Source organism: Erinaceus europaeus, chromosome 9 (assembly GCF_950295315.1).
Source record: "Erinaceus europaeus chromosome 9, mEriEur2.1, whole genome shotgun sequence".
Lineage (NCBI taxonomy): Eukaryota > Metazoa > Chordata > Mammalia > Eulipotyphla > Erinaceidae > Erinaceus > Erinaceus europaeus.
Window position 1 is genome coordinate 104,360,134 of NC_080170.1, and position 144,179 is coordinate 104,504,312.

At 40.0% G+C, this 144,179-nt stretch overlaps 2 protein-coding genes across 6 annotated transcripts; both read left to right on the top strand.

The window, feature by feature from the left end:
- The first annotated feature begins 33,535 nt into the window (after positions 1-33,535).
- On the top strand, positions 33,536-107,325 carry ATP13A3 (ATPase 13A3). Of its 5 annotated transcripts, none has more exons than XM_060198490.1 (34): positions 33,536-34,020; positions 34,631-34,679; positions 59,642-59,740; positions 61,070-61,243; positions 62,494-62,676; positions 63,229-63,299; positions 65,033-65,113; positions 66,415-66,484; positions 68,076-68,210; positions 68,828-68,900; positions 70,401-70,532; positions 71,677-71,856; positions 71,993-72,150; positions 72,946-73,134; positions 74,743-74,804; positions 78,105-78,255; positions 79,848-79,964; positions 81,359-81,376; positions 81,466-81,619; positions 81,729-81,849; positions 85,570-85,694; positions 86,558-86,733; positions 87,584-87,706; positions 87,793-87,872; positions 88,827-88,869; positions 88,956-89,065; positions 90,288-90,384; positions 91,124-91,196; positions 93,191-93,368; positions 94,304-94,491; positions 95,193-95,281; positions 97,315-97,395; positions 98,665-98,754; positions 103,967-107,325. In XM_060198490.1, exons 3-34 carry the CDS (start codon positions 59,690-59,692, stop codon positions 104,162-104,164), a joined length of 3,771 nt encoding a protein of 1,256 aa, XP_060054473.1. In that variant the 5' UTR covers positions 33,536-34,020; positions 34,631-34,679; positions 59,642-59,689; the 3' UTR covers positions 104,165-107,325. The 5 variants fall into 5 exon arrangements, with proteins under 5 accessions (XP_060054473.1, XP_060054472.1, XP_060054474.1 ...); XM_060198489.1 differs by having other exon boundaries at positions 34,634-34,679; XM_060198491.1 differs by having other exon boundaries at positions 34,634-34,679; positions 62,551-62,676.
- Positions 107,326-119,518: 12,193 nt separating this feature from the next.
- Positions 119,519-122,041, top strand: GP5 (glycoprotein V platelet). Its single transcript, XM_007517445.2, is given in 2 exon segments — positions 119,519-121,501; positions 121,503-122,041. Coding segments are annotated over 2 exon segments (1,749 nt in total). The 5' UTR covers positions 119,519-119,788; the 3' UTR covers positions 121,539-122,041.
- Positions 122,042-144,179: the final 22,138 nt, after the last annotated feature.

Here is a 144,179-nt window from a genome sequence, read left to right on the forward strand (position 1 = left end):
GTTACGGATATGGTGACATTTTATCAGAAATGAATTCCACATGTATCAATTAATAATAAGAACAACTTTCTACTATACTAAACACTATTATCACGCCTAAGAAAACAAACACTGACTTCACCATGTTATATCCAGTCCAAATTCAAAATTCCCTTCATTCTAAGAATTGCTTTTATGCATCACCAGGATTCCAATCCAAAGTTAACACATTGCATTTGACTATTACATTCTTGTGTGGTTTTCTTTTTCATTATTTATTTTTAAAATATGCTTTCCCTTATTTATTTATTTATACAGATTCAGACCACCTGTTGTAAATGATGTGTCCAGTTTTGAATTTGGTTGTTTCCTATTAGTCTCACTTCACTATTTCTTCCAAACAGTCTAAGTTAGCTCTAACGGAAAATTGTGGTTTTTAAAAAATATTTGCTTATGATCTTATTTTATTTAATAGGACAGAGAAATTGAGAGGAAAAGGGAAGGAGGAGAAGGAGAGAGACACCTGCAGCACTGCTTCACTACTCGTAAAGCTTTACTTCTACAAAGGAAATTGTGTGGTTTTTTTTGGATTTTTTTTTCTTTGCCTCCAGGGTTATTGCTGGGGCTTGGTGCTTGCAAGCCTCCTCCTGGAGGCTATTCCCCCCCCCCCTTTTTTGCCCTTGTTGTTCCATCGTTGTTGTGGTTATTATTATTGTTGTTATTAATGTCATTGTTGTTGGATAGGGCAGAAAGAAATGGAGAGAGGAGGGAAAGACAGAGAGAAGAAGAGAAAGACAGACACCTGCAGACCTGTTTCACCATTTGTAAAGCAACCCCCTGCAGGTGGGGAGCCAGGGGCTGGGATCCTTAAGCTGGTCTTTGCACTTTGCACCATGTGTGCTTAACCTGCTGCGCTACCGCCCAGCCCTCTAAATGTGATTTTTAAAAAAAAACAAAAACTAGGCTTAAATACAGTGTAGGGAGCCAGGCGGTGGCACAACTGGTAGACTGAACAGGTTACAATGTGCAAGGCTCCAGGTTCAGGCCCCTGGTCCCCATCTGTGGTGAAAAAACTTCACAAGTGGGTTGCAGGTGTGTCTGTCTCTTTCCCCTCTCTATCCACCCCCCCATCAATTACTCGCTGTCTCTATCCAATAAGTAAATAAGTAATTTTAATAAATATTTTTAAATATTTATTTATTTCCTTTTTGTTGCCCTTTTTATTGTTGTTATTGATATCGTAGTTGTTGGATAAGACAGACAGAAATGGAGAGAGAAGGGGAAGACTGAGGGGGAGAGAAAGATTGACACCCTCTCCTCTCCTCTCCCAGATCAACTAAGAATGCCAAAGGAGATCACCGGGACCGAAACAAGACAGGACTAGAATGACCACAGGAACCCAGTAAATCACTGGTGAGTACAAACATGTGTGGCTGGTGACAGGAGACAGGGGCCTAAGGAGAGATTACGTGACTGCTAACAGTTCAGCAGTTTATCAGTTGAGACACCACCTCCAGTCTGCTCCACCAACAAGGGGACAGTTTAAGGGAGGAGAGGACTCTCCAGAGACTCACCAAGTGCAACTCTGAGTCTCCATTGCTACTACCCTCAGAATCTGGAGCAGCGACAGGAAGGGACACCAGGGGACGGAGATCTAACCAGGAAACTCAGAAGACCTATACCTCGGTGGCATAGCTGAGGGGCTGTGAAAGTCTCTTTGCATAACCACTGGATTATCTCTGCCACACCCTGACTCTGTCAGGAGTCAGTGATTAACCTAAGAAGCCTACTGATAGTTTAAAAGCCCTCAGGCTCCCATAGCCTACAGGGAAGGATACAAAAAAAAAAAAAGAAAGAAAGAAAGAGGCTTTTAAACCACTGAGCTCCAACTCAGGGATTGAAATAACAGTTAACATCCACCACTATGAACCCTTTAATTAACTTACTTAGACACAAGTCAATCCAGGCAATAGTGATCAATAATTTGAAAAGTACTGATAAAGGGAACTCATAACATAATATATAAAATGGTTAAAACAACAAGAAAAAATATTGAAGAATCAAACCAGGACAAGAGTCCAGCTAAAAGTCCTCCAGAGGGTGAAGCACAAAATAACGAGTTCAACATCCAAACATTAGCTAAGGACATAATAACAGGAGTGGGTAAAGAATTTGAAAAAATTGTAATCAGAAATGCAGGAACAACAAATGAGAATATGGAAGAAAATACTAATTATCTCATGGTTATTAGAGAGCTGAAAGCTGAAATCACTGAGCTAAGAATGCAACTAGCTGAACAAGCTAAAACAGGATCAGAGCAGGGCAACAGAAGAGATGAACTCCAGAAAACAGTAGAGGGCAGAGAGAATAGAATCTATGAGGCTGAAGACAGAATTAGCAAGATTGAGGATGAATTAGAGACAACTAAAAAAGAAGTAAGAGATCTCAAAAAGAGATTAAGAGATGCTGAAAACAACAACAGAGTCCTATGGGATGACTTCAAAAGAAACAATATACGCATTATTGGCATACCAGAGGAAGAAAGAGAAGGAGAGGAAGAAAGCATTTTCCAGGCCATAGTAGCTGAAAACTTCTCTAGTCTAGACAACATCAAAGACATAAAAATTCAAGAAGCCCAGAGGGTCCCAAACAGAATTAACCCAGACCTAAAGAAACCAAGACATATCATACTTAGAATGGAAAGGAATAAGGATAAAGAAAGGATCCTGAAGGCTGCAAGAGAAAAACAAAGAGTCACCTACAAAGGAAAACCCATAAGATTAGCAGCAGACTTCTCCATACAAACACTACAGGCCAGAAGAGAATGGCAAGATATCTGTCGAGTGCTCAATGAGAAAGGCTTTCAGCCAAGAATACTATATCCTGCTAGACTGTCATTCAGACTAGATGGAGGCATCAAAACCTTCTCAGACGAGCAACAGTTGAAGGAAGCAACCATCACCAAGCCTGCCCTGAAAGAACTTCTGAAAGTTCTCCTATAAACATACAGACCACCACATATAGGACATATATCAAAATACTCTAAAACACTACAAGAATGGCTTTAAAATATCTTCAATCTTTGATATCAATAAATGTCAATGGCCTGAATTCACCTATTAAAAGACACAGAGTAAGAAGATGGATCAGAAAACACAACCCAACAATATGCTGTCTACAGGAAGCCCACCTAACCCAACAAAACAAACACAGACTTAAAGTGCAAGGATGGAAAACTATCATACAAGCCAATGGCCCACAAAAAAGGGCAGGAGCAGCTATTCTCATATCTGACATGATAGACTTTAAAATAGATAAGATTAAAAAAGATAGGAATAGACACTACTTAATGCTCAGAGGATCAGTCAATCAAGAGGACTTAACAATTATTAACATCTATGCACCCAATGAGAAGCCATCTAAATACATCAAACTTCTACTGAAAGAGCTACAGCAATATATTAACAGTAACACAATCATAGTAAGGGACTTCAACACCCCACCCTCTCAAGTTGACAGATCATCCAGGCAGAAAATCAATAAAGACATAAGGGAGCTAAATGAAGAGATAGATAAACTAGAACTATTGGACATTTTGAGAGTTATTCACCCCAAGAAACTGTAATGTACATTCTACTCAAGTCCACATAGGTCATTCTCAAGGATAGACCATATGCTAGGCCACAAAGACAGCATCAGCCAATTCAAGAGCATTGAAATCATCCCAAGCATCTTCTCAGACCACAGTGGAATGAAACTAACACTTAACAATCAACAAAAGATTAGTAACAGTGCCAAAATGTGGAAGCTCAACAGTACACTTCTTAACAACTTCTGGGTCAAAGAGGAAATCAAGGAAGAAATCAAAATGTTTCGAGAGTTCAATGAAAATGAAGACACAAGCTATCAAAATATTTGGGACACAGCTAAAGCAGTCCTAAGAGGGAAGTTCATAGCTATACAAGCACACATTAGGAAACAAGAAAAAGCACAAATAAACAGCCTGATTGCACATCTTAAAGACCTAGAAGAAGAACAACAAAGGAACCCTAAAGCAACCAGAAGGACAGAAATCACTAAAGTTAGGGCAGAAATAAATAACATTGAGAATAGGAAAACCATACAAAAGATCAATGAAAGTAAATGTTGGTTCTTCGAAAGAGTAAACAAAATCCACAAACCTTTAGCCAGACTCACAAAACAAAAAAGGGAGAAGACCCAAATAAATCGGATAGTAAATGAAAGAGGAGATATCACAACAGACACTGCAGAAATTGAACATATCATGCGAGGCTTCTATGAACAACTATATGCCACCAAGCTAGAGAACCTGGAAGAAATGGACGATTTCCTAGATACCTACCAACTTCCAAAACTAAGTAAAGAGCAAGTGGATAACATGAACAGGCCCATCACAGCTAGTGAAATTGAAACAGTTATCAAAAATCTCCCCAAAAATAAAAGTCCTGGACCAGATGGTTTTACAAATGAATTCTACAAAACCTTCAAAGAAGAACTAATACCTCTACTTTTAAAAAGTCTTCTAGAAGATTGAAGACACTGGAATACTCCCTGCCAGCTTCCATGAAGCCAACATCACCCTGATACCAAAAGCAGACAGGGACACAACCAAAAAAGAAAACTACAGACCAATATCTCTGATGAACATAGATGTGAAAATATTGAACAAAATTCTAGCCAACCAGGTACAGCAGTATATCAAAAAGATTGTTCATCATGACTAAGTGGGGTTTATCCCAGGCGTGCAAGGTTGGTTTAATATACGTAAGTCAATCAATGTGATCCACCACATCAACAAAAGCAAGACCAAAAACCACATGGTCATATCAATAGATGCAGAGAAAGCCTTTGACAAAATACAACATCCCTTTATGATCAAAACACTACAAAAAATGGGAATAGATGCAAAATTCCTGAAGATAGTGGAGTCTATATATAGCAAACCTACAGCCAACATCATACTCAATGGTGAAAAACTGGAAGCATTTCCACTCAGATCAGGTACTAGACAGGGCTGCCCGCTATCACCATTACTATTCAACACAGTGTTGGAAGTTCTTGCCATAGCAATCAGGCAGGAGCAAGGAACTCAAGGGATACAGATTGGAAGAGAAGAAGTCAAACTCTCCTTATTTGCAGATGACATGATAGTATACATGGAAAAACCTAAGGAATCCAGCAAGAAGCTTTTGGAAATCATCAGGCAATACAGTAAGGTGTCAGGCTACAAAATTCACATTCAAAAGTCAGTGGCATTCCTCTATGCAAACACTAAGAAGAAATTGAAATCCAGAAATCAATTCCTTTTACTATAGCAACAAAAACAATAAAATATCTAGGAAAGAAGTGAAAGACTTATATACTGAAAATTATGAGTCCCTACTCAAAGAAATTGAAAAAGACACAAAGATGTGGAAAGATATTCCATGTTCATGGGTTGGAAGAATTAACATCATCAAAATGAATATATTACCGAGAGCCATCTACAAAGTTAATGCTGTCCCCATCAAGATCCCAAGCACATTTTTTCGGAGATTAGAAAAAATGCTAAAAATGTTTATCTGGAACCAGAAAAGACCTAGAATTGGCAAAACAATCTTGAGAAAAAAGAACAGAACTGGAGGCATCACACTCTCAGATGTCAAACTGTATTATAGGGCCATTGTCATCAAAACTGCTTGGTACTGGCACATGAATAGACACACTGACCAGTGGAATAGAATTGATATCCCAGAAATGAGGCCCCACACCTATGGACATCTAATCTTTGACAAAGGGGCCCAAACTATTACATGGGGAAAGCAGAGTCTCTTCAACAAATGGTGTTGGAAACAATGGGTTGAAACATGCAGAAGAATGAAACTGAATCACTGTATTTCACTGAATACAAAAATAAATTCCAAGTGGATCAAGGACTTGGATGTTAGACCACAAACTATCAAATACTTAGAGGAAAATATTGGCATAACTCTTTTCTGCATAAATTTTAAAGACATTTTCAGTGAAATGAATCCAATTACAAAGAAGACTAAGGCAAGTATAAACCTATGGGACTACAGCAAATTAAAAAGCTTCTTCACAGCAAAAGAAACCACTACCCAAACCAAGAGACCCCTCACAGAATGGGAGAAGATCTTTACATGCCATATGTCAGATAAGAATTTAATAACCAACATATATAAATAGCTTGCCAGACTCAACAACAAGACAACAAATAACCCCATCCAAAAATGGGGGGAGGACTTGGACAGAATATTCACCACAGAAGAGATCCAAAAGGCCGAGAAACACATGAAAAAATGTCCCAAGTCTCTGATTGTCAGAGAAATGCAAATAAAGACAACAATGAGATACCACTTCACTCCTGTGAGAATGTCATACATCAGAAAAGGTAACAGCAGCAAGTGCTGGAGAGGGTGTGGGGTCAAAGGAACCCTCCTGCACTGCTGGTGGGAATGTCAATTGGTCCAGCCTCTGTGCAGAACAGTCTGGAGAACTCTCAGAAGGCTAGAAATGGACCTACCCTATGACCCTGCAATTCCTCTTCTGGGGATATATCCAAAGGAACTCAACACATCCATCCAAAAAGATCTGTGTACACATATGTTCTTGGCAGCACAATTTGTAATAGCCAAAACCTGGAAGCAACCCAGGTGTCCAACAACAGATGAGTGGCTGAGCAAGTGGTGGTATATATACACAATGGAATACTACTCAGCTGTAAAAAAATGGTGACTTCACCGTTTTCAGCCGATCTTGGATGGACCTTGAAAAAATCATGTTGAGTGAAATAAGTCAGAAACAGAAGGATGAATATGGGATAATCTCACTCTCAGGCAGAAGTTGAAAAACAAGATCAGAAAAGAAAACACAAGTAGAACCTGAAATGGAATCGGCATATTGCACCCAAGTAAAAGACTCTGGGGTGTGTGGGTGGGGAGAATACAGGTCCATGAAGGATGATAAATGACATAGTGGGGGTTGTATTGTTAAATGGGAAACTGGGGAATGTTATGCATGTACAAACTATTGTATTTACTGTTGAATGTAAAACATTAATTCCCCAATAAAGAAATAATTAAAAAGAAAGAAAGAAAGAAAGGAAGAAAGAAAGAAAGAAAGAAAGAAAGAAAGAAAGAAAGAAAGAAAGAAAGAAAGAAAGAAAGACTGACACCTGCAGACCTGCTTTACCGCTTGTGAAGTGACTTCCCTGCAGGTGGGGACCCGGGGCTGAACCGGGAATCCGCACACCAGTCCCTGTGCTTTGCGCCACATGCGCTTAACCTGCTGCACTGCCGCCCGTCTCCCATAGATAATTTTTAAAAACACAACTTTGTATAATTCACTCTTCTGTGTTAGCTGCCTGATTAATTTACAGTAGCTCTATATGTAGACCTTTATCTTCTTTTAACTTTATTTGCCATTATCAATAGCAGTAAGATGATTCCCATATTCTCCTTTTTAGAATGTAGCAATCTGTGTTAGTATTTCAAGTAGAAAAGTTTAATTTGAAGTTATTTTGCCACTATATGACTTCACTCTTCCAAGTTTATCTTTTTTTTTTTTATTCTCCCCACCCACCCACACACCCCAGAGTCTTTTACTTTGGTGCCAAGTTTATCTTTTACTAAAAGGTAAATAATTGAATAATGGTAAAGGATGAAGTACTATTGATAAAGTGGGTTAAAATATTTATGAAAAACAGATTTTGTAAGAATTTTCATGGTGTAGAGATCAATGATACATTGTAACTTCTAGTGCATAGTCTGAATATTATCCTATCTTTAAGTCTTATGGCAGTTTCGCCTAGTACACTAAGTACTTTTGCATCATTTAAAAAATAAATTGAAAAAGTTGAAGAAGCCAGACTCCTAGGTATTTAAAATTTGATTTTTTTCCCCAAATGATTGTATTTCTATAGGATTAATTTTTAAAGATATCAAAGTATTATAGAAGAGGGAAAAAAAATCTACCCATCTAGGTTATCTGATTTTGTCCTTCCTGTGTATTGGCCTGACAAAAAAGAGTAGTAAGAGAAAAACAGGAGCTGGGGCCAGTCGGTGGTACACCTGGTTGAATGACATGTTACAATACATAGGGACCCAGGTTCAAGCCCCCATCCCCACAAGCAGGGGGAAAGCTTCATAAGTGGTGAAGCAGGATTGTAGGTGTCTCTCTGTCTCTCTCCCTCTCTGTCTTTCCCCTCCTCTCAATTTCCGACTGTCTCTATCCAATAAATAAATAAAGATAATAATTAAAAAAAAAAAAACAGTGTGCAGGTGGCGCAAAGCGCAAGAACTGGCATATGGATCCCGGTTCGAGCCCCTGGCTCCCCACATGCAGAGGAGATACTTCACAGGTGGTAAAACACGTCTGCAGGTGTCTGTCTATCTTTCTGTCCCCCTCTCTGTCTTCCCCTCCTCTCTCCATTTCTCTCTGTCTTATCCAACAACAACAACATCAATAATAACTACAACAATAAAACAACAAGGACAACAAAAGGGAATACATAAATAAATATTAAAAATGTAAAATATATATTAAAAAGGGTAATCTGAAAGAATAAATCCACAATTTTTTCTCCTTCTCCTTGCCCTCCCCCTCTTCCTTCCCTTCCCTCTTCACACTGCTCAACTCTGGCTTATGGGGGTGCGGAGGACTGAGCCTGGGACTTCAGGTGCCTCAGACATGTGAGTCTCCTCGTTTTACAATTATGCTGTCTCCACCATCCTAACCCACTTTAAAAAATTATATTTATTTATTTTCCCTTTTTTGCCCTTATTTCTTTAATTGTTGTTGTAGTTATTATGGTTGTCAAATATTCACTACAGAAGAGATACAAAAGGCTAACAAACACATGAAAAATTGCTCCAGGTCGCTGATTGTCAGAGAAATGCAAATAAAGACAACATTGAGACACCACCTCACCCCTGTGAGAATGGCATACATCAAAAAGGACAGCAGCAACAAATGCTGGAGAGGCTGTGGGGACAGAGGAAACCTTCTGCACTGCTGGTGGGAATGTAAATTGGTCCAGCCTCTGTGGAGAGCAGTCTGGAGAACTCTTATGTGACTAGACATGGACCTTCCATATGACCCAGTAATTCATCTCTTGGGGATATTCCCCAAGGACTCCATAACACCCAACCAAAAAGATATTTGTACACCTATGTTCATAGCAGCACAATTCATAATAGCTAAAACCTGAAAGCAACCCAGGTGCCCAACAACAGATGAGTGGCTGAGAAAGCTGTGGTATGTATACACAATGGAATACTATGCAGCTATTAAGAACAATGAATCCACCTTCTCTGACCCACCTTGGATGGAGCTAGAAGGAATTATGTTCAGTGAGCTAAGTCAGAAAGTTAAAGACAAGTGTGGGATGATCCCACTCATCAACAGAAGTTGAGAAAGAAGAACAGAAAGGGAAACTAAAAGCAGGACTTGACTAAATCTGGAGTAGGGTACCAAAATAAAAACCCGGGGATAAAGGTGAGGGTGGATATTTGGCTTCCCGGGGCAGCAGGATGTGTGTGTATGTGGGTGGGTGGGTGAGTGGGATGGGACACGGTCTTTTGGTGGTGGGAATGGTGTTTATGTACACTTCTACTAATTTGTAGTTATATAAATCACTATTTAGTTAATATGAGAGGGGGAAAATTTATTGCATGAGTTTTTAAATCACAGACTGAGTCTTTTTAATACATAGGCTGAGTCTTTGATATGTTGACTCTCTCAAAAGCCTAGACCAGGGAGAACAGAAGCAACCGGTGGCACAGCTATATACAAATAATGTCAAAGGACATAAATTATGGTGATGTTGGGTATTATACAGCAAATCCTAGCAAAGGAATTTTTCAATGTTAACCTAATTACCAAATAATGTGATTATAACAATAACTACCTATTGTCTTCTTGAACCCTAAGACAGCAGGAACCTCACATTTCCACTATAGAGCCTATATTTCCCCCAGTCCTGGAACCTCTAGGGTGGGACTCACTTTCCTGCATGCTTCTCTCAATTCATACCAAATAATATTGCATTTGCCGATCCCAACCTAATCAATGCAACAAGTACCACCTCAGCATGCTTCACTTCAGACTGTGTCCAGAGAAGTCAGGCATGGAATGTCAACCCTTCACCCTCATTTCTCGAGTGAGACCTTTCCTTTCATAGTATTCTCTAATTCCATTCCAGGCAGTTCACTTCCTAACAAAGTCCCAAAACCTAGATATAGACCAGGTCCTGTGAGATAGACCATATGTTCACATGTATCCATAAACCAGGGCAAAGTATATACCTGAAAGCAAAAGTACACAATAGTCTGCAGTGAGTCAGTATAAAGTTCCTAATGAAAGAGTATCTAATTAGACTTAGATAACCTCTTCACCTACTTCCTGTTACAGTTCTCTCACTCACTCCAAAACTAACCTTAACAAAGCAAGGACTGCAAAAGCTGAATAAGGGCAAGAGACTGGCATACTTTAACAATGACTCTTTACTCACTATCAGGCCACCCCATCAGCTGGGGCCCTATGCGGGGAGTCTTGAGATTTCCAAACAGACATGATGGGCCTAGATCTCAAATAAATCCCTCTTTCCATTGTTACCAGTCATTTCTGTCAGGAACAACAAAAAAGACCCCTTGTGCCCCCCCCAAAGGACCTTGCCCTCAACTTGGATCAACAACAGTAGAGAATGTTCAATCCTTCGAAAGGAGGATGGACAACATACTCTATGCTACACCTGAGGAAGATGGGTCGATACTGGGGCAGCATGGAATGTTCCTACTCATGACCACAGAATGTGAACTCAGATCTACAGGGATGCAGAGGTCACATAGGCTCCTAAGCTGAATATGGGCCCCAGAACAAATCAAATAGATGGGGTTTACAGTCAACAATATTTATACCCCTTTCCCATATTAGGGAGCTACTCTCTTCCCTGATCCAGCTTTCTGTTCCTTTTCCAGCCATGACATCACCTTCCCAGACAATAACTTGGATCCACCTGCATATCAGATTTCAGGCTCAGAGGAAAAAAAAAAAAAACTAGCATAGCTACAGGCCCTCTGAAATATAACTAAAATATGCCTACTAGCTTTTTACAAAATGGAGGACCCCCCAACACCTTATCTGCACTATTCCAGCCTTTAGGTCCATGATTGGTCAACAATTTGTTTGGCTTTGTATGTTAACTCTCTTTTCAGCCACCAGGTTCCAGATGCTAGCATGATGCCAACCAGACTTCCCTGGACAGACAACCCCACCAATGTGTCCTGGAGCTCCGCTTTCCCAGAGCCCTTCCCCACTAGGGAAAGAAAGAGTCAGGCTGGGAGTATGGATCAACCAGACAATGCCTATGTTCAGCAGGGAAGCAATTACAGAAGTCAGACCTTCCACCTTCTGCATCCCACAATGATCTTGGGTCCATACTCCCAGAGGGATAAAGAATAGGAAAGCTATCAGGGAAGAGGATGGGATACGGAGATCTGGTGGTGGGAATTATGTGGAGTTGTACCCCTCTTATCCTATGGTTTTATTAATGTCTCCTTTTTAAAATAAATTTTATAAAATATTAAAAAAATATATCTTTTTTGGGAAGTGGGAGTAGATAGCATAATGATTATGCAAAGAGACTCTCATGCCTGACTTTCCAAAGTCCCAGGTTCAATCCCCTGCATCACCATAAGCCAGAGCTAAGCAGTGCTTTAGGAGAAGGAAGAGAAGGAGAAGAAGGAGGTAAGAAAGAAATATCTTTTTTTTTTTTTTTTTTTGAGGGGAGAGGGGTTGGGTTGGCTCAAAGGAAGTAACAGAACAGAAAAGGTTTTCTTTATAAAATGAAAAGATTGGTGAGGAAGAAACTGCTTCAGTCACTGACACCAAATGCAGAGGCAAGAGCGATTGTTGATTCAAGTGTCTATTTTGCTATATCTGCTATACATTTGCTATTTTTGCTATATTTGCTATATATTGCTATATTCAATTGTCTATTTACTATATTCAAGTATCTATCTGTCTATCTACCTATCTATCTATCATGATAAATTTCTGACACTGCTTCACGGTTATTGGAAAGAGTAGTGGGTTCCATTTCTCAATGATGGTTTAATGACAATAGCTCTCAGTGGGGAAGTTTTGCCCTCCAGGGACCATCTGAGGAAGGGTGAAGATATTTTTGGTTGTTAAACTGAGGAGCTGCTACTAGCACAGAGTGGATGGAGGCCAGCGGTGCTGCTACTTATCCTACAGTACACAAGACATCACCCTCATTCCCACTCTACGAAGAATTATAGTACTTAAAAATCTCAGTTGTGGTGGTGTATAGAAAATCCCTTCAGGTGGTGCTTTGAGGCAGTGTTAAAGATGGTGGCCAAAAAGATGGATACCTATAAGGCCAAAGACTGTAGTTTATTTTTATTGTATCCACTTATTTTTCTCAGAGCACTGTTCAGCTCTGGTTTACGGTGGTAAACTCTCTGGTAAATAGCTCTGGGGACTGAACCTGGGACTTTGGAGCCTCCTCAGGTATGAAACTCTCATTGCGTACTATTATGCTGTCTCCCTTACTCTTATCCCAGTGGTTCTTAATCTGTTCCATACCCAGAAAATAGATTACCTTTTTCCAGGTTACATCATACTCTAATTGAAACTCAGAAATTTTCATCCCTGTGAAACATTTCTTTTTATTTTATTTATTTATTCCCTTTTGTTGCCCTTGTTTTATTGCTGTAGTTATTGTTGTTATTGATATCGTTGTTGTTGGACCTGCGAACCATTAATCCCCAATAAAGAAATTAAAAAAAAAAAAGAAATGTCCATCCAATTAAGATGAGTTTCATTTGAGATTAATAAAACTCTATTTGAAGTCTTCTGATAGTCTTGTTTGATGAAATAATTGAATTAGGGTACCTAGATGTTGTAAGTTATCATAAAATAAAGATAAGTAAAAGTAACATACATTAAGGTGCCATAAAGTAAAGATACAACTAAATCATGCCCCAGAGTCCTTACTATATTACTTAAAATCCTTTGTAAATATCCTGTTTTTTTAAGCGTCTGGTGATGGCACACCTGATTAAACGCAAGTGTTGCAATATGCTATTTTTAGCTCCATAAATTTTCTCTAGTGCTTCCCTCCCCTTTATTGGGGGATTAATGTTTTACATTTGACAGCGAATACAATAGTTTGCACATGCATCTAGTGCTTTTTTTTTAAGTTTATTTCCTACCTTTGTAAATATACTATTAAATATCTGGACAATATCCTATTGTGTAAATGTGTTATAAATTGTATCCCAAAATTCTGGAAATATCTGAAATTTTACCTTCTCCTTACTTTTCTTTTTCCCCATTGTAAATCATAACTAAGTATTCACCCCTGTGAAAATATCTTCTTTCTTTCCTTTTTTCTTTTTTTTTTTTTTTTTAATCCAGAGCACTGCTCAGCTCTGGCTTATGATGGTGTAGGGGACTGAACCTGGGACTTTGGAGCCTCAGGCATGAGAGTCTCTGCATAACCATTATGCTATCTACCCCTGCTTGCTCCCTTTCTTTCTTTCTTTCTTTCTTTCTTTCTTTCTTTCTTTCTTTCTTTCTTTCTTTCTGTATTTATTGGCTAGAGACAACCAGAAATGAAGGGAGTTGGAGGAGATAGAGAGGGGAAAAGATACCTGCAGCACTGCTTCACCACTTGCAAAGCTTTCCCCCTGTAGGTGGGATGAGGGACCGGAACTCAGGTTCCTGTGCATTGTAACATGTGAGCTCAACCAGGTGTGCTAGCACCTAGCCTCCAAATGTTTTCTTATTTTTTAAAAAACAGAATGCTGCTCAACTCTAACTTAGAGCCTCAGCCATGAAAGTCTCTTTGGTTAACCATTTTGCCTCAGAGATGAGAGTCTCTTTGCATAACCATTATGCTATTTCCTTAAATTTACCCAACAATGAGTCTTCAGGCAAGTCTTTCATGTTTATGTTTCTATGACAATATCTTAACACTTCTGTAGATATGTAAGTTGTGCTATTTTAAAGATAAGTTTCTATAACTAAGGATAGGGAGATAGCTCATTTGAGCACTAGTTGCTTGTCTGAGGCCCCAGAGGTCCCAGGGTTAATCCTTGGCACTACTTTATGCCAGAACTGAGCAGTGCTCTGGTCTCTCTCCCTACTCTCTCTCTCTCCTTCTCTCATCTCTCCCACCTCCAAGCTTGGTCCCCATCTCCAGGGAGGAAACTTTATAATCTGTGAAGCAATGCTGCAGGTGTCTTTCTTTTTCTCTCCTTTTCTTTTCTTTTTCTTTTTCTCTCTCCTTTTCTTTCTCCCCTTTTCCTCTAATTTTTTTTTGTCTCTATAAAATAAATAAATATTTTTTAAGTTTCTATAACTAAAGTGCTGGGGGGATATATAGCACAGTGGTTTATGCAGTAGACTTTTCATCACTAGGATACAGAGATTCAATCCCCAGTACCTCTATATACCAAAGCTGAGAATATGATATCTTTCACTCTGCTCTGGTCAAAAATAAAGATTTCTATAATTGAAATATCTAGAGTTAGAAGTGTGATTTTTTTTTTTTCTTCTTTTTTGCCAGAGCACTGTTCAGCTCTGGTTTATGGAGGTATGGGGATTGAATCTGGGACCTTGAAGCCTCAGGCAGGAGAGTCTGTTTGCATAACCACTATGCTAGCTTCCCTGACCTTGAACATTTCTAAAGAAACAAAATAAATTAGAAAGGGAAATAAGGGGTAGATAGCATAATGGTTACGCAAAGAGAGCCTACAGCTTCAAAAGTCCCAAGTTCAATCCTCTGCACCACCCTAAATCAGAGCTGAGCAGTGCTCTGGTTTAAAAAAAGAAAAAATAGAAAGAGAAAAAAACGCATATATGGGTAGAGTTACTGTTAAAATTCTAAGGCGGGTATGTGTGGGATTTTGTTTATTTGTTTTGATGAGCCAGAGCCTCCTGTGCTCTCAGTATATTTTCTCCTTCAGAGAAAGAAAGAGAGTGAGAGAAAGAGAGAGACAGAGGGAGAGAGAGGGAGGGAGAAAGAGAGAGAGAGACTGAGACTACAGCGCCAGAATTACCTGAGTTGCTAGGGCGCTCCCATGTGGTGTCAGGACTCCAACCTGGGTGGCCTCCAAGGCAAGGCAGACACCCCAACTGATGAGCTATTCCTCCAGTCCTGATGGTGTTTTTTTTGTGTGTGTTAGCTGGGCTAGGCTATATCCACTAATCTAGGAACAGTATTTTGTTGTGATGTGATTAACTTCCATAATCAATTGACTATAAGAAAGCAAAGGTATCCTAACTGCTGTGGGTGGACTGTTTTGCTCAGACCAGAAGCACTGGCAGGCGAAGCAGGTGTCAGGGTTCTCATGCTGCCAGGAAGCTCCACAGTAACTGATAAGATAAAAGATGGTGCAATAAACAGTACACGAAAGCCCATTTGGGCACAGCCCTGAAGGCCAAATTTTTTGGAGGCATTTCCATTCAAAGAGGATTATGGTGGAAAAAGTTGAGGTTGAAGCCAAACAGCTACATTCTTTCATCAGGAAGTGTGTCAGAGTCCAGCTGGCCATGAATGGGGGAGGGGATCACAACAGGATTGGGGCTGGGCAGTGGCACATCTGGCTGAGCTCACATTGTGCCACTCAAGGACTTGGGTTGGAGCCCCCAGTCCCCACCTGTAGGGGGGAAGCTTTACAAGTGGTGAAGCAGTGCTGCAGGTGTCTCTCTCTCTCTCCCTCTCTATCTTCCCTTACCCTCTCTATTTCTAGCTGTCTCTATCGAATAAACAAAGATAATTTTAAAAATAATAAATAATAAATAAATCACAATAGGATTCAAGAGAGAACTCATCCAGAAGAGCACACTCTTTACCATGTGTGAGGATGCAGGTTCAAGCCTCCAGCCACCACATGCAGCATCACACAGAGAGGAAAGTCCACGAGCCAGTGGAGCAGTGGTGCTTCTCTGCTTTCTTTCCCTCCCTCTTTATTTCTCACCTTCTATCTGGGGTGGGGTGTGCTGGGATGGCGGGAGAAGGCTGATGAAATAGCCCACTTGGATAGTGTGATGTTTTGCCATGTGAGTGGCCCACATTTGAGCCTAGCTTCTAGTGCACTAAAGGAAGCTTTGATGCTGTGGTCTTCTTTTACTCTGTCCTGTATCACAATAGCAGTGGCAGTAACAGTAGCAGTAACAATAATGTTCCACTGGGAGTGGTAGAATTGCCTTGTACAGGTGCATGATAGGTCACCAGTAGAATACACAACTTACCAAGTACCAGGACCTAGGTTTGAGTCCAGCCACAACATGGGAACAGCATGCAATGGTGACTGGTTTTTTTTTTTTTAATTTTTAATTTATTTTATTTTATTTGTAGTCAATGCACTGCTCAGTTCTAGCTTATGGTGGCATGGGGCATTGAACCTGGGACCTTGGTGCCTCAGGTTTGAGAGCCTATTTGCATAACCACTCTGCTGTCTCACCTGCCCTATGAAGTTTCACAAGCAGAGGAGCAATGATGCATTGTTTCTCCTTCTCTCTTTATGTCTCTCCCTGTTTACCCTTACATTTAAAAAAAAATTAATTATCTTTATTTATTGAATAGAGACATCCAGAAACTGAGAGGGAAGGGGGAGCCAAAGAGGGAGAGAGAGACAGAGAGAAACCTATAGCCCTGCTTCACTACTTGCAAAGCTTTCCTCCTGCAGATGGACACCAGGGGCTTGCCCCTTACCTTTTAAGGAAAAGAGAGAGAGAACAGTAGGCAGTATTGTGTTGGCATGAAGTCCTATAGGAAAAGAAAACTGTTTAAAAAAAAATAAAAAGAAAGGAGAAATGAAGTGGTCCTGGAGGTGGCCCAGTGGCTAAGGCACTAGACTCTCAAGCATGAATGAGGTCCTGAGTTCAGTCCCTGGCAGCACATGTACCAGAGTAATGTCTGGTTCTTTCTCTCTCTCCTATCTTCTTCATTAATAAATAAATAAATAAATAAATAAATAAATAAATAATCATTTTTAAAAGCATATATTGGGAGTTGGGCTGTAGCGCAGCGGGTTAAGCGCAGGTGGCGCAAAGCACAAGGACTGGCATAAGGATCCCGGTTCGAACCCCGGCTCCCCACCTGCAGGGGAGTCGCTTCACAGGCGGTGAAGCAGGTCTGCAGGTGTCTATCTTTCTCTCCCCCTCTCTGTCTTCCCCTCCTCTCTCCATTTCTCTCTGTCCTATCCAACAACGACAACAACAATAATAACTACAACAATAAAACAACAAGGGCAACAAAAGGGAATAAATAAAAAAAATATTTTTAAAAAAAGGAAAAAAAGCATATATTAAAGTAGAGAAAAGAAAAAACTCCTGCAACAATGAAAAAATAATCAGCCTTTAAACACAATAATGGTTGCTTGGGTTTTATTATGTAAGATGAACAATCTCTAAGGTGCTTGTTTTTGGTTGCAAAACTGTGCTGTTGGTGACAGTCCTGGAGTTGACTTTACTGTGGTCAAAGTAACCAGTATCTCACTTTTGACCTTTATACAAATACAAGAAGGAAAAAACAAAATTACAAATATTGATGGTGAAAACATGGTGTTAATATGTAGGGGGCTGGGCAGTGGTGCACATGGTTAAGCTCATGTGTTACCATACCCCTGCTCCCCATCTGCGGGGGTGGGGAGGGAGTCTTCAAGAGGATTGAGGCAAGTACTGAAGCTGTCTCTGTCTCTCTCCTTCTCTATATCCCCTCTCCTCTCAAATGCTTTCTGTCCTGTAACAGAGAGAGAAGAAAAAGAAGGAAAGAGGAAAGAAAAGAAAAAAAAAAAAAAAACGTGGCTGCCAGGAGCCGTGGATTTGTTGTGTAGGCACCAAGACCCTGGTTGGAGCCTGGACGTCACCACATCTAAGGAAGCTTCATTACTGGGATTTCTCCCTGCCCATCTCTCTCTCTCTCTCTCTTCCTTCATCTTAAAAACAAACAAGCAAACAAATGAAAAAACAATGTAACTGGAAGTAATCCTGTCATTTGAAAGACCACAAGACGTTCTTTGGCTCTTATGCCCTCTTCTTTTAAAAAAAAAAAATTATTATCTTTATTTATTGGATAAGGACAGTCAGAAATTGAGTGGAAGGGAGAGACAGAGAGGAAAAGAGACAGAAAGACACCTGCAACCCTGCTTTACCACTCGCAAAACTTTCCCCCTGACTGGGGGCTTGAGCCTGGGTCCTTGTGCATTGAAACATGTGCACTCAATCAGGTGTGCCACCACCTGGCCCCCATGCCCTCTTAATATCTAGCTTTTTAAAATTATTTATTTATTTATTTATTTATTTTTAATTATTTCTTTATTGGGGAATTAATGTTTTACGTTCAACAGTAAATACAATAGTTTATACATGCATAACATTCCCCAGTTTCTCATTTAACAATACAACCCCCACTATGTCATTTATCATCCTTCATGGACCTGTATTCTCCTCACCCACACACCCCAGAGTCTTTTACTTGGGTGCAATATGCCGATTCCATTTCAGGTTCTACTTGTGTTTTCTTTTCTGATCTTGTTTTTAAACTTCTGCCTGAGAGTGAGATCATCCCATATTCATCCTTCTTTTATTTATTTATTTATTTTTTATTTTTTTTATTTAAGAAAGGATTAATTAACAAAACCATAGGGTAGGAGGGGTACAACTCCACACAATTCCCACCGCCCAATCTCCATATCCCACCCCCTCCCCCGATAGCTTTCCCATTCTCTATCCCTCTGGGAGCATGGACCCAGGGTCATTGAGGGTTGCAGAAGGTAGAATGTCTGGCTTCTGTAATTGCTTCCTCGCTGAACATGGGCGTTGACTGGTCGGTCCATACTCCCAGTCTGCCTCTCTCTTTCCCTAGTAGGATGGGTCTCTGGGGAAGCTGAGCTCCAGGACACATTGGTGGTGTCTTCAATCCAGGGAAGTCTGGCCGGCATCCTGATGACACCTGGAACCTGGTGACTGAAAAGAGAGTTAACATACAAAGCCAAACAAATTGTTGAGCAATCATGGACTCAAAGCTTGGAAAAGTGGAGAGAAGTATTAGGGAGGTACTCACTGCAAACTCTAGTATACTTCTGCTTTCTTACTTTGGTGCCATACTCCAAACTCAGTCAATTTCTGCTTTGCGTTTCTACTTCTTTTTTTTGTTTTACATGCATAACATTCCCCAGATTCCCATTTAGCAATACAACCCCCACTATTTCATTCATCATTTTTCATGGACCTGTATTCTCCCCACCCACCCACCCACCCCAGAGTCTTTTACTTTGGTGTAATACTCCAATTCCATTTCAGGTTCGACTTGTGTTTTCTTTTCTAATCTTGTTTTTCAACTTCGGCCTGAGAGTGAGATCATCCCATATTCATCCTTCTGTTTCTGACTTATTTCACTCAACATGATTTTTTCAAGGTCCATCCAAGATCGGCTGAAAACGGTGAAGTCACCATTTTTTACAGCTGAGTAGTATTCCATTGTGTATATATACCACAACTTGCTCAGCCACTCATCTGTTGTTGGACACCTGGGTTGCTTCCAGGTTTTGGCTATTACAAATTGTGCTGCCAAGAACATATGTGTACACAGATCTTTTTGGATGGATGTGTTGAGTTCCTTAGGATATATCCCCAGGAGAGGAATTGCAGGGTCATAGGGTAGGTCCATTTCTAGCCTTCTGAGAGTTCTCCAGACTGTTCTGCACAGAGGCTGGACCAATTGACATTCCCACCAGCAGTGCAGGAGGGTTCCTTTGACCCCACACCCTCTCCAGCACTTGCTGCTGTTACCTTTTCTGGTGTATGACATTCTCACAGGAGTGAAGTGGTATCTCATTGTTGTCTTGATTTGCATTTCTCTGACAATCAGAGACTTGGGACATTTTTTCATGTGTTTCTCGGCCTTTTGGATCTCTTCTGTGGTGAATATTCTGTCCAAGTCCTCCCCCCATTTTTGGATGGGGTTATTTGTTGCCTTGTTGTTGAGATTTGCAAGTCCTTTTTATTTATTTGGTTATTAAACTCTTCTGATGTATGGCATGTAAAGATCTTCTCCCATTCTGTGAGGGGTCTCTTGGTTTGGGTAGTGGTTTCTTTTGCTGTGAAGAAGCTTTTTAATTTGATGTAGTCCCATAGGTTTATACTTGCCTTACTCTTCTTTGTAATTGGATTCGTTTCACTGAAAATGTCTTTAAAATTTATGCGGAAAAGAGTTATGCCAATATTTTCCTCTAAGTATTTGATAGTTTGTGGTCTAACATCCAAGTCCTTGATCCACTTGGAATTTACTTTTGTATTTGGTGAAATACAGTGATTTAGTTTCATTCTTCTGCATGTTTCAACCCATTGTTTCCAACAACATTTGTTGAAGAGACTCTGCTTTCCCCATGTAATAGTCTGGGCCCCTTTGTCAAAGATTAGATGTCCATACGTGTGGGGCCTCATTTCTGGGATATCAATTCTGTTCCACTGGTCAGTGTGTCTATTCATGTGCCAGTACCAAGCAGTTTTGATGACAATGGCCCTATAATACAGTTTGAGATCTGGCAGTGTGATGCCTCCGGTTCTGTTCTTTTTTCTCAAGATTGTTTTGCCAATTCTAGGTCTTTTCTGGTTCCAGATAAACATTTGTAGCATTTTTTCTATTCTCCTAAAAAATGTGCTTGGGATCTTGATGGGGACAGCATTAACTTTGTAGATGGCTCTCGGTAATATATTCATTTTGATGATGTTAATTCTTCCAACCCATGAACATGGAATATCTTTCCACTTCTTTGTGTCTTTTTCAATTTCTTTGAGTAGGGACTCATAATTTTCAGTATACAAGTCTTTCACTTCTTTGGTTAGGTTTACTCCTAGATATTTTATTGTTTTTGTTGCTATAGTAAAAGGAACTGATTTCTGGATTTCAATTTCTTCTAACTTAGTGTTTGCATAGAGGAATGCCACTGACTTTTGAATGTGAATTTTGTAGTCTGACACCTTACTGTATTTCCTGATAATTTCCAAAAGCTTCTTGCTGGATTCCTTAGGTTTTTCCATGTATACTATCATGTCATCTGCAAATAAGGAGAGTTTGACTTCTTCTCTTCCAATCTGTATCCCTTGAGTTCCTTGCTCCTGCCTGATTGCTATGGCAAGAACTTCCAACACTGTGTTGAATAGTAATGGTGATAGCGGGCAGCCCTGTCTAGTACCTGATCTGAGTGGAAATGCTTCCAGTTTTTCACCATTGAGTATGATGTTGGCTGTAGGTTTGCTATATATAGACTCCACTATCTTCAGGAATTTTGCATCTATTCCCATTTTTTGTAGTGTTTTGATCATAAAGGGATGTTGTATTTTGTCAAAGGCTTTCTCTGCATCTATTGATATGACCATGTGGTTTTTGGTCTTGCTTTTGTTGATGTGGTGGATCACATTGATTGACTTACGTATATTAAACCAACCTTGCACGCCTGGGATAAACCCCACTTAGTCATGATGAACAATCTTTTTGATATACTGCTGTACCTGGTTGGCTAGAATTTTGTTCAATATTTTCACATCTATGTTCATCAGAGATATTGGTCTGTAGTTTTCTTTTTTGGTTGTGTCCCTGTCTGCTTTTGGTATCAGGGTGATGTTGGCTTCATGGAAGGTGGCAGGGAGTATTCCAGTGTCTTCAATCTTCTAGAAGACTTTTTAAAAGTAGAGGTATTAGTTCTTCTTTGAAGGTTTTGTAGAATTCATTTGTAAAACCATCTGGTCCAGGACTTTTATTTTTGGGGAGATTTTTGATAACTGTTTCAATTTTACTAGCTGTGATGGGCCTGTTCATGTTATCCACTTGCTCTTTACTTAGTTTTGGAAGTTGGTAGGTATCTAGGAAATTGTCCATTTCTTCCAGGTTCTCTAGCTTGGTGGCATATAGTTGTTCATAGAAGCCTCGCATGATATGTTGAATTTCTGTGGTGTCTGTTGTGATATCTCCTCTTTCATTTACTATCCGATTTATTTGGGTCTTCTCCCTTTTTTGTTTTGTGAGTCTGGCTAAAGGTTTGTGGATTTTGTTTACTCTTTCGAAGAACCAACATCTACTTTCATTGATCTTTTGTATGGTTTTCCTATTCTCAATGTTATTTATTTCTGCCCTAACTTTAGTGATTTCTGTCCTTCTGGTTGCTTTAGGATTCCTTTGTTGTTCTTCTAGGTCTTTACGATGTGCAATCAGGCTGTTTATTTGTGCCTTTTCTTGTTTCCTAATGTGTGCTTGTATAGCTATGAACTTCCCTCTTAGGACTGCTTTAGCTGTGTCCCAAATATTTTGATAGCTTGTGTCTTCATTTTCATTGAACTCTCGAAACATTTTATTTATTTATTTATTTATTTATTTATTTATTATTTAAGAAAGGATTAATTAACAAAACCATAGGGTAGGAGGGGTACAACTCCACACAATTCCCACCGCCCAATCTCCATATCCCACCCCCTCCCCTGATAGCTTTCCCATTCTCTATCCCTCTGGGAGCATGGACCCAGGGTCATTGTGGTTTGCAGAAGGTAGAAGGTCTGGCTTCTGTAATTGCTTCCCCGTTTTTTTTTTGTTTTTTTTTTTAACTCTCGAAACATTTTGATTTCTTCCTTGATTTCCTCTTTGACCCAGAAGTTGTTAAGAAGTGTACTGTTGAGCTTCCACATTTTGGCACTGTTACTAATCTTTTGTTGATTGTTAAGTGTTAGTTTCATTCCACTGTGGTCTGAGAAGATGCTTGGGATGATTTCAATGCTCTTGAATTGGCTGATGCTGTCTTTGTGGCCTAACATATGGTCTATCCTTGAGAATGACCTATGTTGGCTTGGGTAGAATGTGTATTCCAGTTTCTTGGGGTGAATAACTCTCAAAATGTCCAATAGTTCTAGTTTATCTATCTCTTCATTTAGCTCCCTTATGTCTTTATTGATTTTCTGCCTGGATGATCTGTCAAGTTGAGAGAGTGGGGTGTTGAAGTCTCCTACTATGATTGTGTTACTGTTAATATATTGCTGTAGCTCTTTCAGTAGAAGTTTGATGTATTTAGATGGCTTCTCATTGGGTGCATAGATGTTAATAATTGTTAAGTCCTCTTGATTGGCTGATCCTCTGAGCATTAAGTAGTGTCCATTCCTATCTTTTTTAATCTTATCTATTTTAAAGTCTATCATGTCAGATATGAGAATAGCTGCTCCTGCCCTTTTTTGTGGGCCATTGGCTTGTATGATAGTTTTCCATCCTTTCACTTTAAGTCTGTGTTTGTCTTGTTGAGTTAGGTGGGTTTCCTGTAGACAGCATATTGTTGGGTTGTGTTTTCTGATCCATCTTCCTACTCTGTGTCTTTTAATAGGTGAATTCAGGCCATTGAATTTATTGATATCAAAGATTGAAGATATTTTAACGCCATTCTTGTAGAGTTTTAGAGTATTTTGATATATGTCCTATTTGTGGTGGTCTGGTTGTTTATAGGAGACCTTTCAGAACTTCTTTCAGGGCAGGCTTGGTGATGGTTGCTTCCTTCAACTGTTGATTGTCTGAGAAGGTGTTTTTTTTTTTTATGGTTGTTATTTATTTATTTTTTTAATTTAAGAAAGGATTAATTAACAAAATCTTAGGGTAGGAGGGGTACAACTCCACACAATTCCCACCACCCAATCTCCATATCCCACCCCCTCCGCTGATAGCTTTCCCATTATCCATCCCTCTGGGAGCATGGACCCAGGGTCATTGTGGGTTGCAGAAGGTAGAAGGTCTGGCTTCTGTAATTGCTTCCCCACTGAACATGGGCATTGACTGGTTGGTCCATGCTCCCAGTCTGCCTCTCTCTTTCCCTAGTAGGGTGTGTCTCTGGGGAAGCTGAGCTCCAGGACACATTGGTGGGGTCTTCAATCCAGGGAAGCCTGGCTGCATCCTGATGGCATCTGGAACCTGGTGACTGAAAAGAGAGTTAACATACGAAGGCAAACAAATTGTTGAGCAATCATGGACCCAAAGCTTGGAATAGTGGAGAGGAAGTGTTAGGGAGGTACTCACTGCAAACTCTAGTGTACTTCTGCTTTCAGGTATATATTTTGCAGTAGTTTATGGATACGTGTGAACATATGCTCTCTCTCACAGAAACTGGTGTATATCTAGGTTTTGGGACTTTGTTAGAAAGTGAACCACGTGAGATGAAATTAGAGTATGCTATGAAAGGAAAGGTCTCACCCGAGTAATGAAGCTGAAGGGTTGTCATTCCACAAGTGAAGTCTCTGGACACAGTGAGGGGTAGACATGCAGCTTCCTGGGCCAGTGGGGGGTGGGAGTGGGTGGGAGGGATGGGTCACAGTCTTTTGGTGGTGGGAATGGTGTTTATGTACACTCCTAGAAAAATGTAGACATATAAATCACTAGTTAATTAATATGAGAGGGGGAAAATCAATTGTATGTCTCAAAGTTTTTCAAAACACAAATTGAATCTTTTTAATATATAGGCTGTGTATTTGATATGTGGACTCTCTCAAAAGCCTAGACCAAGTAGATCAGAAGCATCCAATAGCACAGCTATATACAAGATACTGGGTACTGTACAGCAAACCATAACAAAAGAACTTTTCAAAGTTAACCCAATTACCAAATAATGTGATGATAACATTAACTATCGATTGTCTTTTTGAACCCTAAGACAGCAGGAACCTCACATCTACACTATAGAGCCCCTACTTTCCCCAGTCCTGGAACCCTTGGATAGGGCCCACTTTCCCATATGCCTCTCCCAATCCATATCAAATAATATTGCATCCGCCGATCACAGCCTAACCAACGCAACGATTGCCACCTCAACATGCTTCACTTCAGACTGTGTCTGAGAAGGTTTTGATGCCTCCATCTAGTCTGAATGACAGTCTAGCAGGATATAGTATTCTTGGCTGAAAGCCTTTCTCATAAAGCACTCGATAGATATCTTGCCATTCTCTTCTGGCCTGTAGTGTTTGTATGGAGAAGTCTACTGCTAATCTTATGGGTTTTCCTTTGTAGGTGACTCTTTGTTTTTCTCTTGCAGCCTTCAGGATCCTTTCTTTATCCTTATTCCTTTCCATTCTAAGTATGATATGTCTTGGTGTCTTTAGGTCTGGGTTAATTCTGTTTGGGACCCTCTGGGCTTCTTGAATTTTTATGTCTTTGATGTTGTCTAGACTAGAGAAGTTTTCAGCTACTATGGCCTGGAAAATGCTTTCTTCCTCTCCTTCTCTTTCTTCCTCTGGTATGCCAATAATGCGTATATTGTTTCTTTTGAAGTCATCCCATAGGACTCTGTTGTTGCTTTCAGCATCTCTTAATCTCTTTTTGAGATCTCTTACTTCTTTTTTAGTTGTCTCTAATTCATCCTCAATCTTGCTAATTCTGTCTTCAGCCTCATAGATTCTATTCTCTCTGCCCTCTACTGTTTTCTGGAGTTCATCTCTTCTGTTGCCCTGCTCTGATACTATTTTAGCTTGTTCAGCTAGTTGCATTCTTAGCTCAGTGATTTCAGCTTTCAGCTCTCTAATAACCATGAGATAATTAGTATTTTCTTCCATATTCTCATTTGTTGTTCCTGCATTTCTGATTACAATTTTTTCAAATTCTTTACCCACTCCTGTTATTATTTCCTTAGCTAATGTTTGGATGTTGAACTCGCTATTTTGTGCTTCACCCTCTGGAGGACTTTTAGCTGGTCTCTTGTCCTGGTTCGATTCTCCAATATTTTTTCTTGTTGTTTTAACCATTTTATATATTATGTTATGAGTTTCTTTTATCAGTACTTTTCAAATTATTGATCACTATTGCCTGGATTGACTTGTGTCTATGTAAGTTAATTAAAGGGTTCACAGTGGTGGAAGTTAACTGTTATTTCAATCCCTGAGTTGGAGCTCAGTGGTTTAAAAGCCTCTTTCTTTTTTTTTTTTTTTTTTTGTACCCTTCCCTGTAGGCTATGGGATCCTGAGGGCTTTTAAACTATCAGTAGGCTTCTTAGCTTAATCACTGACTCCTGACCAAGAGATAAAGCAGGGTGTGGCAGAGATAATCCAGTGGTTATGCAAAGAGATTTCCACAGCCCCTCAGCTATGCCACGGAGGTATAGGTCTTCTGAGTTTCCTGGTTAGATCTCTGTCCCCTGGTGTCCCTTCCTGTTGCTGCCCCTGATTCGGTGATTTACTGGGTTCCTGTGGTCATTCTAGTCCTGTCTTGTTTTGGTCCCGGGTGGTCTCCTTTGGTATTCCTAGTTGATCAGATAGAAGAGAAGAGAAGAGAGGAGAGGAGAGGAGAGGAGAGGAGAGGAGATGGGAGGGGAGGAGAGGAGAGAAAGTGATCTGCTGCTCGTAGCTCCCAATATCTAGCTTTCTTTATCCAATAAATAAAGATTAAAATATGTATCATTGCGAGCTGGGCTGTGGTGCAGCAGGTTAAGCACACATGGCAGAAAGCACATCAAGATCCCCTGCCCCCTCTCCCCCCCCCTCCCGCCTGCAGGGGTGTCGCTTCACAGGCGGTGTCTGTCTTTCTCTCCCCCTCTCTGTCTTCCCCTCCTCTCTCCATTTCTCTCTGTCCTATCCAACAGCAATAACAACAACAATGACAAACAACAAGGGCAACAAAAGGGAAAACAATGAAAAAATATGTGTATATTATAAAGAAAAAAGAAAACAATACAAGGAGAACTTAGAGTAAAGTTTCGTAAGATCTCACAACAGTTGACTTTGCTGGTCATCTGAGCTATCTGAGTGCATTCAAGCAATGTGGTGACAAAAGAACAAGGTGAAAACTCTTGATTCTTCTGGGCTTTTCAGTCTTGAAGTCTTATTCTCTTTCACTTTGTGTCTGCTGCTGTTGTGGAATTTGTTGAGCCTCAAGCAATTGGTATTAACTTCCTACACTGGCTTAGGTTCTAAGTAACTTCCTAGTGGAGGCGTGTTTTGGATCAGCCCACTTTTGAAACATTTATGAAAGAAATTCTTTGGCAATAAAATGTCCACACAGAAACTCAAATCAGTATTGCCTTAATCTACCAATCATTTGCCAAAACATCTTTGCTTTGAAAAGAAAGAAAAGTTTCACGAGGAGATAGCAAATAAATTATTTTTATTTTTCAATATAAGGAAGCAACTCCTCGGCAAACAAATGTCAATCAACCTCTGGTGACTGAGATTTGACCTATGGTTCAGAGTGTTTGATGAAAACCTACTCTTTCAGTGGGGCAATAAGGTGCCTGTCTGACGTAGGAGCCTTCACTCACCAGTTCCTTATTGGTGCCACTGGCACAAAGAGAATAGTTGACCACCTGGAACTGGACTTGTTCCTCATTTGTTATGGTAGCCAGAACTACCAGCTCTTAAAATAGGTCACAAGTGCCTAGAAGTGGCTGAGAGACTCACAGCAAGTAGCTACAAGGGTCAGGGGAAGTTTTCAGCGACTACCGGAGGCCAGCAAAGGGGACAGATTTTGAGTTGCTTCTCTGCTGGGCATTTGAAACAGTCATCTGAGGGGCCATGCAGTGGTGCACATTTAGAGGGCACATGTTACCACACCCGAGGACCAGGGTTCAAAAAACAAACAAACAAATGCCACATAGAGGACCCTCCTCAGAGATACAGCGACAGATATAGAGATGTCAGCCTGATGCCAGAGCCCATAAAGAGGCATCTTGGTTTTACTGTGCAAAAAGCAGACATCTGTATAAAGGAATCATCTTGTAGGTCACAGAGGATGAGCCTGAGGGATTTCTACCGCTTTAATGTTCACACACCCAATACAACATCTCCAGAATATGATCTGGGATGAGTAATGTCTGGGTTAACTTCCAACTCTGAGATGCTGAGATTCCATGGAGTCAGATACATGTTTTTACTTTGAATATTTTGATTTTTTTTCCAGATGTGTTTCTATTAATAGACATTTTCATGGATCCTTTGTTACCAAATTTCATACTTTAGTGCTAGTTCACTGACAACAATTACTATAGTACAAATGTTAGAACACAGTTAATAATCTTGCAATTATTTTTCACTTGTCTTATTGACTCAATATACAATTTTACAGTTTTAGCACTAATTTTATGCTAGAAAACACCAGTTTCCAAATAATAGTCATTGTTTCATTCCACTTAACAGGCAGCATGCCATGGGGCAGGGGTCAGCAAACTTTTCCTCTACAGAGTCAAACTGTAAATAGATTGGGCTCTTGGGAGTCGGGCAGTAGCGCAGCAGGTTAAACGCACGTGGCGCAGAGCTCAAGGACCTGCGTGAGGACGCGATTTGAGCCCCCGCCTCCCCACCTGCAGGGGAGTCGCTTCACAGGTGGTGAAGTAGGTCTGCAGGTGTCTATCTTTCTCTCCCCCCTCTGTCTTCCCTTCCTCTCTCTCCATTTCTCTCTGTCCTATATAACAACGACGACATCAACAACAACAACAACAATAAAAACAACAAGGGCAACAAAAAGGAAATAAATAAATATTTAAAAAATCTAAAAATTAATTTAAAAGGATTGGGCTCTTGCCATTGTAAAACAAAAGCAAATATAGACAGTATATAAATGAATTAGTATGATGATTTCAATGAAACACATTTATTTTATTTTATTATTATTTTTTCACTATTCTTGCCAGCAAAGTTCTGATAAAACACATTTGTAAATAAATATCAGGCTGGGAAGATGGCACATTGGTTCTGAAAAAGGACTCCCATGCCTGAGACTCTTAGTTTTCAGGTTCAATTCCCAGCACTGCTATAAACTAGAGCTCTCTCAGGGGCCAGGCGGTGGTGCATCTGGTAAAGCATGTGTCATGTGATACACACTATCTCTATAGGTGTTTTTGGAGTACAGTTTTACATATCTTCAAAATGTCTGTACACCATGACTATCTCTACAATGCCAAATACCTCCACCAACTGTCCACTAGACTCACTCTACCCTTCAAGTCCAAAGATTTATTTTCATTTGAGAAATCATCCATGTTTGAGAAATATCTGGCTTTTCTTTCTTCTTCAGACTTGATTTCTTTAGCATGACTCCCTCCAGTTCTATCCAAGTTGCAACAAAAAGCTGAGAAGTATCCCACTGTGTTTATGTATCACATCTTCCTTATCCATTCATCTATCATTGGACGCCTGAGTTGTTTGCATAGCTTGGCTACTGTAACTATTTGCAGTAAATGTAAGTGTGCATATATCAGGAAAGGCATTTAATGGGAGTCAGGAAAGGCACAAAAAGGAGGAGATGAGTTTCAGATTATAAATTCATTCACCAGACACTTAATATTCAAGTAACTATCACATACTAGGTCTTATTTACTACTGGCTACATAGTGGTCAAGCAAACATACTCAGATTCTGCCTACAGCAACACCAAGTTCTATAATTCGAAAAGCGCTCACTTACAAAATAGGAAACTGATACTTCTTGTTTCTTAAATTTATTTTATTTATGCATAGTAAGCTATTATTTTTCACTTGTCTTATTGACTCAGTATTCAATCCTACAGTCTGAGGGAGGGAGGGAGGGAGGGAGAGAGAGAGAGAGAGAGATACCAGAGGGTGAAGCCAGAGGACCACTCTGGTACATGTGATGCTGGAGAACAGTGCAAGTCTTTAGGAATGCAAGTCCTGTGCTCAACCAGCTCAACCATTTCCCTAGCTTGTGGTGGTGCTGGAGAGTGGGGGAGGGGAAGGGGGTTCTTTCAGGTTCTGTTACACAATGATGAACCTTCTGTTACTTCTCAAGATTTGTTCTACTCTCTTTCTTCTTGGCCTAGTCTTTCTTTCTACCAGAGAACTGCTAACCTCTAACTTCTAGTGCAGCTGGGAATTGAACCTGGGACCTTTGGTACTTCAGGCCTTCTCCTTTTCTGACCTATTTCCTCAGCCTATAAACAAGCTCAAGCTCAAGCTTTTTCCAGAGACCCAGCATGTCCGCCCCAGTCAGTATTCTGATACATAATACCTAGAGAATTTGTAGCTGAAAAAAAAAATTTTTTTAAAAAATATTTATTGGGGCTGCACGGTGTCACACCTCGGCGAGCACACATGTTACAATGCATAAGGACCCAGGTTCAAGCCCCCAGTCTCCATCTACAGGGGGAAAGTTTTACAAATGGTGAAGCAGTGCTGCAGGTTTCTCTCTGTCTCTCTCCTTTTTTATCTCCCCTTCCCTCTCAATTTCTCCAATTATTTTTCCAATCAGTATATACAGATAATTTTAAAAAGATTTTTAAAAGTTTTATTATTAATGATAGAATGGGAATAGATAGCATAATGGTTATGCAAAGAGTCATGCCTGAGGCTCCAAAAATCCCAGTTTTAATCACCCAAACCACCATAATAAATAAATAAACAAACAAATAAAAATATTAATTAATGATAGAGAGGAGAGAGAAAGAGAACCAGAGCACCACTCTGGCACAGAGGCTGCCAAGGACCCAACTTGGGATCTTATGCTTATAAGCACAGCACCCTAGCCACTGCTCCACTTCTCAGGCTGTTGTGGAGATTTAAAACAAAAATAAAAACAAAACAACAACAACAAAACAATTGCCTTTTTTAGTCCTGTAGTTGCCCCTTGCCTGCTGTCCATCATCTTATGGAGATATTGACTGCTTCTTGAAGTCTGGAACTTTACATGACCTTTTCAAAGCTTGCTTGCATCGACAGGTTCATGCTGGTACCTTGCGGCACACTGCTGTTAGTGGCCAATGGGAACTCTAGAAAGGCTTTGAATAGATGCTCATGCTAGATTACCAGCTTTGGAGAGCAGATGTCCAAAGGAGATTGCTTAGAGGCTGCAGTAGCAGTTCCGTCTAGAAAGGATAACTGAGACTTGCGCTAACTTGAGAACGGAAATACGGACCTGAGGCTTATTAGAGAGCTGAAATAGGGGAGTCGGGCGGTAGCGCAGCAGGTTAAGCACAGGTGGTGCAAAGTACAAGGACCAGCTTGCAAAGCACAAGGACCTGCGAAAGGATCCTTTGAGCCCCCGGCTCCCCACCTGCAGGGGTGTCGCTTCACAGGTGGTGACGCAGGTCTGCAGGTGTCTGTCTTTCTCTCCCCCTCTGTCTTCCCCTCCTCTCTCCATTTCTCTCTGTCCTACCCAACAACAATGACAACAATAATAACTACAACAATAAGACAAGAAGGGCAACAAATGGGAATAAATAAATAAATAAAAATTGAAGAGTTGAAATAGGATTTGGTGACTGGATAAGGCAGAGGGCTGAGTCACGAATGACTCACTCAAACTCAGAATCAAGAATGATGCCCTTATTCCCATCTTTCCCATTCTGTGATTGATTGGTGGTTGTCTACACCCTAGGGGCTGTTATGATGGCAGAAGATGAACTCAGTTTTGGACAAGCTGAGTCAGGTGCCCCTATGATATTTAGAGCTACCTGCAGGCAGTTGGATATTTGGGTACAGATTTTGGGGAAGAGGTCTGGGTTACTAGCATCCACTGAGACTATGAGGGTGTATGCAGGAGACCCCCCAAGAGTAAATGGAAAAGAATGGTGGAGTCTCTGCATCAAAGCAAAGGGATGGAGGATAGGGAGGGAGTGGGGGGCATGGGCTTACAGGTCCTGGTACAGGATGATGGACTTAATTTTTGAGTGATAACACTTATCTTGGTGAGATGAGAAATTGTACCCATATGCCACCAATTATACTGTAAACCATTAACACCCCCCCAACAAAACAACAAAATGGGGGGGCAGTAGGGATTTGCATTTAAGGTCCACTTAAGGGTGTTATCAAATGGGGCAAAGGTCATTATTTACTAAGTTGTGATGTTTGGAAGAGTTTGCTCTTCTGGAAAGCAAGGTGGTTTGGAGATTCCAGAAGGTGGTGTCATTTAAGGGGTCAATGTAGCAAAGAAATACAGAGTATTAAGGGCTGAGGAATGCCTTCCAGATTTGGGAAAAGGAAGATCATTGGTCACTCCTGACTTAACAGGGTGTTGGAGTGTTGTGTGTGTGTGTGTGTATTGTGTAGGCAGCAGTCAGACTGCTGAGTATTGAGAAATGAGGAAATGGAGACAGCAGAGCTGACTGCTCTTTAAGAGGTTTGTAGGACCTGGAGAGAAGCATTTTGGCAGCTAACTTGGAAGGCACTTCTAGGGGAGAAAGACATGATAGTTTTGGTTTTAGTACCTGAAACAATGTAAGCTTGTGTAAAGAGTGACAGGAAACTAGCCAGGAGTCCCGACTTCGTAGAGGCAGAGGCGGCGGCTTTATGAGCTAAACCAGTGACAAGCTTCGAACAGTTTGCCTAACACTTCTACTAGCTTTCTTATCTCATTCAAGCATTTGGACGACTGGGAGTTTGAAACAACCGTCAATGAGACTCAGCCCAGGCACTGAAAAGCTTCCTAGGTCTAGCGTGCTGTCTATGTCAGCGGTGTAAGGAAATGTGAAGAAACTGGCCAAGGGACTCGGTGGTGGTGGTGGTGGAGGCGTTGGAGAATTCCAGTATGTTTTCCTGGCTGGCTGCAGGTGAAGTGTCATCGTGCTGTGTGGATTTGATGGCGGTGTCATCATGGCAGTCCTCAGAAGTGTGGCCGTGTGCTATGAACCAAAGCCTGAATCTTGCTGGTCCTCCTGGTGAGGTGTTCTCAAGCATGCCAGCCCGCCTTTTTTTTTTTTCCTTTCCTTTTCTTTCTATGCTGGAGAAGCTGAGAGTTGTGCTGGCGGCAAGGTGGAATACCCTGAGCAGTGCCCGCCAGGCCTCTAGGGCGCGCCCGCAGGTAGGCAGGGCGGAAAGATGGCAGGAGCAGGCAACAGCAGGTGGCCGGCCGAGTGCGCTCTCCGCGCCCTTTGCAGAAACTAAGCCTCGAAAACCCAGCATGCGATTTGGATATCCGGCTGGGGGCCAGGCCGGGAGATAAATCTTCCGCGGAGGGAAGTATTTAATTCGCCTCCAGCATTGTCGGAAGAAACTCCTTCCCGCCGGAGCGTGTGGGAGCTTTCACTCGGTTACGCCTCCCTGTTCTCAGCCCGAAGCCCAGCCGGTTGTGAAACATGAATTAGTTTTTTTTTTTTCTTCCTTTTTGTCAGTTTGTTTTTGCAGAGGGTGGGGAAGCTGTTAAGGAATCGAGAGCCAGAATTTGGTTCTCTGTCATTCTAGGACAACCTTCCTCAAGTGACCTGAACTCCGGGCAAGTCGAAGCCCCTCAACTCGACCTCAGTTGCTCAATTCATGACATGGGGATTTGTGCTAGGATCTTGTCACTGCACAGCCGGGGTGGCAAATGCCACCTCCTTTTGCCTACGGAGCCATTCTCCATCAGCAACCCCTTTAACTACCACACGTTTTCTTTTGGCGCTCCTTCTCCTTTCCTTCGCTTGCTCGGGGGTCGCCTAGCGATCAGACGGGCGGAGCTAAACATCGCCCCTCCCACCGCGATCGGGGCCCCCCCTCGCCCCTCCCGGCGTCCCCTCCGCCCTCGGCGCTGAGATGAGGCAATCACGTGACCTCACATCCGGCGCGGGAGTCCCGAGCTGGCCGCGCGCGCTCCTCCGCCAGCCAGCCGGCTCTCCCCGCAGCGTGATCGGGGCGCCGCCGCGGAGGGGAGGGGGGTTCGCTACGTCGCTGGCGGCTGGAGGCTGAATCGGAGTGGAGACCGCCCCCCTCCCCTGCCCACCTCCCTCCTGCCGCCCTCCCTTGTTCTCGCCGTGCCTCGGCTACACGCCGGCGCTCCGAGCAGGGGAGCGCGGACGCCTCTGCGCCGGGCTCGGCCCGGGCCCCGCCGCGGAGCCTCCCTCCCCTCACCCCGAGCCGCAGCGCGCGGCGGCGGCGGCGCCTCGAGCCCGAGCGACCCGCGGCCGCCGGCGCCGGCGGAGGGCGATGGGGCTGGGCTGAGGCGAGGCGGCGGCGGCGGCGGCGACAGCGGCGGCCCGGGCCCAGGCCCCCGGTGGCTCTTCGGCGCTCGGGCCCGGAGGCCGCCGTAGAGACGGCCGGGCGGTGGCGGCCGGTGAGTGGCGCGGGAGGGCAGGCTGCGCTGCGGTGATGGAGGACGGGGTGGCGGGGGACCGGCGGCGCGTACGGTCGGCCTCCTGGGGCCGGGCTGGGGGGCATCTGGGTTTCGGGGGGGGGGAGCGGGGCGCGGGGCCCGAGAGGGGCCGAGTGGACAGGTGGGGCGGGAAGCAGCCCCGCAGTGCGTGTGCGGGCCCCGGGGCGGGGCCGGGGAGGATCCCGAGTTCGCCCTTGGCCTTGGAGCAGTTCACATTCCTCGCCGGTCTCCACCTTTTGACTGTAAACTGCGGACCCCGGGGCGGGGGGAGGTGACTCTGAATTGCCTTAGGCCGTTCTCGCTTTGACGCTGGTTGAGAGAAGTATTGATAGCAACAAACAAACAAACAAACAAACAAAAAGATAAGCCCTGGGGCCATAGCATAAGTTCTTAAGTGGCCACGTTCAGCCCTTCTCTTTCATTTTCCTTCCCAGTTAGGTGCGAGTAGGTGGTATTCTAGCATCTGGAGGGACTGGGAGGGCGAAGAAGCAAGCGCTCAACAGAAATGAGTTTGGGACTTGCGGTGTGGACAGCTTTTCTGACAGGTGATTATCCTTTCGTCTTCTTCCAGTAGATCTGACACGGAAACATCCTTGGATCTTGGTGTCTGGACATAGGAGGTATGAATTATTCCCATGATTAATTGCTTTGAATCGACAAAATACAGTCTTAGAGCTGTATACGGAGTGGTTATATTAGTGCAAAATGAATGGATATGGAAATCGTAAACCTAGAAACAACCCTGTGTCTTCTGCACAGGATTTTGGACTAAATGAGAACTTTTTTTTTAAGCGGTTTAATACTGATTTACAAAATTACATGTCAACAGGGGGTATGATTTCACACCGTTTCCACCACCAGAGTTCTGAATCTCAAGTCCCTCCATTACAAACCACCTAATGAGAACATGGTCATGTATGCAGTGGAGACTGTTTTAGATGGGTTAAGTCAGGAACTTGGAATTAACAATCAACTTTTTTTCCCCCAAAGAAATGCAAGAACATTACAGATTCATTCCCTAATGAATATATCTTGCAAACAGCCTTCGTTGCTAATGTGATGATGTTCCAGTTTGATGGTCTTTTGAAGGGTGATGATGCTTTAGTTAAAAGGGCTTTTTCGGATAGCATTTATCTTCTTTCCCAAAGCATACGTGTTAATTTTGTTTCACTGGAATATCTGTTACAGTATTTTCTCTGGAGCATTGTTGCTTTGCTGAATAGGCTACAGTTACCAAAATGATTGTATGTTGGTGTCTCGCTGTGGTTAAGCACTCTTCCTCCCCTCCTCCCCCCTTTTTTTTAAGACCAGTGGATTCCTGGAAGTTGTTTGAAATAGTAAGCCCCTCATTCAGAACATGGTTTTGATGACTATAAATTTAGTCTCCTGATAGAGCCATTTTGTGGAAGTTTACTTTTGCACCATTCTCTAGTAGATAAGGTTAGGGTGAGAGTTAAGTGAAGGTTTCAGCTTTGTTAGAACAACTGCCTTTTGTTTGTTTTTAGTCAGGGAATTGGCTTGGGAAAGTGATAACTGATTGCCTCAATTTACAAGTAGCAGAGTTATACATAAGTAGAACATAAAGTAGAAGGTTATTTTGAAAATAAAGTTGGCAGGCTTCAACTTGCAGAGTTCAAGTTATGTAGTAGGTGTGCTAATTTCCTAGCTAAGGAGGAAGTTTTATTTGAAATACTACTGGTAATTAAGATGTTAACATTTCATCTGATTTGAGATAAAGAGGATACATTTCTATATCAGTAGAATAGTTTTCTTAGTCATAGAAGAAAGGTCAGTAAACCTGAATATCTAAATGTTATCTTCTGATGAGTTTTCTACTTGTTTCTGCTTACTAGCTGTTATAGCGATCTCATCTAGGTAACTGATCAGTTTTCCTTCTAGATTATCTGTTATGTCTCAAGTATAGAATCTTATGTGGAAACTAGGAGTGACCTGGCAGCTGCAGCCTATTGTAATAGGAATAGATTTGGGATTTTTTTTTAAGTTTTTTAAAATTATTTTTATTTGCTTATTTGATAGAGACAGCCATAAATTGACAGGATGGGGAAGATAGGGAGAGAGACAGACATCTGCAGCACTGCTTCACCACTCATGAAGCATTCTCCATGCAGGTGGGGGCCAGGGGCTCGAACCCAGGTCCTTGCACACTGTAATATGTGTGCTCAACCAGGTGTGCCTACACCTGGCCCCATATTTGGAATTCTTTTTTTTTTTTTTTCCTTTAAAATACAGACATTCCTTGGCTTCATCCCTTGAGACTCTGACTTCAGTCCTAACATTTGAAAAGTCCACAGACATCTCTGAGTGTAAGGAGAGACTATTCTAAAGCACTTGGGTCTTCATATTTGGAATTCTGACCTGACTTTGGTGCCTGCCTTTCTTAACTAGTTGTAAATTGCTTAACTTTCAAGACCTTTTTTATATTAACAAAGAATGGAAATCCTTAATCTCCAGGAGTTTTGTGGATTAGCTGAGGACATGTGAAGATAGGCACACTCTTGGGACATAATAAATCCCATTTCATGTATGGAATAAAGCTGTGCTTGTACAGCATGGTAGTTATGTAACCCTTGAAAACATAAGTTTTTTTTTTTGTGTGTGTGTGTGTTTTAAAAGTCTTTCTTACGGAGAGAGATTCAGAGGAGAGACGGAGGTAGAGTGGGAAAGAGACAGACATCTGAGTTTAACCTGGTGTTCCATTGCCTGGCGCCGAGAGACAGACATCTGTAGCCCAGCTTCACTGTGAAGTTCCCCCACCCGTAGCTGGGACCGGGACCTTGAACTAGGTCCTTGTACGTAATAACACAGGCACTCAACCAGGTGCTTCACTGCCTAGCCTCCAGATTTTAAAATGAAGCTACATTTCATTCCTAAGATTAATAGTAGCTCTAGAAGGTGGGCTATGGTGGCAAACAATAGAACTTTGTTTTTATCTATTTTTTCTGGAGAGTTGTAAAATAAGAATTTTTATACTTGGTTCTTGTTATTTCTAAACTCTTTGGAAGACAGAAATGGAATTACAAAATTATTTTACTTAGTATCAGTTTTACCAGAGCATTGATCAGCTCTGGTTTATGGTGGTACGAGGGATTGAACCTGGTACTTTGGAGTCTAAGGCACAAAAGTCTTTTTGCCTAGCCATTATGTTGTGCTACATGTTTTTTTTTTTTTTTTTCTTTTTTTCCTTTTTTGCCAGAGCACTGCTCAGCTCTGGTTTATGGTTATGTAGGGGATTGAACCTGGGATCTCAGAGCCTTAAGCATGAGAGTTTGTTTGCATAACCATTATGCTCTCTCTCCCACCTCCAGTCATTATATTGTTTCCTCGTTCCTTTGTGGAATTTTAAGATGTTTTCTGATTTAACTAAAGCAGAATTCCATCCACTGGTGCACTTGTTAACATGAATTATATGAGTACTAAGTGGGAGATCTTGAAACTTTAAACAGTTCTTAGAGCTAGGGACTTAGCTTAGTGGTAGAGTGTGGGACTTTTGTTCACCAGGTCCTGAGCTCTGTTTTATGGTGGTATGGGGATTGAACCTAGGACTTTGGAGCCTCCTTCATGAGTCTGTTTGCATAACCATAATGGTTATGCTACCTCCCCAGATATTTATTTTTTGACAGGAATTTGTGAGTTTGGTATCGAAATAAATAAGATTGGAAAGTAATGTTGAGTGCTCATAGATTATTTAGACTAGTTCCTTTTTGTCAAAAAAGAAACTGCTGCCTGGAGTAGTGGCAGTACTGGGGTTAGAAGCATTTTATTTGTTGGTCTTTCACTTTTGTCCTTATCTGTGATACAGGCATGTCTTAAAACTTTTATCCAGTCATTTATCTGTGGACACTTAGGTTGCTTCCTTATATCAGGAGTATTGTGAATAATGCAGCTATGAACATAAGGGTGCAAAATCCTTTTGAGTTAGTGTTTTCCATAGTATACATGCCTAGGAAAGATACAGCTGGATCTAAAGTTAATTCAGTTTCTTAGTTGTATAAGGATTTCACTGCCTTACAGGGGCTGCACTAGTTTACTTTACCACACGCAGTGTAAATAAATGCTGGGTATTTTTATTTATTTACCATCAGGGTTATCACTAGGGGTTGGTGCTTGCACAATGATTCTATCATTCGCAGTTGTCATTCCCCCCCCCCCCCCAGACAGAAACATAGGGTGGGGTGGGGTGGGGTGGTGGTGGTGAGGAGAGACAGAGAGAAAGAGACAGACTAATTTGTAGTTACTACTCCACTGTTAATGAAACTTTCTCCCACAGGTGGGGACTGGGGGTTTGAGCCGGGTCCTTATGTTTGGTAATATGTGTGCTCTACCAGGTGTACCATGACCTGGGCCCTCTGCTGGGTATTTTAAAGATTTATTTCTGAGAGGGATATTAGAGCACCACCTTGGCATATGTGATGTTGGAGATTGAAGCTTGGACTTGACAACTCAAGCCCTGTGTTCTGCCTGTTAGCTGTGGCTGCTATACTGGACTTTTTATACCATACAGAAATAGAACTAAGAGACTAAATGTTAAAGCTGGGAATATTGGGACTGTTCTTTATATGATTCTGAGTCAGTTGTCAGTTAGACAGGGAGAGAGTGTAACAGTTAGGCAAAACGACTGTCATGCCGAAATCTCCAAGGCCCCAGGTTCAGTCTCCAGCATCAGCAATAACCAAAATTGAGCAGTAGTCTAGTAAAAAAAAGGGGGGAGGTTGGGGTGGCTCAGCCATTTTCAGTGCTTTTAAGAGTTAATGTCTACTTGTAATAAGATCTGTGTCACCTTAGTGTTTGTTTTTTTTAAGGTTTATTTTTTGTTTTGGTTTTTTGTTTTGTTTCTACCAGGGCACTGCTCAACTCTGGTTTATGGTGGTGCAGGGGATTGAAACTGGGACTTTGGAGCCTCAGGCATGAATGAGAGTCTCTTTACATAACCATTATGCTGTCTACCCTCCCTCACCTTAATGTTTTCATGAAATGTAAAGTACCTGAACTACAGCATCTCTGGGGATTGATAACACAGTAAGGAAACGCCTGTATTTAAAGCCTTATGGTAGTTAAATGTAACTGGTGAGAGGACATGATTTATTGCTTGAGATGTGGGATTTATATCCATATACAAGTGATTTTGAATTCTAGCTTCATTACTTACTGGTTTTGTAGGCAGTGCTAACTTGCTTGCATCATTTTTCAGTTTCTTTCTTTTTTTTAAAGAATTTATTATTTTTTTTAAAAAAAACTTTTAATTATCTTTATTTATTGGATAGAGACAGCAAGAAATCCAGAGGGAAAGGGGAGATAGGGAGAGGGACAGAGACAGCTGCATCCCTGCCTTGCCACTTGCAAAGCTTTTCCCCTGCAGCTGGGGACCACGGGTTTGAATCCAGGTCCTTGTGTATTGTAACTTCATTTTTGAGTTTCTTCTCTTGTTGAGTGGAAGGAATAAAACCTACTGAAGAATTGTAAGGTTAAATTTTTAATTTTTTTTATAATAGCATTGATCAGCTCTGGCTTGTTGTGAGAGGATTGAATCTGGGACTTTTGGAGCCTCAGGCATGAGAGTCTCTTTGTATAACCATTATGCTGTCTACCACTGCCCAGGATAAGTGGTTTAGTACGTGATTACTTCTTTCTGTGTTTTATTTACTTGTCTTCTCTGGGCCATCACTGCTCTGAACTTAACTTTATAAAAAAGAGAGCGAGGGAAAGATAACCATAGCATCAAAATTCCCTCCAGTGCAGTGGGACTGTGTTACAGTCTGGATTGGGCTCACGGCAAAGCAGGTGAACTATTCACATGAGCTATACTTTTGGCCCTGTGTGTTAGTTTAAATGCTAATTTAACATGTCCAAAACAATTAGTGTGGGGATTGTGACCCCCCCACACCTCCCCCCCCCCCACATTGGAGCTTTAGATGGTAATGGCATGGTATTACATTCAGTCTCAACAAAAATACCATGGTTTTGCATCTTTGGTAAGAACACTTTATAAAGCTCAAGATGTTAGTGTATCTCTGTATATCTCATTTCTTTTTCTCTGTATCTTTGGATGTGTCTGTAGTCTTCCTTCCCCCCTTCATCTCTTGTTACTGTTGTTAATCATTGTCATTCAGTGGCTACATTAGAAACCTTGGTAACATGTTAAAGTGTGTATTTCTGATAAAATCTTCTGTGTCTTGTTTTCATTTAAAAATGTTGTGTAATAAAATGTCTGCATCTTCAATATTTGAAATTTTATTTTATTCTTACGGCTTTGGATTGATTTCTTCGGAATTACCAGGTTTTTGTTTGTTTGTTTGTTTTTTGCCTCTAGGGTTATTGCTGGGGCTCCGGTGCCTGCACCATGAATCCACTGCTCCTGGAGGTCTTTTTTCCCCCCCTTTTGTTGCCCTTGTTGTTGTAGCCTTGTTGTGGTTGTTGTTGTTGATGTCGCTCGTTGTTGGATAGGACAGAGAGACATGGAGAGAGGAGGGGAAGACAGAGAGGAGGAGAGAAAGATAGACACCTGCAGACCTGCTTATGAAGTGACTCCCCTGCAGGTGGGGATCCGGGAGCTCGAACCAGGATTCTTATGCCAGTCTTTGCACTTTGCACCACGTGCACTTAACCCATTGCGCTACTGCCGACCCCTAGGAATTACTAGTGTTTTATAGACTAAATATTTTTTTCATGTATCTCTATATTATGTCTTAACTTCTTTTTTTAATCTTATTTTCTCTTTTGTTGCCCTTGTTGGTTGTTGTAGTTACTATTGTTGTTGTTGCTGATGTCTTTGTTGGATAGGATAGAGAGAAATGGAGAGAGGAGGAGAATACAGAGGGGGAGAGAAAGATAGACACCCGCAAACCTGTTTCACCGCCTGTGAATCAACTCCCCTGCAGTTGGGGAGCCGGGGGCTCGAACCGGGATCCCTACTCCTGGTCCTTGGGCTTTGCGCCCTGTGTGCTTAACCCACTGCGCTACCGCTCAACCCCCATGTCTTAACTTCTTTTTTTTTTTTTTATTCCTTTATTGGGGAATTAATGTTTTACATTCAACAGTAAGTACAATAGTTTGTACATGCATAACATCCCCCAGTTTCCCATATAACAATACAACCCCCACCAGGTCCTCTGTCATCCTTCTTGGACCTGTATTCTCTCCACCCACCCACCCCCAAGTCTTTTACTTTGGTGTAATACGTCAATTCCATTTCAGGTTCTACTTGTATTTTCTCTTCTGATCTTGTGTTTCAACTTCTGCCTGGCAAACGCTAGAAGAAGAAGAACTTCTGCCTGAGAGTGAGATCATCCCATATTCATCCTTCTGTTTCTGACTTATTTCACTCAGCATGAATTTTTCAAGGTCCATCCAAGATCGGCAGAAAACAGTGAAGTCACCATTTTTAATAGCTGAGTAGTATTCCATTGTGTATATAGACCACAACTTGCTCAGCCACTCATCTGCTGTTGGACACTTGGGTTGCTTCCAGGTTTTGGCTATTACAAATTGTGCTGCCAAGAACATATGTGTACACAGATCTTTTTGGATGGTGTGTTGGCTTCCTTAGGATATATCCCCAGGAGAGGAATTGCAGGGTCATAGGGTAGGTCCATTTCTAGCCTTCTGAGAGTTCTCCAGACTGTTCTGCACAGAGGCTGGACCAATTGACATTCATAGTGTAGGAGGGTTCCTTTGACCCCACAACCTCTCCAGCATTTGCTGCTATTACCTTTTCTGATGTATTATATTCTCACAGGAGTGAAGTGGTATCTCATTGTTGTCTTGATTTGCATTTCTCTGACAATCAGAGACTTGGAGCATTTTTTCATGTGTTTCTTGGCCTTTTGGATCTCTTCTGTGGTGAATATTCTGTCCATGTCCTCCCCCCATTTTTGGATGGGTTTATTTGTTGTCTTGTTGTTGAGATTTGCAAGTTCTTTTTATTTATTTGGTTATTAAACTCGTCTGATGTATGGCATGTAAAGGTCTTCTCCCATTCTGTGAGGGGTCTCTTGGTTTGGGTAGTGGTTTTTTTTGATGTGAAGAAGCTTTTTAATTTGATACTGTAGTCCATCGGTTTATACTTGCCTTAATCTTCTTTGTAATTGGATTCATTTCATTGAAGATGTCTTTAAAATTTATGTGGGAAAGAGTTCTGCCAATATTTTCTTCTAAGTATCTGATAGTTTGTGGTCTAACATCCAAGTCCTTGATCCACTTGGAATTTACTTTTGTATTTGGTGAAGTACAGTGGTTCAGTTCCATTCTTCTGCATGTTTCAACCCATTGTTTCCAACACCATTTGTTGAAGAGACTCTGCTTTCCCCATTTAATAGTCTGAGCCCCTTTGTCAAAGATTAGATGTCCATAGGTGTGGGGGCTCATGTCTTATTAACTTCTTAAGCCATGAGTTTTCCAACCTCATTTATGTTTTGTTCATGATTTCTTTTAGTTCCTATTTAAAAGTTTTTCCTATTTCCCCAAACACAAGAGATATACTTCTGATATGTGTTAAATTTAATAATAGTTTACTAAGTTATATGCAAAGTAATACTGCAAGTCTGAAAACAATTATTTAAAGGACTAGACTAACCCAGGAAATTCTTAGTTAAGATAGATTTTACTGGGGACTTTAAAGATTCTTCATAGACTCTCTTGATAAAATATTCTTAGAGTCATCACCATTTCCTAAACATTGGTTGATGAGTACTTTTTTAGCTAACCCATGATTTTTTTCTGTTTAGGTTTTGGTGAGAATAGAGTTAACTGCTTAATTATAAGGTTCAAGATGATCTTAATGGGCTTTTCTGAGATCCTTTCTGGTGCAGCTCATTGTGAATGACTCATAACAACTGTGGCAAGTGTGGCCTAGGAGGTAGCACCGTTGATAAAGCCTTGGAGTCTAGAGCTTGAGGTCTTGAGTTCAGTTCTTGACATCGCTCTGTTCTCTGTCTCATAAATGAATATAGTTTTTCAAAAGCTGTGCCAGCTGCATTACTACAGTGTGTAAATTTGTGATTAAAAAAATAGACTAAGGAAAGAAGTTTGGGTTGGGCTTCTTGATTATGTCTTTAGGAGTGTGTTCAGTCTATAAACATTACCTGTATGTACCAAGCACAGGTTTAAATGTGGGATATACACTAGTGGTCCGGGAGGTGGCGCAGTGATAAAGCTTTGGACTCTCAAGCATGAGGTCCCGAGTTCGATCCCCGGCAGCACATATGCCAGAGTGATGTCTGGTTCTTTCTCTCTCCTCCTATCTTTCTCAGAAATAAATAAAAATCTTTAAAAAAAAAAAAAAAGAAATGTGGGATATACACTGTGGCGTGAGCTCTCCCATCTGCAAGGTAAAAACGCAGCAGGTGAGTGCAGTGTCGCGGCTTTCCGTACACTCCCACCTTATTCTTTTTAAGTTGATAAAAGTTTATAGATTCTCTGTTTCATATTATTAAATCCATATCTTTAAAATGTCAGATTATAGCCTCCTTTTTTTAAAAAAAAATGTTTATTTGATAGAGACAGAGAAATTGAGAGGGGGAGATAGAAAGGGAGAAAAGACACCTGCAGCTCTACTTCACCACTTGTGCAGTTTTTCCCCTGCTGGGAACCAGGGGTTTGAACTCAACCCAGTCCTTGCACACTGTAGTATGTGTGCTTAACTAGGTGCATTGCCACCTGGCCCCGATTATAGCCTCCTTTCATTTCAGCCTCCATTTCCAGCCATTCCCCTGGGCACTCTGCGTCTTCATCAGTTTAAGTTGCCTTGTATTCCTCCCAGCTCCTGTTTCTCACCTTTGTACTTTTTGCATGTGCTCATTTTCTGCTTGGATTCTAGTCAGTTGTTTCCTCCCCTTTTTTACTGCTTGTTCACTTGATAACCTGGTGGCTCAGAAGTCTTTGACTAAGGAATCATTTTCTGAAGTCTCTCCTTTGACCTCCTTATCCGCTCGCTCTCCCTGTTCCCGTTACTCACATGAGATGTACTTTATTGTGCTACTCTTGTTCTGCTTGATAGATGTTTGCTTACTTGTCCAGCCCACTATACTTGGCTCCTTTAGGTTAGAAATTTACTGGGTTGTCAGAAAAGTCATAACACATCTATGCATAGAAAAGTGTAAAAAGATGCATTATGGCTTTTCTGACAGCTCAATAATTGGTGCAGTCTTAGCACAGTACTTAGTACACGTAGACAATATAGTTCTGACAAATGACTTCAGTGTAGTAAAAAAAACCATAGTGGTTCTTGTTAGGGTTCTAATTTAATATTTACAGATTTATTTTGAAATATGAGGGCACTTGGCTTTCTTTATTTGTATTTATTTATTTATTTATTTTTTGATCAGGCAATGGTCTGGGGTTCAGTTTTAAGATACTGCTTAGCCAGGGAGAGATAGTGTTGTGGCCATGTGAAATGTCTTTCATGCCTGACACCTGAGGTCCCATGTTCAGTTCCTAGTACCACCATAAACTGGAGCTTAGAAGTGGTCTGACAAACAAACAAAAACCCTACATAGCTGGACTACAGTACTATTGAAGCACATTGCTAAACACATTAGGGAGAACATGTTTCTGTCTTTAGTGGGAAATTGTCCATACATGGTATTTAGAACAGATAGAGCTTTTTAATCCCAGAAGAATGGGTGATTTATAGAATTATTGTGGCATTAGCTCTCTCTTTGTCATTGCTGTATGCCTCTGCTACTGTGAGAAGTGAATGGAATGAAGAAATGGAAATTACCCCTCCAAAAGTGGGGAGAAGATATGAACAGATTCACCAAAGAAGAGATCCCCAAAAAGGCCAAGAAACGTGAAAAAATGCTCCAAGTTATTGATTGTCAGAAATGCAAATAAAGACAACAGTGAGATATCACTTCACTCTTGTGAGAATGTCATACATCAAAAGGATAGTAGCAACAAATGCTGGAGAGGTTGCAGGGGTAAGGGAATCCTGCATTGCTGGTGGGAATGTAAATTGGTTCAACCCTTGTGGAGATCAGTCTGTAGAACTCTCAAAAGGCTAGAAATGGACCTACGGTATAATTAGGCAATTCCTCTCCTGGGAATATATCCTAAGGAATTAAACATTCATCCAAAAAAATCTGTGTATGCCTAAGTTCATAGTAGCATAAACCTGGAAGCAACCCAGGTATCCAACAACAGATTAGTGCCAAAGGAAGTTATGGTATATTTACTCAGTTGAATTTAGTTATTAAGAACGATGAAGTCCTGGTCTGGGAGGTGGTGCACTAGATAAAGCACTGTACTCTAAGGCATGAGGTCCTGAGTTTGATCCCTGGCAGCACATGTACCAGAGTGATGTCTGGTTCTTTCTCTCTCTCTCCTCATTTCTTTTTTTCTTTTTCCTTTTTCTTTTCTTTCTTTCTGTTGTTTTGCAAATTTACCTATAATTTGGAGGTTTTTTTTTTTTTAATATATTTCCCTTTCAGGAGTTTTTTTTTAATTTATTTATTGGAGGATTAATGTTTTACATTCGACAGTAAATACAATAGTTTGTACATGCATAACATTTCACAGTTTTCCACATAACGATACAACCCCTGCTAGGTCCTCTGTCATCCTTCTTGGACCTGTACTCTTCCCACCCCCCACCCCCACCCTACAGTCTTTTACTTTGGTGCAATACGCCAACTCCAGTTCAGGTTCTACTTGTATTTTCTCTTCTGATCTTGTGTTTCAACTTCTGCCTGAGAGTGAGATCATCCCATATTCATCCTTCTGTTTCTGACTTATTTCACTTAACATGATTTCTTCAAACTCCATCCAAGATTAGCTGAAAATGGTGAAGTCACCATTTTTTACAGCTGAGTAGTGTTCCGTTGTGTATATAGTCCACAACTTGCTCAGCCACTCATCTGCTGTTGGACACCTGGGTTGCTTCCAGGTTTTGGCTATTATAAATTATGCTGCCAAGAACAATTTACTTTTGTGTTTGGTGAAATATAGTGGTTCAGTTTCATTCTTTTGCATGTTTCAACCTATTTTTTCCAACACCATTTGTTGAAGAGACTCTGCTGTTCCCATTTAATAGTCTGGGCCCCTTTGTCAAAGATTAGATTTCCATCGGTGTGGGGGCTTACTTCTGGGCTCTCAATTCTTTTTTTTTTTAACTTCTTAAAAACATATTTATTCCCTTTTGTTGCCCTTGTTTTATTTTTGTAGTTATTATTGTTGTTGGATAGGACAGAGAGAAATGGAGAGAAGAGGGGAAGACGGGGAGAGAAAGACACCTGCAGACCTGCTTCACCGTCTGTAAAGCGACTGCCCTGCAGGTGGGGACTAGGGGTTCAAACCGAGGTACATACACTGGTCTTTGTGCTTTGTGCCACGTATGCTTAACCCGCTGCACTGCCACCCAACTCCCCTGGGCTCTCAATTCTATTCCACTGGTCAGTGTGTCTATTCATGTTCCAGTACCAAGCAGTTTTGATTACAGTGGCCCATGTAATACAATTTGAGATCTGGGAGTATGATGCATCCAGTTCTGTTCTTTCTTCTCAAGTTTTTTTGGCAATTCTAGATATTTTCTGGTTCCAGATAAACATTTGTAGCATTTGTTCTATTCTCCTAAAATATGTGGTTGGGATCTTGATGGGCATAGCATTAAATTTATATATGGCTCTGGGTAGTGTATTCATTTTGATGATGTTAATTCTTCCAACCCATGAACATGGGATATCTTTCCACTTCTTTGTGTCTTTTTCTATTTTTTCCTATCTTATAAATAAATAAATAAAATTTTCAAAAAAGAAAAAAGAATGAAGAGGGAGTCTGGCAGTAATGCAGCAGGTTAAGCGCACATGGCGCAAAGCTCTCGGACCGGTGTGAGGACCCGGATTTGAGCCCCCTGGCTCCCTACCTGCAGGCGAGTCGCTTCACAGGGAGTAGGCCTGCAGGTGTCTATCTCTGTCTTCCCCATCTCTCCCCATTTCTCTCTGTTCTAGCCAACAACGACGACGATACCAATAACTACAATAATAACTACTACAATAAAAACAAGGACAACAAAAGGGAAAAGTAAATAAATAAAAAACAGTAAGAAAGAAAAAAAAATGAAGTCACCTTTGCTTCATTTTGGATCGAGCTTGAAGAAACCATGTTAAGTGAGATGAGCCAGAAAGAAAAGGATGAGTATGGGGTGATCTCACTCATGGACAGAAGTTGAGAAGTAAGAGCACAAAGTAGAACTTGGATTGGGCTTGGTGTATTGCACCAAAGTAAAGGATGCGTGGAGGGGGTGGGGCCTTTGGTGGAGGAGGACCTAGGCTCCAGTGAGTGTTTTGCAGAAAACTGAAATTTTACACCTACCAGTAATTGTATTTACCGTAAACCATTAATTTCTGCAGTAAAATATTAAAAATAAATAAGAAACCATATATTACAAATAAATATGAACCCATATAAAATATTAAAAATAAACTATAAACTATATGACTGGAAATTTGAAACATAGCAGAGAAACTCAGAAAGACACCCAGAGTTTTTGTAACTGTTTTCTCAGTAATAGAATTGTAATGCCCACCCCCCATGTCTCCATCTGTATCTCTGTAACACACACGCACGCACGCTGCTGCGGATCAAACCCAGGACCTCATGCTTAAGAGTCCAGTGCTCAGAGCATAGAGATGGCATATCTAGTAGAACACACGTGCTACAAAGCACTAGGACTGCCCCCCCTTTCAAGTTCCTGGTTCCCATCTGTAGAGGGGAATCTTCACAAGTGGTGAAGCAGTGCTGCAGGTGTCTTTCTCTCTCATTCTCTATCTTGCCCCTGCCCTCTTAATGTCTGTCTATGAAAAAAACAAGATCCAATGCTTTCTTTATCCAGTGTGTTGCTCCCTGGGCTGGACCCTTCCCCATATCCATCAATCTCTCTCTCCCTCCCTTTCCCCTCTCTTTTCTGCCCCCCCCCCCATTTGTATTAGTTTTGCCAGTTTTGAGTAATTAGGTTCTTCTTCTAGCGTTTGCCCTTCTTCCGTAGCCAGTCAACAGCGTCAGGTTGAGCCTGATGTAAAGTTTCGAGACCTCCTTTGAATCTGGAGAGGTGGCAGTCATTGACTATGTGGGTCATAGTCTGTCTGTAGCCGCAGGGGCAATTCGGGTCATCTCTGGCTCCCCCGGCCATGGCCTGTTCGATAGCGATTGAGGAGGGCCCAATCATAACGTGCTAGGTCAAAGCCGGCTTGACGCTTGCAGGGGTCTGTGATGAGGTGTTTGTTCTTGACCTCAGCTGACTGCCAACTCTGTTTCCAAGAGACTGGAACAGAGAAGTTCAGTGTAGGCATAGGGGACCAGATTGGGTGACGAGACGTCAAGCGTTGGACACGGTGGGTGAAGATATCCGTGTATATTGGCAGGTCCGGTCGAGCATAGACGTGGGAAATGAACTTAGATGATGCTGCATCCCGACGAATATCTGGCGGGGCGATGTTGCTGAGAACTGGCAGCCATGGAACCGGGGTGGAACGGATGGTTCCAGAAATTATCCTCATGGAGGAATATAATTTGGAATCGACCAAGTGGACATGGGGGCTACGGAACCATACTGGGGCACAGTATTCTGCAGTGGAATAGCATAATGCCAGAGATGATCGTAGTGTGGAAGCGCTCACGCCCCATGAGGAGCTGGCCAGTCTTGCAATGATGTGATTCCTCACGCCCACCTTTGCTGCAGTTTTTATGAGATGTTCGTGAAATGACAGAGTGCGATCGAGAGTAACGCCAAGATAGACTGGCTGGGCTTCATGCCGGATTCTCGTACTGCCAAGCTGCACATTAAGCTCACGCGAGGCCGAGGCATGGTGTAGATGGAAAACAGATGATACCGTTTTTGCAGTGCTAGGGATTAGTTGCCATTTTTTACAGTAATCAGATATCAGAGACATGTCTTTAGTGAGTGTTTCCTCGAGGATGTCGAACTTGGATGCCTGAGTTGCACAGCAGATGTCATCGGCGTAGATGAACTTCCTTGAAGAAGTTTCTGGGAGGTCATTGATGTAAATATTGAATAGCGTAGGAGCCAGAACAGAGCCCTGGGGGAGGCCACTTGAGACAAGTCTCCATCTGCTAGACTTGTCACCCAGATGTACCCGGAAACTTCTGTTTTGGAGAAGAAACGATATAGTGTTGGCCACCCTTGGAGGCAGGCATCTTGAGATCTTGACCAGGAGACCACGGTGCCAGACCGTGTCATAGGCTGCTGTGAGATCAACAAAGACAGCACCCGTCTTAAATTCTTCTGGAATCCATTTTCTATGTAAGTTGAGAGGGCCAGGGCTTGTTCGCAGGTAGATCTTCCTGGGCGGAAACCAGCCTGGGTGGATGATAGGAATTTCTCTGTAAGATGAGAAATACGTGACAGAAACAGCCTCTCAAGGAGTTTGTAGCACACGGAGAGGAGAGAAATTGGTCTATAGCTGGCGGCCAGTGTTGGGTCTTTCTTTGGTTTCAAAACCGCTATAATCTTTGCACGACGCCAAACTTTGGGCATAGACTCAGATTCCAAGATGTGGGACAGGAATGAAGCGAGCCACTTCTTTGCCGTGGGACCCAGGTTAAGAATGAGTTCTGGGGTGATGTTATCATAGCCAGCAGCTGTTCCTGGTTTAACCCTCTTCAAAGCGTCTTCCAGTTCAGACAGTGTAAAGGGAGAGAGTTTTGGAGATGGACAAGATAAACGGAAGTGGGATGACCACTCATGGGAAATTTCTCTTTTCCAGACTGGGTCGATCTTAGCACGTCCAACTTGAGTTAGGTGACTGGCCACTGAGTTGGAGTTACGGGAGGATGGGAGATGGGAGGGGGTTGGCTACCGGCACCCAGTAATTAGGTATTAGCTAGTAAACAGAATGACTCTTGATTAAAGAGGAAGTAGTAATTGATATTGAAGAACTTAGTGCTGTAGTAGGGGTTCAACAAGGTTACATGAGGTAACTAGAATCTGGGAAATATGGTATTGGGAGAGTGGAGAAAGGGACTTAGGGGTAAATTCTGGGAGCATGGTAACTTGGCAGGTGGTACTAAGTTCCATCTCTGACATCATATGTGCCAGAGTGATGCTCTGGTTCTTTCTCTCTGTGTCTCATAAATAAATCTTAAAAGGTGTGAGAACATGCCACAGAAAAAAAATTTACTTTGTTGTGAGATTTGGTCAGAAAAAGAGGAATGATTTAAGCCTTCCTCATATCCCTGTCTTGGCCTGTGTCATTCAGTCAAGTTCCATTGCTGGGTGCTGGCCTGGCTCCCAACTATTAATTCTTACTTTTTTTTTTTTTTAACAGAGCACTGATCAGCTGTTATGGTAGTGTGGGGGGATTAAACCTGGGATTTTGGAGCTTCAGGCCTGAGAGTCTCTTTGCATAACTATTATGCTATCTACTCCCGCCCTTAAGGTTTCTATCAGTAGTATTTTAGTCTAATATTGAGGGGTAAGTGTGGAAGAAATCTGCTGTGAGGTGGAAGAGGGAACATTGCAAGCTTACTAAAGAAGATACTTCACTAGTTTGGAAGTACTAATAGTTGCGTCAGCCAGGGAAGGGCATTCTTGGCAGAAGGAATGGCATATGAAAAAGGGAATGGAGTCAGTCAATAGCAGGGTTCTTTGTGGAGGTCCAGGTTTTGTTTTGTATAGATAGGATATTAAACTTGTAAAAGGTGAGTGATACTAATATGAATAGCAGGTGACATTGACAACTAGACAGTCCGATCCTGAAGGAGATTAGAGAGGGAAGCTGGGACTTAAATTGGAGACAGTGCCAGTGGAAATAGTTATGGTGAGGTGAATTTGAAAAGTTAAAAATGAAAAAGATGTAGCGCCCAGTCAGATATATAAGGTGTGTGATAGGAGGACCTCTAGCCTTCTTGGCCTATTCTTGCTGTGACTTTTTAGGCATATCTTACTTATTAATGGAGCAGAGGGGATTGGTGGTAGGACAAGTAAATTAAATGATACTTGAATTTTAGCTGTCTACAAATGACTCTCATGCCTGAGGCTCTAAATGTATGTAGTAGATATTTGCATCCGTGGGTCTGGAGCTCAAGAGAGAAAGATCAGTGCTGAAAATGCAGATTGGTAGTTATTGCCATAGATGGACCAGCAGTGTCTTCTTGTGATGTTATATAACAAGATCTGGAGAATACTAAGAAGTGTTTAGGGGAAGTGGTGGCTTGATAACCAGGCTATCTTTCAGCAGAACCTCAAAAGGGGGTGGAGGAGGGAGGCGGGTAAAACAGTCCCTTTATGGTCCAAACTGGAAACCTAGTCATTTCATTCTAATGGATTTTTGAAAATAGTTCCTTGAAAGGTGGTGCTGTTTGCTTGTCATTCCTTCGTTGTTGATGATAAGTTGTTTCTTTTTAAAAATTTTTTAACATTCATTTGTTCCCTTTTGTTGCCCTTTTTAAAAAAATTTTGTTATTGATGTCCTCGTTGTTGGATAGGACAGAGAGAAATGGAGCGACGAGGGGAAGATAGAGAGGGGGAGAGAAAGATAGCTGCATACCTGCCTCACTGCCTGTGAAGCGACTCCCCTGCAGGTGGGGAGCTGGAGGCTTGAACCTGGATCCTTACGCCAGTCCTTGTACTTTGCGCCATGTGCACTTAACCCACTGCGCTACCTCCCGACTCCCCTATTAGGAATTTTTAATCTATATAGAGGGACTAGTAATACTTACCTTCCCCTTTGTGCCCATAATTTTTCTTCTTTGTTTATCACATGCCTCATTTTTCCATGGAGACTCATGAAACAGTAGCTCTATTATATAGACAATAACAACTTTCTTCGTGATATTAAAAAAAAAAATCTTAAACATGTACTATCATTTCATCTTTGCCCACTTTTAACAAGGGCTGCTCTATTAAGGCTTGTGAAAACTTATCCTAGTTCCTTACCAATGTTGAAACGTCCCCTCCTGGTGAAAGAGTGCAACAGCAGGCTGCTAGTAGTACCAGTGAAGGTCAAATTATAGTTGAATGTATTGTGAATTATTGTGAAGGTCAAATTATAGTTGAATGTATTGTGAATTATTCTAACTTAAATTTAGTGAAAAATTTGACCAAGATTAATGAAGATATTAGTGAAATAGTTCGTGTTGAATTAATTATAATTTAAAAATAAGTTAAAACTTATTTTTCTGTGTTCTCTTAATTTTTTCCTTTTTAAAAATGCCTTGCTATGTATCCTGTATCACTGCCTAATGCTTTTTCTCAATATGAATGAGATATAAAAGTGCATATAATAAGCAGTACATTATTCGAAATGTTGTAAAAGAATCTTCAGAATTTCTTCTGTGTTGCTTGGGTTAACATGACTTGGAGAATGAGATCCAGTCAGAGAGAAAGGTTTTATATAACACCATGAAATATTCTTTAGGTTCCTGGAAATTCAGACCCAAGAGTGACTGGATCTAGCAGAAGCTTACATTTATGCTCAAACCATTTTCTGTTGAAAATATTGTATGCATTGGGTTGTCGATGAATTTTGCATAGAAAAACTGACTTTTCTGACAATGGCATAGCAGTTAGAATGTTTTCCTACCTCTTAGCCTTTGGATATGGACTTTTGGGAATTATGTAAGTTTTAAGCTTAAAGCAGGTTTGATAAATGTAAGAAAATCTTATAAAATCAGTTATTTAAAAATACAAACTAGGGGGCGAGGTGGTCACTCACTGAGTAGAGTGTACTCACTGCCATGTGTTAAGGACCCTTGTGAAGCCCCCAGACCTGTGAGGGGTGAAGCTTCACAAACCCTGGGACAGTGCTATGGGTGTTTTTTCCTTTTCTTTGCCTCTTAATACCTCCCTTTTCTCACACCATCTATCCACAAAAGCCCCTGGGAACAGTAGCCATGCAGTCACCAAGCCCTGGTGATAACCCCAGTGACAAAAGTAAACAACATACACACATAGTAGTGGCTCTGAAGGTGGCACAGTGGACAAAGTGTTGGACTGTTCAGTCAGGGATGGAATCCTGCACTTAAATCTCTGACATCAAATGTGCCAGGGATTCCTCGTGCACCTTCCTTCAAATAAATAAAAATTAGAAGCTATTCATTATATTATGTGTAGAAGATTTTGGACATGTTCCTTTGTAAAAAACAAAGTATAGGTATAATTTTTCCATCTAAGGTGACTTCCATTTTTTAAAAATTTACTAGATAATTTACTATTTACTAGATAATTGTTTTTCTTAAGATCAATTATTTTGTCTGATGGTGACGATCTTATGCTATAGACTTGCTCCAAATACAGTTTTTTTTTCTTAAATAGCTTAGTAATGAAATTGCTATAACTATATGTAAGTGTGGTATAGTGCAGGCTAAGTTATAATTCTTGTTTCTCTTAATATTGACAAATCATTACTTAATCTTTCCTAATTAGGATTTACTTTGTTACAGCTTTCACATTGTTTGATAGCGTACAGAAAGGTAGAATTATACAAAGGCTGTGTTTTACAAATGTAAATACAGTTTTAGTTTATATTGGATACAATGGTCTTCCTTAAGCCTAAACACAGAAACAAAAGCCTGTATTATAAGAGAAAGTTCAAGATGGGAAGTGATAAAATGGGTATTGAGTAGAGCTTTGTTAAAATTTCACTGGTATCCTTGTAAAATTTCCATGTATTCATTAAATTATATTATGTCATTCTTATTGTTGGGAGTTGATCTTAAGTATTTGGCCCACAGTAAGAGTTGTCACATTTGCATTTTCTTTTTTTATATATATTTATTTTATTTATTTATTCCCTTTTTGTTGCCCTTGTTGTAGTTATTATTGTTGTTGTTGTTGTTGTTGGATAGGACAGAGAGAAATGGAGAGAGGAGGGGAAGACAGAGAGGAGGAGAGAAAGACAGACACCTGCAGACCTGCTTCACCGCCTGTGAAGCGACTCCCCTGCAGGTGGGGAGCCGGGGTTCGAACCGGGATCCTTATGCCGGTCTTTGTGCTTTGCGCCACCTGCGCTTAACCCGCTGCGCTACAGCCCAACTCCCACATTTGCATTTTCTAAATCATCTTGTGAAGTTCCTTACTAGGCACATACAATAAATTTCCATGTAGGAAGTTCATATATATGTACCATTAAATTACTGTGGCTCCTTAGAAATTCAAGTTTGAAGCAAAGATGGTTTAGGTTTGGGGTGTCTCTGCTTATTGAGACTGACTCTTGTTTTCAGAGGTGAAATCTGACTCTGTTCCTGGATAAAATACTATACTTTCTTCCAATGAATTCTTAGTAGATATTGTGAAAGCAATAGCTAAATTTTCAAAAATCAGCTCTTAAATTTAGTCCTGCTAGTTTCCTTTTGTCCTGTGTTGCAGCTTTCACTCAGAATAAGTCAAGTTCATTGTAAATGCAAGGAAGGGTTTGGCTAAGCACAATAGCCTATAAGCTCTTTGCAACTCAGATAACATCAAGGTTCAGACAGACTCAGTGGAATTGGGACTTAGTGAGCTAGCTACATCTGATTTGGTCAATAGTTCAGCCTGTGACAGTCAGATGCCAGAAGGAAATGTCTTTTGAGAAAACATTTTAACTATAAAACCAGTGAAGTAAAAAATCCTCAATTTTAATGCCTTAATCTGAAAGCAATTAAGAATTAAAATTTTTTTTGACAGAAGAGTTTCATATGAATGGATTATATGCTTAGTTTTATTTTTTAAGAGACAACTTTTGAAAGCTCAGCGGATACTAGCAATTGGGAGGAATGACGATATAGTGTAATTGGTAAGAAAAATTTCTTTAATTTCTACATTATAGAAACTTGAGTTGATTGAAAAGCACATGCAGTGAAGCAAGCTATCAAACTTCTGCAAGTTAAGTGGATTTTAGGAATTTGATATTAGTAATTTAAATGCCTTGTTAGCCATATGTAGAGTAGTACTTAGCATGTGTTCTCACCTTGATAATATATTTTATAATGTGTTTATATTGATTTTTATCTTCATGAGTCAGAGACATACGGCCTTTTATTGTTTACAAGTCATTAAATTTTTACTGTTAATTATAATGTATAGACTTTAAATATAAGCTGTTGAAAGTTGTCTTGGAGGATTTCACTAAAATTTTGAATGAAAATTTTTTTGGTAATTTCCTAAATAGCTTTAAAAGAGTAACAATTGGTGGTTTTCAAAGCAGCTTTTGATTTAAATTGTTTTAAATATTTCAACTTTGTTAAAAATTGATGCAACTGGGGCCTGGTGGTGGCGCACCTGGTTGAGAGACATGTTGCAGTGTGAAAGGACCCCCCGAGTTCAAGCTCCCGACCCCCACCTGCACGGGGAAAGCTTTGCGAGTGGTGAAGCAGGGCTGCAGGTGACTCTGTCTCCTCCTTCCTTCTCAATTTCTGGCTGTTTCTATCCAATAAATAAAGATAATAAAAAAAAATTGATGCAACTTAAGAATTTTACCTTAAAACTTAAGGTAAATTTCAGGTAAATGATTCTTGTAAAGGGAGTGATGCTGTGGTCAAGAACTGGATGTAGAAAACTATGTGAGTAGATTGTTATTGCTCCTTTAGAAATGTGTATCTCTTCATTTGAAAGTTAAATGGACAGCTAGCTGTGTTAGTTTTCAAGTGCAGACAATGAGATGAGATTGTAGTTGTGCTTTGTCTAGAGATACCTGGAGGAAAGGTTTCAAATAGTACATGGACATAATGTAACCACTACATTTTAATGCTTATTCTAAATTTACAAAAGCCTGCTTACTTGTCTGTTTGGTAGGTCCAACACTAAAAAAAATAAAATAAAATAAAATAAAGTCAGGATTTTCAGAAGTGAGGAAGTATATCTCTATTTCTAAGCAATGGATAAAAGAGAGAAGAAGAGTTAGATTCAAAGTCCAGTAGTAAGAGTTTAGAGCTAAATTAAGAGATAATTTCTGAAATTTTAACTTGCTTCCACAATAACTACTAAGGTGTGATTTTATTTTTATACTTTCTTAAGGTGGAAGCTAAAGCTTGAACTTTTCAGATGCTGGGTTTTAGTGGTATAAGTTTTCTGTTGTAGTGGTGAAAAGGCTGGAGAGAGAAATTTTGGTGTCTTGTTCAGTTCAGAATTTTTCTCATTAGTTCTCTTCCTGCTTTTGATTTTTAATCTAATTCTGTTATATTCAGAACATGATTTTACTATCCCACAATATATTTTTTTCTTTTTTGGTATGTGCTCTATGGATATTAAAATATATAGCTGTATTTGAGCAGGGTGTTTAATAAGTATCATGTGAGACTACTTTGATAATGTTGATATTCTACATCCAAACTGGGTTTTAAAATTTATTGTACAGTAACAGGGAATGAACTGAGAATTTTGTGCATGTGTGATACCACCAAGCAGCCTCCTTGAAGCTTTATTTATTGATTTTTCTTCTACATATTTAAAGGAGAGGGATACTGGAAAGGAGGGTATGCTAGGCAGACTCAGGGAGCGGTCCCACCTAAGCACTGTGCCACAATCTTGGTGCTGTCCATGGTGCTCCCACGTAGTGCCCGGAATTTAATTCAGAGGCTCATGATGAACTATCTCTTGGTCCCAAATAAAATGTCACAGTTGCCATGCAAGTGCCTCTGTGTGTGCACACACATACATTGTAAAAATGTGGGGGGATGAACTCTGTCTTGCCTATGTATAATGCCACTGTGCCACTCACTGTGTGGCCTCTTGGACCCAAATTTTTCATTCCTTTTGTTTGGGGAAGGGAAAAAATAGGAGAGAAGAGAAGAGATTCCCCCTCCCTTTATATATAATTGAGTTTATTAGTTGTTTTTATTATTATTTAATGGCGTATACTGTGGTTGTTGACAAGGGCACATATATACCACTTGCCCCTTTCCACTCCCTTCCAACACCTCCCTCCTCAGTGTGTCTGTTTTGCTTTGCTGTAGTATGCCCTGCCCAGTCCAGGGTTTGCTTTGGGTTTTCCTTTTCTGGTTTGTTTCTTAAGTTCCACTTGTGAAACTAACTGATATTTGGCCTTTCCTTTTTGCCTTATCTCACTTAACATAATGCCTTCAAGCTCCATCCAGGATGAAGCAAAGGAGATAACTTCACTTTTGATAGCTGAGTAGTATTTCATTGTGTGTATCTGATATCTGTGTTGCATCTTTCTTAGCCACTTATCTGTTGTTGGACATCTGGGTTGTTTCTAAGAGATGGCTATTACAAATCGTGCCTTTTTCTCCACATCTTCACCAACATTTGTTACTACTGCCTTTTCTAATGTATAACTTTAGCACAAATGTAAAGTGATATTTCATTATTGTCTTTATTTGTATTGCTCTGATGATCTATGACTTTGAGCATTTTTTTCATGTCTGTTGGCCTTTTGGATCTTTTCTTTGGTGAAGATTCTGTCTTTATCGAGAAACATCTTAACACTGCCCAAGTACCCATGGAGTTTTTCTGATGCTGTTCATGGTGCCTAGTGTGGTAGTTGGGCTTGAATCCAAGGCTTTGTTCTTTCCTGTATGAGACTGGCTTGGGTACAGAACTTTTGCCTTGGACTATGTGAGGACTCAGATTTGGTTCCCAGCACAGAGTAACAGACAAAACTCGAACTCCACTAAAAAATGATATAAAAACTGGGCCAGGTGGCCAGCTGGTGGTGAAATACTTATAAAATACTGTCCTTACTATTTATTTATTTATTTATTTATTTACTGCCACTAGGATTCTTGGTGGGGCTTAGTGCCTGCATGACAAATTCACCTCTCCTGGCCATTTTCTTTTCCCCTCCTGTCCCACTTTTTTCTTTCTTGCCCTTTTCCTTTCCTTCTTTCCTTTTTCTATTATGAGAGGCAGGGCAAAGTAGAGTTGGAGAAGGAGAGGGAGAAAGACCCCTGTAGTGTTCTTTACCACTTGTGAAGCTTCCCCCCAGCAGGTGGGGACCGAGGGCTTGAACTGCTCAATCCAGTGTGCCATCACCCAGCCCCTTTTCCCTGTTCAAGGTTGGTACATGCCCTCTTAGTATTTTTCAGAATTTGACTGTACCATTCACTTTTAAGTGATAACAGCTGATGTTTTATCAGGGAAGAACATTGGGCTTACTTATTTTTTACCATGGCCTATTTATAGTAGCACGCTGTAAATTGCTGCCATGTCAGGTTTTATTGATTTGATGAATCAGTCTTAACTTGGCCACTCTGGTAATATATTTCAGCACTGTAATACTATCCGAGCCTGAGAAGTAAGTTTAATATGTTTTAGATAGCAGGTTAATCTGACCTCTTTCAGAATACTTAATAATTTAGTAAAATATAATGGTAATTAACTTGTTCCATATCAAGGAACATTTTCTGAAATACTATTTTCTAAAAACAACACAAGATCACTGATGCATCTTATAAATCTCTTTAATGTGTGGTTGGATATCTAGTATTTGAAATTACTCTCTTAATATAGATATAAACCTTAGTAAGTGGGATTAGTGAATTTTGTTACTCGGTAAGCATCATGTGTAGTCAAAAACCAACCAGAAAATTGCTTGCGGTGTTGGAAATTAGAAGGGGGTGGGGTGGGAGAATGTTGAAGAATGCATGTTGAAGAATCTGCAGTGGAGGGAGGCATGTCTGCCATAGGAGTAGGCTACCTGTTGCTATTCACCTAAAAAAGTGCTCCGAATACTTTGTTACATGATCACTTTGCTAGTTCCTGAGAAGTTTTGGGTTGGTTTCACTCTGGTACTTTGTCTTCAGTAACTTTCAACCATTGAATTCAGTAGTGATCAGTGCTTTGCTTAAGACGGTTTAAATAAAGCAGGCTACATTGTCTGAGCCTCATGAATACAAAAGGAAGATTCAGTTTTTGTAGCAAGTAGTATGAGCTAGATATTTAAAGTATTCATGATTGTTTATTATGTGAAATGTGCCAAGTTGTATGATAGTAAGTAGTAGTAAGTAATTCAGTTTTGAGAATTGTCGATGAAAATGTCACACCAGCTAGCATTTCCATGACTGTTTGGCTGTCAATTAAGTTACAATAACATGTATCACACCAGTTGAGAGTGCAAAAATGAAAGCATCCTTCAGTGCAATGGGGGCTGGGCTTGGAGCTGGGTTGCACATGTGTCAAAGCCCCACACTATCTGAGCGAGCTATCTCACCAGCCCTAGGAGAATTCCATTTCAAACAAGCAATTGCACTATGATTTTTTTTAAAATTGATAAAGACAGAAAGAAAGACACAGCTACATCAAAACTCCCCTCTTTGCAGTGGGGAGCCAGCCAGACTTGAACCTGGGTTCATGCCATGACAAAGCAAGCACACTATTCAAGTGAACTCTGTTCCTAGCCCTACACAAACAGCTTTAAAAGAACACTTTGGTGTAAAAGATGGCTTGATAATATGTCTTTTTTTTTTTTTAAAGAAGTTATTTATTTATTCATTAGAAAGATAGGAGGAGAGAAAGAACCAGCCATCACTCTGGTACATGTGCTGCCAGGGATCGAACTCAGGACCTCATGCTTGACAGTCTAGTGCCTTAGCCACTGCGCCACCTCCTGGACCACAATAATATATCCTTAACATAGTTCACTGAGATACAGAATAATCCATCACATTTGTCCTTTAGCTCTCATCATCTGTTCTGAAGCGCAAGACCTTTCAAACCACTGGAGATATGGACAAAGAAGAAAGGAAAACTATCAACCAGGGTCAGGAAGATGAAATGGTAAACAGTTTTTATAATGACTTGAAAAATATGAAGTTATTTTACAGTTATTCTAGGGGAGCAGAAATATACATTAGACAATAGCTAAATTGTGTTTCTTTGACAGTTTTTTGTAATTGGGATCATGCAACAGTATCTGTTGGTTTTAGTTTAATTCCTTTTTACTGTGAACTGTTAAAATTTAGAATAAGCATGTTTTTGCATTTGGTGATTTAGAAATTATGTTAGCTGTTACCTAAATATAAGCCCAAATACAAGATCTCTAATTTGATTTATAAGAAAAATATTCAAAATCATTTTAACAAGGGACAGGTTTTCAGCTGTTTGTTGTTATATGCATGTGAGGGAACATGGATAGGATTAGCAGGTGAAATATAACAGATCCCATTAGATCTGTATCTCATTAAAAAAAAAATATATATATATATATATATATGTATAGAGCAGGGAGACAGCATAATGGTTATGCAAAAACTTTCATGCATGAGGCCCAAAGTTCCAGGTCCAATCCCCTGTAGCCAGAGCTGAGCAGTGCTTGGGATTAAAAAGAAAAAGAAAGGCAGCACAGTATACAAGTGAGCGATTTTATTGACCCACAATGACATATTCTGGAACAGAAAAATAGATAAGTGGAAATGCTAATGGAGTCCTGTTAAAAGACTATGGTTGATTTATGGTAGTGTACCAGTGTTACTATTATTATTTTTTTCAGTTATCTTTATTTATTAGATAGAGACAGCCAGAAATCAAGAGGGGTGGGGGTGACAGAGAGGAAGTGAGACAGAGAAACACCTGCAGCCCTACTTCACCACTCGCAAAGCTTTTCCCCTGCAAGTGGGGACCAGGGGCTCGAACCTGGGTCCTTGCATATTGTAACTCAACCAGGTACGCCACTGCCTGGCCCCCCAGTGTTAATTTCTTGATTTTGACAAATGTACTAAGACATTAGGGGTAACTGGATAAAGGATATGAGAATTTATAATATAAGAACTCTAGTGTTTTCATGACTTTTCTGTATATCTAAAATTATTTGAGAAATAAAAGAAAATCCATAACCCATGACAATAAATTCTTGAAACATTAAAAAGGTAGAAATTATAAATGTTCTAGGAAAAAAATTACTAAACGGAACGTCAGCAAGGGCAGATGTAAACAGTAACAAGTAAAATATGAATAGACTTAACTAATAAAAGGTAAACTTACCAAGAAATTGTGGGTTGTAAAAATATGTACAGTTTATGTAATAAAACAATGAAAGCTATTTGGAAATTAAAACTTTGGCATTTATTTGTCTGTCATGATACCTAATCATGATCACTGTCCATGCAGGAGGTTTATGGCTACAATTTGAGCCGTTGGAAACTTGCCATAGTTTGTCTAGGAGTGCTCTGCTCCGGCGGCTTTCTCCTGCTTATTCTCTACTGGCTGCCTGAGTGGCGAGTGAAAGCAACCTGTATTAGAGCTGCAGTGAAAGACTGTGAAGTGGTGCTGCTGAGGACAAGTGTAAGTTCACATACTGTGGCTCTACCAGACAGGAACGTGTCTTTGTATGTATGTTGCTCAAAGTAATACATGAAGAGACTATCATTGATAGGATATATGAGGAACACTAGTATTTTGAAAACATCTGAAGTGAATAGCTAGAGTTTAAGAGAATCTTAAGAATGATTAGATCCCCACTCCCTTTTACAACTCATGATACACAGAGAGACTGAATTGTTGTTTAAGGTCACTAGACAACTTGGACTCTTGTTTTAGATAATACTAAACCAATTACACTGCTACATTCCACATTGTTTTCTTAGTGTGAAACATTTTCATTAGTGATTTAATAATGGTTTATAAGACTCTGAATCGCACCTACCACTAAGTTCTGTGACTGCTCTAGCTGTCCCTCAGTCACCACTCCCTTTTCCAATAATGACCATAGTTCTCAGAAAGTCTTCGATAGTTTGGTCACTGCTTTTCTTTTTTGTAACTTCATATGTTTCGATTCCCCATATTCCTTAAGTGAAACCAACTAAGTAGTTGTCTTTTACTTCCTTACTAAGTTCATTAAGAGTATTCACCTCTAATGGGCAGCATTTTATAAGAGATTTTACTATGTAGTCTTGGTATTTAAAAACGTACTCATGATTTTTATAAGGTTTTCCTTTTTTTATTGAGAAATTTTTTCCCCTTTATTGGGGGATTAATGTTTTACATTTGACAATCAATACAATAGTTTGCACATGCATAACATTTCTGTTTTCCACTTAATAATACAACCTAACCCTAACCTCACTATTTTCTTTTTCTTTTTTATTTATTTATCAAAAGGAAACACTGACAAAACCATAGGATAAGAGGGGTACAACTCCACACTGTTCCCACCACCAGAACTCCGTATCCCATCTCCTCCCTTGATAGCTTTCCTATTTTTCAACCCTCTGGGAGTATGGACCCAAGGTCATTGTGGGATGCAGAAGGTGGAAGGTCTGGCTTCTGTAATTGCTTCCCCACTGAACATGGGCCATGACTGGTCGATCCATACTCCCAGCCTGCCTCTCTCTTTCCCAAGTGGGGCAGGATTCTGGGAGTGATGTGAAAATCACTCATTTGAATTTACTTGTCTTCATGAAAATGTTTAAGATTGATCGAGTAGGAAGCGATGCTTTCTCAAGAGATGAGAAAAATAACATGTAAATAATAGTAGTCAAATAAAAACACAGGAAGTTTTATACTGTTTTATGATTGACTCTTATGTCTTTAAGGATGAATTCAGAATGTGGTTCTGTGCAAAAATTCGCTTTCTTTCTCTGGGAGCTCAGCCTATTTCAAGTCTAAAATCAGTGACTAATAAGGTTTCTAATGGCCATGCTGTTCATTTATCTGAAAATCTGGCTGAAGAAAACAAGCATGAAATGAACAAATATTCACACACTCAGTCACAACAGGTACTGTAATCATAGTATCAAAGTTTCTTTAAAAACTAGAATATGGGAGTCGGCCTGTAGCGCAGTGGGTTAAGTGCAGGTGGCGCAAAGCACAAGGACCGGCATAAGGATCCCGGTTCGAACCCCGGCTCCCCACCTGCAGGGGAGTAGCTTCACAGGCAGTGAAGCAGGTCTGCAGGTGTCTGTCTTTCTCTCCTCCTCTGTCTTCCTCTCCTCTCTCCATTTCTCTCTGTCCTATCCAACAACGAAGACAACAACAATAATAACTACAACAATAAAACAACAAGGGCAACAAAAGGAAATAAATAAAATAAAATAAATATTAAAAAAAAACTAGAATATATTTTTTGGCTATCTTACATAGCCTGTAATTTTGTTTTTGTGGTTGTTTGTGAGATAAATTCAGATAGCTATAAAATGTCTTTATCATTATGTAAAAACAGTTTATTACTAGAAGAAATAAATGGCGTGTCATGCCGTCACTGTAATGTTAATGCTGTTTATGATGATTTTGTGGTGGTAAATTTAATACTTTCTATATGTGTTCTACAGATTCGTTATTTTACCCATCACAGTATAAAATACTTCTGGAATGATGCCCTTCACAATTTTGATTTCTTAAAGTAAGTGTTTTTCTTTGTTTAGATTATATTATGAATATTGTGTTGCAGATAAAAAGTAATTCATTCAAGTGTCACATAAAATTGAATAGATTTTTACTGCATAACTTTTGTACACTTATTCATGAACACTTTCTAGGTATTACTTGAGTACTCACTATTTTAGAGTAACTCCTTCCTGTAGCTTGTACTTTGGCAAAATTTATACAAAAGTAAAAAAGCAGTATGACTTCAAAATCCATTCCCAATCTAAGTTATTTTCTTTCTGAGGATTCAAGAGTGAATTTTTAGTATACGTTATAGCCTGTTACTGTAAGTGCTGATGGTTCCATCCACTAGTACTTAAGGGATGGAATGACAAACAGGAAACTTCTCAGTATAGTTAAGGGTGCCACATTGCTAAATGCATCAAGCCTGGAATAGGCCAATTTGAAGTCATTGTTTATTATTTATTTATTTTTTTGGTGGTGACTTCAATTTCTCTAAGTACTAACTTAATTAGAATTTTATTTATTGCTATTGTTATTGCTATTGTTATTGCTTACATATGTAGAATGAATTCTTGTTACTAGCAATAAAAAGAGAATAACCTTATGAACATTTAAAATATTGATGCCTGAATTTTTTTTCTCAGATACACTAAAGAGTTGGAATAGTAGGAATGGACATGCATATCTGTGAAGGTCATTTCTAGTTAAGAATCTTCACCTTACAGAACACTGGCAATGCTACTGTTATTATTTTAATTGATTTGGAATTAATTGTTGCCTCTTTTGGAGAAGTCTTCAACCTTAATGTGGAAAATTATCAATCATATTTGCTATGTTGCCTTTGCCAGCCACATAAATTTGTAGAATTTAAACTCTTACCCCAGTAATCGCAGTTAATTATGGAGTTAACTTTTCCTATCTGAGTAAAGTAGAAAATACTTAAATGACTTGTAGGACTTTTTTTTTTTAGAGAACCTGTGATTATATCTCAGTTAAATAAGGCTAAGATATATATCTTTGGGCAGAAAGTTGACATGTTACCTTAAATACTAGTTAGAATTATTAGCAGAATGAATATCATTTTTATTAATTGTTAGAGGAAGTGTGTGTCTGTGTCTATTCCCCCCCCCCCCCCCCCAATCCATATGTCCATCTGTCTGGTGAGCACTTTACAGTTCTGGCATATGATAGTTTAGGGGACTGAATCTGAGGCAGCTCAGGCATTCAAGTTCTGTGTTCTAACAAAGTGTATTACTGTCTTCCTGCCCCTGAATTTGAGCATTTCCTGTGACTCATAAATTCTCTACTTCTCTCTTGGGTGGTGTATATCATATTTGACCAGGGAACAGTTTGAATTGATGCTCTTGTTGAAAGGAGAAGGAAGTGTGAAAGTTAAAAAAAATTGAAGAGGGAATACTGTAAGATAAAAGCTTCACTTTGGACTTCTCAAGTTAGTCAGACATTGTGAGTTTAATTAAAGGATGATAACATTATAAACACTTTGAGTATTTAGAGCTGTCTTCTCACGTCTTAGCCATATTAGATAACTTAGAAGTTACCATGTTTTTAAGCTGAGATTTTTCTTTATTATTTACTTGGAAATTTGAGGTCTATGTAATTTTTTTTTTGTTAAGGGTTCCTACTTCTAAGGAAGTTAAACTTTAAAGCCAGGAATATAATAAAATGAGGCATGAAGAAATTGGATATTTTAAACTTTGTTAAAGTAAAAACTTTGGATTTATTTAGGGGTCTGGATGAAGGTGTTTCTTGTACGTCAATTTATGAAAAGCATAGTGCAGGACTGACAAAGGGGATGCATGCCTACAGGTAATTTTTATCCAACTAAAGTTAGATCTATTATCAAAATTCCTAAATAATATAGTAAATATAGTTTACAATTTTACCATATAGTTGTACATATTAACAGTTATTTTAATATTATAGATAGTATTTGGCAATTTGATATTTCACTTGGGTAATACTCTTAAGTTTAGAATTATCAGAGTGTTTGAGTTAATATTTTAAAATTGATATCCCTGAGAATATACCATATTTCATCAATTCTAAGATGCATATTTTCCTAGATTTTAACTTCTCTAAAAGGGATGTGTGTCATATACTTGGTGAAGTGTTATTCTTCATCTAGCAACCTTTTTTTTTTTAAATCTTTTTTAGTGTATATAACATAACTATAAATGCTATAACTGAAAACTTAGATTTTCTGAAATATATAATTATAAACTTGAGCCAAGAATGCCACAGTAAAAATTCAAAAATTGACAGACATCTTTTTTTTATAGAGTTAATCTTTGCTAAAGTAGAATATATGTTGCATATTTTAAAGTTAAGTGTCATTTTAAATTAAAACTTTTTCTTTTACTTCTATGCCATGATCTTTCAAAGGATTAGAATATAAAAAGTTCATTCATATTTGTACTTCATCTTTTTTACATTTTTATTTATTCCTATGAAGACAGAAATTGAGAGGGGAAGGGAATAGAGGGAGAGAGCCAGAAAGACACCTGCACCCTTGCTTCACCACTCATAAAACTTCCCCCACTGCAGGTGGGAACCAGGGGCTTAAACACTGTAATGTGAGCACTTAGCCAGGTGCACCACCATCTGGCTTTCTCAGATTTAATGTCATAAAGAACTGCAACTATCTACCATTTGGAACAACAAGAATTTTAGTGTAGGATGTAATCAGTTTTTCTTAAGCTTTTTTTTTTAAAAAGATGAAATGCAAAATGTTTGAAAATAAATATTATCATTATAGTATTGGGTAAATAGTGTGGTACCCCTCAGATTTATTTACCTGTTGTCTTTAAAACATTGCAATTCAAAACTGTAGAGGTGAAAATAATGCCTTTGCTGACTAGGTTATTATAACTGGGAAAAAATTATTGTCACACAAAAAGAGGTCAGATGAAACACGGTGACCATAGTAATCACAGTATAGGTATTGAGCTTTACTTTGTAGTATGTAGGCATTTGACTTGTAGAAATATTTAGAAGCAAATGTTTTAAGTTACACACTTAATAGCACCCTCATCTAATGCAGTGCCTTCCCTAAATGGTAGTTACTGTATAATTTAACACAATACTATTATTATATTTTCCTGTTATAGAAAATTGCTTTATGGAGTAAATGAAATTACTGTGAAAGTGCCTTCTGTTTTTAAGCTTCTAATTAAGGAGGTAAGACATTGGTATATATCTTATTAGTATTTGTCAGTTTGAAAAGAGCTATGATTTAGATAATAAGATAGTCTCAATTTGTTTATTAACTTGACTTTTTCTTTTTCTTTATCCTTTTTGCCTGGAAGATGATTGTAGTAATTCTGGTAGAGGAATAATTTAGAGCATGAATTACTGTTTAATTTTGTCCAATGTTTCTGCTCTTTCTGCATTTTTAAAAAAATATGCTTTCAGAAACTTGCTTGTCTAAGTCTTGCTGGTCTTTTCTTCAAGTGCAATTTTGTACTTAACTATTGAAAGCCAATCATCATACCAAAAGTTTGATATGTGACGCATGCCATAGTGTTGACATTGAGGGAGTTGTGCTCCTCTGTTTCATTTGATAAAAAAGTTATGTGTTTCTATTGCCTCAGAAATTATTGAAAGTAAATATGTTTTTTTAAAGTGCTGTGCCAGAGACTTATATATGTATAATATTACTCCTGAGTGGGCATCTCAATCCAACTTTTTCATTCTTTATATGTTTGTTTATTTTGAGAGGAAGACAGACAAGGTAAGACCAAGGTAGAGGGAAAAGACAGTAGCATTACTTGTGGAGCTGCCCCACCCTGAACCTGTGGTCTATTGTGCCATATATAATGTTGGGGCTTGAGCCTTGGGTGTGATGCCTACTCTAGTAGGTGAGCTATCTCCTGGCCCATTTATACATTCATTTGTGTAGCAGAATGAAGACTAAATAAATTCTGAGAGGGTCAGGCGGTGGCACACCAGGTTAAGTGCATATAGAGTAGGAAGTACAAGAATCCTGGTTCAAGTCTCTGGCTCTCCACCTGCTGGGGGTTTACTTCAAAAGTGGTGATACAGGGCTCCAGTTTTCTATTTTTCATTCTTCCTCTCTATCTCCCCTCCCCTCTCAAATTTCTCTGTCCTATCCAATAAAATGAAAAAAACGTCAGTTATTATTATTTAATAATTTAAGGATAGAGACCATCAGAAATTGAGAGGGAAGGGGGAGATAGAGAGTAAGAGAGACATCTGCTGACCTGCTTCACCACTCATGACGCTTTCACCCTGCAAGTGGAACTAGGGGCTTGAACCCAGGTCCTTGTGCATTATAACATGTACAGTCAACCAGGTTCGTCACCACCTAGCCCCAGTTCACACACCTATAATTACTATAGTTTTTATTCTGTTTATATTTGGACAGAAATGGAGAGGACGATAGACACCTGCAGCACTGTGGAGCTTCCCACCTTGCAGTTGGGGAATGGGGGCTTGTAACATATATGTAACATATGCATACTATTGGGTGTTCCACCTCCTGACCCCATTCACACACTTTAAATGTTTCTAGCTGAGCCTGTATTTGACTTTGGTATTAGAAGGATGCAGGTAATTTAAATGAAGCTTATTTAATCGAATTTTAGTAAACTAATTGTGAACAATGTCACGCTAACATATACTTAGGTTCATAGTACATATTGTCCTGTAGAACTGTAAATATTTTGTTGGTTACTTCTTCAGCAAAAAAGGTGGAAGATGTGTATGGTTAACTGTTTTAATCATTCTGACTTTGAGTCTTGCCTTGTAGGTCCTCAACCCATTTTACATTTTTCAGTTGTTCAGTGTTATATTGTGGAGCACTGATGAATACTATTACTATGCTTTGGCTATTGTGATTATGTCTGTAGTATCAATTGTAACCTCCCTATACTCCATTAGAAAGGTAAGTCCAATTTATTATGACTTCATAACCTTTTTAGGAAATATTTATTTATTTATGAAAAAGATAGGCAGAGAGAGAGAGAGAGAGAACCAGACATCACTCTGGTACATGTGCTGCCAGAGATTGAACTCAGGACCTCATAGTTGAAAGTCCTGTACTATATCCACTGTGCCACCTCCCAGACTACCATAACTATTTTTGAATCACATGAAAGGTGTGTAGAATAGTACTTGGTACAAAATAATCAACTTGGTTCTTCCTCTAGTTAATGTATAAAATATGTATATATATTCCCCATCTCTCCCTTTTTGCAGTGAGGAGGAACACAGGTGTTGTTTAGAGGCTACCACTTGGTTAGTGTCCTTGGGGGAATCTTATCCTTATAGTTGCTTATCTCAGACAGAAATACTGGGTGGCTGATTATGATATTTTTTTTAGAACTATTTCATTAAAGTTCTTCTTAGTTGATCTTAAGCTAAAACATTAGTCCTTGAATTAGTCTTTACATTTAAAAGTTGGTTCTATGTATTGTATTAGTTTACCTTATTTAACAGTGTGATTGCTTTTTAAGTAGTGGGTTTATGCTGGCTAAATTTTAATGTTTTCTCCTATTTCAGCAATATGTAATGTTGCATGACATGGTAGCAGCACACAGTACTGTGAGAGTTTCAGTTTGCAGACTAAATGAAGGTAAGTACTTTAGATGATGTGTAGAAAAGTAAACCAGAATAGATGTTCACTGAGCATTAAATGCAGGAAGCAATGTTCTTACCAAAGGGTAAGAATCATTTCATATACATGCTATTTACTTTATTATTATTATTTTCCATATTATTGATTGTTCTCTTCTGTTTTGCCCAGTTACCTTTCACTTGTGTGTGCACAGCACTCTTAGTGGATAGAGTGGGTGTGAGGAGTAGATGTTTTCACTTTGGGTTGCAGAATATTTTTCAGTTCTATGACAGTGGGGGCTATGGTAACTTTCAAATCTTGGATTTTGACACTTGACATGATCTCTTCCAAATGACTACTTTCGAGTTACAAATAAAAGCGTGTCTGGATTTGTTTACACCTCTGAGTTTGTATCAGATTTCACTCATTCATGTAATAAATTCCTTTTTCTATGGTATGATACAGACTTAATAGTTTTCTAAGGAAATAACTAGATAAAAAGTATCACCATGTTTGTCTTATATATTCATTTAAAGTAATCTGCACATTATGCAGATCTTGGAATTTTGAGGAGGCTTTGAGACTGGGTTATAAAGATTGGCAGTCTTGGTTCTGGGTGGTGGTACACATTACTGTATGCTGGGACATATGTTCAAGCTCCCAGTTTCCACCTGCTGGGGGTGGGGTGGGGAGGGGTAGCTTTATGAGCAGTAAAACATTGCTCCAGGTTTTATCCCTTCCTCCTTCCCTCTCCTTTTCTGTCTCTCTCAATTTCTCTGTCTCTACCAAGAAAACTTTTTTAAAGTCAAGCTGAAGAGTGGTAAAAATGTTAGTGCTTTATTTATTTATTTGAAGGGATTAATATGAGAGGGAACCAGAGCATAACTGTCACATGCAGTGCTGGGGATCAAACTCAGAATCTCCCACATGCACTTCAGCTACTGTGATAACTTCCTAGGCTGCACTCTTCTGTTTCTAAAACCTTATAGAAATCTCTGTTTATGTGTAATAGAGGACTCTCATGTGTGGACTTAGTGATTTTTCTAAGAGTATTGATAAGCCAAAATCACTCATTGACTATCATAAGTGCTGAACTCAGTTTACCTTTTTGGTCAGAGAAGATTTGACATCATTTGTGCCCAATTTGTATTGGGGGTGAGGGCGGCTAGCTGACACATTTAGGCACCATGTATTGTTCGCCTAGGGAATAATATTCTATGGTCTGAAAGGTGACACAGTGGAGGAAGCACTGGACTCCCAAGTATTTGGTCTGAGTTCAGTCCCCAGCAACACATGTACCAAAGTGATGTCCGTTTTTGTTCTACTCTCCTCCTTTCTCATTAATAAATAAAATCCCATGGGGGGGTATCATCTTATTTGTTGATACTGTTTGTTTATTGAGGTTTTCCTTACGAGCTCCCTTATATTTTCATCTTACTGGAATTAGCTAGTCCTTGCATTTTAATTGCAAATTAAAAAATACTGTTATCAGTCTTCTCTTTCTTTCTTTAAATCCAGAAATAGAAGAAATCTTTTCTACAGACCTTGTGCCAGGAGATGTGATGGTGATTCCATTAAATGGAACAGTGATGCCTTGTGATGCAGTACTTATTAGTGGTACTTGCATTGTAAATGAAAGCATGTTAACAGGTAACTAAATCAGTCAAAATCAAATTAATGGCTTATAATTTTAGTAAGGTTAAGCAGTGTTTTAAGCTATCTGAAATGAGCTATACTGTTTATATATTACTCATGACTAAAATATTGAAGTTTTGTTTTGAGGGAACCAAATTGAGTATTACAGTGAAGTATATCTAACTTAACATCATACTATATAAAAATCACTATGTAGCTATTCAGTGTATCTCTTGAGCATTTCTTGTGATGTGAGGAATTAAACAAAATTTTAATTTATTATTAGTATTAGCAGTAGCAATAGCTACTGCTCATTTCTGGTGTGCTTCCACTGTGTTATCTCCCTGGCTAGGGGAATCCTTTATAATAATGAGAGAGAAAATCTCTGTTGCTCATGGAAAAGGCAGCGTATCCTCTTTTGATGTTTTTAAAAAAGAGAAAGGGATAGATTTTTGTCTTTTTAAGCTGGGAAGAAGATAGTAAAATGACATTTGTTTTTTCTTAATTTTTGAAAGCCATAGTCTGAAGGTAGGATTTTTTATTTTTCGTAGATTTTTGTTGTTTTAGTACATTTCCAAAATTGTGTTTGTCTTGTCATAAAAACTCACATACCCTTGTCCTCCCCAGATAACTTGCTGCCAACTTAGAAATATAAATCTTACTGAAAATTAAATTTCATAACTAAAAAGGATTTAGCTATTACTGTGTGAAAGAACTCCCATATTATTCATTGTTCTCTTCTGTTTGGCCCAGTTACCTTTTACTTGTGTGTGCACAGCACTCTTAGTGGATAGAGTGGGTGTGAGGAGTAGATATTTTCACTTTGGTTACAGAATATTTTTCAGTTCCATGACAGGTATTGGGGACTATAGTAACGTCCAAATCTTGGATTTTGACACTTGACATGATCACTTCCAAATGACTACTTTTCAGTCACAAATCACATTTAGGAATGAGTATAGGAGACAAGGCTTTGATATTTTGAGGTAAGGAATTCGATAAATGAAGCTCGAAGCTATTGAGTAAGTTATCCTATACATACATGAGAATCCTTAATAACTTGCAAACAGCATGGTAACTTTTAGGATACTTAACAATTCAAGAACTTTGTAGTTGATACTAATTTTTTTGTGTTAACTTGTGACCATTTCTTTTAAAGGAGAAAGTGTTCCAGTGACAAAGACTAACTTGCCAAATCCTTCAGTGGACATAAAAGGAATGGGAGATGAATTATATAGTCCAGAAATACATAAGCGACACACTTTGTTTTGTGGGACGACTGTGATTCAGACTCGTTTCTATACTGGAGAACTTGTCAAAGCCGTAGTAGTTAGAACAGGTAAAGAAAAAAAAAAAAACTTGAATAGTTTAGTATGATTGATGTCTGCTTATACTAAAAAAAAGATTCTGTTTTGGTGGTACTTCTCATTTGTCTATGAAAAATAAAGCCATTTTCATTAATTTTTTGAAAAAAGGATTTAGTACTTCCAAAGGACAGCTGGTTCGTTCCATATTGTACCCCAAGCCAACTGATTTTAAACTCTACAGAGATGCCTACTTGTTCCTATTATGTCTTGTGGCAGTGGCTGGCATAGGATTTATCTATACTATTGTCAACAGCGTTTTACATCAGGTAGGTACATAGAATTCTTAATAATACTTGATTTTGATTATATGTGATGGCTGAGGATTTAAAATATGGCTAGTGAGGTTAAGCACTAAAATCTTCAGTTTTAACTTTTAAAAGTCACAGGAGGGCAGCAACCATTATATTATCAATAGAAGATCCAGATAAAGAACATTTCCACCATAGTATTAAGTTCTTTAGAGCAGAACTTAAGTCTTTTATTTGCTTTCTTGCTGTTTTAAAAAGAGGACAATCATGTATTCACCAAAAGAATTTTCTCTTTTTAAAAAGTCTGGGATATATGACATTAGACTTATTTGTTAAGTTGCCTTGACAATTTTTAAAAATCTTATTTTATTTAGTAGGACAGAGAGAAATTGAGAGGGAAGGAGAAAGGGGGGGGGGCAGAGGGAGAGAGAAGAGAGAAGTAACATTGCTTTACTGATTGTGAAGCTCTCCCCTAGCAGGTGGGGACCGTGGGCTTGAACCTGGGTCCTTGTACATTTAACCAGGTTTGCTACTACCTGGCCCCTTCCAAATTTCTAGTAGAGACTGGCACAGTATAATTACTTAGAAATAAGTAGTGTCTGAAGTACATACAGCTATTTAAATGAGTTTCCTTTAAAAATAGCTGTCATTCTACAACCTGCTGACAGTTTGTTGACATTTTACTTTTCTTGATATGAAAGAAAAAATTTATAAATTTTTCAATAAACAAAAGCATGCTCAGGTTTGATTAGCATTTAATACCGACTAGCATTTAGTAAAATAATAACATGTATTTTATAAATCTTTTTGTAGGTAGAAGCTGGCTCAATAATTATTGAGTCACTTGATATCATTACAATTACTGTGCCACCTGCACTCCCTGCAGCTATGACTGCTGGCATTGTATATGCCCAAAGAAGACTGAAAAAAGTTGGTATTTTCTGTATTAGTCCCCAAAGGATAAATATCTGTGGACAGCTGAATCTTGTTTGCTTTGACAAGGTTGGTTCAGTTTCATAATTATGCTCAAAGGCTAATCTGTAGCTTTTCAAATATCCCATACTACATTTCAAGTATTCCAATTCATTCATTTATTTATTTTTGATTTTTACCTTTTTTCTTTCATTGGATAGATTGATGGTCCACAGTCAACAGTAAAATGCAGTAGTTAGTACACATGTAACATTTCTCAGTTTTTCACATAGCACACTAACCCCCCACTTAGGTCCTCGTCTACCATCATGGTCCAGGACCTGAACACTCTCCCGACCCCAGAGTCCTTTACTTTGGCGTAAGACACCAATTTTCTTTTTTAAGTAGAGGGAGGGACACCTCAGCATCACCATTTGATATTTTAACACTAAATACTTAACATATTTACTGGATATGTAACATTGTATGTGAATGAAAGCTTTTGTACCTGTATGAAACACCCCTTCTTTTAACAAAGAATGCTTCCTTCTTGAAATCTTGTGTATCTTAATTATGTCTTAAAAGATGTATTTTGTGAAAGAGAGAGACAGACCGACCGACCGACCAGTGCATTGGTTGGTCATGTGCAGTGTTGGGGATTGAACCTGGGACTTTATGTATGCAAAGCAGGTACTCCTTCCACTGACTGACCTAGGGCAATGCACCTTCATTATTATAGAAGAAAAGTACATTGATTTATGCTTGTCTCATTTACAACAATTTTTAAATTTATTTATTTATTTATTGGATAGAAACCAATTGAAAGGGAAGAGGGAGATGAGAGGAAGAGAGACAGACACCGACAGCACTGTTTCACCACTTGCAAAGCTTTCCCCCTGCATGTGGGGACCAGGGCTGGAATCCGGGTCTTTGTGCATTATAATGTGCGCTCAGCCAGGGTGCCACCACCTGGCCCCTGCTTGTCTCATTTTGAAACATTAAAAATTTTAAGTAAGCACAGATGTGGAGAAGAGATAATATAAAAGTACAACAAATTATTAATAACCACACCATTTTGTTTTTCTTAGTCATTTTCTTTATTTTGTAGGTGATCTCTATCAAACATTTTAATTCACCCATATACCTCAGTACCTCAAGAAGATGAAATGTTTTCAAAAAAATTACGCCAGCACTTTTCTTACTACAGTATTATCACAACTTGCTACACTTACCAAAATTCTTAGAATCTTTTTTTTTTTTTTTAAATACACAAGAAGCTGGGCAGTTGAGCATACATATCACTATTCATAAGGTTCCAGGTTCAAGCCCCCAGTCCCCATCTTCAGGAATGCTGCAGTTGTCTCTCTCTCCATTCCCCTCCTCTCTTTCTCTTCCTCCATTTATAAGCTATCAAAATAAATAAAATAAGCCATAAATCCATGGTTCTACCTTTATGGCCACTACCCTTTATATGGTGAAACCACGTTGTAAGGGATGTTCCCCCGCTTTAACCTTTTTGTCTGAAAGTCATTTCAGTATATGATATTTGTTGCCCTTGTCCCACCCCCTTTTTAAACAGATGTATAGTATTCCATTGTGTATATGTAATAGCTTGTTAAGACTTCATTTTTGAAGACATTATTAATGTTTAAGGTGACTTTGTGTGTGTGTGTGTGTGTGTGTGTGTGTGTTTTTTAGACTGGAACTCTTACTGAAGATGGTTTAGATCTCTGGGGAATTCAACGAGTGGAAAATGCACGGTAAATATCACTTAGACTTATTCACTTGGTAATTAATCTTTAATAAAAATTACTATTTGAGTGAGCGGTGATCAAGCAGATGGAGAACCCAATTCCTGACATCATATATTGTCAGATTGCTTATTTGTTTCTTTCTCTCATAAATAAACAATCTTTAAAACATTATTTCTTTATTAAAGACAGAATGGAGAGGAGAGAAAGAGAACCAGAAGATCACTCTGGCCCAGGTTATACAAGGGATTGAACTTGGGAGCTCATGTTTGAGAGACCAGTGCTTTACTGTTCCACTTTCCAGGCCTCAATAAATCTTTTTTTTTTTAATGCTTTAAAAATTAAATCTAATTTATGAATCATTCAAATATAGAAAATAATATAGCAGATAACTCCATTACTAAGATTATACAACTGTTATTTTGCCTTGTTTGCCTCGGGTTTTATATATTTATTTATGAGGGAGAGAGAGAGACAGACAGACACACACACATACACACACACAGCAGAGCAACATTTAAATCTGAAACCTCATGTATATAAGACTCGTGCTCAACTTTCAAAAATTTAAAATACTTAAAATCTTCTTTTACAGATTTACAATATGTACTACAAATGTTATTTCATGTCTCAAACTATTTATTTTAATGAGAGAGATGTAGAGAAAGACACACCAGTGGGGCCGAGCAGCGGCACACCTCATTAAATGCACATAGCACTAAGCAAAAGGACCAGCGCAAGGATCTGGGTTTGAGCCCCTGGCTTCCCACTTGTAGCAGGGATGCTTCGTAAGTGGCAAATCAGGTCTGCAGGTGTCTATCTTTCTCTCTCTCTCTGTCTCCCCCTCCTCTCTCAATTTCTGTCTCTTCTGTCCAATACCCCCAAAATAAAAAAGGCGGGGGGGAAATGGCCTCCAGGAGCAGTGGATTGGGGTAGACACTGAACTCTAGTGACAAGACCAAAGCACTGCGCATCTCTAGCTTAATATGGTGCTGGGGATTGAATCTGGGACATCTTAGAGTTTCAGGCATGAAAGTCATTTATATAACCACTGTTCTGTCTCCCCACCACCCCCCTTTTCAAATTTATTGCCTCACATTTTTTTGCCTTTGTGTTCACAATTATTGTAATTTCAGGTATATTTGAAAATATTTCTACCATATCTCATCCCAATTTATAAACCATGTTAGAATTTTTACTTCCTACTCTTATTACTTGTTTTTAAGTTACTGTTTTTTCCTATTTATTTATTTATTCATGGGTATCTTTATTGGATCCTAAGACCCTGTCCCCCAAAGAAATTTCCCATTGACTCTAGAATACTTTTAATTTAATGATTTTTCTCTCCATATGTATATTGGTCATACACTACTTTAGGATCATTGGTTTGATTTTATACCTTCTGCATACCTAGATTTACCTGTGTTTATGAATATCTTACTGTTTTCTGTGTTTTCTTCTGGACTAAATTGTCATCTTCTGTTAGTACATTCCACTAGTTACACATATTCTTCATTTTGCCATCACTCTTAAGTGGTATTGATTTCCTGATGGACAGTTCTCCTAACTCCTTTGCTATTCACATTAGAGGTCATGGTCATTTTAGTCATCTTTTTTGTTTTGTATTTTTAAAAAATTTCTATTTTTTTTTCTTTTTTTTTTTAAACAGACTTTTTTTATTTCTTTGTTGGGGAATTAATGTTTTACATTCAACAGTAAATACAATAGTTTGTACATGCATAACATTTCTCAGTTTTCCATATAACAATACAACCCCCACTAGGTCCTCTGTCATCCTTCTTGGACATGTATTCTCCCCGCAATATGCCAATTCCAGTTCAGGTTCTGCTTGTGTTTTCTCTTCTGATTACAATCTCTTTATTTCTATAATTTCATCTCAATCTTTTTATTCTTTTTATGCAGAACTCATTTTGTCTCATGATTCCTAGGACTCATTTGTTTTATGACATCTGGAAAAATTTTAGACTCTTTCTATTTCATTATAACTCTTTCCCCTCTACTCTTTGTATTCTTTCTACTGAGGAATCCGAACTATGTATGTTGAACAAGAAATTTCATTTCTTTATTTCCAAATCCCTCCACTTCCTGCCCTGGAACTGTGTCCTATTTCTAAGCTCAAGTCATAACTTAAAAAAAAAAAAAAAAACACCTTTTTGCACTTTTGTATTGCAACTCTATTACTTGAGGTTTGTGGGGTTCTTATTTTGTCTTTGTTGAGTTTGTTAACTTATAAGAATTGTTTCCTTCTGCACTGGATAGGATGTGTGTGTGGTCCGGTCTGATGTTACTCTTTCTGGAGTGGAGTGAAAGAGAGAGGCAGAAAGAGAGAAGGCAAGACAACACAGTACTGAACCTACTTCCAGCATCATGGGGACAAGACTCAAAACTGTCTCATGAGTGTGGCAAATCAGTCAGTCAAGCTGGTGAGCTGGTCTGTCAGCCAAGATTGATTGACTGAGTGTGGCAGAGACATAGAACAACTAACTGATCCACTACCCAGAGCATTGCTTAGTCATACTTGCTGTCAAGGAGCAAGCCAGCAACTTCTTTCATGTAAAGCATGCATTTTAAAGCCAGGCATTTCTGTGAGACTCTCGTACAGAAATTTTCATGGTAACTCCTTTCCAGAAAATTTTGATTTTGCTTGACCAAAAGTAGCATCAGTAGTGTCAGACAAGTTTTTAATGTTGATAGTGGGGATTCCGTTCTTAGATGGTAACATATACTCAAACCTGAGAGCTACTGTAATAGTGTAGTGAGTCAGAATTGGGTAAGGGATTCCTCTGTTCCAACTTCCCACTAATTATGTGACCGGCACTTAGCTTCCTGTTCTGTATAGTTCTCAGTGAGATGATTTTTTCCACTCATCCTTCAGTTCTAGGCTTCGGATCAAAATTACCCTATGAGTTACGCATGCACAAACTATTGTATTTACTGCTGAATGTAAAACATTAATTCCCCGATAAAGAAATAAAAAGTTACCCTAAGAGCTTAATTTTTCATGTAATATGACATATGTCCATAAGCAGAACTTCAATTTACTATTCAATATCAAGTATTCTATTTGTAATATTATGTTTGAGCTAGTTGCTCGGAATCTAAGATGATAAGTTGTATTTTAATTATGTTAATTTTCTTGGAAGAAAATGTTTTTGAGTGACAAAAACCAGTGAAGTTAACAGTGCAGGCATTTTATTTACATTAAAATATTGTAAGACTTGAATATTGTTAGGCTATTCTTTTGAGTTTTGGGGTTTATTAATCTAATGCAGTACATTTTCTATTTAGCTATCTTTTGCCGGAGGAGAGTGTTTGCAATGAGATGTTGGTAAAATCTCAGTTTGTTGCTTGCATGGCGACTTGTCATTCTCTTACAAAAATCGAAGGAGTGCTTTCTGGTGATCCACTTGATTTGAAAATGTTTGAAGCTATAGGATGGGTAAGTTCAATATTTTAAAAGTACAGTTATTGCTGGCAGTAATTGTTTCTGCTTGTTTTAATGACACTATTTTGTTCCAGGGAAGGAAATGCATAGTTAGTAATAATGCACTGGAGAAATATTTATAAATATGTGGGGTGGGGATTGGATTTAGATAAATTGAGTCCCCTGAATACCTTTAGTGGATCAAGACCTGCTTGATGTCTGTAAGAGAAACCAGTAGCAGCAATGTGGGAGCTGTGGGACTTTTTTTTTTATCTAAGTAAATGATGTGTCTTTTTTTTTTTTTTTTTTAAAGCATTTTATATCTTTAATTATAAAGTGGATATTAACATATATAAATATAATAAATAGCCTTATTTAGGTGCTTAGGTGATGGGAATACTATTAGGACGAGCATACTGAGTACTATTACTGTTGTTGCTTCCTAGTTGAACCCCTCCTATGAATATACACTGCTAATTTTTGTGGTGTTATCTCTTCTTGCTAATAATGTATTTTTTTTAGGTAGTTGTTAAGATCTTTTTATTGGATAGACACAGCCAGAAATTGAGAGGGAAGGGGGGTTATAGAGAGGGAGAGAGACGCCTGCAGCCCTACTTCACCACATGTGAAGCTTTCCCCCTGCAGGTGGGGACCGGGGACTCAAACCTGGCTCCTTGAGCACTGTAACACGAGCACTCAACCTGGTGTGCCACCACCCACCCCCCTAATAATGTATTTTTTTAAATTCTCTTAAATGCTAAATTTAATTACAAAAAAAAAGATGTTCATTTCATTACCAAAAAGATGTTAATTTCATAATTTGTAGAGCTAAACAGGGCTGACTTTATCCCTCTTATCTGAAATTGCTCAACTGAATAAATTGTCAGTAGATTTAGTATTCTGCTTATAAACTATTTTTAAAAAATTATTACATAGTGTGTGTTGTTGACACTGCTGCTTTAATGGTGATATTACTAAGGTGGAGTGTTTTCACATAACCAGTCGCTACTACTATGGTTTTGATCAGTGCCATAGAAGATCCATCCCAAAGTTCAAAGATGTTAAAATGCATTTCAGAGTTGTGTAAAATTGACTGGTCACTTGGAAATGGTGCAGTGGATAAGGTGTTGAACACTCAGGCAGCTTGCTCTGAGTTAGATTCTCAGCCCACCATCACTGCTGCCAGAGTAATGCTCTGATTGCTCCTTTTCTCTCCCCCACCCCCATCTTTTCCTTTTAATTGACTAATTGCGTACTAGGTGTTTGTTTAGTTTTTAGTTGCCACCAGGGCTATCTCTGGGGCTTGGCATCAACACTATGAAACCAGCATTCCCTACAACCATCGCCCCCCCCCCATTTTGACAAAACAGAACTTGAGAGAATTAAGATAGACATCTGGAGATGTGCCGACCTGCTCATGAAGTGTCCCCCCTCACACAAAGTTTAATCAACTTTGTTTATGCTTTTTTATATGTATTTTAATCTAGTTGTGCTCATTCCTTTGGAAAATAGTGTGATTTTGCTTCACTGAAAATAGTCATTATGTTTCAGTAAAAGACTGAACTACTGAACTGATTCATATAAAACATTGTGTTAATTCTTTTCAGATTCTGGAAGAAGCAACTGAAGAGGAAACAGCACTTCATAATAGAATAATGCCCACTGTGGTTCGTCCTCCAAAACAACTGCTTCCTGATTCTACACCTGCAGGAAACCAAGAAATGGTACAAGATCAGTTTATGCTACATAATAATATTGCTCACATTAAGTTTTAGTTTGAAATGTTGATAGATGAATTCACACACTCTTTACTTACCTCTTATGCAGATAGGATTTTCTTTTTTTGATACTAGGGTTATAACTGGGGCTTAGAATCTGCATAATGCCATAGTTCCAGCAGAAAGTTCTTGTTTTCTTTTTTTGATAGAGGGTACGAAAAAGAGAAATGAAGAGAGAGAGAGAGAGGGAGGAGAGACACCTGCAGCACTATTCCATTGCTCTTGAAACTACCAAAACCCCCCCCCCCCGCCCCCAGCAGGTGGGGGCTAGGGCTTGAACCTGGGTTCTTACACCATGGTAATTTGTGTACTCAGGAAGGGTCTTTTTCTTTCTTTCTCTTCCTTTTCTTTCCTATTTTTTTCTTAAATGCCACCACACTACACATATTTAGCTTATGGTTGTACCGGGGGATTGAACCTGTGACTTCAGAGCCTTGGGTATGAAGGTCTTTTGCATAAACATCATGTTATCTCCGTTGCCCAGTTAAGAATATGTTGATTGCTTCTTTGTCTATTTTAGTTTGAGCATTGCTTAGTTCTGGCTTGGGGTGGGGATTGAATCTGGGACTTAGAGACTTTGGCATGAAAGTTTTTTTTTGCTTTTACTGTTATACTAAGTCCCTTACCAGATACAAATGTTTTCACTGAATACATTAGAAATAGCCTGGTGTATTATAGGGTAGAAATGTTGTAGGTGAAATGTTGGGACTTAGTTTTTATCATTACATTCTTTTCCTATTTGCAGAGAAACTGGGTGTCTTGTGATTTAGATACATAATAGTTATTCTTCCATAACTGTACCTAAAATTTGTATTTGTAAAATGTAATATAAGGGGTTAGGCAGTGGTACATCAGGTAGATTACCACAGCTACCATGTGCAGAGACCTCGGCTGAAGCACAACCTGGCCCCACCTGCAGAAGTAGGGAGGAGCTTCACTAGTAGTGTCTTGCTCACCCTTGACCCCTCCTTCTCTCTCAGTTTTTCTTGAGAGAGAGAGAGAAAGATCCCTTCAGGAATGTGGACTTGTTTAGTCATTAAGACCCAGTGATAACCCTTGTGGCAGTTAAAAAACAATGATGTAATAAAATATAAGTAAAATGTAATAACAACAGTGCGTGAAAGACTTGCATATGTTATTTTAGTATTTAATATGTTAATTTTTAAGATAGAGTATTTGAAAAATAGTCAAATTTTAAGTGGGAACATGTAAAGAAGTAATCTTCAAGCTTTAAAGTTTTTTGCTATTTTCCAAATAATGTTGTGTGGATTGTTTACTTTTGAACTTTTTTGTGTTACTGGATTTGATCCATACTACTTTATTTTTTGTTTTATTTTTAGGAGCTGTTTGAACTTCCAGTAAGTATGAAAATCAATTCTTTTTATTACATAAGTATATTAGTCCTTAAAGAATAATGAATGCTTTGTGCATCTTCTGGATTATATAGGCTATTTATGAGATTGGAATTGTCCGCCAGTTCCCATTTTCTTCTGCTCTGCAACGAATGAGTGTGGTCGCAAGGGTGCTAGGGGATAAGAAAATGGATGCCTACATGAAGGGAGCACCTGAGATCATTGCCAATCTTTGTAAACCTGAAACAGGTGAGGAGATGACTGGGCTTTGGTTATAATTCTAGTGATTCTGTAAGCTTGTATCAACAAGTCTAAAAAAGATATTTCTTTCCCTTTTTTTTTTTCTCTCCCTCTAAAGTTCCTGTTGATTTTGAAACAGTTTTAGAAGATTATACTAAACAGGGCTTCCGTGTGATTGCTCTTGCACACAGGAAATTGGAGTCAAAACTCACTTGGCATAAAGTACAAAATATCAGCAGGTAAGGTCGATGAATAGGTTTTCTGGGTTTTTTTTCTCCTCATGCATTATTTGTTTTTATTAATCATGTACAGTAATTTATACACATGTTTTCTGTGCTTGAACAGTCATCAGATATTCACTGGATGCATGCCAGTCTACACACACATACATATTTATGGAGTGTCTGCAAATGCACACGCATATGTGTATATATAGCCTCTAGGTGGCATCGTGTATAGGAGCAAAATTATCTTTATTTAGTAAAGATAATTTAAAGAAGTTTACTTTTATCTAATAATATGCACTTTTAGGGCCTCTGTTTGGCACTAAATACTTATTGTTCAGCACTGTGAGTCACAATAACCAATTACCACCTCCACCCCTAAACCCTAGTCCTGTTAAACAACATTGCAAAAGTCACTGTACAGATATGTTCCCTTACAAATATGGGTACCACATCTTAAGGATTATCTTTTTTTAAAAAAAAAATATTTAATTTATTTATTAATGAGAAAAGATAGGAGGAGAGAGAAAAAGAACCAGACATCACTCTGGCACATGTGCTGCCAGGGACTGAACTCAGGACCTCATACTTGAGTCCAGTGCCCATCCACTGTGCCACCTCCCGGACCACAGGATTGTCATTTTTTAAAAAAAATTTTTTTATATTTATTTATTTTTCCCTTTTGTTGCCCTTGTTGTTTCTCATTGTTGTTATTGATCTCCTTGTTGGATAGGACAGAGAGAAACGGAGAGAGGAGGGGAAGACAGAGAGGGGGAGAGAAAGACAGACACTTGCACACCTGCTTCACCGCCTGTGAAGCGACTCCCCTGTAGGTGGGGAGCTGGGGGTTTGAACCGGGATCCTTAAGCCGGTCCTTGTGCTTTGTGCCACCTGCGCTTAACCCACTGCGCTACCACCCAACTCCCAGGATTGTCATTCTTATTGTGACCAGTGAAGACTTTCTTCTTGATGATAACGTTTGTTTAGAAATATTCTGGAGGGGGCTGGATGGTGGTGCATCTGGTTGAGGATGCATGTTACGATGTGCAAGAACCAGGTCCAAGTCCCTGGTCTCCACCTGCAGGGGGAAAGCTTTACAAGTGGTGAAGCAGGCCTGCAGGTGTTTCTCTGTCTCTCTCCTTCTCTGACTTCCCTTCCCTATCGATTTCTCTCTGTAAGGATTTAATAAATAAATAAAGATAATAAAAAATCTCAAAAAATATTTATGGTGTACTCAGCATTTATAAAGAAAAAGGGCTGTTTATTAGCTGCCCTGCTAATTCTCCCTGTCCCTTCTGTATTGACGTAATCCAGAGTCAGCTCTTTGAGCCACCGTCCCATTCTGTAACTATCTTCCACACTGCCTCCCAACAGAGCTCTTTCTTTCTTCATTTCCTTCTTCCCATTACTCGTTTTCTGTTTTTTAACATTCAACTCTAGTAATACCTGTCTCAGAATTCTTGAAATTGGCTCCCCATTACCTACTAGAGTAATTAAAATTAGATTTATCATGAAAAGAAATTAATTTTTATGAATTAGAAAAATGATAGATTATCAGAAAAAGACATACAGGTGACCAATGAAACATGGAAATAATGGGCTACTTTAATTCTTGGCAAGTATTAAATGAATGAGATTTTACACTTCTCCTTGGATTGGCAAGTTTAAAACACTGACAGTACTCAGTGTTAGGGAAGATTTGAGAAAGTATTAACGTATGTATGGCACTATTATACATTTGTAAAGAATTTACTACCCATAATAGTTTAAATTTGCTTATGCATATTGACCCAGCAGATGGAATTCTAAAAATCTAAGTAGGCTGAAGAAATATTTCTATGTGTACTTAGGTTTTAGTGTAAGTAATGTAGCACTCAGCACAGTGAGAAGTTGATTATATCATCACAAACTATGAGCGTTTGTATTAGTTGCTCTAGGTACACTAGATGAAATACGTTGGGCAATGTTTATAGTACAGTCTTGCTTTTAATAAGCTAATGATTTGATAGCCAAGTAAATAAAAGGAAAAACTGTATTAGTAATTCTGCCTACTAAAATTTTATTTGGGGGGAATATGATTCAAATTTAAATGCCACTCCTGGAAAAAAAAGAAAGAAAAAAGAAAGCAATAGCCAATTTGTTGTTGTTGTTGCAGTTGCAGTTATTATTGATGTCATTGTTGTTAGATAGGACAGAGAAATGGAGAGAGGAGGGGGAATACAGAGGGGGAGAGAAGGATATCTGTAGACCTGCTTCACTTCCTGTGAAGTGACTTCCCTGCAGATGGGGAGCCAGGGGCTCAAACTGGGATCCTTACACGGGTCCTTGAGCTTCTCGTCACATGCGCTTAACCTACTGTGATACTGCCCGACTCCCCTAATAGCCAAATATTGTGTTGCATAGTTGGAAGACATTAAATGCAGTGGTCCAGGAAGTGGTATAGTAGATAAAGTGTTGGACTCTCAAGCATGAGGTCCTGAGTTTAATCCCCAGCAACACATGTACCAGAGTGATGTCTGGTTCTTTCTCTCCTCCCCTCCCATCTTCCTCATTAATAAATAAAATCCTACATCTTTCCATGTCCTTAGATACATGGTTCCTTTTGCCCTGTTTACCCTCCCTGTCAACTTTTCTCTCTCCTCTTATTCCTTTCTTCCACCTGAGCTCTCTGCATTTTCTAATATGCTATAGTAATGGATTTATTTCATGAGTTAGAGAAAGAAGTATATTGAGCACTTATCTGTTCTAGCATATATGGTGCCTGGAATTGAATACAGGGTCTCATCCTTACAAGCCCACAGCTGTAATCTCTGAACCACTTCTCAGGCCATACATTTTACTCTGTTTGCTTTTTAATAAAGATACTTGCTTATTTTATGAGAGATGGAGAAAGAGATAGTTCACTGCTCTGTCGTAGTAGGTGCCAGGTACCAAATCTGGGACTTTATACATGCATGAAATGCATTTTACATACTCATCTACTTCCCAGACTGTGAATCATTACTTTGTGAATTGAATATTGTATTGTTCGCTAGAGTTTAAGCTGTCCATGACTTATTCATAGAACTGACTGCACTGTTTCTGACGTAATAATTGTTTCACAGTAGTGCAGCTTTGTCCTCCTTTGAGATAAATTGTAGGCTTTAAGGTCTGTTTTTCTTGTTATCATTAGTAGAAGTACTTAGTATTGACTTTTCCTTACTATTTAATATCCACTGTTGTATATTTCAAAAAATGTTAAGGTTTTACAGTTCTATACCTTGAGCACCTTTTTTGAGTTTTTGTGTAGAAAAATTCCTTGGTTATTTCAAATGTGTAATAATGGTGCCTAACCCCAAACCACTTTCCTCAAATGAAAGTAGAATTTCTGTCATTTTAACTCATTGAGATTTTTAAGAAAGCAGCTATCACTTAGCAGACTTCATTCATAGACAACTGTTCCTTAATACTAGAAATGGTCAGTGTCCTACAAAAGTATATTGTTGAAAATGACCCTGATGTCCCATTTTTCAGTGGGTAAAATTTACTTTCAAGAAATGTATCTCTTGGGAATTGTTTTTCCAGATTCAAAATTATTGAGATACTGAAATTACAAACATATGTTTATACAACATATAAATGGTTCAGCATGTTATGTAACTTATTAGTATTTCAGATTGCTTTATCCATACATAGCAAACAATTACTTATTATTTTGACTAAATAATAACTGTGTTAAATTTTCTTTTCTTGCAGAGATGCCATTGAAAATAATATGGATTTTATGGGACTGATTATAATGCAAAACAAATTAAAGCAAGAAACTCCTGCAGTACTTGAAGATTTGCATAAAGCCAATATTCGCACTGTCATGGTCACAGGTTGGTTTATAAAAGGACACAAAAACATATGAATGTGACTTAGAGTTCAGTTATGTAATATTAAGGAGTAATGGTACTCACAGTTGTTAAAGCATATTCCATAGTGACCCCATTCCAATAAATCTTGGTTCTGATAACTTCTTTCAAAGCTTCATCTCTTCATCATACCGTCGTCTCTTCTGCATTTTTTTTGCCCCCTCCTACTATGACAGAATTTGACTTTTGTTTCCCAAGTTAACTCTGTCAGGTCCTACTAAGTCACCCTGGGAAATAAAGTGTGAGAATGGGGCAAGAAGTAACATGGCCTTTCAGTTCTGGCTAGCAATATCCTTCCCAAACATTGGCATGTATCTCCAGTAAATATGGATTTTCTTCAGTAATGCTTTCTTATAGAGTTTCTTTACTGCTTGTCTTGCTTCATTTTACATCTCAAAGATGGTATTATTAACATTGTTCATCATTTTGTGTAATCTTGCTTTGTGTTTTTTTTTCTGTGATACTGTTGTAGTATTCTTATATACCCCACTAGTTAACTCCTGTGTTATTTCACTAGGTAGTTGTTGAATACATGTCCTTTATTTAGCACTGTGCCACGTATTGAGTACTACTAGTGCATGGCTTGAAAGGAGTGCAAGTTGGTTTTATGAATGAGAGTGACTATTTAGCATCTGTGTGCTTGAGTTACTTAGGGAAGCAGGTACTGATTTTGTTATTTTTAGACTCCAAGAGTACAGACTGCATTTATCTGCATTTGCTCAACCTAGTCAAGGGGACCTTGGTAGAGTCTCAATAAATAGTTGTTATTTTTATCAGTTCATGTTTTTGTTTTGATTTTAATGCACTTTCAATATTTTGAAAATTAGGTGACAACATGCTGACTGCTATCTCTGTGGCCAGAGACTGTGGAATGATACTACCTCATGATAAAGTTATTATTGCTGAAGCATTACCTCCAAAGGATGGGAAAGTTGCCACGATTAACTGGCACTATGCAGACACCCTAACACAGTGTAGTAATTCGTCAGCAATTGGTTCCGAGGTAAAGTGAAGATAAATTTTCCCTTTTGAAATCTGATTAAAAAATAATTTAACATTACAGAACAGGTGAAAACAGATATATACATGATCTCAGGGATTTTGGCTTACGAGGACTGTGCTAGTTCCAGAAATTTCAGCATTCCCATTTTTACTTGTGTATAAAGAGAGTGCAAGAGCAGCCAGAGTACTGCTCTAGCATATGTACTGCTGGGAACTGAACCTGGGGCCTGATACATATGCAAGGCCTGTGCCCTTCCCAACCAGGAACCTGCCTTCCTGGTTGCTGAATTTTACTTTTAGTCAAAAGGGAAAAGGTATTTTTTTAAAAAATATAATATATTCTGGAGTGATAATGCTGTAGGTGCTTCATTCATATTTAGTTAATAGTTAAATAGAAACTGATATTCTTTTGAGGGGGGAGGGAGAGGGGTTTAGGGCTATTGCTAGGGCTTATTGCCAGCACTCTGAATCCTCTACTCCTGGTGGCCATATATATATATTGATTTGATGGGACAGAGAAATTGAGAAGAGAGGAGTCGGAGAGGTAGAAAGGGGAGAGAACACAGCTGCAGGCTTGCTTCACCACTTGTGAAGTATCCCCTCTGCAGATGGGGAGCCAGGGGCTCAACCCAGTTCCTTGTGGATCCTATGTGCTTTTAACTGGGTGTGCCACCACCTGGCAAGTTGTGATTCATTTACCTTAAAATAGATTTCCTTTAATTTTTCAAGAAATGGTATGATTTGTTCTCAACTGTCAAATGAAATAATTCCATTTACAACAAAATATACTTTATAGAATCGTGTTACTTAGTTTGGCTGTCTAAATACTGTTCTGACTATCTCACACTCAGGCTATCCCAATTAAATTGGCTGATGATAGTTTAGAGGATCTTCAGATGAGTCGTTATCATTTTGCAATGAATGGAAAATCATTTTCAGTCATACTGGAACATTTTCAAGACCTTGTTCCTAAGGTTAGTGATTTGGGTTTGTGTATGTATGTGTTCATATGAATACATTGTTTACAACATTTTAAAGAAGTTCCCCCCCCTTCCCCCAGCTGATGCTACATGGCACTGTGTTTGCTCGTATGGCACCAGACCAGAAGACACAGTTAGTAGAAGCATTGCAAAATGTGGAGTAAGTACTGATATGTTATTTGTTTATTCATTATTGGTTAGAATCAGAGAGAAAAGAGGAAGATAGGGAGAATAAGAGATATCTACAGTTGGGGTGGTGGCTCACCTGGCTGAGCGCACATTTACTATATGCAAAGACCCAAATTCAAGCCCTCAACTCTCCTCCTGCCGGGGTAAATCTTTGCGAGTGGTAAAGTAGTGCTGCAAGTGTCTCTGTCCCTCTCCATCTCCCCATTCTTTTCAATTTCTGCCTGTCTCTATCTAATAAAGATTAAAAGAGAGTGAGAGACATCTGCAGAACTGCTTCACCGTGTATGGAACTTCACTGTGTGTGGAACTTTCCCTCTGCTGGTGGGGACCAGGAGTTTGAACATGGGTCCTAGTGTGCAGTAACATCTGCACTGTTACCACCCACTCAGCCCCTGAAATTTTTATGAATTACATTAAACCCAGGAAAATAATATTCATGTATATATAACTGTCACATATAAGGTAGGTGATGTCTGAGGTTTGCTCACTTACTTACCTACAGTAAAGTATTCACTTTCTTTTCCAAGTTGATATGAGGTAGCTTGATAGAAATGGAGACTGTGCATCTTTAGCTTTAGTAAGTAATTATGATTCAGTTTTTAAGGCAAAAGTCTTAGCTGATAATCTAAAAATGTAAGTATACTAAAGAATAGTACTAGTCTAAATCCTTTGCTTTAAAGGTAGTGAAATTGAGATGCTAAAAATGAGTAAGTTTATTAGCTCTTCTTGTAACAAAACAGTAGCAGATCTATTAACTTGCAGGCGTACGCTGTCAATGCTTGCAAATTAGCATGCATGTAGTCATTACAATGAGAAGATTTCTTAGTGCTAACAGACCCAAGCTCTTCAGAATAATGTATTAGAAAAATCTTAAATAGTATATATTTGAAAAATAAAAAAATCTTAATCTATTTTTTTTTCTTAGTTACTTTGTTGGGATGTGCGGTGATGGTGCAAATGATTGTGGTGTAAGTATAGTTTTTGTGATATATAGTTCTTTTAATCCTAATTCACCTGCACAAAATTTAAGTAGTTTTCTTCTTAAAACCATTAGGCTTTGAAGAGGGCACATGGAGGCATTTCCCTATCAGAACTCGAGGCTTCAGTGGCATCTCCCTTTACCTCCAAAACTCCCAGTATTTCCTGTGTGCCAAACCTTATCAGGTAGTACAACTTGGAACATTTTCCTATTATCTTTGTAGCTTGTTTTAACTACATAGAAATGGGGGAGGGGAGGGTTGGGGTCGGGCGGTAGTGGGTTAAGCCGCATGTGGTGTGAAGCACAAGGGCCAGAGTAAGGATCCCAGTTCGAGCCCCTGGTTCCTCACGGGGGGGGGGGGGGGTGCTTCACAGGCGGTGAAGCAGGTCTGCAGGTGTCTTATCTCCCCCGTCTTCCCCTCCTCCATTTCTTTCTGTCCTATCCAACAACGCCGACATCAACAATAATAACTACAACAACTATAAAAAAAAAAAAAGGGCAACAAAAGGGAAAATAAAGGAAAATCATGAATTTGCTTCAACTGTGCATTAGTATATTTGATTTTTACCTTAATCATCAACAGGTAGATTGTTGTTCTTCCTTTCTTGGTAGAATAGTGCTTGTAGGGCCTGCATGTGGCCAGCTAGTAGAGCGCAAACATTGCCAAGCATGAGGGCCTAGGTTTGAGCCCCAGACCACCACATGTGGATGCCTGCAGGGGGGAAAACTTGACAAGCAGTGTTGTGCTGTCTCTCCTTTCTCTCTGTCTCTCTCTGTCCCATATCTTTATTTAGAGGAAAGAAAGGAAAAATGGCCACACGAATTGTTGGAGTGATGCAGACACTGAACCCCAGCAATGACCCTGGTGGGGGGAATGAGAGTCGGGGCCAGGCGTGGTGTATCCAGTTGAGCAGACACATTAATCATCGTACACAAGGGCCTGAGTTAGAGCCCTGGCTCCCCACCTGCAGGAAGGGCCAGGGATATGTGCGGTTTCACAAGTGATTAAACAGACCTGCAGGTGTCTGTCTTTCTCTGTCCCCTATCCCCCCCTCAATTTCTCTCTGTCCTATCAAATAAAATAGAAGTGGAAAAATGCCACTAGGAGTAGTGGATTTGTAATGCTGGCACCGAGCCCCAGTGTTAACCGTGGTAGCAATAAAACTGATTATTTTTGAAAGGGTTGCTTTCTAGTATCTGTTGACTATTGATGTTTATCAGCTGGTAGCTGAGTAGTAGAGCACGGGAGTCCTGAGTTTAATCCTTGGCACCAGATCTACTAAGATAATGCATTCTCTCCCCCTCCCCCCCATTAATAAATCCTTTTTTAAAAGGAAATGATGTAATTGTGGTTTGGAGGAGGAGTCTGAACTGCTTTTAACCACATGCCAACATTTGTTTTCACAGGGAAGGCCGTGCTGCTTTAATGACTTCCTTCTGTGTGTTTAAATTCATGGCCTTGTACAGCATTATACAGTACTTCAGTGTTACTCTGCTGTATTCTGTGAGTAACTGACATTGCTTGTAGAGATAGCACTTTGTGTGTCAAAACTTTTAAACTGAGATATTGAACACTTACGTTGGATTTTGAATACTTGCATTCACTGTGGAATTTGCATATGTGGCACCTCTATAGTTCCCTTTAGCTTACTGTATTTTGAGTAGTAGAAAGAAAACCTCATCAGTGTAAAGTTGCATTTATCTCAAGACTGACAGTTGTGATTGAAGCCTTGTGAATAAAAGATGATTGTAGGGGGCCAGGTAGAGTGAATAAGTGGAGGCCCTGAATTAGAGCCCCAGCAGGCCATGGGACCATCACGAATGGTAGAGCAATACTGTGGTATCTCCCCAACCCCCCCATTTACATATGAGAGAGACAACAGTGCATTACTCTCTTTTTTTCTTCTTTGTTGGGGGATGAATTTTTTTATAGTCGACAGTAAATACAATAGTTTGTACATACATAACATTTCTCAACACTTATGCTATCTATCCCCGCCCCTCAGCTATTTTTTATGATGGTGTCTGGGATTGACTCTGGGTGCTTAGTCCTCAGGCATGAAAGTCTGCTATGTGCTCTCTCCCTGACCCTATGTGTTAAACTTTTAAGCAGTTTGTCATTTGCTGTAGGGAAGGGAACCCTAAAGCATGAAGTAAAACCAGGGAAAATGATAATAAACTATTACTATAAAAATAGTTCCTGCAAACTAATTATATTTTTAAAATCATTTCTCTACCTGTAGATCTTAAGTAACCTAGGAGACTTCCAGTTTCTCTTCATTGATCTGGCAATCATTTTGGTAGTGGTATTTACAAGTGAGTATTGTTACTGATTTCAAACCATATGAAATTCTGGTAGGATCTAATGGAATTTATAAACTTATACCAGCTGTTGTGGCAGTGCATACCATTCCAGGTTCCCTGTAAATATGTCCTTTTATTATTCCCATTGGTTATTTTTTGCCACGTTGGTTTTATTGTTCCTTTTCCCCATGAAATATTTGAGGAAAACTGATTATCATGTTCTTGTGCCTCTGAATATTTCAGTATATTGCCCCAGTAGTATACCACTGAAGAACTGACCCAGATTAAAAAACAAAACAAAACAAAAAACAGAAACAGAATTGTTTTGTTAGATGACCACACACAATTTATAAAGGCCAGGAAATTCATTAGACATATTCTTTCTAATCCACAGCCCATATTCAGCTTCTTTTATTTGTCCCAACAATGTTATTGAAATTTAATATTCCCCCACCCCCATTTCCCAGTCTTGTAAATTTCATCTTGTTATCTTTTTAATTTTCTTGAACCTGAATTTGATCAACTATTTGGGGGGGGAATTGATGGACGGACATTTGTGAAAGACCAATTATGTACGTCTGTTAAATGTGCTGTCTTTAGACTGTGTATTACAGATGTGATACTGTGTTTTTTCTGGCTACTTTGTATAAGGAGAAACGGTATTGATTTGGTTCAGTTTTTATCAAAATAAATGATGATAATGTGATAAGACCCACTTAGTTAGATGGAAATATACTTCATACCGGAAATAAATAGATGCAGGAGACGAGAAAGCTTTTTTTTTTTTCCTCCAGGGTTATTGCTGGGCTCAGTGCCTGCACCATGAATCCACTGCTCCTGGAGGCCATTCCCCCCCCCCCCTTTGTTGCCCTTGTTGTTGTAGCCTTGTGGTTATTATTATTGCCATTGTTGATGTTGTTCATTGTTGGATAGGACAGAGAGAAATGGAGAGAGGAGGGGAAGACAGAGGGGGAGAGAAAGACAGACACCTTCAGACCTGCTTCACCGCCTGTGAAGCGACTCCCCTGCAGTTGGGAAGCCCGGGGCTCGAACTGGGATCCCTACGCCGGTCCTTGTGCTTTGCGCCACATGCGCTTAACCCACTGTGCCATCACCCGACCCCCTGAAAGCTTTTTTTTTTTAAATGCTAAAATTTAACTAATGAATATTGAGGGAATGATGGACTTAGACCTTGTCTTGTTGACATTTTTGACCAGATGGGAGACAAGGGGGACTTTGTGTTCACTATAGGATGTTTATCAGCATTTCTATCCTCTCCCCACTAGATGCCAGTAACTCAACCTTTGTAACATCCAAAATTATTTCCAGACATTAAAAGTTTAGGGGTAGTGAGGCAGAATCAATGGTTAGGAACCCTTGAAATAGGCAGTGCTTACTAGATACTAAAAGTTTGATGAAGATTAATTACAAAGAAAGGAATAGAAACCATCAGGAAGAAAATAAGTGACTAAAATCTTCTTTATGTTACAATCCTGTTTATATTACTTCATACTTTTATTAATATCTTAAGTGGATATGTTTATTTTAACTGCATCTTTGCAATTAAAAATTAGAAGTGAAATATTTTTTTTACTTATACAAATGTAGGGACAGATCTTACAGTTTTTATGCTTAATACTGTTTCTATTCAGTTTTTCCTCTGAATTTTAGTAAGCTAATGTAAAAACAAACAAAAAAACACCAGTGGTTATACAAAGAGACTCTCTTGCCTGAGGCTCCAGAGTCCTGGGTTCAATCCACCACACCACCATAAACTAGAACTGAGAGTGCTCTAGAAAAAGGAAAAACAACAACAACACCTCAGTGGAATAGCTTAAATCGCTTGCTTTTATAGACTATGTATGTCTTAACGTGTATGTGCAACATCTGGTTTGGTTTGTGTGTTCATATTAAAGGTTTATTGGAGGAAGACTTGTTAATTTCTCAAATAAATCCAATCACATTGATTTTGATACATTGTTTTTCTCATTTGCTTCTCAATACAGTGAGTTTAAATCCTGCATGGAAGGAACTTGTGGCTCAAAGACCACCTTCAGGTCTTATATCTGGGGCTCTTCTCTTCTCCGTTTTGTCTCAGATTGTGATCTGCATTGGATTTCAATCTTTTGGGTTTTTTTGGGTCAAGCAGCAACCTTGGTATGAAGTATGGCATCCACATTCAGAGTAAGTTGGTTAAGCCTTTTTTACTGGACAACTTTATAAAGGACTGCAACCATTAGTGCCACCTGCTGGGCATTTCATTAAGGCTTATCAGAAGACACTAGACCTCTGCTGGTTGGAAGCCAGAGCTGCCTGTGTGAACAGGAACAGTAGGTTTTGCACCAGTCCTGGTGGTAGGTCCATCTCAGTCCAGATGAACGCTGTCATAGGAGCCATCAACTTTTGGCTTCTGCTCAGGTTCAAAGTTGAGTAACTCAGTCATTAGTAATATCCCACCATGAACCCTTGAGAAGCTATTTCAAAGGAAGAAAAGGAGGTGGGGTGGGGGAAAGTCTAATTGCATGTGGATTGATGAGGACCATGGATTTTCCATGGCCACTTGTAGATGATTTTGCCCAACTGCATAAGCCAAAATTGGCGTGAAGTGCGTGCGGCTAGTGCTCATTTCTCAGGTCCCCACTCACTAGCCAAGAAGGAGCTGCTTTGCTTCCTCCCCATTGTTCTTCAGTAACACTTTAGTGGCTTCTAAAAAAAAAGAAGTATAAGACGGAGGAAAGAAAATGCAGCCTATATGCACACAACACTAATTCTAACAATACACATAGAAGTTACTGCATTTTTTTCTAGACACTTGCATAATTTGACTCATACTTGACTACTATCCTGATAACATCTGTCTGTAAGAAGATGTTCAGGCAAGGTCCTAGTTAACCCTACCAAGATGGTGGCACATTTGTGGGGAAGAGAAATAGCCCTTAAATTAGCTCCCAGACTTCTCAGTTCTATAAAGATAAACTTATTTATAGCTTGATATTTTGGATTTTTGTACTGAAGTGGTACCTTAGGACAGTGATTCAGGATAGTTAAAGTAAAATGATATTTGGGGGGAAGTGAATATTATGTTTAGTAATACGAAACATTTTCTTTGTGTGTTTCAGTGCTTGTAATACAACAGGAAGTCTGTATTGGAATTCTTCATATTTGTACAATGAAACTGAACTTGATGAACGTAATATACAAAATTATGAAAATACCACAGTGTTTTTTATCTCCTGTTTTCAGTACCTCATAGTGGCAATTGCCTTTTCAAAAGGAAAGCCCTTCAGGCAACCTTGCTACAAGAATTGTAAGTTGACTATTATAATTGCTACTCTGCTTTAAAAGTAATTCAAAAATAGTTTAGTGCGTTTTATAAAATAATTCTTCACAAATCAATGAAGATGGTGAGGTTGATCATTGCTGTCTTGTTTTATTCTCATGGTTGTTGCCACCCTAAGTCTAAAATTAAAAGCCACCAGTTCTAAGCACAAGGACTGGTGTAAGGATCCCGGTTTGAGCCCCTGGCTCCCCACCTGCAGGGGAGTCACTTCACAGGAGGTGAAGCAGGTCTGCAGGTGTCTATCTTTCTCTCGCCTTCCGTCTTCTGCTCCTCTCTCCATTTCTCTCTGTCCTATCCAACAATGATGACAACAACAATAAAAAAAAAACAAGGGCAACAAAAGGGAAAATAAATAAATATTTTTTAAAAAGAATAGACGCCATTTAAGGGGTGAGTTTTGTAATTGACTAATGTATCATAGAATTCAGGGAGAAATACCATCCAAGGTCCATCTCTTTATAAATGCTGATTATTTTCACCTCATAAATTATTCCTTTGAGGAAAGCCTGAATGGGTTTTCTAGGAAATAACTGGAGAATGTATTTTATTTATGCTGTGTCATTAACCTAAGAAGAAGTGTTCAGAACCAAATTTAGGATTGACAGTATACCAGTTGTTATATATACTTTTAGTTGAAGGAACTTACTTTATTTTACTTTATTTTTCAGATTTTTTTGTTGTGTCTGTGATTATTTTGTATGTTTTCACATTATTCATCATGTTGTATCCAGTTGCCTCTGTTGACCAGGTTCTTCAGGTAAGACTTCAAAATATCAATTACTACTGCTTACCTGAGGAGTGTCAAAAGGCAGCAGCAGTGAAAGGTAGTAACAGAAAGTGGCACATTAGTTTTACATGAAACATACACAGCCACCAGGGTTACTCTTCTGCTTTTAATAAATGGCCATGGGCTAGGACTTACAAACAGTGCCACTTATGAAATAAGCTTTCCACTGCCTTGGCATATCAAGAGGGACAAAGGTGTCTTCTGGTGTTTCTTAGTATGAAGTTGAGCATGTTTATTAACATGCCAAGCAGTTTCCAGTTGTTCTGGGTACCCTGGTACTAAGATGCGGTGCCAGAGCTCAAACCTGAGCCATGTGCATGCACAGGCAAGCCCAGTACCCTCTGAGCTATCTCTCTGGCCCCTACTTGTTATATTTAAAGTTGCTAGTGGGATTGAGTAGAAACCAATGTTTATTAACGTACATTTCAAAATACTCTATATAACCTGTTACTCCTGCCCATTTTTTCCCTCCTAAATATTCCCTCTTTTTTGGAGTCCATGTTTTATTTCGTTATATATGTGACAAATACTCTCTCAGATATCTCCTTTGCTTTGTAATATATTTTATTTTTAAATTGTAATAGTTAAGCTTACTTTAAAAACCTTTTTTTTTTTGAACTTTGGAAATCTTTGTTAGACTTGTCTTTGTCAAGGTTATAAACTGTTTCTCTTTAATCTGGAATTAATTTCATGCATAGTTTTTGAGATGGGGATTTAGTTTCTTTTCCTCATGAATACCTATTTATTATCATTTATTGAATTGTCTTACCTTTTCCAACTGATCTTTAGTAATAACCTCTGCCCTGTTTACATATATAGTATATATCTGTATATGACATATATATGATCATCAACCAGACTTAAAATTGTTTTGTTCTCCTTATTTATTTTATTCCATTTTTTTATTGCCACCAGGGTTATTATTGGGGCTCTGTCCCTACATGAAAGAATCCATCACTCCTGCAGCTCCCCCCCCTTTACTTGATGGGACTAAGAGAAATTGATTGTGGGGGAGGGGAGGTAGAGAAGGAAAGAAAATGAGAGGCACAACACTGCATCTCTACATATGAAGCTTCCCCACTGCAGGTGGGGACTGAGGGCTTTAACACAGGTCCGTGTGCACTACAGTGTGTACACCCTACCGGGTAGGCCACCACCTGGCCCCACTCTTATCTTATGTCAATACAGTATTATCTAAGTTACTATAAAACACACTTTTTCTTTCCTCCTCTCTGCTATATATAAATAAATAAATCATTTTTAGACATAATATATACATATGCACATGCATTATTTTTCCTGAATACCTAGTGTAGTGTATTAGGCACTCCTAGATTGCTTTTTTTTTTTTTTTCTATTGACTGTATAAGAGTGTAGAGTTTGCTTCATTGTGAGATCAGTATCTGCCTCATTATAATGTTTTCTTTTTTATATAGGGACTTGTTGAAATTCATGGTCTAAGAGAACATGAAATACAGAGTTTGAGTGAATAGAATCTGATTCTAAGATTGGCACATCTTATTTGTTTTTAAACTAAATCACCTCTCAGCTCTGATTTGTGGTGGTGATAGGGATTGAACCTGGAATTTCAGAGCCTCAGGCACAAGTCTTACATAATTGTCATGCTGTCTCCTGGACTGTGCTTGCATGCATGTTTGTGTGTCTTTCTCAGAAAAAGGCAGAGTTAGATGCTTCCTTCTGTGTGGTGGGGACCAGGCTTGAACCTGAGTTGTACACATGGTAAAGCAGTGCAAGATCACATGATTTATTGTGCCAGTCACTTAATATATATTTTTTAACCTTGAGTTTCTTACACTTTGACTTTTGTCATCTGAAAAGTGGATGCAGTGTCCACTTTGTGGTATTGTTGAGGAGTGAGTAGATAATTATGTGAGAGTATTTGATATATAATAAGAAGGTAATAAATTTGGAAATTATAATGATATGATATCAACTACATAATACATTTTAACTTAATGTTTTTGTTTTGCTTTGTTTTACAGATAGTATGTGTACCATATCAGTGGCGTATAACTATGCTCATTATCATTCTTGTCAATGCCCTTGTAGCTATCATGGTGGAGGTAAGCACTTCATGTCTGTCATACATTGTAAAGTTTTTAGTGATTTAATGAAAAATGGGGAAGAAAGAAAGGTAGCATGGACGCATATACAGAATTTCAGTCTTGTTTTTAAGTTAAACTCACCTAGCATTCTTCTGACCTTTGGTATAGCTATATATATATTCAGTGAAAATAATTCATTTCTAAGATTATAGGGACTTTTAAAAAATTATTTTTGTGAGAGAGATCAGTGAGCCCAAGATTATAAGTAGCACTAATATTAAAAGATTATAGGTGGGGGGGGGACACCACATAATGGCTATGTATAAAGATGTTCATGCCTGAGGCTCCTAAGTCCAAGGTTCAGTGCCTACCATATGCCAGAGCTGAGCAGTGCTCTGGTCTCTCTTGTCTCTGTCTCTCTTATTAAAATAAAAACCTGAGGATGCATATAAAGCCATATTACATGTAAAATTTATAGACCTCATTTTATCAAGAATTTTGTGGACTTTATAACATTTTTTGTTTTCATTATCTTTATTTATTGAATAGAGACAGATTTATCTGTTTATTTATTTATTTTTACCAGAGCACTGCTTGGTTCTGGCTTATGGTGGTGTGGGGGATCAAACCTGAGACTTTGGAACTTCAGGATGAGAATCTGTTTGCCATTATGCTATCTATCCCCTTTGCTTCACCACTGCAGGTGGGAACTGGGGACTTGAACCCGGGTCCTTGCACATTGTAACATGCACTTAACCAGGTCCCAAGACTTTTGTGATTTTTATTATTATTATTATTAATTTGTTTTAATAAAAACTTTTATCCTTTTTTAGTGTTAACTGAAATTCTTTACAGTGTGATGTGCGTGCCCCCCCAATCTGTGGTTTTTGTATTCTGTATTTTTTTTAAACATGTGGTCAATCGTAGTCCAAAAAATATTACTTACAATAAGGTACTTTGAGAGACCATATTCCCATAACTTTTATTCCAGTGTATTTATTTGCTGTTTTGTTTCTTGCTGTGTCTTGTTTATAAATTAAATTCCACCAGAGGTGTGTATGTGGGGAGAAAAAGCAGTATGTATAGTGTTGGGCACTATTGAGTTTTAGGCCTTCAGAGGGTCCTGAACGCACTCCCCACGGATAAGCGAAGCTACTGAATATGAAGACCAGGTCATGTTTTTCAAATCATTAGTGATGCAACATTGTGTGAGCCATTTGAAACGTGCACATTAATAAAGAATGACATAGTCCTTTTCAAATCTTAATCCACTGGCATGTCTCTCAGAACTTCTTCCTTGACATGGTCCTTTGGAAAGTTGTGTTCAATCGAGACAAACAAGGAGAATATCGCTTCACCACCACACAGCCACCACAGGTTGGAAATCAGCACCTTACTCTCAATCCTTCTAGTCTCTCTAGGCTCTCAGTGACTTACTCTGCGTTCTGTGGAGTGGTGTTTTGTTGTGCGCTGCTTCAGTCATCTCCCCTTTGTTTGGCATTTCATTTGTTGTAGAGGATGCTAGAAACTCCAGCACCTGAGTAATGTCATTAGTCTCTTTTCCATTCCAATCCGAATATTCTATGTGAGAAAAGCTATTGTTTTCAGTGGAGAGAGTTAGTTTTTCTACTTCAACATTTTCTTTTTTCAATTTTCTTGACATCCTTAAGAAGGTAGGCAAAGTCAGGAAACACAGATCAAAGTCAAACATTTGAGAAATTATCTCTGATTTCTCAGTTTCTGTGGGTGACTTTTTGGCTTTCTGCAGCATGCCTTAGATTATTTAGGAAAGTCTTCAAAGGCACAGCATTCTTTTTTTTTTTTTTGTACAAGTTATGATGTAGACCTTCGTAATGATTTCAGGTAATATAATTTAAAAAAATATGTAAACTCTCTGGCCCCAAAGGGGGGAAAAGAAAAGAAAAAAACAGATGAATAAGACCCATTTCCTGACTTTAGGATGTTTCAGTAAATTCTTAAGAAAATACAGATTAATTTTATTTCTTAAACCGATATCATTGAGTCTCAGTTAGCATGTGTGTACACTATGTGTACATGTATTTGTAGAGAGAACTTCATAGTACAAAGTGTTGCCCTTCTTCATTCGCTCCCGTTGCTGTTTGTAGGTGAATAATGTTATATATATATGGGTTCTGAAATTTTCAGTCATTCTGAGGTGCAGAGAAGCTTACAGAGTCATGAGGATCCCCCTGGCATCTCTGTTCTGGGTCATTCACTTTTCTTTGGCCTTTAAGTAACAACATCCTGGGCTGTATTTTGATAATGCCGCTGACTAGATGCCTGGTATGCTATCACAGGTCCTCTTTTTAAAAGAGACCTTCTGAGGGTACCATTTCCTTTTCCCTAATGCTTTATGATAAAAAAAAAAAAAGAGGCAATTTCATAATGATGGAATGAGTCTGAAATAGGCTTCTTCCCCTCCAACCCCCTTCTCCCCTCAAAGCATTATGTCCAGTTGTCCCAAGTAATTGAGACCATCTGAGTTGTGTCAGGGGTTCAAGTCCTTTTTAAGTCTCATGTATATCTAAGGTTTAGAGCCTTTTGAAATGTGTACATTAATAAACATGCACATTTAATAAATCCCCCCACACACTTTAGTGATACCAATATATAACTTCATTTTTTTCATAGATATTTCTAACTTCATTTTATGTACAAATATTTGGTTAACTTGCCACAGTTCTATATCTAGTGAATAGCAGAGTTGGGAATTGAAATGAGGGCTTTTGATTTCAATAGGAGTTTTTTCCACTATCTCACAATACTTATAGTACAAGCCATTTTTTAGATCATAGAGATGTGAACTAAACACAACATTCAAATGGCAGGATGGAGACAAGTAATACCATACCTGCTTTCCTGTGGTTGACATTGTATGATGCATTTTGTATAAATTCTGTTATAATTGTTATAAAGATCTTAAAAGGAAGGAATATTTTTAGTCTCCCTAAGCCAATCTAGACCAGTATTCAGAGATGGAAATAGTGCTAGAACTAGGATTCAAATGCAAGGTATCTGAGCCCAGGACCATAGTATTCCTCTGCTGGAAAGCCTCATGTCATGTATTCTTTGAAGACCAAATAAACTGTGAGGTGTTGTTTTGATTTATAATGTATTCTGCTTGACTCACTGAACATGGGCACATGCAACTAACCTAACTTATGTAAAGGATTTTATGTATAACAGTAGTTTCCATAATAATAATTCTTATTATCAGTGTTTAATGCCCACAGTTAATATCAGTTGGGTCAATTAAAAAAGTTTGAGGAAACTGCAGATAATCAGAAGTTTAAAACTTTTATGTGACAGAACTTTTTTTCTCTGTAATTATGTTTAGCAGTTCCAGATTTAATGCTTTCTAACAAAATAAAAAGAATTATTGGCATACTAGTGATTTTTTTTTTCAAGCAAGGATATTCATCCAAGAATGCCTTGAGCTCCCTCCTTAGCCTGCTGATGAAGCTTTTCAGTGTAGAATCCCATCATCTATAGCTTTCTATAAAGATTTACTCCTATCTGTGCTCCACATTTCTCACTAAGAGGTACTTGTACCTAACCTGGGTTTGGTAAGCTAAGACTGTTTAGTGTTAAGCTTGGGATTAGAAAATACTATCTTAGAGTTTGCCCATGCCCAAAGACTTACGCCTAATTATGTTTTCCTTTGTTGAGGGCCTGGGAGATGGAAAATGTTAGCTGTAAGTCTTATTTATTCATTTATTTATTTACTTACTTTGGATAGAACAAAAAATTGAGAGGGGAGAGTGAGATACAGGGAGAGAGAAAGAGATATCTGTAGTGCTGCTTCACAGTTCATGAAGCTTCCCCTCTGCATGTAGGGACTGGGTCCTTAATACACTGTAATGTGCTCAACCAGGTCCACCACCACCTAGTCCCTAAGGCTGTAAGTCTTTATGTGCCACTTTGAATATTATTTGAGCATATTTAAATATTTAAATGCCACTTCTCTTTGTTTTTGGTTTATAATCAGGATTGGTATGGAAGGAGACTTTGTGAAAACCACAGAAACGTTTTTCCCCTTTATAATCACGGCCTTGTAGTGTACATGCTGCCCACCCATGAAAATATTTCCTGAGAAACACTGCAAAGAGTGAACTGGCACTAGGACTCTAGAATGAACATCCTGGAATGGTCTAAGGATCAAGAGAATTTCGCTGTAGCTCTTTTTTGAAAGATCTTTGCGGATTCTCTGTTGGACTTTGGTAGCCTCTTTTCCTTATCTGAGATACATATTGGTGTGTTCAGCCATGCTTTCAGAAGGAAGTCAGAATATTCAGTTACTATCTTTGTTCTGCTTCAAAGGGTTGTCCCCCAGGTATTTGGGGGAGACATGATGTTCATTCTAAGTCCTTGTGATGCTCTGCCTCCTGGCTTTCTTGTTGCACATTGCTTGCTTTTCTCCTGCCACTGCATTCATCTATTCCTTGATTTATTTCTCATTCCAGCATGCTTAAAGCTGCGTATATTTTCCCTGTCAGTGATTACGCTGTGTGCAAACATGTGTGGTATGTTTGTATTTACAAACTAACAAAACTTTGCATGCATATGTTATGTTTTTTATATGTGATATTTGGGGGGGGTGTTGAGTACAAAAACAAAATTACAAGGAAAGGGATCTTAATGTTCCCTTTGTTGTTATCTAAAAAGTTGTAACAGGTGTATCTTATTTACAATAGATCTATAAGTATTTATGGAAAACAACATGCACCTAAGTTTAAAATAAATTTTATATGCCTGCTTTATGTTTGAATACACTTGGTCATAACTTCCCTTAATTCAGCCTGTTGTGCATTGACCTTCAACCTGGCCAGCTCATCTAGACGGATAAGAGTGAGTGGTGTGTGCGTGTGTGTGCGCGTGTGTATGTGTGTGAGTCAGAAGTTATCATGTGCCCTTTATGTGATCCTTCTACTTGCCTAGATATAAAACGTGACAGCTTTCAGATTGATTTAGGAACATTGATATTTTTCACAATTAGACTGAAGAGTTTAATTTCACCTTGGGAAAACAACAGTTTTGTGAACTAAACCATTGTCTCAGCTTAAATATTAAAGTTTGTGTGCATGTGCCTATGCTAGAAAGGAATTATTTTTGAACACTGAAGAATCTTATGTCTAATGTCTCTTGTATCCTAGTGTTAAGTATTTTCTTGTGGGCATTTTAAGTAGGTAACTTTTTAGTTAGAATAATAAGGAAACTACTAGATGAAAAAAATCTTCCAAAATCTCATTTACTCACTAGCCTAGAATCTAATAACTTACTCATGGCCACAAATTTTACTTTAAATTCTTGGTAATAGTGCACCTTAACTTGTCTTTGTTGACAAAATAAACTAGGAGAGCTTTAAACGCACTTAAGTTATTTAATCTATTCTCCATGCTGCCACATCTTCATTCAAGTTTTGGAGAGTAAGGGAAAGAACAGTAAATTTTTAATAATGCTTGTCTCAGTAATTCAGAACATTTACCAAGTTAAAGAATTTTAAAAAGAAATGAAAGAGTTTTTATTTTAAAGTAATTTTGTTTCCCATTTCACTTAGAAATGTGTGTTGTGGAAATTTTCCTTTATTTTGACATTATCATGGGTGTGAATGTTAGAGCACACCTACCTCAGATACATCTCCATTTCATGAGGTTACTATGTGATCAGACTTAGTTGTAGCCTAGGCAACTAAATGGCAAAACAAAACATCCTGTGATTAGATTTTGCTATGGAGAACTACAGCCAAACCCATTAATAATTGACTATTCTGTAGAGGTGAATATAAATACAGGCCTCAGTGTCACCAGTTTTGTTCTGTTTCATTCATTTTGAGTTTCAGTGAATAGTCTTTATTGAGTTTATGTTTCAGTATGGCTGGGGCTCTGCTTTCTTTTGTAAGAAATATTGATATAAGGTAATACTTATTAAAATCATCAGGATAGATTGGGGAGACTTTAATGACAGCAGAGCCTTTTACAATGAAACAGTCTAAGAGATACTATGTACCTCTTTAAAATTATGAAGCAAATGAGCAAAACATCTGTGTTAATATGAAAATACGGTTTTGAAATGTTTAATATTAAGCAAAATCCATGTTGACTTAACTAGATATTAATCATGTCTCATATTTTGAGGTGGTATCAGTTAATGATATTTTAATATGACTTCCAAAAATAAGTTACTAAGGATAGTAACAAAATTTACTTTGGGATAGAATTATGAAGGCTTCTATATATAAAGTTTTAATAATCTCTTGAATAGTTTTGTTATTCTTAGTATATGAGATGTTTGATGTTATAGAATAGATCTACAGTTTATTTTTTTAAAAATCTATAAAGCTAAAAAACAATGATGTACATTATATTGATTAATAAAATAAAAAAATATGTTCCTAAATAATTGAAAGCTGGCTTTCACATGGAATTTTTTCATGTATTCTCAGAAGTCATTTCTTTCCCCTAATGTCCTTTGCTTATTTAATGTGCCTTTTAATTTTTTAACCTGCTGAAAATATATAGCCCTTAATCTATTAAGATATTCTTTCTCTCTTTTTTTCTCCCTTTCATAGGAGTCATTGAATTGGTGGGGGAAATACTGCTTGTCCTGGGCCCAAGGCTGTAGAAAGAAGATACCAAAGGCAAAATATATGTATCTGGCTCAGGAGCTCTTGGTTGATCCAGAATGGCCACCAAAACCTCAGACAACAACAGAAGCTAAAACTTTAGTTAAAGAGAATGGATCATGTCAAATCATCACCATAACATAGCAGTTAGTCAGTCTCAGTGGTATGCTAGTAGCAATATTGAGGAGAAAGGACTCAAAGAACTTCTGGTCCTGTGTCAGATTGGTACCATTTTAATGTAGATCCCTTCTGAGATAGGAGCTAATTTGAGACCCTTTTTTTTTTTAAAGCCCCCAAACAAAGATAACTGGCCACCGTAGTAATCAGTCTGAAGGAACTATTATCTTCATTGAGTAACTCCCAAATATTATATATCTTTCCAGAATTTCCTTACTACGTTTGGTGGTATTCTTTACACTGGATACAGAAGAAAGTTGGTATTCAGTAGATTTTGAAACTTAGTTTGGCCCTTTAAATTTATTTTCATATCACCATTCCCTTACTAGGGAAAAAAAAAATTCTCTTGCACCAGAGACCCCAAATTGTGGTCGATAACATAAATGTTACCTAACCTCCAGTGTAAGAATCCTGTTTACATATGATCACAATATCTTCTCCAAAGAATTCTCAAATATACACATACACACCAGTTCCCTTTGTTAACCTAGAGTTAAGAATGAGTTTTAGGTCGCTTATAGAACAACTCAGGTGATTTCCATTTATGGTTTTATATTTTCTGTACAAACTACCTGGGTTTTACTTTCCTAATAGCAAGGTGCTTCACTGCCTTCATGAGTTGTCCATGAAAAACTATTAAATAATCTTTTGCTATTTTTTGGTGTCATCAGTATAATTTGTCTCAGTTATATGTTGTAGAACCCTTTCCGCTAAGGAGAAGGAAAAAAAAATTTTTTTTTTTAAACAATCATACCACCCTCTCCTCCTCCCCACACCCCACCCTCCCCTCACACACTTTGATCATTTTAAATGTCTATTTTCTTATGTTTTTAATTACCTAAAGATATAGGATAATTTTTTTTGTTTGTTTTACCTCTTAATACTTTTAAGGTTTGATATGTTTCTCCTCTTAATAATGGGACTTAAAAATGGAGTGGTTTGGGATGACTTTTTTCAGAGCAGTATGGACTTGGTGAGGGTTTGTTTTATGCCAGTAGGTGGCACTAGAGATCAGAGCTTACCAATTTGGAATTGGATGCTTATAATTTAAGATACATGGTTGTGGAAATTTCTGGGAGACAAAATAAAGTTAAGTAACAGACATTGTGTCAGAAGAGATATTGAAAATGCTCTTTGGCTTTCAGTTTTGCCCATCTTATGTTTAAATTCTAAGCAAAATTAAAGTGACATTAAAAATGCATTTATAGGTAAGATCCAACTTGGCAGAGCCCACAGTGATGATTGACACAGGAATCTGATAGTGCTATAACATGGACACTAACCTAGTAGAGCTGTGTGGCTTTTATCCTTGTTCTTCCTTAATCAATAGTATGCTTGTGCTTTTCATTACTGATTATTATTTTACTGATATATGTTTACCAATTTATCAGATGTTTCCTAGGACTATACAACCAAATGGTTCTCATGTTTTATGCTGCAGAGACCTGAATGATGTTTGGTAACTGTAGAAAGATAAAAGTTACACTCAGGATCACTGTTATTGCTACCGCCACTATGATTCTTACAAAAGCAATCTAGGTTTTCCATCAGAAACTAAATACGATATTAATACACATTAAGTGATAAGAACAATTGTTTCATGAATGATTCTATGAAGCTATGCATCTTAGACCTCTTGAGCTGTGAATAGCACTGTTTTCTATAGTTATGTATTCTCTGTTTTATGATTTCCACATGCATTTTCAGTACATAGGAGTGTTACTCTTCAGTGAGTTCCTAGAATTGTACATTTTATTCTTGATTTAGACACTGAAGCTTATAAAGGAAATGCTAAGTAGCAGCTTAAAAATCCAATTATCAGATTATATTCAGCATCTTTACGGATATGATCATAAAGAGCTATATTTTTGACACTCTTTCCCTTTTTTTTAACATTTAGATTTTATAAAGGTTTTATATCTCATCTGTCCATATTTTCAAAGGAATGACGTTTTTAAGTAGGTGGGAAGGCATTTGTAGGAGGTTAGATTTGAACATAAACATGGTGGGTTGTTAAGTTGTTATTGATGGCTTCTGGATGTTATTTGAAGAATATTTGTGACTTCAGGTGTAAGCCCTACTCAGTGCCATAGACAGACTGAGTCCTCCTCTGTAGGTTACAATTACATAGTACTTTTGATTTTCACATTAAATTATTTGAGTGTATACAGACCTAAAAATTTTTAAATCTGTACATATATTATTTTGATGTATTAAGATTAATAAATATTGCTGATTTAAATTTTATTTATGCACATTAAAGGACAGAAATGTCTGAGAAAGTAATTGTTAGATAATGATATGTAACTTTTTAACTTTTTAAATAAATAACAAGATTTTTAATGTATGTCTCCCTCAGGGTTGTTTAAAGTTTTCTTTTCTCCCTCATAGTGATAACTATATGTTTTGTATCTATTAGCACCAACTGCTGTAAAGCAATGCTGCAAATAATGCTTGAATAAAAGTGGCTAAGCCAACAACAAAATAAATACCTTTATTAATTGTTTAATTGTTACATCCTAAAGCTTACCAAATCGCACTTGCATTCAGACAAAACTGTTGCAGTCTTTACTCTATTTATTTTATCTCCTTTGTTTATGAAAGTACTGCACAGTTAAAAGGCATGGTAAATAATATATCATTGTTTATTCTTTTCCCCAAATGGCTATAGATACAATATCCAGAGAAGAGCAAAAATTCAAGCTTTAGAAATTTATTCTAACTTTTTTTTTTTGCATGTGATTTTGACATCTGAAAATAGGCTTTTTGTATATATTTATGGTTGGGAGGTGGTTGGGGAACTTTTAACAAAGTGGATGTTAATTTTTGTACAGTTGGCATTTACACATATTTTTAATGTATTAGAATTTGGTAATTATGTGCACATTAAATTAATAAGGCAGTTACTTCCTGTTATGATTTGTGAATTCCCTAAGACTTTGGGTTTTTTAAAGTAACTTTATATCAGAAATGATATTGCATTATTATATTTTTAAAACTGTATTGCTGCTCAGAATGGTACCCTGATGTCAAAAAGGCATACATTCATACATGTACATTTAGCACTGTAAATAACCTTGAGACTTTTTTTGATTGAAGCTATTCAAAATAAAAATTTGAATGAAGTAGCATTTCTCTCATTCTTTACACACAAACGCACACACACACACACACTTTAAATTATATTAATACTGCCCTCTTGGTATTTATTTCCCTTAATAGCTTCCCATTTCCTTTTTTTAACTTTTGGATTTTTGAAAGAAATACATTCAATGTCATGTACTATGGTGTTTTATTCTTTTAATAATTGGGAAGGTGTGACCAGAAGCACGTTAGATACAGTATGTTTTGAAGTGAAGTGGTACCCACAATGTAAACCCCAGAGAAGGCCAAGTTTTTTCCAGTCACCATGACCCCACACCTTATGGATATGGGAATAGCTCTGCATGTCTTTCATCCTCCTTCCCCTGTATCACTCCCAGGTGCTTTATTCTGAGTATATTTGGAAGAAAGGAAGAGGACTTTCTAGGAGTTTTGTTTTTTGTTTTTACCAGAGCACTGCTTAGCTCTGGCTTATGGTGGTGCTGGGGATCGAATCTGAGACCTTTGCTGCCTCAGATAACAAAGTCTTTTTTGCATAACCATTTATCTCCCTAGCCCTCAGAGTTTGACTAAGACTGTCCTAGGTAAGGGCATACCTGGTAGATTATACACAGGGCCTGAATTCAAGGACCCCTGTCTGCCTGCAATGGTGGAGCAGTGATTCAGGCCTGTATCTGTTGATGAAGCGGGGGGGGGGGGGGGGGGATCACCAGAGTAGTGGGGTCAGCGTGTAGGCACCAAGCCCCAGCAATAACTATTCAGGGTGTTAAGCTGTGGTTACTAATTACAGAGAGATCCTGCCTCACAGTTTGAAAAAAAAAAAAACTCTTTGGCCAGCTGATGGTTGCGTTTGAATAGCCCTACCTCAGGAATAAATATATATGTATTACAGAAACAGCTGCTTAGTATATTACCTTTTTCTTAATATTTTAATGAGAGACTTTGCTTATGGTAGCGCTAGGATCTGAACCTGAGATCTTGGAGCCTCAGGAATTAGTCTTTTATATAACCATTATGGTCTCCCCAGCCCTTTTCTGACCTTACATGGATCAAAAATCCAAAGGATTTAATACACTGACTTGTCAGTCTGAACTTCTGCTACTGTGCAACTTTTGTGCCCAGTTTTTCCTTACTGGGCCATGAGAATATTTTGCCTTCTTCAAAGAACACAAATTGGAGATAATTCCACTGGAGCTCTTCCTGGGGTAATAGAATAGCGACTGCAGCAGGATTTTACTTGTTCCTTTGATTACTCCACAGTACTTATAATTTCAGTTGGTACACTATTTACTGGACTTTGGTTGCATTTTGCTATACAAGAGACCGATTGGATTTCAGGGCTTATCCCCACCACCACCACCAATACCTGCCTATGTTTTGGGTAGGATGCTGCTGTATCTCTTATTTAATGATTCTACAAGTGATATTTATTCTTTAAGTATAATAATAATAATAATAAAAAGATCTCTTACACATGAAAGAACCAGAGCACTACTCTGGGACTTGTGATGCTTAGGAATCAAACCTAGGACCTCATGCTTCAAAGTCCAATGTCGTAGTCACTGCACCACCATATAGGCCCCTTGATATTTATTCTTCCTCTTATTACTACCAGGGTTATTGCTGGAACTCGGTGCCTGCAAAATGAATCCACTATCCCTAGACCCCCCCCCCCCCCCACATCTTAATAAGACAAATTGAGAGGAAAGTGGAAGGGAGAGGGAGATACCTGCAGCACTTCACCACTCATGAAACTTCCTATCTGCAGGCGAACCAGAGACTTTACTGGGTGAGCCACCACCTGGCCTATCTTTAAGAGAAAGACCAGAGCACTGCCCAGCTCTGGATTATGGTACGGGGTATTGGAGCTGGGACTTTAGAACCTCAGGCATAAAAGCCTTTTTGTATAACCAATATGCAATCTCTCTGTCCTCTTCAGCATTTTTAAAATTGCATTCATACTTTTGGTTTTGTTTTTGAAGTAATCTTTGTTTATAATACAGTTCACACCTCTTCAAAGTGTGATCCCATACTGCACCTATTACCAATGTACCAATATCCCCTTACCAAAGTCCATTCAACCTCCTCCACCCTTGCACATACCCCTAACCCCCTTTGGTAACCTCAGGTCTCTTCAAGGTTTGTCTTCACTGACTTTGCATGTCACTTTTTACCCTGTATTTTTTTCTGTATTTACCCTGTATGAATTGGGTCATTCAATATTTTTTTCTTTTACATTAGTTGTCTTGAACATTTCTTGTAGAACTGGTATGGTGGTAATAAATCCCTTTAACTTGCTTATCTGAAAAGCTCCTCACCAATCCTTCAGACCTGCCTGAGAATCAACAGGATAGAGTATTCTTGGGTAGAGGGCGTTTTCCAAGCAAAACTTTAAATACATCACATCAACTCTCTTTGGCCTAAATCAGATAGTAAGCTCATAGGAATTCCTTTACAGGTGACTCCTCTTCTGTTGTTTATTTTAAAGGAAACAATAACAAAGCCGTAGGATAAGAGGTATACAACTCCACAAAATTCCCACCACCAGATCTCTATATCCCATCCTCTCCCCTGATAGCTTTCCTATTCTTTATCCCTCTGGAAGTTGGACCCAAGGTCATTGTGGGATGCAGAAGGTGGAAGGTCTGGTTTCTGTAATTGCTTCCCCGCTGAACATGGGCATTGAATGGTCAGTCCATACTCCCAGCCTGCCTCTCTCGTTCCCTAGTAGGGTGGGGCTCTGGGGAAGTGGAGCTCCAGGACACATTGGTGGGGTTGTCTGTCCAAGGAAGTCTGGTCTGCATCCTGCTGGCATCTGGAACCTGGTGGCTGAAAAGAGAGTTAACATACAAAGCCAAACAAATTGTTGAACAATTATGGACCTAAAGGCTGGAATAGTGCAGATGAAGTGTTGGAGGGTACTCACTGCAAACTATTGTGTACTTTTGCTCTTAGGTATATATTTTTTCCCTAGTTTATGGGCACGGGTGAACCTATGCTCTATCTCAGGGGACCTAGTCTATATTTAGGTTTTGGGACTTTGTTAGGAAGTGAACCACCTGGAATGGAATTAGAATATACTATGAAAGGAGGTCTCACCCGAGTAATGAAGCTGAATGGTTGTCATTCCACACCTGAAGTCTCTGGACACAGTCTGAGCTGAAGCATGCTGATGTGGTATTGTTGTGTTGATTAGGTTTTATCTTTGATCTTTACCATTTTAATTGCTATGTGTCCTGGTGTGCTTTGGTTTGCAGTTATTTTGTGAGAAAGTTTTAGAGCTTTTTAGTTGGGGGGGAATTCTCAGTATTTCTTCAAATTGTCCCTTCTCCTCCTCTAGCCCGTTACGTAAATTATGTTCTTGAGGTTGTCCCATAACTCTTGAAATGATCTTCATTTATCTTTTTTCTTAATTGCTGTTTAGCTTATTACTTTTTGATGATTTCTTCTACCTTATATTCCAGCTCATCACTTGAACTTTAATTTCTTTTTGCTGATGGTTCTCTTTACTGTGTTTTCTTTCTTTCTCTTTTTTTCTTTTTTAGAACAATACTTTGTTCTTTCTGAATATTTATTTTAATGAGAGAAACCAGACCACTGCTCATCTCTGGCTTATGGAGGTGCCAGGGATTGAACCTGGGACCTTAGAGCATCAGGGTTTGAAAACAAACTTTTACATAGTTACTGTGTTATCTCCTCAGCCTTCAACGACTATATTATTTACCAAGTGATTTCTTGTGATTTGTCTCATACTTTCTCTTACTTTGTTAAAGTTTTCCCCCTTGTAGAACATATCATTTCATTGAGTATCCTTTAGACCATAGCTTTGAAGTTCTTTTTTTTTTTAATATTTATTTATTTATTTATTCTCTTTTGTTGCCCTTGTTGCTTTGTTGTTGTAGTTATTATTGATGTCGTCAGTCGTTGTTGGATAGGACAGAGAGAAATGGGGAGAGCAGGAGAAGACAGAGAGGGAGAGAGAAAGATAGACACCTGCAGACCTGCTTCACCGCCTGTGAAGCGACTTCTCTGCAGGTGGGGAGCCGGGGGACACCAGTCCTTGTGCTTTGCGCCACCTGCGCTTAACCCACTGTGCTACCGCCTGACTCCCAGCTTTGAAGTTCTTAAATTAACACAGCTCTGTTGAGTTTGGGGTTTCCATCAAATTGCTTTTCTGGTCAAATAGTGCAGATAATTGTTTGTCTTTTCATTGTGTTTGAATACGCCATAAAAAAGAACCAGGGGTCTGTGGTTGACCTCGGTGGCAACTAGAAGTTCAAGGTTTCAAGTGTTCAGCAACCACTAGGTTGCCATAGGTCTGATAGGTTTGTTGGTACCTCGGTCCAGGTTGACAGTGATGCACACACTTTGGGGCTAGCAGAGAACAGAAGCTGGTTGACTGAATCTACCCCCCTGGTCTGGTACAGTAGAGATTGAATTCCATGAGGGCTTTTCTGAACAAACTAATTTCCAATTGGAAAGTAGTAAGCACAGACTTGTGATAAGATTGATGTATCCCCCCCAAACAATTCTGACCCATACTCCCAGTGGAGGAGACGTGGCTGGAGGAAGAGGCTAGCATGCTAGGGCTCTGAACTCCAGCTCCATCAGGACCCGCAGAGAGAGGAGGGAAAGGGGATAGTGGCAGCGGCATTTGGCTGTAGTAATAAGGTTATGTGTGGCTTGGAGGGCGAGAGAGGACTGGACCTGGAAAAAAAAAAGGGGGGAAGATTATATATAAATGCAGACAGTTTTAAAGATAATAGTTAACCCTTGTCTGCAACCTTGGGAGAACTGTGGATTGCAATGGAGGGATTGTGGGTTCAGAACTCTGATGGTGGGAACAATATGGAATTATACCCCTGTTGACATGTAACTTTGTTTATCAATATTAAATCACTAATAAAAGGGGGGAAAAAAAGATTGGTGTGTCCAGAGTTTGGTACAGCCTACCATCTGCCCTTCAGATGAAAAGTTTCATACCTGTGATCTGGGAGGTGGCACAATGGATAAAGCACTGAACTCTCAAGCATGAGGTCCTGAGTTCAACCCCCAGTAGCACATGTACTGGTATGATGTTTGGTTCTCTTTCCTATCATTCTCATTAATAAATAAATTTTTTTTAAAGTTTCAACCTTATATTTCTTCCTGATTGCGGTTTATTGTAGTGTAATGGGACTTTCTTTTTTTCTTTTTTTAAGGGAAGGCATATTTCTGTATCTCTCCCCTAACCCCATACTGAACTTTTGTCTCTTTCTATGGCAGTCTGTTTCTGTGTGCATTTTTTTCATGTGTTAAGATTTTGTGGTTGAAATGGAAGGAAAACACAAACCCTCTATTTTTCATCAGACCCTGCCCTCCCTTTTTAAAAAATGATATTATTTTCTTTCAAAATGACTACATTAAATTTTTTAAAAGTGACATAAGCATGTTTAGGAAAAATTCAAACCTCACAGGAAGAAATTTAAGAAAGTCTGGTATCTTCCCTAGAAAAGTGAATACTAAAGTTTCTGGTAAGACAGGTACAATTCAACATCAGAGCACAAAACTTACAGACTTGAAGTCTCAGAGGCAGAGTTCAGTCCTTAGCACTGCCATGTTCCAGATCTGAGTGGTGCTCTGCCTCTCCCTTTCATTCTCTGTTGCCACCCTCCTGAAAGATAAACAAACAAAAACCAAACAGAATTTATTGGGCATAAATTCAGGGGGGAAATATGTACATAACTTCATGTTTTTTTTTTAAATTATACAAATATAATCTCAGATGTTGCACTAACCTTTTTTTTCAATAGCTTCCCTCATAGAAGCCTTTTCTTTCTTCTTTTTTTTTTTACATTCGACAGTAAATACAATAGTTTGTACATGCGTAACATTTCCCAGTTTTCCACATAACAATACAACCCCCACTAGGTCCTCTGTCATCCTTTTAGGACCTGTATTCTCACCCCCACCCCCCAGAGTCTTTTACTTTGGTGCACTACGCCAACTCCAGTTCAGGTTCTACTTGTGTTTTCTCTTCTGATCTTGTTTCTCAACTTCTGCCTGAGAGTGAGATCATCCCATATTCATCCTTCTGTTTGTGACTCATTTCACTTAACATGATTTTTTCAAACTCCATCCAAGATGGGCTGAAAACGGTGAAGTCACTGTTTTTAATAGCTAAGTAGTATTCCATTGTGTATATTGCTCAGCCACTCATCTGCTGTTGGATGCCTGGGTTGCTTCCAGGTTTTGGCTATTACAAATTGTGCTGCTAAGAACATAGGTATACACAAATCTTTTTGGATGGGTGTGCTGGGTTCCTTAGGATATATCCCCAGGAGAGGAATTGCAGGATCATAGGGTAGGTCCATTTCTAGCCTTCTGAGAGTTCTCCAGACTGCTCTCCACAGAGGTTGGACCAATTGACATTCCCACCAGCAGTGTAGGAGGGTTCCTTTGACCCCACAACCTCTCCAACATTTGTTGCTGTTACCTTTTCTGATGTATGACATTCTCACAGGGGTGAAGTGGTATCACACTGTTGTCTTTATTTGCATTTCTCTGACAGTCAAAGACTTGGTGTGTTTTTTCATGTGTTTCTCAGCCTTTTGGATCTCTTCTGTGGTGAATATTCTGTCCAAGTCCTCCCCCCATTTTTGGATGGGGTCATTTATTTTCTTGTGGTTGAGTTTGGCAAGCTCTTTATATATTTTGGTTATTAAACTCTTGTCTGTTGTATGGCATGTAAAGGTCTTCTCCCATTCTGTGAGGGGTCTCTTGGTTTGGGTAGTGGTTTCTTTTGCTGTGCAGAAGCTTTTTAATTTGATGTAGCCCCATAGGTTTATACTTGCCTTAGTCTTCTTGTAATTGGATTTGTTTCATTGAAGATGTTTTTAAAATTTATATGGAAAAGAGTTTTGCCAATATTTTCCTCTAAGTATCTGATAATTGTGGTCTAACATCCAAGTTCTTGACCCATTTGGAATTTACTTTTGTATATTGTGAAATATAGTGGTTCAGTTTCATTCTTCTGCATGTTTCAACCCATTTTTTCCAACACCATTTGTTGAAGAGACTCTGGTTTCCCCATTGAATAGTCTGAGCCCCTTTGTCAAAGATTAGATGCCTGTAGGTGTGGGGGCTTACTTCTGGGCTCTCAATTCTATTCCACTGGTCAGTGTGTCTACTCATGTTCTAGTACTAAGCAGTTTTGATGACAATGGTCCTATAATACAATTTGAGATCTGGGAATGTGATGCCTCCAATTCTGTTCTTTCTTCTCAAGATTGTTTTGGCAATTCTAGGTTTTTCTCTGATTTCAGATAAACATTTATAGCATTTGTTCTATTCTCCTAAAAAATGTGGTTGGGATCTTGATGGGGATAGCATTAAATTTGTATATGTCTCTGGGTAGTTTATTCATTTTGATGTTAATTCTTCCAACCCATGACTGACCTTGTTTTATAACACTCAATCTATCTTAGAAAATTATGTCAGTACTTGAAGCTTGACTACATTCTTTTTTTTAAAAAAAAGTTATTTATTTATAAAATGGAAACACTGACAAGACCATAAGCTTAACTACATTCTTAAAGTCTGTAAAACACCCTAATGCATGGCTAACTTAAGCAGTTACATGTTGACCCTCATTTATGTGTTCTTTTTTCATTACAAATAACCCTGCAATAAATGTTTTTGTGAACATTCTCTTTTTAGATTAAAAGATGTATATTTCATTTTAGTTTCATGAGAAAGAGTACCACTCTGGCACATGCCACAAGAGGCTCAAAGTAGGAACCTCAAGCATGTGAGTCCCTCACTCTACCAGAATTACTTCCCACATGTGGATGCATGTTTATGTTTATACACGGAGCACTTCATGGAAACTCCTGGACAGAGGATATGTATTTTTAAATTTTTATTCAAAAAGTTCACACCGATTTATATTCTCATGAGTATAGAAGAGAATGTCTACTTCTTCATCCTTCATAAAACACTAGATATTTCCAGAGTTTGAAGATGAAATGGTTATTTCAGTTTAGTGTTGGTGCCGGAATTGTCAGAGTCCAGAGAAAGACCCCACATTCATGAAGTAGGTGATTGGCTTATGACAGTGTAGCTGAGAGGAAGGCGTGTTTGTATTTGTGTGTATGTGTGTGTATGTATGTGTGTATGTGTGTGTGAGTGTGTGTGTATGTCTGAGTGCGTGAGTGTGTGTGTGTGAGTGTGTGTATGTGTGTGTGTGTGAGTGTGTGTATGTGTGTGTGTGTGAGTGTCTGTGTAAGTGTGTATGTGTGTGTGAGAGTGTGTGAGTGTATGTGTGTGTGTGAGTGTGTGTATGTGTGTGTATGTGTGTGTGTGTGAGTGTGTGTGTGTTACAGTTACAGTTACACATAACTGAGATCGCTGATTACCCTACTAGGAAAAAAACCTGAACTTTTACATTATACCAATAAAAAATTTATTTGATTAAATACCTAAGTACAAATTAAAGAAAAAAAACTATAGGGAACAGGAGAAAATTTTCTGACTTGAGGGAAAAGGAGGATTTATTTTAATACATAGAAAACAAAAAACAACTATCCATTGTCTTCTTGAAAGCTAAGACAGCAGGAACCTCACATTTTCACTGTAGAGCCTATATTTCCCCCAGTCCTGGAACCTTAGGGTGGGGCCCACTTTCCTGCATGCTGCTCTCAATTCATATCAAATAATATTGCATCTGCTGATCACAACCTAATCAACACAACGAGTGCCACCTCAGCATGCTTCGCTTCAGACTGTGTCCAGAGACTTCAGGTGTGGAATGACAACCTTTCAGCTTCATTACTCGGGTGAGACCACTCCTTTCATAGTATTCTCTAATTCCATCCCAGGTGGTTCACTTCCTAACAAAGTCCCAAAACCTAGATATAGACCAGGTCCCCTGAGATAAGAGCATATGTTCACACGTATCCATAAACTAGGACAAAATATATACCTAAAAGCAAGTACATAATAGTCTGCAGTGAGTAACCCCCAACACTTCATCTGCACTATTTCAGCCTTTAGGTCCATAATTGTTCAACAATTTGTCTGGCTTTGTATGTTAACTCTCTTTTCAGCCACCAGGTTCCAGATGCCAGCAGGATGCTGACCAGACTTCCTTGGACAGACAACCCCAGCAATGTGTCCTGGAGCTCCACTTCCCCAGAGCTCCCACCCTACTAGGGAACGAGAGAGGCAGACTGGGAGTATGGACTGACCAGTCAACGCCCATGTTCAGCGGGAAAGCAATTACAGAAGCCAGACCTTCCATCTTCTGCAACCCACAATGACCTTGGGTCCATACTCCCAGAGGGATAAAGAATAGGAAAGCTATCAGGGGAGAGGATGGGATATAGAGATCTGGTGGTGGGAATTGTGTGGAGTTGTATCCCTCTTATCCTATGGTTTTGTTAATGTCTCCTTTTTTAAATAAATAAATAAATAAATAAAACACCTTGATTACTCTGCCTATATTAAGATTTCTACTCATCAAAAGACATAATAAAAAAGTGAAAGGGCAAACCACAAATCAGTTGAAGACATTTGAAACACCCTTAATCAACAGCTTTTATGCCCCAAATATATAATGAATATTTACAATTCAGTTTTTAACACAAACATACACACACACACATCATTTCATGTAGAAAAAATGGACAGGAGTCAGGTGATGATGTACCTGGTTGAGCACACGTTACCATGTGCAAGGAGATGGGTCCAATTCTCCACTCTCCAGTTGCAGGGAGAAAGCATCATGAACAGTGAAACAGTGTTGCAGATTCTGTTTCTTTGTGTCTCTCTTTCTCCTTCCCTCCCTCTTCCCTTTCAATTCCTCTCAGTCTCTATCCAATACATAAAATACTAAAAAGGAAGAAGAAACGGACAAAATAACCGAAATTTCTCCAGAGAAGTACAACTGACCCTTGGAAACAGGAAAAGATGGTGGCACACCCAGTAGAGTCTATACATCACCATGTATGAGAGCCTCAGTTCAAACCTCCAGTTCCCACCTGCAGGGGAAGGCTTCCTAAGTGGTAGAGTAGGACTGTGGTGTCTCTATTTCTCTGACTCACTCTATCAAAAGAGAAAATAATGAAAAAATGTCACCAGGAATGGTGGAGTCATAAGTATCAAGCCTGAGTGATAACCCTGGTGACAAAAATTATATCCAAGTTTTGTTACTGAGGAAATGAAAAAAATCGTATCACAGAGAAAAAAAATTTCTGAGTAGCGAAAATGAAAAGGAATCAATCCTGAGTATGGTAATAGCAGTAAAGTACAGAGACTATCATACACAGTAAGGGGTTCAACTACCTTGGAAAGCACTTTGACATTGCAAATTAATTGGGACGTGTCCAACCTAGCAGTGCCACTACTGAATTCTTTCCTTCAACAATGCTATAACATTCTTTCATTTTTTTTCTAAGGGGGTTGGGGGGGGGGGGGGAGAGATTGTTGTAGAGAATTGGAGCAATGGGGAAGACCCAAAGGGAGTGTGGCCCAGCTAGGGTTGTGGCTTCTATAATGACCTCTCACTAATTATCTGGCATTTATGGAAGAGCTAGTCCCATTTATGGAAGAAATTTTCCTCTTGCTACTATTCAGTGTGGTTAGGACTTAGGTTATATATAGTTTCTTTTTCAGTTTGAAGATACTTGTCATGAAAAACCAGAGTATGCCTTCTGAGATAGAGTCCTTCCCATGACTTTCATTATGGCAAAGTCCTTATCCCCAGGATGCAAGGATACCTCCCTCTTCTTTCGGGAAGAACCATATCACAGGCAGAGTTCTGAGCTTTTCCATTTGGGTTGCAGTACCACTCCAGGTAAGATCAAAAACATTAGAAACTAAGATAGACAATGGGAGGGCTCTATTATTTGTGTGTGCATGACAAGTAGCGCAAGAAATAGTCTGTGTAAAATTAAACTTTGGATATACTGGCAGTTATCTTTTTAAATTTTTTTTCATTTTTAAAAATATTTTATTTATTTATATTTATTTGGTAGAGACAGAGTAATTAAGAGGAAAAGGGAAGGTAGAGAGGGGCAGAGAAAGAGAGCCACCTGCAGACCTGCTCCGCTGCTAGTGAAGCTTCCCTCCTGCAGGTGGGGAGTGCGGCGGCTTGAACCTGGGTCCTTGTGCAGGCACTCAACCAGGTGTGCCACCACCCAGTACCTAGGCAGATAGTATTAATGTATGTCAAGGATGATTCAATGGCATGAGTGAATTTTTAATTAAGCATTCTATAAATGATAGCTTCCTGTAGTATGGCTCAATCACAAATACATTCTCAAATGCAAACTGTGAGTTACTTAACCTTTCTATGTCTTGGTTTCTTCACCTTTTAATTGGGAATATTTATAATATCAGCCTCACAGAGTTATTGCAACGACTAATAGTATAGTTTAAATATAGTGCTGAGGCAATGCATGCATAACGTGACAGACATCATTACCTGCTTTTCTTAGTGTGTCTGTTAACACAGGGTGTTCACTATTCTGGGGTGTTCGTTATTTTAGCAGAGTAAGTGGTACTTACATGAATATACCAAGATAGGGATCAAAGAACAGAGGTGGTAGCTGTTGTTTTTAACAAGCTTTGCTGCCTTCTTCAGCACTGTGAATTATGGCAACTCCTGAGCAAGTTTAAAAGTCCAGAGCAGAGCTTTTGTTTTATTTTAAATTTATTTTATTTATTTTTACTCATTTAATAGAGATAGAATGTCATCAAGGGGGAGATGGGGAAAGAGAGAGACAACTGCAGCACTGCTTCACAGCTCCCCAAGTGGGGACTTTGGGCTCGAACTCGGGTCCCTGATCATTGTAACATTTGTGCTCAACTGGGTGGCCACCACCCTGCCTCAGCAGAGCTACTTTTATAATAGGCGCTGCTCTGTGGTAGCTGAGAGCTTGAGTGTGAGAATAGTTAGTCAATTTCCTCTCTGCAAGGATTCTTAGAGCATTCAGCAGCTTGACAATCCTTTCCTTTCAATGCTTTTAACTGCAAGTAGAAAGCTAGTAAAGCAAAAGGAGGAGACCTAGTAGTACAGAATGAATACTTTTTTTAAAGTATATTTTATTTATGCTGGATAGACACAGAATTTGAGAGGAAAGAGGGAGACAGAGAGACACCTGGAGGCACTGCTTTACCACTAATGAAGCTTCCCCTCTGCAGGCGGGGAGCAGAGGTTTGAACCCAGATTCCTATGCACTGTAATGTACACAATCAACCAGGTGCACCTCCACCCGGGCCTGGAATGAATACGTCTTCCTCTCCCAGGAACGTCTGCATTCCCAAGAAAAGAGGGAGACCGGGCTGCTGGGTTCTAAGATCCACTCTGAGCCTTTGACTCTGTGTGTGTGTGTGTGTGTGTGTGTGTGTGTATCCATTCTGGGCCTTTGACTGTGTGTGTGTGTGTGTGTATGCACTCTGGGCCTCTGAGTGTGTGTGTCCACAGGCCGGGGCCACACCTGCTTCACCATGCTGGGGCGCGCGGTGCTGTGCGTGCTGCCCGGGCTCCTGACTGGGCTCTTGCAGGGGCTCGTGCGCGCCCAGACCCTCGGCTGCCCATCCACCTGTGAGTGTTTCTCCCGGGACGCCGTGCGCTGCTCTGGGGGTGACGTGTCCCGCATCGCAGCACTGGGCCTGCCCACCAACCTCACGCACATTCTACTCTTCGAAATGAAGCTGGGCGCCTTGCAGAAGCACAGCTTCCGCGGAATGACCGTGCTGCAGCGCCTCATCCTGTCCGCCAGCCCCATCTCCGCCATCGCGCCGGGCACCTTCGACGACCTGGTGAACTTAAAAACCCTGAGGCTGTCTGGTGACCGGCTCACTCACCTTCCCGGGGGGCTGCTGGATCACTTGGTCCTCCTCGAACAGCTGTTTCTGAACCGCAACGAACTGAAGGGCATTGCGCCAAAGATGTTCGAGAGGGTGGTTCACCTGCAGGAGCTCTTTCTAAACCAGAACCAGCTATCTTTCCTGCCCCCTGACCTCTTCGCCAGCCTGGGGAAGCTGAAACGGCTGGATTTATCGGGAAATAATCTGACCTACCTGCCCAAGGAACTGTTCCAGGCACAGGCTGAACTGGAGAGACTCGAGCTGCACTCGAACCAGCTCGTCTCCCTTGACTCGGGGCTGTTCCGCCACGTGCACGCCCTGCGGGAGCTGCAGCTCCACAGCAATCACCTCGGCTACGTTGCACCCGGGGCCTTCGACTCGCTCCTGCGCTTGAGCCTTTTGACTCTTTCCAGAAACCACCTGAAGTTCCTGCCTCCGGCACTCTTCCTGCACACGCACAACCTGACTCTCCTGACCCTGTTCCAGAACCCGTTCAGGAAGCTCCCGACTGTGCTGTTCGGGGAGATGCCGGCCCTGCAGGAGTTGCGGCTGAACGACACCAACCTGAGCACCCTGCCGGCCTCCATCTTCCGTAACCTGAGCGGCCTGCGGGAGCTGGCCGTGACAGCAAGCCCCCGCCTGAGCGCGCTCCCGGCCGATGCCTTCGGGGGGCTGGGCCAGCTGCGCGCACTCGCGCTGCACGACAACTGCCTGAGCGCGCTCCCCGACCGGCTGCTGCGCGGCCTGGGCGCTCTGCGACGAGTGTGGCTGCACCGCAATCAGCTGCGCAAGCTGCCCCGCGGGCTCTTCCGCAACCTGAGCCTTCTGGAGGAGGTCCGGCTTCACTACAACCAGCTGGAGACTCTGCCCGCAGACGTGTTCGGGGATCTCTCCCAGTCTGCCCAGCTCCTGCTGGGGCACAACCCCTGGCGGTGCGACTGTGACCTGTGGCCGTTCCTAGCGTGGCTGCGCCAGCACCCGGGCCTGGTGGATCGAACCGAATCCCCGCGGTGCCACAGCCCCGGGCAACGAGCCGGCCTGCCGCTCTGGGCTGTGCCGGAGGGCGAGGAGGGATGCTTGGGTACCCAGCACCCCACTTCCCACCCTCCAGCTAACAGCTCCCCCCTATACCCCACCCAGCCGGCCCTGCTGGCAGCTATCCTCCAACCGGGCTCCAAAGACTTAGAGTCCATGGCCTGGACCCAGCGGGTCAGGAGCCCACAGTCAGACCATAGTGTCTTCTGGGGGGTTTATATTCTGTTTTTAGCAACGCAGGCCATCGTGACAGCGTTCATCGTAGTTGCCATGATTAAACTCGCCCGGCTCTTTCGAAAAGTAATCCGAGAGAGAGCTCTTGTTTGAGTCAGTGGGACAACCTTGCAATTGATCAAAACGTGACCTGCGCGCTGCGGGGCGTGACTCTGCGCGTATCCACACTGCGGGTGGGGGGCCCTGCTCACTCCCAGCCACTGTCCCCCTCACTCTCTCCCCGCCCACCCTCACCACCACCACCACCACCACCACCCCAAGTAATCTTTATGTACAATGTTGTGAAAGCCCCCTTTACCGCCTTTGTGCCTCTGGGGCGGGGACCTGTGCTGGGCTATTTGTACTTGGAGGAGCGTTGGGACTCCAGTGCTACCTGAAGAGGGTGCAAATGAAGCAGCCTCCTCCAGCGCAGCGCCTGTCTCGAGATGATGTGTCTGAAACAGCTTTGTGAAATGAGTGAATAAACTGAATGTGGAAGTGATGTTTCTTATGGGAAAAGCAGAACTCTTCTGGCTTTTTGCCTTATGTTATTTATTTATTGTCATCTTACAAATCTCATTCTGGCTGTTTGGGAGAGCTGTGGACTCCTGTCAGCACCTGTTTCAGAGGAGAGATCCTTGGGGTGGACTGAGAGGCGAAGAGCCTGCAACTGTTCCTGGGTAGCAGAGTCCATCCTCCAGAGGCTGAGACAGGCTGGGTCAGAACTGGGATGGGGAAAAGGAGTGGGGAGAGACTAGGAGGAGAGGTATGGGAACCCAGGCTGAAGGAGGGCTGGCTTCGTAGTAGGAGGTCTACGGGATACAGGTGGGGCCCCTCAATTTGGACAATCTGTGGTGTATGTAACAGAGCCTGGAAACAGCTGCCCTGCACATTTCAGTGGCTTTTTGTGAGTTGCTACTTGCTTCCTGCATGGGTGAAATAGGGTTTTGTTTTTGTTTTTACCAGAACCCTGCTAAACTCTGGTTTATAGTAGTGCAGGGGATTAAACCTGGGAACTCAGAGCCTCAGGCCCGAAAGGCTTTTTGCATAACTATTATGCTGTCTTCCCAGCCTTGATTTTCTTCCCTGGAACTAAACACTGCCTCACCTCACAGGCATTTATGGAGCACCTAATATGTGACATGTGCTCATGAACAGAATGAAGGCTTGGTGTCTCATTTATTATGCTCAGATCACCTTCTGGTTTACTCTTGCAATCAAAAGCAGTCAAACCCTTGTTATAATGTAATGTCCATGTTTGTGAGAAAAGTAGTTGAAACATAGGGTTGGAGTGCTGGCAACAGTGGGTTCAAATCCCATCTCCATCACTTACTAACATCATAGTGGGCTGGGCAAGGTATGTAAATAATCTAAGCCTGGATTTGCTCATCCCTGGAAGGAGATAAATAGTACCTGCCTCACAGAGTTGTTGTGAGAATTAAAGGCAGTAAAGCAGATAATGGCTTAGCCCAGTGCCCTGCATATAGTAAGTGCTCAATAAATGTTAGTTCTTATTATTATTAAAGGCCAAGCAATGGCTACTTCTGTCAGGACTTCTAAAGAAGAGATTTGAGTTGGCTTTTTCTCTGTATGTAAATGTAATAGCAACCTTTCTCAGACTGGCTGCAATCTTCAAACGAGTTGGACTTCACTGATGGGTGGTCTCTGCCCACAATCCAGAGCAATGGATTTTCCCAACATCAATTGGATGTAACACAAAAAGAACAGAGTTCCTGGGGCCAGTGTGCAAGTTTGAGCCCCTGGTCCCTACCTGCAGGGGGAAAGCTTTGCAAGTGGTGAAGCAGTGCTGCAGGTGTCTCTCTGTCTCTCCCTCTCTATCACCCTCTTCCCTCCAGATTTCTGGTTGTCTCTATACAATGAATAAAATAAAGATAATAAAATTAAAAAAAAAACCTGGGTTCCTGTGGGTGAACTTCTCCATCAAGGCCAAGTTTAAGTGACTCCTGCTGGCAAAGTCATTCCTGACTGCCTAGGCAGCTGGGCACTTCTCTATTAGACTGTTGGGTACTAATACCTCGCTGGACCTTGCTTAGCCTTCAGTAGAGTGTTTGTCTAACTTTATGTGCCCTTTGTACTGTTAGCTGCTAGACTTAGACTTATCTTACTTATTTCTTCCTGCTCCAAAATTTGCAAAAAGCCAGATTCCTCATCCCCATCCTTTTTTTTTTTTTTTTTTAATGTGTTGTGGTCTCTCATGCAAGCTACTTAGCTCTCTCAGCCTCAGCTCCCTTTCCTCCAGAGGGAGGATAATAATGGTCTTTACCATTGTTGCAAAGGCAAAAATGAGATAATTACACCAAATTGTTAAGCAAATGCTGGGGCGCAATAGAAGCCTGCTATTATTATGATTAGCTTTCACAGGACACATGTTCTAACATGCATAGATGCTTGTGTGTAGCTTCATTCATTCAGAAACTATTTGTAGAGTAGCTCCTCTGTACCAGCACTCTTCCCAGTGGAGGGATAGGGTAGTTGACTAAGCACACATTTCCATCTCCAACCAAAACATCTCTTCAAGCTTCTGCCATTCTCTCCAGACAGGACAGTTTGGAGAAAAACTTTGGATTGTTTCCTTTTATGCTTTGATTTACATACTGAACACACACACACACACACACACACACACACACACACACACACACACTCCTACCTACCAGGGTTATCTAGGACTCAGTGCCTGCATGATAATGCCACTGTTCTCACTGACCATTTTTTCAGGGTGAGAGATAGAGGAGATATATATGTAACACTTCTTCACTGTTCATGAAGCTTCCCCCCTGTAAATGGGGACTGGGGACTTGAACTCTATCAGATGAACAACTACCTGGTCCCTAATATATATATTTAACAGAATAATCTGTGGCAGGTAACATTGGCTATTCCTTATAAATGTCTAGTGTCACATCTCTTCTCTTTTTACAGGTCACCCAATGAATAAACTTGGTGTTTCACATCTCTATGATACTTTTTTTATACTTTTGCTACATTGAGCTACAATTCTGAACAAGCTGAAACAATGTTTTCAAGTTTTTTAAAATATTTATTTATTCCCTTTTGTTGCCCTTGTTGTTTTGTTGTTGTAGTTATTATTGTTATTGTTGTTGGATAGAGAGAAATGGAGAGAGGAGGGGAAGACAGAGAGGGGAAGAGAAAGACACCTGTAGATCTGCTTCACTGCCTGTGAAGCGAACTCCCTGCAGGTGGGAAGCCGGGGGCTTGAACCGGAGTCCTTACGCTGGTCCTTGCACTTTGCACCACCTGCGCTTAACCCGCTGCGCTATCCTCGGATTCCCATATTTTAAAGTTTTATGTAGAAGATGCTACTCTGCATGTGTCAATCTTCAGTTTCTCTTTCTAGGAGAACAGGTTTCTTTTTTAATATTAGTAACAGGTCTTTTTATATTAAGCTATATAAAACATCTAGTGTTAGTTTTTTGTTTTGTTTTTCTTTCTTTCTTTCTTTCTTTCTTTCTTTCTTTCTTTTTTTTTTGCCTTTGCTGTGATTTCATTACTCTGGGACGACGTTTTATGAGAGAGAGAGAGAGAGAGAAGGACACCATAGCACTGGTTCATTAAATTGTTTTAAAAAAAATACAGTGCCAGGGCCTCTTTTATGTTCAACACCAACACATAAAAATTTACAACAAATTTAAAATGGTTAACTTTTTATAAACTTTTAAAAGATTTATTTATTTATTATCTATTTATGAGAGAACCAAAGCCTCACCCTGACTCATGTGATGCTGGGGATTGAACTCAGGACCTCAAGCTTTACAGTCTAACCCCACATCCACTGTGCCACCTCCTAGGCTGCTAGATTTTTTTTACATATGTATTTATGAGAGAGAAGAGAGAGATGGAGAGAGAGAAGAAGAAGTGGAGGAGGAGGGAAGAGGGAGAAAGAAGGAGGAGGAAAAGGGGAGAGTGGAGGGGGGAGCAGAGAGGAAGGAAGGAGAGAACCAAAATATCACTCTGGCATGTGCAATGCTGGGAACTGAACATAGACTTCATGCTTGAGAGTTCGATGCTTTATCCACTTACAGGACCAAATTTTACTCTCTTAGCTATGCAATAAATATTCAATCATCTCAATATCTTATTACATCTAACTTTTGTTGACCTTTAAAAAAAATCAGTCTACAGAAGCCAGAACTTCCACCTTCTGCACCCCATAATGATCCTGGGTCTAGCTCCCAGCTATAGGATAAAGAACAGGAAAGCTTCAAATAGAGGGGATGGGATATGGAATTCTGGTGGTGGGAATTGTGTGGAATTATACCCCTCTTATCCTATAGTCTTGTTGATCATTATTAAATCAGTTTAAAAAATCAGTCTAACAACAACAAAAAAATTCAGTCTAACATTGACCTTTCAAAAGCTGGCTTTTTGAATTAAATCTAACTCACAGATGTAACATACAATTCTGATATGTATATTACATTGAATCATATCAATTTTATATTCAACAATTTTTACTTAATTTTTTTTCTTTTTTCTTTTTGTTTTTATTATAGAATTATATGTCTTCAGGGGTTTGAATCCACACCATTCCCACCACCAGAGTTCTGAATCTTCACTCTCCCCACTGCAATCCACCACAGTTCCCCTAAGGTTGTAGACATGGGCCAACCATCACCTCTATAACTATCTGTCCACATTTATATATAGTTGCCCCTTCTTTTTCTGATTCAATCCTCTCTTGCCCTTCTAAGCCACTCATAGCATCGTAGCTACCTCCATATGTCCCTCTCCTTTTCCTTCTCTCTCTCTGGGTGCTGATGGAGCTGGAGTGCAGAGTCCTCTTAGGACTTAGGAGAAGTCCTATCACTTCTCCCCTGCTGGGAGTATGGATCAAGGTTGTTTCTAGGGAGCAGAAGGTAGGAGTTCTGGCTTCTGTAGCTGCTTCTTTGCTGAGCTTGGGTGTTGACAGGTTGATCCATACCCCCAGCCTGTTTCTATCTCTCCTTAGTGGATCAGAACTCTGGAGATGTCCAGGACACATGGGTGAGGTCGTCTGCCAGAGAAGTCAGGATGGAGTCATGGTAGCATCTGTAACTTGGTGTCTGGAAGGTGGCATGACCTAAACTGAGACAAGATTGTTAATGAACTGGAACCAAAAAGTAGGATTAGAGCAGATGAAATTAGTGTAGAAGAAAACTCGGAGAACCATTTTAGGCATGTTCTTGGGGGGCATACAACTATGGTAGTTTTGCTTAAGTTTGGTAGCTAGCCTGAGGTTGGATGAGAATATTGTCTGAGAGAATGGTGTCAGAGAAGATAAAAGGGCTAGAAAGTTGGAGTAGGGCAGGTCGTAGCTCCCATTCTTATAAAAAAAAAAAATTTGTGGCTAAAATTAACTATTTACCTTCATCCACCTGTTTGAGGGCCTATATATATTTAGTGCCAGAGCCTGTGTGACCTCTAAGTTCCTATTGATCTGAGTTTACAGCTCATAGTCACATCCAAGGAACATTGCAGGCTGCACTCATTTCAGTACCAGTCTTTTTCAAGTGGCAGAGCAGGATACTCCCATCCTCCCTTTAGAGACTGGGGCTATCCCTATTGTCATTGCTTTATGGTAGAGCCAAGGTCCTGGGAGGGCCCACAAGATGCTGTTCCTTATGGAAGTAACCAGTGGTAGTGGAGAGAGGGACCCTTTAGAGTTCTAGACCCATCATATGTGTACAGGAATCCAAGGATTCTCTAACTAGGTGATCAGGTGGTGTGATATTATGATACTGAACAAATGGGCCACTATTAAGTGGACCTTATCCAACTTTTGTAATCCTGTCTTTTTCTGATGCTCTTAGATTTTTCTCTCAGTTGTTCAGGCATTGTGTATAATTTGCTGAGCCCAGCCAGAGTTAGGTTTGGGGGATCTGTCTCCTTTGGGCCTTTCAGCTAGGCTGTCCTGATAGTTTGGTCTAAGTTCAATCAATTACAGAATTTATGATGCCTTCTTTAGGTGCTTCAACCATTACTGGGCACTTAGACTTTGAGTTACATGACTGCCCCTTGTTTATGGATGTGTGTACACCTGATCCAGTACCCTAAAACCTAGCCTAATCAGGTATCTGTTACTTAGTTTAAGAACGTACCATCTAACTTGGATGTAGGTAGTCCCATGTGTTAGGAAAGGCCTCAGTAGATTTGAAGAATTGCAAGGTTGACTTCTCTGGCTGGTATCTCTGGTTATAGTACACAGCAGGATTTCAGTAGCAACATAAGTTGTTTCTTTTCCTTTCTTAATCTTTTGAAATTTAGAAAATATTTTTTCTTTTTTTTTCTTATAAAAAGGAAACATTGACAAAACCACAGGATAAAAAAAAAAGCTTTTTTCAAATGAAAAATCAAATGAAAAAACTTTTTCATTTGATTTAACTTGAAAGTTCTAGCACCATATATAGTTCTGCTAATGATTACACTGGTAGCTAAAACTCTCAGCTTTCTGTCTTGTTCTGCCTACTGTAGACAGCCTCTATCCACAGCCAGGGATTGAACCTGGTTCTGGCAGTTGGCACCAGTGCTCCTGTTTGTTCTTTTCCTCCATACTTCCCAGTTTATGTCAAGATTAGTGTCTTTCATAATCTCTTATTGTGACTAAAATGTTGGTCATTGCTGGAAAACTTGAAAATGATCCAAAGGTTGATTTTTAAAAAAATGTTTTTAAGTATTGTTTACCAGTGTCTAATACATTGTAATTGCATTTCGTTTCTAGAATTTTCTTTATTTTTCTAGAATTTCTGCAAACATCTCTGGGTCTGTTACCTTGTTAGTTCCTGGACTTTCCTTCATGGCTGTCTATGGTCACTTTTCAGTTTCCTAAATTCTTTGTGCATGTCCTCATTTATAACTTCTTAGGGAATGAGATACAGAGTTATCCTTTTTTCTGAGTCCTTGCCTGAAAATGTATTTTTTTTTCCTTCTGACCAAAAAATGGGCTAATTTGGAAATAGAGAGATTATGATCTAGAACAAACAACTGCAACAACCCCTGGGCAGTGGAGACAAAGGGAGCAGAGAGGAAGATAGGGAACAGGAAGGTTCTTTGACAGAGAAAAAGAGAAATGGGGGTTGCCTTGAACCAAAGACTCTCTGTAGATAGGAAATGTCGGGTGGTGATATTTCTTTCTCTGTTGCACTCTTTTTTTTAAAAAAAAACTTTATTTATTTACTAGTGAGAGGGATAGAAGAGAGAGAGAGAGAGAAAGAGAGAGGAGAAGAAGAAGGAGAAGGAGAAGGAGAAGGAGAAGGAGAAGGAGAAGGAGAAGGAGAAGGGAGAAACTCATCCTGGTGCGGGTCCTGCCAGGGATCAAACTTGGGACCTCATGCTTGAGAGTGCTACACTGTGCCACCACATGGTCCACTCAGTTGCATTATTTATTTTATTTTGAAATGTTTTAATTAGTGATTTAATAGTGATTTGCTATATGATAAGATAATAGAGGTATAGTTCCACACCACTCCCAACACCAAACGCCTCCCAAGGTCTTAGTGACTCTTTTGACTCTTTTTACTACTTTTTTTATTTTTTCAAGTTCACGTACTTCAGTGGTCTGTATTCCACATACGAGTGAAAGCATCCAGTAGTTGTTCTTCACTTTCTTGCTTTGGTAAGTATAATCACCTCTAGTTCGATCCATTTTGTCCCAAATGACACAATATTGCCTTTTCTAGTTGTTGAGTAGTACTCCATTGAACATATCAGCTGCATTATTTTTTTTAGCCCCAAATTTAATTAATTATTTATTTATTGCCTCCAGGGTTATTGCTGGGGCTCGGTGCCTGCACTACAGATCTACTGCTCCTGGAGGCTATTTTTCCCATCTTGAGCCCTTGCTGTTGTCATTGCTGTTGGATAGGACAGAGAGAAATTGAAAGAGGAGGGGAAGATAAAACTGGAGATAAAGATAGACACCTGTAAACCTGCTTCACTGCTTTGAAGCAAACCCCCTGCAGGTGGGCAGTTGGGGCTCAAACCGGGGTCCTTAAAGCTGGTCCTTACACTTCACAGCATGTTCACTTAATTCACTGCACTACCGACCAGCCCCCAATTTATTTATTTATTTTTTGTTGTTGTTTTTAACCAGAGTACTGGTCATTTCTAGCTTCTAGTGGTGCTAGGGATTGAACCTTGCTCTTCAGAGACTCAAGTATGAAAGTTACTTGTGGAATCCTGGTTCTAGCCCCCGGCTCCTCACCTGCAGGGGAGTCACTTCACAGGCGGTGAAGCAGGTCTGCAGGTATCTATCTTTCTCTCCCCCTGTCTGTCTTCCCCTCCTTTCTCCATCTCTCTCTGTCCTATCCAACAATGACATCAGCAACAATAATAACTATGACAACAATAGAAAACAACAAGGGCAACAAAGAGAAAAATAAAATGTAAATAAATATTTTTTTAAAAGTTACTTGTGTTACCCTAAGACAGCAGGAACCTCACATCTCCACTATGGGGCCCCTACTTCCCCCAGTCCTGGAACCATTGGATAGGGCTCACTTTCCCGTATGCCCCTCCCAATCCATATCAAATAATATTGCATCCGCCGACCATAACCTAACCAACGCAACGATTGCCACCTCAACATGCTTGACCTCAGACTGTGTCCAGAGACTTCACGTGTGGAATGACAACCCTTCAGCTTCATTATTCGGGTGAGACCTTTCCTTTTATAGTACACTCTAATTTCATCTCAGGTAGTTCACTTTCTAACAAAGTCCCAAAACCTAGATATACACCAGTTTCTGTGAGAGAGAGCTTATGTTCACACGTATCCATAAGCTACTGCAAAATATATACCTGAAAGCAGAAGTACACTAGAGTTTGCAGTGAGTACCCCCCTAACATTTCCTCTCCACTATTCCAAGCTTTGGGTCCATGATTGCTCAACAATTTGTTTGGCTTTGTATGTTAACTCTCTTTTCAATCACCAGGTTCCAGATGCCATCAGGATCCTAGCCAGGCTTCCCTGGATTGAAGACTCCACCAATGTGTTCTGGAGCTCAGCTTCCCCAGAGACACACCCTACTAGGGAAAGAGAGAGGCAGACTGGGAGCATGGACCGACCAGTCAACGCCCATGTTCAGCGGGGAAGCAATTACAGAAACCAGACCTTCTACCTTCTGCAACCCTCAATGACCCTGGGTCCATGCTCCCAGAGGGATAGAGAATGGGAAAGCTATCAGGGGAGGGGGTGGGATATGGAGATTGGGTGGTGGGAATTGTGTGGAGTTGTACCCCTCCTACCCTATGGTTTTGTTAATTAATCCTTTCTTAAATAAAAAAAATTTTTTAAAAAGTTACTTGTTACCACTGACCCTTGGCTGCATTCTTGCAGTTCTTCACTGACTGAGCTGACGCTGGGCGGGGCAAGGCAATGTCTTCATTTTCCTTTCATACTGCATTGCTAATTTAGTGGGAAATGGAGTTCTGAATTTAGATGATCTTCTCATACAAAGATTGTTAGTGATGATGTTGTCATTCTTCACAGATGACTATTGTTCTTTAATTTTTTTCTTTTATGTTAAAATATTATTTACTTATTTATTTTGATATTACAGAGAGAAAGTGAGAGGGGTGGGGGAGATAGGGAGGGAGAGATAAAGAGATCTTGAAGCACTGCTTCACTACTCATGAAGCTACTTTCTTCCGGGGGCTTAAACTCAGGTCTCTGTGTACAGTAATGTGTATGCTCAACTGGTGCACCACTGCCCAGCCCCATGGTTTTCTTTTTGAAGGACTTTAGAAATCTTCAGTGTGCCCACTGCATTTTTCCTCCCAAGAATCCACCACTTCTGTCGGCCACTTTTCTCCTTTTATTTTTTTTCTCACAAAGTTTGATCCAGTTTATTTCCTTCTTTTTTTAAATTTTATAAAATGAAAATATTGACAAGACCATAGGATAAGAGGGGTACAATTCCACACAGTTCCCACCATTAGAACTCCATATCCCATCCCCTCCCTTGATAGCTTTCCTATTCTTTAACCCTCTGGGAGTATGGACCCAGGATCATTATGACGTGCACAAGGTGGAAGGTCTGGCTTCTGTAATTGCTTCCCTGCTGAACATGAGTGCTGACAGGTCGATCCATACTCCCAGCCTGTCTCTCTCTTTCTCTAGGAAGGGATCTGGGGAGGTGGGGCTCCAGGACACATTGGTGGGTTCGTCAGCCTGGCGAAGTCAAGTTAACATCATGATAGCTTCTGGAACCTGGTGGCTGAAAAAGAGTTAAGATAGAAAGCAGAGCAAATTGTTGACTAATCATGAACCTAAAGACAAGAATATTGCAGATGGAGAGCCAGGCAGTTGCGCAGCGGGTTAAGTGCAGGTGGCATGAAGTGTAGGACAGGCATAAGGGTCCCGGTTCGAGCTCTGCTCCCCACCTGCAGGGGAGTCACTTCACAGGCGGTGAAGCAGGTCTGCAGGTGTCTATCTTTCTCTTCCCTTTCTGTCTTCCCCTCCTCTCTCCATTTCTCTCTGTTCTATTCAACAATGATGACATCACAACAATAATAACTACAACAATAAAACAATAAGGGCAACCAAAGGGAATGAATAAATAAGTAAATATTAAAAAAAAAAAACCCTAGCCAGTTAATAAGCCCTTTAAAAAAAAGAATACTACAGATGAAGATTTGGAGTCTCCATTTTGGAAATCCTTTTCTAAAATTTTTTATTTGGTAAGACAGAGAGACATTGAGAGGAGAGGGGAAGATAGAGATGGAGAGAAACAGAGAGAAAATTGCAGTACTTGCTTCACCACTCGTGAAGCTGCCCCCTGCTCATAGTAGCAGGGCGCACCACCACCCAGCCCCCTCTATGCTCACTGCATTTTTAAAACAATTTTTATTTATTTTATTATTGGATAGAGACAGAAATTGAGAGGGGTGAGGGAGATAGAGAGGGAGAGAGTCAGATAGACATCTACAACCCTGCTTCACTACTGGTGAAGATTTCTCCTCGCAGGTGGGGACTGGGGACTTGAACCCAGGTCCTTATGCACTATCATGTGTGTGTGTAGCCAGGTGCACCACTGCCTGCCCCCCCATTGTATGTTTACTTAACTCATGCTGCCAGGAGTGTTCAGGGGCTTCTTTTATCATTTTCTTGATAATTTCTGCTCTGTGGAGATGTCTCAGCTCTACCACCTGTTTAATGGTAATTTTAACTTCTACAATTGTATTTTAAATTTCTATGACCTATGTTCTCTCTCTCTCCATATATATATATATATATATATATATGTATATATATATAAATTTTATACATATAAAATTTATTAGGGGCCAATCAGTGATGCACCTGGATAAGCACTCACATTATAGTGCTCAAAGATCCAGATTCAAGCCCCTAGTCCCCACCTGCAAGAGGAAAGCTTCACAAGTGGAGAAGCAGGTCTGCAGGTGTCTAGCTTTCTCTCCCCCTCTCTGTCTTCCCCTCCTCTCTCCATTTCTCTCTGTCTGATCCAACAACAATGACATCAATAACAATAACTATAACAACAATGAAAAACAACAAGGGCAACAAAAGGGAAAATAAATAAATAATTTTTAAAAAAATTTAAAAAGTAAGAAAATAAAAAAAAATAATAAAATATTTTATTTATTAGCAAGAAAGATAGGAGGAGAGAGAGAAAGAACCAGGCATCACTCTGGCACATGTGCTGCCAAGGATTAAACTCTGGACCTCATGCTTGAGAGTCCAATGCTTTATCCACTGTGCCACCTCCCAGACCACATCCCTGTTCTTTAATTGTTTTTCTGAGTTGACTTTTCCTTTTGTTTTACGGATGTAGTCCCCCAGACTTTTTGTTTTTAACATACTAGCATTTACAAATTTGTATTTTTAATTTACCTTTACATTCTAAGCTGTTTGTTTTTCTAAGTCTTTTCTATTGCTATTATTTGTTGCTTGTTGTTTCCCTAAACTCCTTGGTTCATAGTTTTATTTTTACATTATTTTATTTTTTTACTTATTTTATTGGGGGGATTAATAGTTTACAAAATACAGTGGTTGATAACATGTGTAAAAATTCTCAGTTTTCTCCAAAATGCTCTCATTCCCCAGCTGAGGCCCTCCTCCAACATCACGCAGTAGGGTCTGAGCCCCTCCTCCCCCACTCCTCCCCCAGAGCCCTTTACTTTGGTGCAATACACCAAAACCAGCCTGAGTTCTACTTTGTGTCTCCCCTTTCTCTTCTTTATTCTCAACTTCTGTCCATGAGTGAGATCATCTCATATTCCTCCTTCTCTTTCTGGATTATCTTACTTAACATGATTCCTTCAAATTCCAGCCAAGATGAGGTGAAGAAGGTGAAGTCACCATTTCTAACAGCTGAGTAGTATTCCATTGTGTATATAGACCACTACTCACTCAGCCACTCATCTGCTGTTGGACATCTGGGTTGCTTCCAGATTTTGGCTATTACAAACTGTGTTGCTATGATCATAGATTCCTTAGAAGATATGCCCAGGAAAGGAATTGCCCAGTCATAGGGTAGGTCCACTTCTAGCTTTCTGAGGGTTCTCCAGACTGCTCTTCACATTCCCACCAGCAGTGCAGGAGAGTTCCTTTGTCCCCACAACCTCCCCAGCATTTGTTGTTACTGTCCTTTCTGATGTATGACATTCTCACAGGGGTGATGTGGTATCTCATTGTTGTTTTTACTTTCATTTCTCTTACAATGATTTGGGGAAAATTTTCATATATCTGTTGGCCTTTTGGAGCTCTTAGTGAATATTTTGTTCATATCCTCTCCTCATTTTTAGATGGAGTTTTTTTTCTTTCTGAGTTTGGTGAGCTCTTTATACATTTTGGCTATTAGCCTTTTGTCTAATATGTCAGATATCAAGATTTTCTCCCATTCTGTAAAGTCTCTTTGTTTGGGGGGTGGTTTCTTTTGCTGTGCAGAAGCTTTTCAGTTTGATGTAGTCCCATTGGTTTATTTTTGTTTTTGTCTTCTTTGCAATTGGACTTGTGTCATTGAAGATGCCCATGATTTTTTTTTTAGAATTTTTTTTTATTTCTTGTTTGGGGAATTCATGTTTTACATTCAACAGTAAATACAATAGTTTGTACATGCATAACATTCCCCAGTTTCCCATTTAACAATACAACCCCCACTAGGTCCTCTGTCATCCTTCTTGGACCTGTAGCCCATAAAATTTAGATGAGAGTTATGCCAATGTTCTGCTCTAGGCATTTGATAGTTTCTAGTATAACATCCAAGTTCTTGATCCATTTGGAATTTACTTTTGTATGTGGTGAAATGTAGTGGTTCAGTTTGATTTTTCTGGGCTTTTCAACACAAGTTTTCTTTCTTTTTAAAAATTATTTTATTTATTTATTAGTGCATAGAGATGAAGAGAAATTGAGAGGGTAGGGAAGATAGAGAGGGAGAGAGACAGAGAAACACATGCAGTGCTGCTTCACCACTTGTGAAGAGTCCCCCCTGCAGGTGGGGACCAGGGACTTGAATCTGGGCTCTTGTGCACTGCACTGTGAGCACTTAACCAGGTGCTCCACTGACTGACTCAACCCAATTTTTCCAACACCACTTATTGAAGAGACTTTTCCTTACACAGTTTAATGGCTTGGGCCCCTTTGTCAAAAACTAGACATCCAGAGGTGTGGAGGTTCATGGTTTCTTTTTCTTTTCTTTTCTTTTCCTTTTTTCTTTCTTTCTTTTCTTTTTTCTTTTTGCCTCCAGGGTTATTGCTGGGCCTCAGTGTCTGCACTACGAATCCACTGCTTCTGGAGGCTATTTTTTTCCCATTCTGTTGCCCTTGTTGTTTTTATTTATTTATTCCCTTTTGTTGCCCTTGTGTTATTGTTGTAGTTATTATTGTTGTTGTTATTGATGTCGTTGCTGTTGGATAGGACAGAGAGAAATGGAGAAAGGAGAGGAAGACAGAGAGGGGGAGATAAAGATAGACACCTGCAGACCTGCTTCACCGCTTGTGAAGCAACTCCTCTGCGGGTGGGGAGCCGGGGGCTTGAACCAGATTCTTACGCTGGTCCTTGAGCTTTGCGCTTAACCTGCTGCACTACTGTCCAACTCCCTGTTGTTATTGCTGCTATTGTTTTTGCTGCTATTTTTGAATAGGACAGAGAGAAATCAAGAGAGGAGGGGAAGAGAGAGGGAGAGAAAGACAGACACCTACAGACCTGTTTCACTGCTTGTAAAATGACACCCCCCCTTGCAGGTGGGGAGCCAGGGTCTCAAACCGGGATCCTTTCACCTATCCTTGCACTCTGCAGCCATGTACACTTAATCCACTGCACTGCCAACTGGCCCCTGGGGGTTCATAGTTTTAAATTGGAGGTGAGGATGTGGAGAACAAAGAACTCAGGTATGCTGATGGTGGAAAAGCAAACTGGTTTCCCTCTGGGAAACATTATGGAGAGTCATTTAAAATAGGGATCCCTTAAACATCCTGCAATACCATTCATAAGCACTTATTTGAAGATCATGGAAATGTTCCCTCAAAGGGAGATATATATGGCTTTATGTTCATGAAGCATTATTCACAACAGCCAAAGTATGGAGTCAATTTAAATGTCTCTCAACAGATGACTAGGGAAAGAAACTGTAGGATAAATACTCAGCAGAATGCCTCTCAGTCATCAGAAACAATGACATAGCACCATCTGGGACAAAATGGATGAAACTGGAAGTGACTGTGCTAAGTGAAAGAAAAGAAGAACATTTTCTCAATAGAATGATAATTGACATTGAAAGTGAAAGAAGCTAGGACATGAAAGACAACTGCTGGATGACTGCATCCATGTGGTATATACATGAAGCAAATAAAGTTGCAAAATAATAATAACCACAAAACTGACTCTTAGATTCTAAAAACTATGGTAGTTACTGGAGGGCGTGGAGAGGAGGTATAGGAAGGGATGGGGGGGTCTCTTTACTGTTAAACCACTGGAATTTCATTGTGGAATATTGTGAACCTTATGCATACACACACTCACATAGCTGTTAAAGTGTTCACCTAAAAATGTCTAGTAGAGAAAAAAGTAAGGGGGCCAGGTGGTGGCACACCTGGTTAAGTGCTCAAGGTGCACAAGGACTTGATTTCAAGCCCCTGGTCCCCACCTGCAGGGGGGAGTTTCATGGGTAGTGAAGCAGGGCTACAGGTGTCTCTCTCCCTCTCTTCCCCTCCCCTCTACAAGTCAGATGTGTGCAGACCCTTGTTTTTCTCTCAGCCCTTGTCATCTCTTTAAATATCTTCTTCATTTGTTTGTTTTCCTAGGGATGGACGCAGAGCCCATTGTGGCATATACTCCGCATGGGACGCAGAGCCCATTGTGGCATATACTCCGCATGGGACGCAGAGCCCATTATGGCATATACTCCGCATGGGTTTTGACTCCCACATCTACTCCCACCTGTCATGCACTGTACTCAGTCTTGTCAACTATCGAGTGTGTCTGGAAATTTGCTAAGAAAATGAGGTCTCTATGCTCACAATCATGATGACTTCCTCCTTCCAATCTACTACCTCCAACTGTTATCTTCCATAAATGTGCTGAAATCTCTAGTCAATTGACAATGCTTTCCCACTCAAGGCCGAGGCTTCATTCCTTTTCTGCCATCTATGTGAGGTCAAAGAAGGAGAGGGGACAACTAGGGACAATCAAGTTTCAGGTGTTCCTGAAAAATCTATCCATTTCTATTTTCCAAGTGTCCAGTGCTGGAAGTTTTTGAATTCCCACAGGCAAAGCTGGTTCTTTTTTCTGGGTCCCAGCTTCTTTTTGTGCTCAGGCCTCTCCCACTGCAAGATGTAATTGGCCTCTCTTTCAGGAATCACTGCAGGCTGGTCTCACAATCTCAGTTGATACTGGGATTGACCAAGTCTGTTTGAGGAGAAGTTACTCTGGGCTTCCTAGCTTTTAAAAATCACCATTACTCCCAGGGTGTGCCCAAGGTGGGGAGATTCCAGGACTCACTTCCCAGTAGCTGCACAACACCCTCATTAGGCATCTGGAATGTTACAAGGTGATTTCATCAACATTGTAAAGAAACAAGCATTAATTGAATACAGTTGTGGATCCAGAGTACTGGATGAAGCCTGAGATGCCCAGGGGAAAAACACAAGGCCCTGTTTATGCCAGGTGCCACCCTCCCTCTGGCCCCTTCCACCTCTGCTGCTGCTTCCAGGTGTTCCCAGGTGCTTCCCAGCCTTCCAGGTGGCCCGGCACAGGTATTGATGTTTCTAAGCCAAGCACTTGGGAGGGTTGACTCCCAGCTGCTGCCAAGTCCCTCCGACCCTTATTAACCATCTAATCATGACATTGTCCTTACCCTTCTGAATCCCCTGGGAGGTGGATATTATAAGCCCACTTTCTGGATGAGAAAGCTGAGGTACAGAAGGGACAGCAATGCAGTAATGTGCCCAAGGTTGTGAAGGGCAGAGCTGTGATAGGAGCTTGTGTTTCATGGCTTCTGGCCTAAAGTTTCTCTGTGCCTCCTCCCCACTCTGTTCCTTGTCTGGAAGGGTCAGCTGTCTATTCTGAGACCTGCTGACAGGGCAGACAAGCTCCAGGAGGACAATCTTGAGGGGAGTCACAGCAGCCTGACCTCAAGGGCCAATCCTACAAGCCTAGAGGGGTATGTGTGTGTGTGTGTATGGGGAGAGGTCTGTGAGCTCAACATTATTAGTGGAAGCTTTGACTGGTGCAAAGGAGTAAAGGTTTGTGATATATTTTTTTCTTTTTTTTTCTTTTCTTTTTTTTTGCCTCCAGTTGCTGGGGCTTGGTGCCAGCACTATGACTCTACCATTTCTGGCAGCATTTTTTTTTCTCTCCTCAATAGGACAGAGAGAAATTGAGAGGGGAGGGTAGAGAGAGGAAGAGAAAGATAGACACTTGCAGACCTGCTTCACTACTTGTGAAGCAACTCCCTCTCCTGCAGGTGGGAAGCCAGGGGCTTGAACTGGGATCCTTGCACTTTGTACTAAGCACGTTTAACATGGTGTATCACTGCCCGACCCCCCATTTGTGATAATTTTAAGATGACTTATTGATATGAGAGAGCTAGAGACAGAGACAGAGAGAGACAGAGAGAGAGAGAGGAAGAAAGTTCCAGGGCATCACTCTGGTGTGATGCCAGGAACTGAACTTGGAACTTGGTTCATGGTGCTACCTCCCAGGCCACTGGATTATTTTGTCTATTCCCCAGTTAGAGCACATTCTCTTGTAATTATATATGAACTGACTTTTTTTTTAGTGACTTAATATTGACCCACAAAAGTATAACAGGGGTATCTTGTTGAGACTAGGGCTAGAAAGTTGAATTAAGGCAGAGAGTAGCTCCCAGTCTTGAAGAAAATCTATGAATAAAATGAACTGTTTACCCCATCCACCTGACCCAGGGCCCATATATATGTATATTTAGCACAGGAGCCTGTGTAACCTCTGAGTCCTTGTTGGTATGGGCTCACAGTCCATGGTCACAGCTAGGAACATTCTAGACTTCACTCATTTCTGGATTAGTCTTCCTGGGTTGGCAGGGTAGGATGACCCAGTCTCCCTTCGAAGAATGGGGTAGTCCGCACCATTGCTACTTTATAGGGAGGATAAATTCCTAGAGTGGCCCACAAGAGGGTTTAAGATGATATTCCTGATGGCTGTGAGCAGTGATGGTGGAGAAAGGGATCCAGTATAGGTCTAGGCCATCATGTCTGTGAGGGAACGCAAGTATTCCCTAAATTATGGGGTGGTCTGGTATTGATCAGTATTGACCTCTCTAACTGGGCTCTTGTGGGGTTAAAGCTGTTTGCTGAGTGAGCTCTGCCAAAGGAAGACAGGGCTTGGCATGTACCAGAGGCTCAGGTGTGAAAATAAAATACACAAGCTGCTCCCAATACCACACCCAAGTGAAGGAGCCTAGCTTCAACTCATACGGTGCACTCCACTGCCCTTGAGAGTTTAAGATCCCCTTCATTAATTAAAAAGAAGTCAGAATTTTCTGGACATAATTAATTAGGAGCTGCAGGAGCTGTCACCTTGCTCCCTTCTGAGCTTACACATCCGTCCTTCTGTCTGAGGGCTGCATGGGGTCCACACACCAGGTGACAGCCAGGATAATGAGCATGTGTGTCAGCTGCCCTCGGAGGTGATTTGAAATAAAGGTGTTCAATTAAAGTTCTCTTGGGGACCTGTGGTTAACAAAAGGGAGAAGGCTTAATAGAAAATGATTGGGAGGGGGGAGTTAGCGAGGTGGTAAAGTGGATAAAGTATTGGACTCCCAAGCATGGAGTCCTGGGTTCTGTCTCAGGCATTGCATGTGCCAGGGTGATGCTCTGATTCTTTCTCCCTCCCCCCATTTCTCTCTATAAATATAAAAAAAAATACAAATATGAAATAAAATGACCAGGAGGGTGGTGGGAGGGATGCAGAGTGAAAGGCTGGAATCCAACCATAGAGAAACAGGTTAGGGGGGTGCACAGCATAGTCTACAAAAGACTTCCATGTCTGAGGCTCCAAGGCCCCTGGTTCAATCCCCAGCACCACCATAAGCCAGAGCTGAGTAGTGCTCTGATAAAAAATTAAGGGAGTTGGGCAGTAGCACAGCGGTTTAAGCACACACAACGCAAAGCGCAAGGACTGGCATAAGGATCCCAGTTTGAGCCCCCAGCTCCCCACCTGCGGGGGGGTCTATTCACAGGTGGTGAAACAGGTTTGCAGGTGTCTGTCTTTCTCTCCCCCTCTCTGTCTTCCCCTCCTCTCTCCATTTCTCTCTGTCCTATCCAACAACAATGACATCAATGACAAGAATAATAATGACCACAACAACAATAAAAAAAAAAAAAAGGACAACAAAAGGAAAAAAAATAGCCTCTTGGAGCAGGATTCATGGTGCAGTCACTGTGCCCCAGCAATAACTGTGGAGGCAAAAAGAAATTAATTAATAAAATAAAAGCAAGAAAGAAAAAGAAAGGAAAGGAAAGGAACAGAAAGGAAAGGAAACAAGTTAAGAGGGCCAGGAGTGTTCATCCTAGAGAAAAGAGAACTGTGGGGTTCTGTGTTTACCTGAGATGATGAGGAAAGGCTCCAAGCTGTTATTTAAAGAGACAGAATGAGACCCAGGGCACTGGGAGGTGGCACAGTGGATGAAGCCGAGGACTCTCAAAGCACGAGGCCCTGAGTTGTATTTTAGGCAACACCTGTACCACAACGATGCTCTGGTTCTCTCACACCCTTATTAACAAATAAATTAAATGAGGGGGGTGGAGAGAGAACCTGTGAGTAGGAAATACAGCCTGGGAAGGGAGGAGATTCTGCCGAGGCTAGGAAAGCACTCGTTGCTGACCGCATCTGAGTGTGTGGGCCATGAGCTGGCTCTAAGACTCTGGCCTGAGGCTGAGCAGTAGCCCCTGGATGGTAGAAGGACTCTGGGTGTTTGATGGAGACAGGTGTGAAGCTGGTAAATGCTTTCACACAGTTTCTGATTAATCTACCCTGCCCTGGGCTGAACTGGGTGGGTCGGGGTGGATCTGGGTGTTACTGGGCCAGGTGCTGGTCAGCCCTGGCCCAGGCCTGTGGAGCTGACCTGCACTGAGTGGGCCAGCAAATTTTCAGGCCTTGCACTGGTGGGGTGCCCAGTGCCCTGGGGTCAGTCTGCGTCGTCAAGCCAGCACGAGTCAAGCCTGCGGCCCAGTAGCCAGCTTTGGGCAGTGTGCTGCTTCCGGGGAGAGGTGTCAAGGCCTCTGTGGGTTTATGCCCCAGATTGCTTTGGAAAAGCTCACTTCCAGGTTCCTGGTGGGCTCCTGGCACTGATTTCTCTCCCTCCCTCTCTTCCTTCCTTCTTTCCTTCCTTCCTTCCTTCCTTCCTTCCTTCCTCCCTCCCTCCCTCCCTCCCTCCCTCCCTCCCTTCCTCCCTCCCTCCCTCCCTCCCTCCCTCCCTTCCTTTCTTCCTCCCTCCCTCCCTCCCTTTCTCTCTCTTTCTCTCTCTCTCTCTCTTTCTTTCCTTCTTTTTTGCCCTCCTTTTTTTTTTAACCAGAGCACCCCTCACTCTAGCTTATGGTGGTGCTGGGGATTGAATCTGGGACCTTTGGTGCCTCAGGTATGAAAGGCTTTTTGCAGAATCTTTTTTTAAAAAATTTTTATTTATTCCCTTTTGTTGCCCTTGTTGTTTTATTGTTGTAGTTATTATTATTGTTGTTGTTATTGATGTCATTGTTGGATAGGACAGAGAGAAATGGAGAGAGGAGGGGAAGACAGAGGGGGAGAGAAAGATAGATACCTACAGACTGGCTTCACTGCCTGTGAAGTGACTCCCCTGCAGGTGGGGAGCCAGGGGCTCTAACCGGGATCCTTATGCTGGTCCTTGCACTTTGCACCACCTGTGCTTAACCTGCTGTGCGACTCCCTCACAGAATCTTTATGTCATCTTCCTAGTCCTGGACCTGCTTTTCTCTTCCCTCCCAATACTCCTGCCATTACAAAGTCCCCTCCTGGCATGCCTTGCCCAATCTACCTCTAGTATTGGATCCTTCCTTCCTGCCTTTTGTCACAGCTTCACTCTCCTGTGTCTTCTTCACCCTAGTAAGTCACCCACTGAGGGGCAGAGGTGAGGGGTGACAGTGACAGCCACATGAGCCACCTGCCCCCCCCCCCCCAAAGGAAGGGAGCCGAACTATGGCTGGGACCCAGGAGCATTTCCTGTGTGCTCTGCAATGTGTCCCAGCCTATGTCCATAGGGACCTTGGAACATGTTCCTCAGGCAGCATCTGAAGGCCCCTGGTCCTTTTCCTAGCCATGCAGAACAACATGATGGGAAGGCAGAGCTGTGTGTGGGGAATACTCTACTCGGAGGGTGACTGGGCACCCCTGGAACAATGCCCACCACTCCCCATCCTGGGTCTCTTCCTGGCACATCTGGGGAGGCATGTTAGGCCCACAGGGCTCATACTTGGGTTCAGATGTGTGTGCCAGGCTTTTCTTGGACAATGTGTGAGATGGAGAGATACAGAGAGATACTGAGAGAACTGTTGCTTCCCCACTGGGATGTGCAGCTCTCTGGACTTAAGTCCCTGGGCTGGAAGCTGATAAGGTCCCCTTCAATGTCACAGACTCCCACACGCCCTACTGTGGGCCAAGCTCTGGAAACTCAGGGCTAGTCTCTGTTGTAGGAGTCTCCTAGGCTACTCAGGGAGACCAGAGCTAACTGGCGCCTGACAAAGCCAGCTCAGTATTGACCACAGGAGCAGAAACCAGGGTTGGGGTGTAGACAGTGCAGGTTCTGCTAAGCTGCTCGGGGTCTCTCTTATTAGAGGGGTGTCTGTGGAAGAGTGGGACTGAGCCTCAGGACCCATCCCATCATGATGACTCAGCTGCCCAAGCAAGGCATCCCTGCAGTGTCAGCCTCTTAAACAGAGCCCAACCTTCCCACTGGTTTATAGGTTGAGTTACGGAATGTCACTGAAACATCTAGTCAAAACCAATTCCAGCATCTTCCTTTCTTCCACAGGAATTTCTGCTTTTGTTCAGGTTAACCAGTTGCTTCCTTAGTTGGGCATTAGAAACCCTCATCTCCCTGCTCCTCTCCCCCTCCTCATCCTCCTCTTCCTTCCCCTCCTCCTTTTCATTAAATTTTTTTTTAATCTTTATTTATTTTCTGGATAGAGACAGTCAGAAATCGAGAGGGAAAGGGGTAATAGAGAGGGAGAGAGACAGAGAGACACCTGCAGCACTGCCTCACCACTTGTAAATCTTTCTCCCTGCAGGTGGGGGCCAGGGACTCGAACCTGGGTCCTTGCGCACTGTAACATGTGTGCTCAACCAGGTGTGCCACCACCTGGCCCCTCCATTTTTTTAGGCAGTGATTTCCCAAGAACTCAAGCATGGTTGGGTCTGAGTTTTCTGAAGTACAGCCCTGTACCCAGCACTTGGCTGGGAGGGCAGGGCTGGCTTGACAGGTGCTTGAGTTTGTGTAAAATGTCATCTAGGGGGCAGCAAGATGCTCACCTGGATAGAACTTCTGCTTTGCATGCGTGCAACTCAGGTTTGAGCCTGGGCCCCATCACACTGGACAAAGCTTCAAGGAGGTGGTAATTTTCCTTCACTGCCTCTTTCTCTCTCTCCATCTGAAAAAACTGGCTTGGAATGATGAAGTCACACTGATGATTTAAAAAATAATAATAAATGAATCTGGGAAGGTGCCTGCTTTGCCATGTGAGTCACTCAGGCTTGAGTCTGACTCCCACTGCACTGGAAGCTTCACTGCTGTGGTATCTTTCTGTCTCTCCATCTGTCTCTGTCTGTCTGTCTCTTTCTATATGAACAAGTTGGCTCAGAGCAGTGAAGCCCTGGCAAAGACAAAGCATAAAACATAAAAACAAAGATGTCAGGTGGTGGCACATTTGGTTGAGCTCATATATTACAGTGTGCAAGGATCCCGGTCCAAACCCCTGATCCCCACCTGTATAGGGGGAAACTTTATGACTGGTGAAGCAGTGCTGCAGGTGTCTCTGTCTCTCCCTTTCTATTTCCCCCTTCCCCTTTGATTCCTTTATGTTTCTATCCAAAATAAATGAATAGAAGATATTAAAAGTAAACATCGGTGGAGTGAATGTTAAATTAAAATAACAAATCAAAATAAAAACAAGCAAATAGCCAAATGAGTGGGTGGGTAGATATGCAGTTCTCTGACAGGAAGATGATGTTGTCTGTGCTGAGGACCATGTGTCTGTCCTAGACATGAGGAGGGGTGTTGTTGTGGGTCAGAGCAGAGGGAGGAGACTGTGT

Excerpts from the sequence above, each read along its gene's own strand:
- ATP13A3 (XM_060198490.1), top strand. The coding sequence starts at position 59,690 with ATGGACAAAGAAGAAAGGAAAACTATCAACCAGGGTCAGGAAGATGAA. Across the intron at positions 89,066-90,287 it reads TGTGTGCCAAACCTTATCAG|GGAAGGCCGTGCTGCTTTAA; the intron begins GTAGTACAACTT and ends TTGTTTTCACAG. Across the intron at positions 98,755-103,966 it reads CCACCACACAGCCACCACAG|GAGTCATTGAATTGGTGGGG; the intron begins GTTGGAAATCAG and ends TCCCTTTCATAG.